General features: G+C 45.1%; 2 protein-coding genes across 3 annotated transcripts in view; one reads left to right on the top strand and one right to left on the bottom strand.

The window, feature by feature from the left end:
* The first annotated feature begins 9240 nt into the window (after positions 1-9240).
* On the top strand, positions 9241-85542 carry NCOA6 (nuclear receptor coactivator 6). 2 transcript variants are annotated; one of them, XM_044986509.1, is made up of 16 exons: positions 9241-9378; positions 18995-19110; positions 28167-28313; positions 29435-29713; positions 32722-32877; positions 33874-33996; positions 44132-44260; positions 47404-48219; positions 51415-51561; positions 52508-53618; positions 59031-59152; positions 60535-63477; positions 67084-67152; positions 69686-69722; positions 79679-79827; positions 84928-85542. In XM_044986509.1, exons 4-16 carry the CDS (start codon positions 29479-29481, stop codon positions 84972-84974), a joined length of 6084 nt encoding a protein of 2027 aa, XP_044842444.1. In that variant the 5' UTR covers positions 9241-9378; positions 18995-19110; positions 28167-28313; positions 29435-29478; the 3' UTR covers positions 84975-85542. The 2 variants fall into 2 exon arrangements, with proteins under 2 accessions (XP_044842444.1, XP_044842445.1); XM_044986510.1 differs by having other exon boundaries at positions 60535-63000.
* Positions 85543-88723: 3181 nt separating this feature from the next.
* The window catches only part of TP53INP2 (tumor protein p53 inducible nuclear protein 2), a 59864-nt gene continuing 4408 nt past the window's right edge, over positions 88724-144179 (bottom strand). Inside the window, exons 2-5 of the mRNA XM_044986511.1 lie at positions 118844-119220; positions 104721-104759; positions 104414-104549; positions 88724-99873 (exon numbers count right to left, since the gene is read on the bottom strand). Of these exons, the coding sequence (XP_044842446.1) occupies positions 99624-99873; positions 104414-104549; positions 104721-104759; positions 118844-118967 (549 nt within the window). The 5' untranslated portion in view covers positions 118968-119220 and the 3' untranslated portion in view covers positions 88724-99623. The remainder of the gene's footprint in view (positions 99874-104413; positions 104550-104720; positions 104760-118843; positions 119221-144179) is intronic.

The following is a 144179-nucleotide window of genomic DNA, read 5'->3' on the forward strand; positions in this document are numbered from 1 at the left end:
CAAGATAAAGAGCGCATGCTTCTTGAATGCCAGCAGTCACCGGGACCATACGCCGCTATGCTTTGCCACGCAATGATACCTGATTACTTGCTACATGCATGGCATGGTAAAGTGTCCTACCATGGTGGGCGGAACAAGGATGCTTTGCCCAGAAACCTTCTGCAAAGGCTTCTGGAGTACCTACAGGAGCGCTTCATCGAGATGTCCCTGGAGGATTTCCTCTCAATCCCCGGACATGTTAACAAACTTTTCTAAGTAACTATACTGTCTGCGAATGCGTCCCAAGTCCTCAGGGCAAATCAATCATTAAAAAAGGCTTGCTTAAAAAACACTGTTTGCTATTTGCAAAGGTACACTCACCAGAGCTCCCTTCCATGGCGTCATTCTCTGGAATAGTTGCTTGTGAGGGCTGGGAGCAGGGTAATTCCGTCAGGGTGATAAAAAGCTCCTGGCTGCTGGGGGTCACGGAGTGCTGTGTGCTCTCTGCGAGGTCTTCCTCCTCTTCTTCATCTTCATCTTCCCCGTCTGACATGGCAGAGATTACAACCCCCACCTCGGAATCCACGGTCAGGGGTGGGGTACTTGTGGCGCAGCCCCCTAAAATTGCATGCAGCTCAGCATAGAAGCGGCATGTTTTTCGACCTGCCCCGGACCTTCCGTTTGCTTCTTTGGTTTTCTGGTAGGCTTGTCTGAGCTCCTTAACTTTCACTCTGCACTGCACGGAGTCCCTGCTGTGGCCTTTATCCGTCATAGACTTAGAAATTCTTTCAAATACTTTTTCATTTCGTCTTTTGGAACGCAGTTCTGTTAGCACTGAATCCTCTCCCCATATAGCGATCAGATCCATTACCTCCCGAGCGGTCCATGCTGGGGCTCTTTTTCGATTCTCAGGAGACTGCATTGTTAACTGTGCTGATGAGCTGTGCGTGGTCACCTGTGATGATGAGCTCTCCACGCTGGGGAAGCAGGAAATGAATTTCAAAAGTTCGCGGGGCTTTTCCTGTCTACCTGGCCAGTGCATCCGAGTTGAGAATGCTGTCCAGAGCGGTCAGTGGTGCACTGTGGGATAGCTCCCGGAGGCCAATACCGTCGATTGCGGCCACACTAACCCTATTCCGATATGTTAATACCGATATTAGCGCTACTCCTCTCGTCGGGCAGGAGTACAGAAACCGATTTAAAGAGCCATTAAAATCGATATAAGGTGCCTCCTAGTGTGGACGGTTGTGGCGTTAAATCGGTTTTAGGCTCCTAAAACCGATTTAAACGCCTAGTGTAGACCAGGCCTAACACTTCATTTCTTTCAGTATGGGCTGGTTTTGTGGGGTTGGTGCAGATTAGAACATGAAGAGGGACTTCCCACATCGGAGGCAGCACAGAAGAAGGTACGAAGACAGGCAGGGCCGGCTCTAGGTTTTTTGCCGCACCAAGCAAAAAAATTTTTGCACCGCCCCCCCCCCCTTTTTTTTGTGTGTGTGTGGCTTTTACACATGTAGGCAGAACCGGAAAGTCGTTTTCATTTTTGTCCCAGCATTTTAGCCCTATAACCACTGTCTCTGATGCAACACAGAAATTGGCACGAATGGCGCCAATAGGGCGGCACAGTACACACGAGTAATCGGTAACACATTTACACATGTTCCCATTATGAGTGACCGTGTCACGCGACATGACACAATATTTTTCATGTCATGCTCCTATCACACTACTGTACTTGGCCCTAGGTAAGGCACTAGTCACTGGGGCGAGAGAGCTCCCCACAAGCTGGGACACACTGGACCTAGCCGTGCCTGGTGTTTTCCTAGCGCTGAGGCCGCACAGCTGGGAGCCCAAGGGGCATGCAATGGAGAGAGCTCTGGGGCTGGGCTTTGGCCAAGGAAGAGGCACTGGGCTGGCTGGATGGATGCTGCCCCTCTCTGCCTGGTCGTTTGCAGGAGGACATCCCAGGCACTGGGCACCCCAGGCACTGTGTGGGGCTGGAGAGGGATGTGGCAGCCTCTGGGGCTCCAGCAGGGAGAAGCTCCCCGGGTGTCCCGGGGACCGTCCCGCCCGCCTGGCTCTTACCTTGCTGCGGATCTGGCCCGAGGACTCGTCTCCCGCCGCTCCCGCCACCAGGGGTTGGGGCTGCTGCTGGATCCCAGCCCCGGTCATTCTCACCTCGGCCCTGGCACAAGTTCAGCTCAGCCCAGGCTGCCGCTCCCCTCCCCTCTCCAGGCAGGAGGCGGTGCGGGGGGAGGAGGTGGCGGCGGAGACAAGCCAAGGAGAAGCCCGCAGCCGGCGCTGGAGGAGTGGCCCACCCAGCCGCCATGTTCTGCTGCCACCCCCTGCGCTCTGTGGCTGGGGCAGGGCTGTCTTACCAGCTCCTGCCTGAGGGGGGGTGGCCGCTGCCCGCGGGAGAGCGGCAGGGACATGCTCCCCACTGAGCCAGCTCCCCCTGCCCCACCGCACAGCCCCGGCGGCACCCGCTCAGAGCAACGAGTGGTCAGGGGTGGTCAGGATCCAGCCCAGGACGCTGCCTCAGGTTGGAGCTGGGGCCCCAGCATTATGCTGCCCCTGGTAATTTGCCGCCCCAAGCACCTGCTTGTTTTGCTGCTGCCTAGAGCTGCCCCTGAAGACAGGAGTGGTAAAAGGATGATTTTCAGACCCTAAAGAGGTCCAGTCTAAACTTCAGTATAGCTGGCTTCTCAGGATTGTAAACTTTCGATGTGTAAACTGCCTGAACAGATAGGAAATTGAATAAACCAGAGCACAGAGAGCTACTATTCTTAAGAACAATATTCCAGGCAAACAGGAACTCACTGGTGTAAAATCAAATGTGCCTAAAGCTCCTCTTCTTGTCAGATTCTGAATGAGGCTCTCTCCCTCTTTTCTGCTGAGCTGTCAGAAGGAATCTCCTCACAGTGAATTTTCCTTCATTCTTCAACAGGCTGTAGGCAGGCAAAGGCTGCCAGTATGACCCAGAGGAAAGAAAACAGGTACTAAAGCCCAGATCCTCAAAGGTATTTAGGTGCCTAACTCCCAAAGGCCTCGATCCTTTAACGATCAGGGCCCAAGGGACTAGCTGAACAAATGTTCTCCAATGAAAAGCACCAAGAACACACCTCCAGGAAGGGTGTTGACTTGAGCTATAAGGCCCAAATCCACAATGGTAGCTAGGTTCCTAACTTCCATTGATTTCAATGGAAGTTACGAGCCTAAATACCTCTGTGGACCTGGGCCTAAATCCCTATTTGAGTCTTGGTTGCCTGAGAGTTCATGCAGATCTGACTTCTGTTCCCAATGTCACAGACGTCCTGTATCACCTTAGCACTACTCATATGAATACAGGTGTGTAGCATTAGGCACAAAATCCTATAGCTTCTGATCTTTCAAGCTATTCTTCATGGATAGACCTTTATCTTTTGCAAAGACTCACTGAAGTCACTGGCTCTCCACACAAGTGCAGAGATCTGCCCATACGGAACAGTTTGCAGTACTGAGGTTCTACTAATTAGGTACATACACACACATTTTAAAAATCCCCATTGTGACCTTTGACAAGTCTAAGGCCATGTCTATACTAGCTGTACCAGTGCAGCTGCACCACTGTAAGATCACACCTGTAGCCGCTCTATGCAGGCGGGAGAGAGCTCTCCTGTTGACATCATAAAACCACCTTCAGCAGCGGCGGTAGCTATTGTTGGAAAACCATAGTGCTAATGAAGCCTTTTTGTATTAGGCCTGAGTGAACCAAAGTTATGCTATGCTTGCCCAAACCGTGTCGGAAAGCTTACAGAACTTATTAGACTGAAGGCCGTGTATTTACCTATGTCAGCTATTTTGCTTATCAGCTTGTTTGGCTCCCCAAGTGTATGCAGCTGCGTTCACATGTATGCGTCCAAAGTATCTAGTACAAAGGGTCAACGGATGTATCTTGTGTCCCCTTCAGAATGACAAATGTATCCTCAACAGATGTATCTTGTAGCCCCCACAAAATGATATATGTATCCTGCGTATCCAATTATCCCCTAATAGATGCATGTACAGGTTCTACAGGTCAACCAAATGACGTAGACAAACGTAGGCTAAGTTGTTTGTTACTGATTATAAAAAGGCCCGTTCGGGCTTGTGGGATGTGTCTCTCTTCTGGCACTAGCCGATCAGAGCACCCGCTCAGCTGACCGATCAATAAAGGGTGTGGTACTCGTCTTCCTGTCTCCGTGCCTCCTTGATGTAATTAGGTAAGCTCCAGGGGGAAACGAGCCCTTTTGGCTAACAAATAACACTATGTTGCAGGAGAAGCTCTCTTGCTGATTTAGCTCTGTTCACACTGGCGCGTCTGTCAGTGTAACTTATGTTGCTCAGGGGTGGTTTATTTCACACCCCCTGAGCAACATAGGTTATAGTGACAAAGGTGATAATGTAGACATGGCCTAAGTGTCTCAGTTTACCCATCTGTAAAACAGAGCTAACAATACCTACTCTGAGAGATGTTGTACGGCATGATCTAATAATAAAGTGCTTTGAGATCCTCAGAGGGAAGCATTATAGGTATTCAAATAGTACAACCTATTAGTTTTCTGTAAAGGTTTCCATTTTCCTTTACAGCATGGTCCAGGAAATGCCTTTTGTTTTTTTTGCAGAATTGGTTACAAGACCAACAGCATCCTAAGTCATGAGGTGTGAGGCAAGTCTCAGTGGTCTGGAGTTGGGGCAAGGGGGAGGGGAGGATACTCCTCAAGGGAGATACATTTTAGGGCAGTATTTAAAACCTTTGTTGTTGCACGGAGTAGGAGGGAGATTTTCCTCTCACGTAGATACACTGTAGTTAATGATACAATTCTGATATAGGGTGTGGTGTGTAGTTCGCAGGGGTACCTATCAGGAGTGGTACTCTCCTCAAGTCTCACTCATTGGTAGGGGAAGGGCTTTTAATGTGGGTTTCATTGCAAAGCCTGGCACACAGGGTGATGGGATTTGTGGTGGGGCTCAGACCTCTCAGCAGGGATGGGGTGGGAATCTCTCATTTTATCAGGCTAAGTGCTTCCCTTGGGCATGAAGGATTGGGAGTGGTGGTGTATGGGTGTGGGGGGAAGTGAGTTTTGGGTGAATGGAGGTGGCTGTGGAGTGGTGCTATCTCCATGGAGAAAAGGAATGATCTTCCTTCCTGCTCCTACCCACTGTGTGGGACCAAGGGGCCCTCCCAAGTAGCTGAAGGGGAGGTCCCCCAACCATAGAATCATAGAATCTCAGGGTTGGAAGGGACCTCAGGAGGTCATCTAGTCCAACCCCCTGCTCAAAGCAGGACCAAACCCAACTAAATCATTCCAGCCAGGGCTTTGTCAAACCTGACCTTAAAAACCTCTAAGGAAGGAGATTCCACCACCTCCCTAGGTAACCCATTCCCGTGCTTCACCACCCTACTAGTGAAAAAGTTTTTCCTAATGTCCAACCTAAACCTCCCCCTCTGCAACTTGAGACCATTACTCCTTGTTCTGTCATCTTCTACCACTGAGAACAGTCTAGATCCATCCTCTTTGGAACCCCCTTTCAGGTAGTTGAAAGCAGCTATCAAATCCCCCCTCATTCGTCTCTTCTGCAGGCTAAACAATCCCAGTTCCCTCAGCCTCTCCTCATAAGTCATGTGCTCCAGCCCCCTAATCATTTTTGTTGCCCTCCGCTGGACTCTCTCCAATTTATCCACATCCTTCTTGTAGTGTGGGGCCCAAAACTGGACACAGTACTCCAGATGAGGCCTCACCAGTGCTGAATAGAGGGGAATGATCACATCCCTTGATCTGCTGGAAATGCCCCTACTTATACAACCCAAAATGCCATTAGCCTTCTTGGCAACAAGGGCACACTGTCGACTAATATCCAGCTTTTCGTCCACCGTAACCCCTAGGTCCTTTTCTGCAGAACTGCTGCCCAGCCATTCGGTCCCTAGTCTGTAGCAGTGCAACCCATGGGATGTCTTTGATGCTGAGGAGGTGACATCCCAGTCTCTCTCAATAGGGGATGGTGTTGGTGAGTTTCTCCACTGGGGTGCCTGTGGGAGGGTGGGGGAGTACAGGTATCTCCTACTTTCAGTGGTGGGTGGGGTGATGCTTTCCTGTGGGGGTGACCCCCAGTCTCTCTCAGTGGGGGGGAGGTCAGGCCATGCCCTGGGGGTGTCAGGGGTCTCTCTCAGTATGTGTGTGGGGTCAGACTGTGCCCTGGGCGGTCTCGGGGGTTCAATCAAGGTGGTCAGACTGTGCCCGGAGGGGGGGTCTGGTGGGTCAGGCTCTCAGTGGTGGGGGCAGACTGTGGCCTGGGGACATTTGGGGAGGTCAGGCTCTCAATGGAGGGGTCAGGCTGTGCCCTGGGGGTGTCTGGGCAGGGCAGTCACGCTCTGAGGGAGGGAGGTCAGGTTGTGCCCTGCGGGTGTCAGGCAGGTCAGGCTGTGCCCTGGGGGGATCTGGGCGGGGCGGTCAGGCTCTCGGGGGTGGGGGGTCAAGCTGTGCCCTGTGGATGTCGGGGGTGTCAGGCTGTGCCCTGGGGGTGTCTGGGCAGGGCAGTCAGGCTCTCAGAGCGGGGCTCAGGCTGTGCCTGGGGGTATCTCAGCAGGACAGTCAGGCTCTTAGGGGGGGTCAGGCTGTGCCCTGCGGGCAGGGCTGGTGCAACCATTTAGGTGACCTAGGCGGTCGCCTAGGGTGCTAGGATTTGGGGGGCGCCATTTTCTTCAGCAGCGACTGCAGCGGACGGATCTTCGGCCACCCCAGTCGCCGCCGGCATTTAGGCGGAGGGAGCTGGGGCAGCGTAGCGCGGGGAGGGCCGCCTGCAGCAAGTAAAGGTGGGGGGGCGGCACGCAGGGGAACTCCCCACCCCAGCTCACCCCTGCCCCGCCTCCTCCCCGAGTATGCCGTGGCTGCTTCACTTCTCCCACCTCCCAGGCTTGCGATTGGCGCCGCAAGCCTGGGAGGCGGGAGAAGTGAAGCAGCGACAGCGTGCTCGGGGTGGAGACGGAGCAGGGGTGAGCTGGGGCGGGGGGGGCGTGGTTGTGCTTCAGGGCGGAGGGTGGGGAGCTGCCGCAAGGGGGCGCCTCAGGGCGGAGGGGGGGAGCTGCTGTGGGTGGGGTGCCTCAGGGCGGGGGCGTAGGGGTCGGGGTGAGGGCGCAAGGTGGAAGTTTTGCCTAGGGCGCGAAACATCCTTGCACCGGCCCTGCCTGCAGGTGTCTGGGTGGGGCGGTCAGGCTGTGCCCTGGGGGTATCTGGGCAGGGCAGTCAGGCTCTCGGGGGGGTCAGGCTGTGCCCTGGGGGTGCCCGGGGGGGCAGTCAGGCTCTCGGGGGGGTCAGGCTGTGCCCTGGGGGTGTCCGGGCCGGGCAGTCAGGCTCTCGGGGGGCGGGGGTCAAGCTGTGCCCTGGAGGTATCTGGGCGGGGCGGTCAGGATCTCAGTGGGGATCAGGCTCTGCCCTGGGTGTGTCTGGGCAGGGTAGACAGGCTCTCGGGGGGGCCAGTCTGCCCTGGGGGTGCCGGGGGAGCAATCAGGCTCTCAGGGGGTCAGGCTGTGCCCTAGGGGTGCCAGGGGGGCAGTCAGGCTCTCGGGGGGTCAGACTGTGCCCTGGGGGTGCCCGGGGGGCAGTCAGGCTCTCGGGGGGGTCAGGCTGTGCCCTGGGGGTGTCAGAGGGGTCAGGCTGTGCCCTGGGGGTGCCCGGGGGGGCAGTCAGGCTCTCGGGGGGGTCAGGCTGTGCCCTGGGGGTGTCAGAGGGGTCAGGCTGTGTCCTGTGGGTGCCCGGGGGGGCAGTCAGGCTATTGGGGGGTCAGGCTGTGTCCTGTGTGTGCCCGGGGGGGCAGTCAGGCTGCTGGGGGGCCAGTCTGCCCTGGGGGTGCCAGGGGGGCAGTCAGGCTCTCGGGGGGGGGTCAGGCTGTGCCCGAGGGGTGTCGGGGGGGCAGTCAGGCTCTCAGGGGGGTCAGGCTGTGCCCTAGGGGTGCCGGGGGGGCAGTCAGGCTCTCATGGGGGGTCAGGCTGTGCCCTAGGGGTGCCGGGGGGGCAGTCAGGCTCTTGTGGGGGGTCAGGCTGTGCCCTAGGGGTGCCGGGGGGGCAGTCAGGCTCTCGGGGGGGTCAGGCTGTGCCCTAGGGGTGCCGGGGGGGCAGTCAGGCTCTCGGGGGGGGGGTCAGGCTGTGCCCTAGGGGTGCCGGGGGGGCAGTCAGGCTCTCGGGGGGGGTCAGGCTGTTCCCTGGGGGTGCCGGGGGGCAGTCAGGCTCTCGGGGGGGTCAGTCTGTGCCCTAGGGGTGTCAGGGAGGGCAGTCAGGCTCTCGGGGGGGTCAGGCTGTGCCCTAAGAGTGCCGGGGGGGCAGTCAGGCTCTCGGGGGGGTCAGGCTGTGCCCTAGGGGTGCCGGGGGGGCAGTCAGGCTCTCGGGGGGTCAGGCTGTGCCCTAGGGGTGCCGGGGGGGGCAGACAGGCTCTCCGGGGGGGGTCAGGCTGTGCCCTAGGGGTGCCGGGGGGGCAGTCAGGCTCTCGGGGGGGTCAGGCTGTGCCCTAGCGGTGCCAGGGGGGCAGTCAGGCTCTCGGGGGGGTCAGGCTGTACGCTAGGGGTGCCGGGGGGGCAGTCAGGCTCTCGTGGGGGGTCAGGCTGTGCCCTAGGGGTGCCAGGGGGGCAGTCAGGCTCTCGGGGGGGGGTCAGGCTGTGCCCTGGGGATGCCGGGGGGGGCAGTCAGGCTCTCGGGGGGGTCAGGCTGAGACCTAGGGGTGCCGGGGGGGCAGTCAGGCTCTCGGGGGGGTCAGGCTGTGCCCTAGGGGTGCCGGGGGGGTCAGGCTGGGCCCTAGGGGTGCCGGGGGGGCAGTCAGGCTCTCAGGGGGGTCAGGCTGTGCCCTAGGGGTGCCGGGGGGGGCAGTCAGGCTCTCGGGGGGGTCAGGCTGTGCCCTAGGGGTGCCGGGGGGGCAGTCAGGCTCTCGGGGGGGTCAGGCTGTGCCCTAGGGGTGCCGGGGGGGGGCAGTCAGGCTCTCGGGGGGGGTCAGGCTGTGCCCTAGGGGTGCCGGGGGGGCAGTCAGGCTCTCGGGGGGGTCAGGCTGTGCCCTGGGGATGCCGGGGGGGGCAGTCAGGCTCTCGGGGGGGATCAGGCTGTGCCCTGGGGATGCCGGGGGGGGGCAGTCAGGCTCTCCCTAACTCTCCGGCTCTGGCGCGCTCAGCGCCGGGCACGGCTGCAGTCGTGCTGGTGGCGGAGGCGCGCGCGCTGTCCTGTCTCGCGGCGCGGTCCCGCTCGGTCACGTGCCGGGAGGAGGCGGAGCTGCGGCCGGGCTGCCGTGGGTGTCCTGGGTGCTTGGCAGGGAGCGGGCCGACCCCCTCCCCTGGTGCGACGGGCCCAAGGTCGGGGCCTCAGCCCGCTGCCGGCCGCGGACACGGCGGAGGCTCCCCCAGGTGAGGGCGCGGCCGGGCCGCGGGGTCGGGGGCAGCAGGCCTGACAGGGCCGAGGGGGCGGAGGCGGGGCCGGGAGTGTCAGCGGGAGTGGGCCCGGCCCGAGGGGGCAGAGGCCGGGCACGGAGCGGGGCTGTGCCCGGAGAGCGGGGCCGGCTCGGGTGCCCAGGGCCCGGGAAATGGGGAGCGTGGGGCCGGGGGAGGGGGCCGAGGCCTGGCTCCGGGGGACTGGCCCCGCTCTTGCTGCCCGGGCCCGGGTAGCGGGGCTGGGCTGGGCTGGGCTCTCCCTTGGGCTTCACGCCTTGGGGGTGCCTCTTAGGTGGAGTAAAGGCGGGAATTTGTAAAGGAGCCTACGGGCGTTGGGCACCCTTCTCCTGGTGAATTTCAGTGGGGTTTGGGTGCCGAACGCCCGTAGGGTCCTTTGGAAGTCCCAGCATGTATAGAAACGGCAGGTCTGAGATGGGGCTGGCCCCCTGCACGATGCCCCAGCCGTGTCCACACCTGTGCTGTCATGGTGCTCCTGGCTCCCTGAACAAAGCTGGCTCAATTATTCACAGTTAACAGCTTGACCAGGTCTGACGCAGAGCCACCTGGGAGATGAGGACTTGTGTCGCTTTCCTAGCAGTCTCTGTATGTGGTTAACATAGCACTACAGTTTTGCAGCAAACTTGGTATGCTATGTTTGTGAATTGGTATGTGTCTTGTCAGTCTGTCTGCTGGCTTTCTTTCATCTGCAGTTTGTAATTGTGGACACCTTAAACTGGATCCATCACAGTTTAGTAGGGGAGTGTTCAATCTTGAATTGGCTAGACCTTTCATGTTCATATCATCACTTACACTTCAAAGAATGTAGCATTGCTGGGCTGGTACAGATTGTTCAACCCTCAAATCCAATATCCTGCCTTTAGTTGTGTCTGTGACACTGTCGCATATGGGCATTGGTAGATCCTGTAACTTTTCTTACTTGATACATTATCCTTCCTATTTCTAATTTCTGAACAAATGCAGGCAATATTTCATGCATTTATTGTAATTCTCTTTCAACCCTTTTAAAAATAAATTAATAGAGCAACTTTCTGTCCTCTTGTTGTGAGGTCTGCATTATTTTTAAAAACTTAACTGCTTTAAAACATGGTTAACTGTGTTAAGTGACCTGAGTATAGAAAATGGTGGGTTCTGGGTTTCTCTGATTTCATAGGGGTGTCCTGCCTGGCCAGTTGTATCCCTATACTGGTTATGACAAGTTTAATTTTAGTCCTGTGAGCCTTGTCTGGATTTTAAAGTTGCATATTGCAGATGCAAATACTTAGCATAACTTAATTTTTAAAGGTAAAATATCTGCGCTTCACCATTATAGAAAAGTCTGCATCTGTTGTCATAATGGTATTAAACCCGCATGAGCATTTTTCATTGTAGCTTTACAAAGGTGATATTAAGGTAGGCAGGACCCAAGCATCATTCTTCATCCTTCACAGATGGAGAAATTGGGTCACAAAGAGTGAAATGATCAAAAGTGGCCTCTAATTATGGAAACAGCAATTTCTGGGTGCCCAACTTTTGGTCATGTATGGTCTGTTTTTTTGGTTTTGTTTTCCAGAGGTGGTGAGCACTTTGAGCTCCCATGGACTTCATGTGGAGCTGTATGTGTCAACACCTCAGGAAAACGGTCGATGTTTCAAGTCAGGTACTCAAAATTTGTGGTTGCTTTTGATAATTTTGGGCTCATTCCCTCTACAGTTACACAATAGAGCTGGGAATAATACATGAATCTCATGACTCCTTAGGTTACTACCCTATCCATTGAACTGTATTGCTTCCTTTTAACATTAACTTAGAATGTCCTGGCTTTACCATGACATTTTTTTCATGGTAATTCTGTGATTCTAACTTTTGCTACTAAGGTCATATTTCATGGTTTCTGCACCATACTGTGGCTTCTGCTCACAGTCCCCCGTCAGCAGGCTTCAAACTTACCCTAGAGAGAGATCTGAAGTTGCTGCTTCTGTGGGCAGTAATGCTCTGTCTGACAAACTTGCCCCTCGGATGAACTTACAAGAGAGGAACTGCCTATGGTGGCCTTGCTGCTTATGTGGTAATCTTGCATTAATTAATAACAGTGGTAAATCTGATGGGTATAGTTATTTACTCCCTTAAAAACAAAACAAAACAAAAATCAAAACACCTAGGAAAGCCAGGCATTTCTAAACTAAGATTAAACTTTCAATGGCCTAAACACTTAACAATGTGGAACTGCACAGTTACATTTCAACAAACAACCTCAGTGCTGCCCTGGACACTGTCCATGTAAGATAAGTAAAAGTCTGAGTAAGACACTGAGTTGACACCACTAAACCCTGTATACCTTGAGTATGCATGTTTAAACATATTAAAACCAGTGTATTTTGTCAGTTCATTTATAGACCTTAAAAAGTCTGTAATATTAGACATCTTGTACTAGATCCACTGCATTTTAGGTAATGGTTTGAATCATAGTTGAGTTGTGTAGGTGTACTGGGATTGTGATGTGTGCAGCAGCAGGGAACCGAACTGTTGAGGATACCAAAGGGTTAATATGACTGTAAGATTCTGATATCAGTTGGTTGTATTTGGGAAAGTGGGATTGCACAGGTTGTTGGTGTGTATTTGAAGTACAGTAGGCAAGATGCTTTTGTTTCTGTCTTACCCCAGAGAGACTACATTATTTAGAAGCTAATTTGTAGTTATATAGGTTGTGCCCGTGGTGAATTTATATACATGCTAATATGTAGAACATTGGACAGTATTGTACTCAACACTGAAAATGAGTCTCATACCCCATTATACTGTGTGCAGGCATAAGGTTGTTTGATAACCTTTGGGAAGGTTGGGGGAAGACTGGCTTGAAACATACTAGACCTGATAAGCCTGAGGCCCATACAAAAGATGTCAATGAAGGCTCATCATCAATGTCCAGAGGGACAGCACCCTGCTGAGAAACCAAGCCTCCCACCTCCAGCTGCTGTCTAGATAGTAGGAGTGGCCAAGCATGTACATTTTTCATCTCTGCTTCACAGGGCACTGACTTCTCCTTCCAAGTGGTAACCTTTTCAGCTCTGTGATCTCTAGAGTAGCAATGCTTCTTGCAGAAGGTGTGTTTTGGCCAGTGCTCCTTGGTCTATGCTAGTTTATAATTACTTTTTTAGCTATAATCCAAGGTAGTGTGTTAAACTCGTGAAGCTCTAACTATTTTGGATCCTGACTACCTTTTAAAATCAGTTTCTCTCCTGGTGTGATACTGCTGGAAATCAGCCAAGATTCAGATTTAACAGGAGGGCTGGTGGCAGGTTTTTAAGGTGAGACCCTTGTCTCTTTAATTCCTTCCAACACATTGGTCCACCAGAGCTCAGTTTTTTAAATTTTATTATTTCAATGCGGACGCTATTACTAGTGTTGTTGTTGTTTTTGCAGGCCCCCCATCCTTTGCTCTGGGCATCCGTACAATTAAAATTGACAATATCCTACCTTAATCCAAAATAAGAAAAACATGCCAATTGCTAACTTCCTGGTTGCACCTAGCAGTAAATACATTTACAACAACAACAACAACAAATAAAGAAAAGAAAGGAAAATAGTGGAACATTGCAGTGTAACTGGAAGATTAATGCCTCTGAATGGACTTAGAGGGAGTTTGAGTGGAGGGGAATGCATGGATAACACCCTGGTAATAGCTGTCTCCTTTTTTATCATGAGGGAGCTCCAGATTAAGTGCCACAGTTTACTTCTATTGTGGCAGTATGACACAGGGAGGAGGGCAGTCTCTTATAACCAGGTGCCAACTTGTTTAGAGTTTAAGAAGTTAAAACTAACACCTGCTAGTATAATGTGCTTCTGCCATGACACTCCACTCAATAATTGAGCAGTTACAATATGCACCATCTTCAGTTTGATGTAGCCCCCCATGTAGGATGCTGTGAGGAGGAATTTGTGAAAGTGGGAGAGTTTGAGCAGAGCTGAACAGAGACAGAGGGAGTGTTTCCTTTTTTATACACATTTTGAGTATTAAGTGCAGCTCCCTGGTGTTGTTTTGGATTGAGTGCGCCCTATATTGATTTTGTTCAATCTGTGTGAATGTGAGGGAGGGGTACAGATATTTTTCACTCTGGCTACTAAATGTTGTGTAACTACAAGCCTTGGATATGCAATTTAAGATAATTGTAAATCAAATAATGTAAAAAAATAAATCCAACATTGTACTGGGCCCTCTGTGGGGACAGTACCTTTTGTATCACACTAATAGGCTTTGAAAAATTTTAAGCCTCCTTGCTCTTCACCCCCACTCCCTTTTCAGTCCTCTGAAACTTACCTCTGGTTGTTGGAAAAGAGAGAATTCTCATTCTCTTCCCTCCACTCAAGAGCTTCTTGACAGTTGTGCATTTGGAGCTTTCTGCTATGATGCTCCTTTCCTAATCTCTTGGCTGCAGTATAGGAAAATCTCTCTCTCTCTCTCTCTCTCTCTGTGTTTCTTTTGGTCCTCCCATGTGAATAGCTTCAGCGTTTGCCTCTCCTATGGGTGATAGGTTTCCTAGACAGTAGCAAAATGAAATTGACATGATTCTTCTCAGCTTCACTGCTGATCACAGGTTTCTTAATAGCACCAGTGACACTAAAAGGAGTCTTGCTAATTTCACTCTGCTTCTGTTTGACAAAGCTGAAGCAGCTGAAGACACTAGTGTTGTTTGCAGAATCAGGAACACATCAGTGTGTGGGCTCAGGTACAAAAAGATCTTAATTTTGAAGGTTAAAAATACATCTATTTAAAAATGATAGCTAGCATTGTGCAAAAATTGACATGCCTTCTTGTCAGGGAAAATTCTCTTAGTTGCTGCTGGCAATTGGATTTGTCAGCCTCATGCAGAGGCTTTGATGTTAAAATTGTTTGTAGTATCTTAATGCTGTATTTTCCTACTTTAAAACATGGACTATTTTAGAATTTCTGGACTTTTGCAGACTTGTTCAAAGAATACTTTAACAGCGAGGACAGCAGAATAAATTAGATTTGGAGTTCTTCAGCCAAGTTGTTCTTAGTAGTTGGCAAAAAAGCTTTCAGTTAAAACTTTTTTATTTCAAAACATGAATTCCTGGTCTGATTACACCCAAATTTTATAAATACTACCAAGACTTTTCTGGCAGAAGTAATTATGAGAACCTTGAGCCAAATCAGTTTAGTGGTGAGTAAAGTGACCTTTCAGTAGAAAGCTTGTCACAACATTGACTATGGACTGTCTCACCATAATTAAAAATTAGTTTCTTAGCTGCACTTGGAAAATCAAACTAAAGCACAGTTTATTATCAGAAAAATACACGTAATTTTAATTAACTGATTATTTCATTGTGTATGTTTAATGACTGTTTGAGTGTGCCTGTGTATCTTAATGAAATACTGCATTACTATAAAACTCTGGCTTTCTTCTGGTACAGAAAATTGAATTTATATTGTTTCCAAATGGAAATGTTCTCTTTCACATGACACTAACAATTTGGCTAATTGTAATTCACCATTCAGGTATTAAATTTTACAGGATGCCAGTTCCAAGAATAATGGTGACACTTTTAAAATTAATTTGTAACAAATTGGCAGGGTAGGGCAGCGGGGAATCTCCCTTTATTTGGATCTAACCTATGAAAATATTAATCTTTTTAGGTAACTGATTAGTTGCAATTGGAATTTGTTTCCAAAGTTAGGTCCTCTCTTCCTTATTCTTCAGTCATGCCTGGAGAGCTGATCAGTTGGCTTTATGTACAATAAAAGTTAGGATGTCTCCAGTGATGGAACTATGTCAAGGGACGTCATCTAGAACCACTCTTTTCAGTGAATTTCAATGAAGTTTATGGAATTTTAACAAATAAATACACCATGAAACATAATAAAATTCCATTAAAGCATATCAATATGCCTCATACCCAAGATCACCTACATTAGGGGTGGCCAACCTGCGCCTGAGAAGGAGCCAGAATTTACCAATGTACATTGCCAAAGAGCCACAGTAATATATCAGCAGCCCCCATTATCTCCCCCACGCACCTGCCGGCAGCCCCACTGATCAGTGCCTCCCCCTCCCTCCCTGTGCCTCCCACAGTGTGCAGGAGGCTCTGAGGGGGAGTAGGAGGAGCGAGGGCATAGTAGGCTCAGGGTAGGGGGCGGGAAGGGGTGAAGTGGGGACAGGGCCTGTGGCAGAGCCAGAGGTGGAGCAGTGAGCACCCCCCGGCACACTGGAAAGTTGGTGCCTGTAGCTCCAGCCCTATACAAGGAGCCGCATATTAACCTCGGAAGAGCCACATGTGGCTCCGGGGCCACAGATTGGCCACCCCTGACCTACTTCCTAACAAATTGTATTTTCATACGTTGTGGAAATATGGAAGAGATTTTTTTCAAAGGATTTTATTGTTTCAGCATTATGGGAAGAGCTGTTGGCTGAATAATATAAACAGTTAACAGTTCTCAAACCTGTTTAATATTTATTGCTACAAACTCTAAACATTATTATAATCTTAATTGTAGCCATTAACTTCTGGATGGTCTCCAAGAACTTATCTTTTCCTAATATTTTAAGTTAAGTATAGCCATGGTGGCTTATACCATTAATGCTAGGCATACGGGGGAAGTGTAAAACTTCCACTGTGGGAACTTCATACCAATTCACCTCAGCCTCTGCAGTTCACATAACAAATTCCTGGCAAGTGATCAGTTACATCTAATATTGATGTGTGTTAAAATCAACTACACTTCTCTCAAATGTGTATCATAATTCTACCTAAGATCTTTAAGGTTATTTCACTGTTTCACAATGTCTCTGGCCATCCCTCTTACCGCACTATTTGGAGAGAGAGACCAGTCTTTATGCATGTGACCTTCTATCTAAGCTGTTACTTAATCCTGGCTCTGTGTCCCCTTAGGTCAGGGATCAGGTTTTCTCTCTGCGGCACCCTCAGTAACCGATCCACGTTATAGTTCCAAGATCCGTTTCTTTTAGACTTAAATGGTTACTAAAATATTCTTTCATTTTACAGAAATAGAGAGAAAAATCATAAAATAACAATGTGCTAACAATGACTACTATGGAAAACAGTATTAGTCTGACCTTAAATTTAGCTACAGAACATTGAAATCTTACATACAGGATAACCCTCTTTCAACCAAAAGCCATTTGTTTCTGCCTGTCAGTTTGATATCCAGACATAGGTTTAGAGATGTCTGTCTGTCCTAATGTAACTGGAGACGCTGTTGATTTTTGCCACTCAAGTCTTAATTTGTGTTTGACAGCCCTAGATGTAATGTTAAACAATTAAAAAAAATAATTGCGATTAATTTCACAATTAAAAAAATTAATCGCGATTAATCACACTTAATAATGGAATGCCATTTATTTACATATTTTTGGATGTTTTCTACATTTTCAATTATCTTGATTTAAATTACAAGACAGAATACAAAGTGTACAGTGCTCACTTTATATTTATTTCTGATTACAAATATTCGCATTGTAAAAAACAAAATAAATTGTATTTTTCAATTCACCTAATACAAGTACTGTAGTGCAATTTATTTATCATGAAAGTTGAACTTACAAATGTAAAATTATGTACAAAAAATTACTTCATTCAAAAATAAAACAATGCAAAACTTTAGCACCCACTCAGTCCTATTTCTTGTTCAGCCAATCGCTCAGACAAACAAGTTTGTTTACATTTGCAGGAGACGATGTTGCCCACTTCTTCTTTATAATGTCACGTGAAAGTGAGAACAGGCATTCATATGGCCCTGTTGTAGCCGGCGTCACAAGATATTTACATGCCAGATGCGCTGAAGATTCATATGTCCCTTCATGTTTCAACCACCATTCCAGAGGACATGCGTCCATGCTGATGACAGGTTCTTCTCGATAACAATCCAAAGCAGTGTGGACCAATGCATGTTCATTTTCGTCATCTGAGTCAGATGCCACCAGCAGAAGGTTGATTTCTTTTTTGGTGGTTTGGGTTCTGTAGTTTCTGATTGGAGTGTTGCTCTTTTAAGACTTTTGAAAGCATGCTGCACACCTCATACCTCTCAAACTTTGGAAGGCACTTCAGATTCTTAAACCTTGGGTTGAGTGCTGTAGCTATCTTTAGAAATCACACATTGGTACCTTCTTTGCATTTTGTCAGATCTGCAGCAAAAGTGTTCTTAAAATGAACAATGTGTACTGAGTCATCATCCGAGACTACTATAACATGAGATCTATGGCAGAATGTGGGTAAAATACAGCCGGAGACATAGAATTCTCCTCCAAGGAGTTCAGTCACAAATTTAATTAATGCATTTTTTTTTAACGAGCGTCATCAGCATGGAAGCATGTCCTCTGAAACATGATGGGGCATATGAAGGTTTAGCATATCTGGCACATAAATACCTTGCAATGCCAGCTACAAAAGTGCCATGTGAATGCCTGTTCTCACTTTCTGGTGGCATTGTAAATAAGAAGTGGGCAGCATTATCTCCTGTAAATGTAAACAAACTTGTTTGTCTGAGCAATTGCCTGAACAAGAAGTAGGACTGAGTGGACTTGTAGGTGCTGAAGTTTTGCATTGTTTGTTTTTGAGTGTAGTTATGTAATGCAAAAAAAAATCAACATTTGTAAGTTCAACTTTCATGATAAAAAGGTTGCACTACATTACCTGTATGAGGTGAGTTGAAAAATATGGTTTCTTTTATCATTTTACAGTGCAAATATTTGTAATAAAAAATAGTATAGAGTGAGTAGTGTATACTTTGCATTCTGTGTTGTAACTAAAATCTAAAAAAATTTCAATTGGTATTCTGTTGTTTAACAGTGTGATTAAAACTGTGATTAATCATGATTAATGTTTTTTAATTAATCGTGTGAGTTAACTGTAATTAATCAACAGCCCTAATACCTTTTTGGTCTGGGAGGTGATGTAACTTCTTCTGCAGTGTTTTTTGACTAATTTTTCTAAATATGCAGGGCTTGAAAAATTTACTAGACATCTACCAGAGGGAGCGCTCAAAGGTGCATGTGAAAGATAGGGAGGGAGACCAGAGCTCCACTAGCGAATTCCAAGGGCAGTGTTCTGGTGAGATTCCTATCTCCCTGCCACCAGCTGCTGGGAAGGAGACAGTGATGGGTTTTCTGCTTTGGTGGTATCTCTGGATCCTGTTTTGTATTGGTATCTGGCTAGTAGATGTCATATAAACTTGAAGCTCCACCTTTCTGAGCTTTTAGTCTCTTCTTACCTCTTCCCGAGTTTCTGTTTTTGGGGTCATCCTCCCGAGTGAGCAACTCCAGAGGAACAGTAGAGGCAGGCACAGAATTTTCCTAGAGAATGTCCTGAAATTGATCCAATACTGAGTTTCAGTTTTTATGGCTTGTAACTATTTATATTCTAATATCAGCACAATAATTATGTACCTACCACCTACAAAATACTTTGTATTATAAATACAAGTGGTAACAGTTTTGGTTTTTTCACCAAAATGTTTGTGTTTTATTATTTAAATTTTTTTTTCCCACTGAAAACACTGACTATTTTGGCATAGATTTGTATCACATAGAGGACTACTTTTGTTTTGTTTTTCTTTCAGGGTTTTCACTTGAGCACTGCTGGAGGATACTTTGTTTAAAAATGCTTACTAGTCTGGGGTTAACAAAGAGCTGCATAAATGGCATAAATTAAGGAAGTCTCGGGGGGATCATCTTGGTAAGTAAAAGAGTATGTGTGGCTTTTGGAGGTCTCCTGTTTTCCATTCTTAAAAAAACAACAACCTCATTTCAACTCAATTGCCCTTGGTCACAGTGACTTCATTTTTAAAGTGGACGTCAGGAATCTGCTCTCTCTGGAGCTGGTTTTTCGGTCTGCCACATAGGGTTACTAGTGATCAACATGAAGTATGTACCTGTACACTCCTTTCAGTCAGAAGGGTTGTGCTGCTTGCATGATGTTCCCAGTCCCTGTTGCCATGGGGAGCAAAGGTCAGAGCTCAGTAAGTAACAGTTTATATAGATTACTGAAACGAAACACCCATTAACATTTTTTCCTAAAGTGAAATCTAGTATATATTTGAGTTTATTTCTTTTCAGGGATTTTTATGCATTATAACATTGGTTCCTCATAGCCTCTGCTTTCTGTGCATGCAATGTTAATACACAGCAGACTGCAGTTTGCTTTTTCAAAGTTTTTACAGGACTTGTGCCAAAAATGATGCAATATGGCAAAAGTTTTAATAGATTAGGTGTTTTATAACACTGTGGATAGATGCCTGGAACAAAGTTGTACAATGTGGTCATGGACACTCAGTGCTATGGACCTCTGTTGTCTAAGTGTCATGATGGTGGTGTGTTTTGTAGACTTAGGTAGTGAGGGTGGGGCTCAGGAAGGAACTTGGGCATTACAACGCTGAGTATCACAGCGCGTAACTTTTACAACTTTTAGGTGTCTCGAGTATAATAGGAACAACAGTGCAATCCACAAAATCTGAGTTAGGCACCTAGGCTTCCTATGCAATGAAAGGGGAGAGAGAGGCATTTTAGAATGTGATCCAAAAAAGTCAGTTTACAGGGTGGTGAGCTGCCTAAGCTAGCCAATGGGAGGTACTGACAATGGGGTGTGTGCTAAGCCCCCTCCCTCTCTCAGATATAGGCAACTCCCTGCTGTCAGGCTTCCATGCTTATCTCTCTTTAGCAATCCACAAGTGAGAACCCCTCTCCTGGAATCAGGCAGCTTAGGGGGCCTAAATAGTTTCTTGCAGGAATGAGTTAGGCGCCTGCCTCAATCCACAGAAATCCTCCAGAAGAGTAGGAGGAAGTGGTGGTGGTACCCACTTTCTAACTTTTTAGGCCAGTGGCTAGAGCACCCACCTGGGATATCTGAGACCCAGGATCAAGTTTCTCCTCCCTGCTGGGGGAGAAAATTGAACAGGGGTCTCCTACCGCTCAAGAGAGTGTTCTAACTACTGAGCTGTGAGATACTCTGATGTGGGGCTCCCTCAATCTCTCCTGTTGGAGCTGTTCCATTGTGGATAAATAATGAAAGAGTGATTGGAGGAAGAGGAGTGGACCCTGGGTCTCCTACCTCCCATGTGGGTGCCCTAATCACTGGACTACAGTCTCTGGCCCAGTAACTGTTTACACATTTATCCTCAGTGGAACAGTCATTTTCTTTCTCTTTCCAACAGGATTACATTAATGCAAACCAGGTACCTTTTAGTTTGCGTGAGTAGTGTCCACATGCGGCAGTTAGCGCACAACCCTTTAGTGCCCTCTGCAACTCACACCCCATAGTCCGCACTGTGGTACAGTGTAGATGTAGTCTTAGAACACAATCCAAATGTAAAGAAAAGCTCAAAACGCCCATTCAGCATGATCAAAGGCTTTCATTGTCAAGTGAAACAATGCCTGTGATCCTTTCAGATTTAGTAAACTATATTATATTAGCACCTGTGAAGGGTTATGTCTACTGTGCTTCTAATTTTAACTAGGGCTTTCGATTAATTGCAGTTAACTCATGCGATTTAACTCAAAAAAATTAATCGTGATAAAAAAATTAATTGCTATTAATCGCAGTTTTAATTACACTGTTAAACGATAGTATACCAATTGAAATTTATTAGATATTTTGGATGTTTTTCTACATTTTTCAAATATATTGATTTCAGTTACAACACAGAATACGGAGTGTACACTGCTCACTCTATATTATTTTTTATTACAAATATTGGCACTGTAAAATGATAAACCAAAGAAACAGTATTTTTTCAATTCACCTCATATAAGTACTGTAGTTCAGTCTCTTTATCATTAAGTTGAACTTACAAATGTTGACTTTTTGTGTGCTACAAAACTACACTCAAAAACAAAACAATGCAAAACTTCAGCTCCTACAAGTCCACTCAGTCCTACTTCTTGTTCAGCCAGTCGCTCAGACAAACAAGTGTGTTTACGTTTATGGGAAATAATACTGCTCACTTCTTGTTAACAATATCACCAGAAAGTGAGAACGGATGTTCACGTGCGACTTTTGGAGCTGGCATTGCAAGGTATTTATGTGCCAGATATGCTAAACATTCATATGCCCCTTCATTCTTTGGCTACCATTCCAGAGGACATGCTTCCATGCTGATAATGCTTGTGGTTTTTTTTTAAGTGTTAATTAAATTTGTGACTGAACTCTTTGCGGGAGAATTGTACGTCTCCGGCTGTGTTTTACCCACATTCTGCCATATAGTTCATGTTATAGCAGTCTCAGGTGATGACTCAGCACATGTTAATTTTAAGAACACTTTTGCTGCAAATTTGACAAATGCGAAGAAGATACCAATATGAGATTTCTAAAGATAGCTACAGCACTTGACCCAAGTTTAAGAATCTGAAATGCCTTCCAAAATCTGAAAGAGATTAAGTGTGCAGCATGCTTTCAGAAATCTTAAAAGAGCAGCATTCTCATGCGTAAACTATAGAACCTGAACCACCAAAAAAGAAAATCAACCTTCTGCTGGTGGCATCTGACTCAGATGATGAAAATGAACATGCGTCGGTCCGCATTGCTTTGGATTGTTATTGAGCAGAACCTGTCATCAGCATGGATGCATATCCTCTGGAGTGGTGGTTGAAGCATGAAGGGGCATATGACTCTTTAGCGCATCTGGCATGTAAATATCTTGTGATGCCTGCTACAACAGTGTCATGAGAACACACGTTCTCACTTTCAGGTGACACTGTGAGCAAGAAGCGGGCAGGATTATTTTCTGCAAATGTAAACAAACTTGTTTGTCTGAGCGATTGGCTGAACAAGAAGTAGAACTGAGTGGATTTGTAGGCTCTAAAGTTTTACGTTGTTTTGTTTTTGAATGCAGGTTTTTTTGTACATAATTCTACATTTGTAAGTTCAGCTTTCATGATAAAGAGATCGCACTACTGTACTTGTGTTAGGTGAATTGAAATACTATTTCTTTTGTTTTTTATAGTGCAAATATATGTAATAAAAATATAAAATGAGCTCTCTACACTTTGTATTCTATTATTGAAATAAATATATTTGAAAATGTAGAAAACATCCAAAAATATTTAAATAAATGGTATTCTGTTGTTGTTTAACAGTGCAATTAATCACAATTTTTTTAATCGCTTGATGCTCCTAATTTTAACAAATCTTTAACAAAGCATATTAAGATCAGGATGATGGATCAGGGCTGCCCAGAGTGGGGGGGGAAGTGGGGCAATTTGCTCCAGGCTCTGGGCTCCGCAGGGGCCCCCAAGAGAACGGCTGAGGCTCCCGTCCCGACCCCGCCCCTCTCCCGGAGCCTCAGCACATCCAGGAGCTTCCCTGAACAGCTGCAGCGTGTCTCCGGCGGGGCCTGAGCTCCTCCCCTCTCAGAGCCTTGTGGTAAGGGGGCGGGGCTGCAAGCTCCAGCGGGGCCTGAGCTCCGCCCTGCTCAGAGCCACATGGTAAGGGGGTGGGGCTGGGAGCTCAGGCCCTGTTGGAGCTCTCAGCCCTGCCCCCTTACCACGAGGCTCTGAGAGGGGAGGAGCTCAGGCCCCGCCAGAGGCAAGCTGCACTGCTATTCAGGGACGCTCCTGGATGCGACGCGCTGAGGCTCTGGGTGATAGGGGGAGCCGGGGGTAAGAGGCTGGGGCCGGGGCCAGGGGGGTTGGATAAGGGGCAGGGAGTCCCGGGGACAGTCAGGGGACAGGGAGGGGGCAGAGGTTGGGGGGGTGGTCAGGGGACAGGGAACAGGGGAGTTGGATTGTGGGTGTTCCGGGGGTCTGTCAGGACTCAGCGGCGGGGTGGATAGGGGTCGGGGCAGTCAGGGGACAGGGAGCAGGGGTGGGGTCCCGGGGTGGTGATGGGGTGAGGGTCTCTGGGGGATGGTGAGGGGGCAAGGAGCAGGATGGGTCAGGGATTCTGCGGGGGGTGGGCAGTTGGGCAGGAAGTGGGTGGGGGTCAGATAGGGGGCAGGGCCAGGCTGTTTGGAAGGCACAGCCTTCCCTACCCTAAAACTCATTCAGCAGTTTGGGGCTTGCAGAAGAGCAAGCTGTTAGCTTTTCCATTAGGGCTACCATCCCTTTCACTTCTCAAATGCCAAATTATAGTCTATATTTAATTTCAGTGCCATAGAGAGATTCATGTCAGGGGAGGGTAGCTTCATTTAAAATTAGCCACTGGGGGAGGATCACATGAGAAAAGCAATATCCTACACCACCCACCTCCTTCCCAACCCTACCAAGGGAGACCCCCCCCCCTTCCCCTGCATTCCCTGAGGCTTCAGAGGGGTTAATTCAGTGGTTCTCAAACTTTTGTCCTGGTGACCCCTTTCACATAGCAAACCTCTGAGTGCGACACCCCCAACCCCCTTATAAATTGAAAACACTTTTTAAAATATATTTAACACTATTATAAATGCTGGAGGCAAAGCGGGGTTTGAGGTGGGGGCTGACAGCTCGTGACCCCCCAGTAATAATCTCGTGACCCCCTGAGGGGTCCTGACCCCCAGTTTGAGAACCCCTGGGTTAATTTAATTTTAGCACCCTGTGTCCATTCACATGCATGTGCTATTTTGAGCATTTCAGTTTTCACAACATAGGCTCATCCCAGATTCTGGAACAAGCTCAAATGCTCAGTTCGTGGAGTATGTACATAAGCTATACTAAAGACAAACCCACAGTAATCGTCTCCAGTTTGTGAGGGACCCCATGGAGCCAGTCTCTAGGAAACAGATAAATGCATGGAAGTTAAGTCCATTAATGGCTGTTAGCCAGGATGGGTAAGGAATGGTGTCCCTAGCCTCTGTTTGTCAGAGGGTGGAGATGGATGGCAGGAGAGAGATCACTTGATCATTACCTGTTAGGTTTACTTCCTCTGGGGTACTTGGCATTGGCCATTGTTGGTAGACAGGATACTGGGCTGGATGGACCTTTGGTTTGACCCAGTATGGCTGTTCTTATGTTCTAAGCTAAATGAACCCAAAGTTATGGAGACAGATATGAGTCAAAGAAGCCAGCAGAGTATCAGAAACCTGGAAAAATCTCTGACTGGATGGGCTCAGGCATTTGGTCACAAGCTGAGGTGGTTCAAAAGTTTTGGATTTTTTTTTAAGCAGAATTTTTTTATTGTTTCTTTAAACAATCAAACACAGCAAGCAGCAAATATTTGGCCATACACTTCTGAAACCCCAAACCATATTCAGGTTTTGGCAGACTAATTTCAGCTTTTCAATTAAAAAAAAAAACACAACAAATTTTGAAGGAAAGCAGACATTGTCCGTGATTTTTTTTCTGCTTTTTAAAAACCCCTGGTTTTCGATCCAAAAAAAGTTTTGATGGAAAATATTTGTCCAACCCTTTTAATGAGCTTTAGTGCCTTTTAGCACTAACTGATGCTGAGAACCAGTGATACCTTGTAAAGAAGTTTTCTTAAAACTGGGTTTGTGCCGAGATGCGGAAGGTTTATTTTTCCCAGGGCTGCCCATGGAGGGCAGCAAGTGAGGCAATTTACCTGGGCCCCGGAGGGGCCCTCATGAGAATATAGTATTGCAATTTTTTTTATGGAAGGGGCCCCCAAAATTGCTTTGCCCCAGGCCCCCTGAATCCTCTGGGCGGCCCTGTGATGGATTGCAATTTGAGCTGCAGCATTCTTCTGAATATTCTAATATCACAATTTAAAAGGGCCATGGGTCTGTTTGACCCATAGTCTGTGAAAGATATAATGGGAGAGATTGAAACAGAAATCACAGGATTAAAGAGCTATTTAGAATAGAATGAGTTCTGTATGTTGTATAATACTGACTGAACACCACCACACTTTTACTGCCACATCATTGTAATTACCTCCAACACCTCTTCCTGTTTGCCTATTGAAAGAGATTTGCAAAGAAGGAACATTGGGGTTTTGCCTTTATTTTATTTATTTGCTTCTTCATGAGTACTAAGAAGGCTTGAAAGTTTTTTTTTTTTTTTTTAAACGCTTTCCTTTTTCTTCTTCTATCGCAATATCATGTCTGACTTTCCTGCTGGAGGTGAAGAGAAGTGTAGTGGGGCTTTCTCAAGTCTTAATGTAAGGCAGGTGTACTGAATTCTAGAGATCTTTTCCCCCAGAAGTTTATTCAGGCATTTAGTCAGTTTAATAGGTGTAAATAAAACAAAAAACACAGTTTTAAACAGTAACTAAAAATCTCTTCTCTTAATTGCTCAGGGTTTGGTTTCCTCACTCCTTTAATACTTGAGTTGTCATCCTACTGGTCCTCAGCATTTGATTGTCTGTCTATAGAGTCTTCCAGGAAGAATAGTATAAACAAGACCTGCATATGTGTGCATATTGTAACACACACACTCCTATATTGAAATAACATTAAGTTTGCAAAGTTAAGAAATGGTAGACCCACAGTTGCCTGTGCATTCTTAATTCAGTTCTCTTGGGAGTATGCATTGTGATAAAGTCTTTAATTACATGATCATATAGCCCCCTGCCTCATTCAGTGCATAGGATGGGCCTGCTCTGGGGATGAATCAAGGTTCTTTAGTGAAAGAGGATGTCGTCTTTAGGCCTCCTGCTTTGTTTGCTGCAGAAGCTGAAAGATGCGTAGCAAATGAAGTAGGGGACTGCAGGAAGAGAGAGGATGGTCTCATGGTTGCAGCAGTTAAACGCTGCCTTAGAGAACTGGATTCTATTCCTGCCTCTACCAGAGTTCCTATGTGATTCCAGTTAAAGCAGACTTTTCACAAGTGGGCACTGTATGTGTATTCCTCATTTTCTGAGTGCCTGACTTACACATTCAGCTGCAACTGAAGTCAGTGGGAGCTGTTCTTTGACCATACATAATGCTGAGTATTCTGAAAAGTCAGATCCTAACTGAGCGCTCAAAATTAGTTGACATTATGACATTAATTGATCTGTGCCTCAGTTCCTTATCTGTAACTCACTTCACGAGGGTGTTGTGAAAATAAATTCATTAATGTTTGTGAAGCACTCTGGTACTGGAGTGATGAGCACCATGGAAAAGCCCATGAAGACGTTAATCATTCTGTTTTCAGAACAAGGTTTCACTGAACACCATCAATCCTGTGCAGTGAATGAGGCAGAGGTCCTACAGTAAAATTAGTATGCGATTATGTAATTAAAGATTGCATTTTAATGTATCCACACAAAGGGCATGAACCAAGGTACAGTCTTGGCAGTCCGAACTTCTGCCAAGTTCTACAATTCTGGCAGTCCTAACTTCTGAGTGCTGGACTTAACAGCTTTAACAGTTTATTGGCATACTTTTTGTGTGTATTTTAAATATATACATAATATATATAAAGTGGAAGTCCAAGCTCATCTTATGTTTTTAGAAAGCTTTTCCAGATGGTGGTGGGTTTTTCTTTCCTTTTTAAGGAAGGGGTCAACTCATTCCCCCCCCCCTTTTTTTTTTTTGAGGTTGGGGAAGGAAATGACCTTTAAGCTCTGCCCTGTGGTTTTCATGCAGGGTAAAGGACTGGATTGCTACCAAAAACTGATATATATCCCAACCTGAAGACTGCGGTTCTGAGCTATAAAGGTTTTGATAGACGCTTCTGAATATCATATTAACCTTGAAATTGTATGTTCCTTACAATCCTGTCTATGTTAGGAAATTTCATCTGTTGCTGACAATGACTTTCAGGAATTGAGTCCTCTTAACTGGTCAAAGCACATTAGAAGAGTATGATTTGTCAAGTGCGGTAATGTGCTGCGTGGTAACTGCTCCATGTAGAACTTGCTGGTGTGATCTAGGTACCTTTTAGTTTGCGCCAACACGGTCTGTCGAGGACAGTCAGAGCTTGGCATATTAAAGCAATTTACAAATCACACCCCTCTAATGAGCTTTACCTTGCCATTTAGACAACCTCTTAGATTACTATTGTGACCTAACTGTATCCCAGTAGGGTTTATTGCTGGTGCTACAAATTCCACAAAATAAAAATATCAGGAACATTTAACAAGAATTAGTAGAATGTCAGCCACCCAAAACCAGGCATTAAGGACCCACATAGGTTCTAGTTCTGTCAGGAATCCGAAGATCTTTGCCAAATCCACATATGTATATTGTAGTTTTAAAGAAGGATGGTTCAAGTTTAACCTGCTCATAGATCAGCGTAGCTAGCCAAAGGGTAAGCTTTGTTGGGAAAGAAGATGATTGTGGACTTCCGTTCGCTATGTCTTTTGCTATGACTCCTGGGTAAAGGAGTACATATTGCCTTTTGGAATCCCGAGATTGCCTTTGGCTTGGTTAAAACCTTGCCATTTCATTCTATCGCCATATGAAAAATATTGGAGAGCTAACTATTTAGGGAATGTTTTAAAATTTTACAATTTCCTGGCACTGTCTAATCACAAGCATTTTGTCTGCAAAGTAATGCATAGGGATCAATAGTAGGTGCTCTCCTTTTTCTGGTACTGGGATGACATGCTCAGGGTTTAACTGATTGCCATATTTGGGGTCGGGAAGGAATTTTCCTCCAGGGCAGATTGGCAGAGGCCTTGGAGGTTTTTCGCCTTCCTCTGCAGCGTGGGGCATGAGTCACTTGCTGGAGGATTCTCTGCAGCTTGAGGTCTTCAAACCACAATTTGAAGACTTCAATAACTCAGACATAGGTTAGGGGTTTGTTATAGAAGTGGATGGGTAGGATTCTGTGGCCTGCGTTGTGCAGGAGGTCAGACTAGATGATCATAATGGTCCCTTCTGACCTTAGAGTCTATGAGTCTATGACAGTGAATTGATTTTTAACTGGTTACCGTTACAGGTCAACTTGAGTACTTCAAGTTCTGAAGAATTCTGTGAACCAACTCCCTTGAGTTTTCTCTGGCAGACCAACAATCCTGATATTATGATGGCTACGATTTTCAAGATCAGCTTGTTTGTCTTGCAGTCCCTGATATTGGGTTGCCTGGTGGGTTGTTTATTTTCTTGTTGGCAGCCTCTGTGTGCTTTCAATGGTGACAGTGAAAAAGTTGGCTCCTTTATTCTGTCTGTATTCTTTGTGACTTTAGCAGCCAGGGTTTCAAAGAGTTCTATAGCCTTCTCTGATTTGGCATCTATTGCTTTCATTTTTGTAATTAGTCTTCTCCAAGGTGCCCTGAACTGCTTAAAATTTCTGTTGACAAGGACACCTTGACACTCACACCTAACTCTTCTGCAATGGTTGCCTCTAGATTTGAATCCGTATTGGTTTTCTTTATCAGACTGGCTGGTCCCTCTCCAATAATGCTTTAGGAAAATCTTATTACAGGTATTAGCCATAATAGAAGTTTTTGAGGGCCAATATCAGTATAAAATTATAAAGCATACTGTTGGTGCTACATATATAACTGATGTAACTTTTCTTAATTTTATGCAGAGTGCAAGGACTCTTTGATCTGGCTGCCATAACTGTTCCTGCCTGATTTATGTCTCCTCTTTAACGCTTTAAATATTTGTGGCGGGAGAGAGAAGGGAAAAAAATTGGAAGCATGCTGCCTTAGTTCTAGTGCTGCTACCGGTATCCTACCATCTGTTGCTCAAAATGGTGTGTGGGGTAGTCTTGGTAGTGGTGATGGCACTACAGTGGAATAGCAATGACATCTCCAGCTGTAATGGGGGCCATTGGTGGTCTTCTGAGCAGCTTCAGGGCTGCTGCCCTTCTCCCTCTCTTCCAGTTCTGCTTTCTTTTAAAGAGACAAGGAGGGTGAAATAATCTTCAATTGGACCAACAGACAGTTACTATTGTACCACAGCGAAAGAAAGTCCTGTGGCACCTTATAGACTAACAGACGTATTTGAGCATACAGATTAGTCTGATCCAGACTAACACGACTACCCCTCTGATATTGTACCACAGTATTTTAGAATAATCTGCACTGGGATTACTTGTAAGAAATGTAACACAATAGCATTTTCCTGTCCTTGTTCCTCTAGAAAATAACTTCTAGTGCTCAGATTATATATCATGGTTTTGGTTTAGATGCTGAATTGTACCTATTTTACAGTGCATTATTATTATTATTATTATTTTATTTATTATTTCCTTCAAAGCATCTACTTAACGTCTGACTGGCTTGCATTGCTGGAAAATAGCCATGGTTTTGGATGATCTACCTAACTTAAAAGAAACCTACGCTTCCTTGCTCTCCTCAACTATGGAAGACTTAGAGGTGGATTTTGACTCCAGACTGGAGGAAGATGACCTAAAACAGGACAGCACTCCTGAAGGTTCCACCATCTTTGTCGCTTTTAAAGGAAATATAGATGACAAAGACTTTAAACAGAAACTGGGTATCATATTGAAGAATGTACCTGGTCTTTTACACATGGGTAATCCATTTTCTTGTCACTTTTCAACTTCTGTTTCCTTCTCTCTCTCTCACACACAAATCATATTCTAAATTAAGGTACTCTAGACTGCAATAAATTATTGGGATTATTTCTTTTGGTAAAAATTTACAGTACTTTTCCTCTGGGCAGCGTAGAGCGAAAACATGTTCTGAAATTCTTTAGCTGCTTAATATCATTATGATTGTATTATTAGTTCAGCATTTTTCCTACCACTTACTGAATTCCCCTATCCCACTGTCAATTCTTTAACTCTGTTTTCACCAAAAGTTACATACATATTTGTTTTATAGTATTTTGGTCCATGTCCTGTCTGCACCCACAGATTTTCTGAGATGCCCTGGAATTGTGTACACAGCTGAAAACTTCCTACAGCTTCCCTTTAATGTGGCTATTATTAAGACCAGCAAATTGATCCATGATATGTGCTGTTTTTCCCCATTCCAGAGTGAGACTGGATAATTATATGTGTCTGGAAAACTGGTCAGGATCTTACACTATTTTTGTCAGTGATTTCTTATAGTCTTTTAAAATAGTTTTTAATGCATACTTTATGCAGATACCAGGCTTACTATGACTTTTAAGATTCTTTCCAGCTATTAGAGAACTTTAGTTCTCTAGAAAAGATCCATATAAAGAATTTTACTCCCTTTTTTGGGTTTGTCTAAACAAGAAAGTTTTACAAGTTGTACCACGTATAATTAAATTAAGCTATAAACTAAATTTGTTTTTTAATGGTATGAATCCCTGTGTGGACATTCTTATTCCAATATAAGTGGATTTTTTGGTTTAGCTTAAACCTCTTCCCAAGCAACATAAGATAAACCAAATAAAGAGGCTATACCCATATAACTATAGCAGTTTAAACTGACACTTTTTTTATGCCAGTATTATTTCCCCATGAAGACAAGCCTTATTGTAAGAAGCTCTTTCTCCTAGGTGCATTTCCCTTGTGCAGTGTTTTTGGGCTACACCCTTTTGGATTCTCTGCGGGGGTAGACTCCCACAGAATCTGAGACAGATTTCTGAAAGGTTCTTTTTTTCACTCCACATGTTTGAATTAAGAATCGACCCCTCTATTCCATATAGTCAATTTTGTGTGTTTGAATATTGGACCATTTATGTTATGGGTCAGAGTTTTAAATATTTCCTGCGTTATCATGGATCTCTTTCCACAGTGTAGGGTAATTAATAATTATAATGTAATTGGTCTACCTTTTCTAGAGTGCCCAAAACAAATCCCTTTCACCTCAGGTTAATCTCTTCTCCTCATTCTGTACCTTAATCAGGAACTGATCCATCAACTTCAGTGGGAATTGGGAGTCTTTTCATTGCCTTAGTAAACACTAGGGTGGATCTATATTTAATTTGAGCAAATCTCACTCTGTTATAGCATATATTATAAACTGTGGCAATAGGTGCTTTAAAAACACAATTACAGATATAAAATTACATGCATTAATATTTCAATCATATAAGACAATTTAATTGTGTATTTGGTAAACTGGATTCAATAAAAGGATGAATCTACATAGTGAAATCAATTACCAGTGTTCATGGTGGAGTTGATGAACATTGTTCAGAGTCTAAAGAAGTGAAGGAATTGGTTTTAAAAATGCGTGGTTCTATGTGAAACTAAAACTTTTAAAATTAATGTGAATGAGTGGCAAATTGTTTAAGGTGATTTTAGAACAAAATATAGTGTCGAAAGTATAGAGGATGTAAACTGCATCTTTGTGAGACCTATATAAGAACCTGAGATAAATAGTGTTTGAAGGGCAAGAAGGGAAAATGAATCACTAATAGCTAGGGATATTAAAACCAGTAATGAGATCATTAATATGTCTTTTTAGAAGTACAAAATGAGATCCAGTAAGGCTGTTGCTAGGATAGAACAATAAAGAACTATTGATGAAAGAAAAGGAAATGGCAGAAGAATTAGTTCTTTACATCAATGTGAAAAGGAGGATTAAATAATTTATCCTTGAGGCAATGTGTGCGGGTACTAAAGAGGATAAACAGGACAACAGAGATTTCTTTCTGCTGTTACAGTAATCATTTGGCTAGGATACTGAGACACAAAGCACTTGGTAGTGATGGATTATTACATTCACAAGTGATATGTTATTAAGGTATAAATAGTTAACAAATTTAGTAAGACTTTTGTTACTATGGGAAATATCAAGTGATTGGGAAACTGCAACCATAGGCCCAAATTGTAAAGAGACTTTCTTGAACAGGTTAAAAATATAGATCTGTACATTTATATTAGGAATAATTTTTAGATGATTTTAATGTACTGCAGAGTGACATGTTTTGTACAAGTATAATTTAAATAAATGTATCCAGGATGATTTGCCTTTCACATATCTATTCTGGTTCCTACCTATTACTTTTCCAATAATTGATGATTTATGTAGAGGGGACTAAATAGATTCAATGTAGCTAGCTTTCTGAAAAAACCTGTAGGTTTTACATATGTTTGTTGTATATACTGTCTAAATATGGGTTAAATATAACAAAAAAGGTTAAGCAAGTTAGTTGAAGTTAAGGATGTGTATTCTTCATAGATGCTACTGTTACGTTTCAGAGCCACATATATAGTGAAGACCATTACAGGAATGAAAAACTGGCTCAGTCTGGAACTCAGCTTCTCCATATAACCATTTATTTTAAATAGTTACACCCTTCCAAACCAGACTACACAAAAAAAGTTTAAATTTTCAGATAGCCTCTCTGAGTTACTGTGTTGGCTATGGTGTACTGGGTTTCATCTGTTTGGTTCTCTATGAAGTTGAATTTTGGTATGGTTTGGCAGGTAGCATGATTACACAGCTGTATGGGAAAACTTCCCCATCTTCACATATTGGAATAACCATTGACAATCTTGAAAGCCAAATAGGTAGCTCGGTTTTCATCTTTGTTCTGCTATGCTATTACATTGTTTGAAAAATGACTTAATACTCCATTCTATTTTTCTTTTAATTAAGAATCCAACAAGTTAAAATTGCAGAAGGTAGAACCCTGGAACAGTGTACGTGTTACATTTAATATACCCCGAGAAGCTGCAGAGCGGCTGCGAATTCTGGCTCAGAGCAACAACCAGCAGCTCCGTGACTTGGGAATTCTCTCTGTTCAGATTGAAGGTATGTCACACCTGCTGTTAAGAGGTACTAAAATTGTGGATGTGCTAAAACTGCAGTATTGATAAGAAGCAATTTTTGTGCTTGAGAATGAACTTCACAGACATTCTGCAACTTCATAGTTTAGAGAAATGTCTTCCTTTGTTTTCTGAAGCTGTCCGTTTTTCTGTAGCTGTATTGAAACAACACTTACTTCATTTGTTCCTTCAGGAATAAGTTTACATATAATAGTTACTTGACTTTGAGGAGTTTGAAATTCTGTAGAAGGTGTTTCTGAATGTCATTACCAACATGTTACTAAGGGATTGTATACATTACCACTCATGTCAGTATAATTTATGTTGCTCATGGGTGTGAATAAGCAATGTAAGTTACACCAACCTAAGCGCTGGTGTGGATAGTGCTGTCGGCAGGAGAGCTTTCCCCCCGACATAGGTACTGCGTCTTGTAGAAGTCGTTTTATTATGTTGACGGGAGAGCTCTTCCCTGTCATCATAAAGCATCTTCACCAGATGTGGTACAGCGGTGCAGCTGCATCGGTGCCACTGTAGTGCTTCTAATGTAGACTAGCCCTTAGCTTTTAAAAATAATGCATATTTTCATGCTGTTGTCTGAGGCCTGAGGTGAAGCTTTCTTCTTAAAATCAGTGGCTTTCATAATTAAAATTGCACCCCTGGATGATCCTCCAAGAACAAGCCAAGGGCACAGCATGCAAGGTTCAAACCCAGGGCATGTAGCTCTTCAGTTCTTTTATCTCAGGATGTTCCCTTCTTCTCTTATTAAAGACCACAATTCAATGTTCAATATGTTGACTGCATATTTGAAGAGTCGGCAAGAGTAGTGTGTGTTACATAATCACCCTATATTCCAAAGTGCATGCAGCAGGTCAAAATTTGACACCATCTTTAAATGCTGCTTTGTAGGTTTGGTTCCTTTCTCTCCCTTGCCATCCCATCCCATGCATATATTTTAACTTAATAGATTGTGTATTACTTCCAGGTGAAGGTGCCATCAACTTGGCTTTAGGTCAAAATAGAAGTCAAGATGTCAGGATTAATGGGCCCATGGGAGCAGGCAATTCAATACGAATGGAGACAGGATTTTCCATCCAGGGTGGCCAAGGTAAGTTCAGTTTTGTTAAATTTAGTATTACATGTTATTACATTTATTACTAAGCTTATCATGTAACCTCAGTGATCGTAGCAACAGTTGCTAGCAGAGTTGTAACTCCAATATGCATACCAGTTTCCCTGCTGTCAGTGTCCCATCCCGTGCAAAATATTTAGTTTGTGAATACTTGTGTCTTGTTACTTCTCATGAGCATCCAGGCTAGTAAATACCAGTTGAATGTCCAGATAGTGAATACAAAAGGTGCATGATCACAGAAAAGTGAATTCATATTAAAATTAGCACAAATTCTCACAATAAATTTGTGCATTATTCACCCAGTTTTACTTCTACTTTAGTATGGCTGTTTTCCTGTATATTAACATTGTTGTAATAGAGAACTGTTTCTCATCCAAGTTGTATGCTTAAACAAAACTGCATATCTGCCATCCATTATCCTATCATGCCAGTATAACTCCTAAATTGTAGGAAATCTGACTATTAAATAAGTTAAAGGAAAATTGTTCTATAATAAAGTATTCTAATAGTTGCATTTAATTACAAAGCAAAGTAAATCATTTAAAAACAATTAAAGTTGTTAAACTACAGGCCTGTTAGTTTAACATCTGTAGTATGCAAAGTCATGGAAAAAATTTTAAAAGAGAGAGTGGTTACGGAGCAGGAGGCCGATGGCAACTGGGATAGTTTACAGCATGGATTTACGAAAGGTAGATCGTGCCAAACCAACCTGATCTCCTTCTTTGAGAAAGTAACAGATTTTTTAGACAAGGGAAATGCGGTGGATCTAATATATCTGGATTTCAGTAAGGCGTTTGATACGGTACCGCATGAGGAATTACTGGTTAAATTGGAAAAGATGGGGATTGAAATGAAAATTCAGAGGTGGATAAGGAGCTGGTTAAAGGGGAGACTGCAGAGGGTAGTATTGAAGGGGGAACTGTCAGGTTGGAGGGGGGTTACTAGTGGAGTTCCTCAAGGTTCAGTTTTGGGTCCGATTTTATTCAATCTATTTATTGCTGACCTGGGAACCAAGAGTAGGAGTGGGCTGATAAAGTTTGCGGACGACACCAAGTTGGGAGGTATTGCCAATTCGGAAAAGGATCGGGATATCCTCCAGGGAGATTTGGATGACCTTGTAAACTGGAGTATTAGTAACAGGATGAAATTCAATAGTGAGAAGTGTAAGGTTATGCATTTAGGGATGACTAACAAGAATTTTAGTTATAAGCTAGGGACGCACCAGTTGCAAGTAACGGAGGAGGAGAAGGACCTAGGAGTCCTGGTTGATCGTAGGATGACTATGAGCAGGCAATGTGATGTGGCCGTTAAGAAAGCAAATGCGGTCTTGGGATGCATTAGGCGGGGTATTTCTAGTAGGGATAAGGAGGTGCTAGTCCCGTTATATAAGGCGTTGGTGAGACCTCATCTGGAGTATTGTGTGCAGTTTTGGTCTCCCATGTTTAAGAAGGATGAATTCAAACTGGAACAGGTACAAAGAAGGGCCACTAGAATGGTCCGAGGAATGGAAGGCCTGTCGTATGAAAGGAGACTTGAGGAGCTCGGTTTGTTTTCCCTAACCAAAAGAAGGATAAGAGGAGATATGATTGCACTCTTTAAATATATCAGAGGGATAAATACCAGGGAAGGAGAGGAATTATTTCAGCTCAGTGCTAATGTGGACACGAGGACAAACGGATATAAATTGTCAGTTAGGAAATTTAGGCTTGAGATTAGACGAAGGTTTCTAACTATCAGGGGAGTGCAATACTGGAACAGCCTACCGAAGGAAACAGTGGGGGCGAAGGACCTCCATGACTTCAAGACTAAGCTAGATAAGTTTATGGAGGAGATGGTATGATAGGATACCGGGCTTAGTCAATAGGTTAATTAAGTGCCACACTGGTAAATAGTACAATGGGTCAATGATATGATATTCTTAACCTTTTTCCAGAGGGTATGGCTGGAGAGTCTTGCCCGCATGCTCGGGGTTCAGCTGACCGCCATATTTGGGGTCGGGAAGGAATTTTCCTCCAGGGTATATTGGCTGTGGCCCTGGAGGTTTTTCGCCTTCCTCCGAAGCATGGGGCAGGGGTCGCTTGCTAAAGGAGTGGGGGGATCGGCTAATGTGGCCTGCATCTTGCAGGAGGTCAGACTAGATGATCATATTGGTCCCTTCTGATCTTGGATTCTATGATTCTATGATTCTATGAAAATAGGATTTAATATAACTTTTTAAAAAATTAACAAATGGGGAGCTTTCGTTGACCTTCTCATGTACAGTAGATTAGGACAAGAGAAATGTAGCTATCCACTGGAATGAATGGAAAAGAAATTTACAAATTGCAAATTATGGGTGGAAATCTGGTTAATTTAAGAGTAGTTAAATCACTGTAATTAACAAAAAATGTGAAATAGAATATTTATTACTTCCACTATGAAAATCTCTGAGCTTCATTTCCTAGGTCTTAATGTACTTCGCATTGAAAGTTAGAGTTCTTCTTCGAGAGATGTCCCTGTGGGTGCTCCACTCCACGTGTTGGTGCATCCCTGTGCCTTCGCTCGGAGATTTTTGCAGCAGTACTCGTACTGGCCACGCATGCGCAGAGCCTGCCCCCCCGCTCTGAGTATACCTTAATAGTACGCATGCGTGGCCAGTCTCCTCACTTCCTTCTCTACTGTCCCCGGCCTGAGACGGAGCTCAGCAGACTCGCTAAGAACTTTCTTCCTCTCATTAAAATTACCATTCTAGTTAGTTAGTTAGTTTGCTGTTAGTTTGTTATTAGTAGTAGTTAGTTACCCTTTTTAAAAAAAAAAGAAAGAAAGAAAAAAGAGCCTATCCCCCTGTCAGATGGGCACTCAAAATGTATAAAATGTTTGGGGGAGACCCTCATCCCCCCCAAAATGTGCCCACTGCAGCAAACTTAGTTCCAGGGCACGGAAGGACAGGGAGCTTAGACTAAAACTGCTCCTCCTTCAGAGATCCCTAGGGTCAGGTTCAGACCCAGGTGCTGACTCCGGCTCTGCTGCCCGCCACAGCCGTCCTGCCTCAAAGAAACACAAAAAAACTTCGAAAAGAGGGCACCTGCAGTCATCTACGATAAGCTGTCTCCGGGCAGGTCTACCGCCTACCTCCCGCTGCTTCCCCGCTTGAGTTCATTTGAAACGCCGGGCTCCTCTGGCACCGGACGAAACCCGCCTGTGGCAGCAGCGTGACGTTCCGGTGCCGAGGCTTCAGGCTTCCAGTTGCCTGCCTTTCTTCTGGCACTGTTCAGCATTGCGACGGACACGGGTGCTGACATATCAGGACCTGCCTGACCGCCCGCAGGCTGATATTGATCTCCCGGCACCGGCTCCGGCACTGACACCCACTGAGCTGACCAGCAGTGAGTTAAGGCTCAAAACACTGATGCAGAGGAATTTTTCCTCTCAGCAGATTCCTCCTGCACAGTCTTCACCTCACACAGGAGCCTCAGCACTGCAGTTTACTCAGTCAAGGGACCTCCTCGTGTCACCTATCCTGCAGTCATCCATACTGAATGCATACTTCTCTCCAATGGCTGACTCAGGGTCTGCACAGCCTTCCTTTAGTGATGAGAAAGCTGGACCGCAAGGGGATTTTTCACCCTATCAAGATTCCCATCCTCAGACCCCTGTCAACAGAGGTCACAGAAAAATTACCTCATCCTACTCTCAAGATCCTGCCCCATGGTGTGTGAACCCCTGGATGGCACCACCTATGCCCTTCCCACCACTGTGGCAATATTGGGCCCCATGGGCAGCGTATGCTCGAGAACACACTTGCTACTCCGCCTCAACCAGGCGCAACACCTGACTAGCACCACCAGCTGACGTACCTGCCACTGACACAAGACACCAGGCAGCATTGTCACAACTGCAGGATCAATCACATCCTGCTCCTATTCCAGTAGACCCAGAGGTACCGCCTGAAGAAGCCTTGCTTCCCCCTCCCACAACATCTTCGGATGACTTCTCACAATTTCAAGACCTCTTTAAAAGAGTTGCTAGTGAGTTGAGAATTAACTTGGAGGAGGTCCCAGAACAAGAGCATGAGCTAACAGATATCCTACAGCCCTCTTCTTCCTCTAGGGTTGCATTACCAATCAACGCAGCCCTTTTAGAACCTGCTACGGCCATCTGACAGACCCCCGCTACAAGCCTACCTACCTGTAAACGAGTGGATTGCAAGTACTTCATCCCTTCTAAGGGCTCTGAATTCCTTTTTACCCATCCAGTGCTAAACTCGTTGGTAGTAGATGCAGCCAATCAAAGGGCCAGACAGCAGTATTCCCGCTCTATCCTATCCAACAAAGGAAGTAAACGCTTGGACCTCCTTGGAGGTAAAGTATATGCATCTTCAGCGCTACAATTTCGTATTGCTAATTATACTGCAGTTCTCGCAAAATATAACCACAAAAAACTATAACAAATTCATGGACTTTATTGAGGACATTCCAGATGAAAAGAAGCAACAATTCACAGCTTTAGTCTCTGAGGGACAAATCATATCATGTACCACTCTTCAAGCGGCCCTCGATGCAGCCAATACTGCGGCAAGATCCACCGCCACAGCAGTGGTCATGCACCAAGGTTCATGGCTCTCCTCTTCCTTTCCACGAGAGGTCCAGAGTATCATTGAAGATCTTCCCTTTGACGGTGACAAACTCTTTGCTTCTGCCACGAATGACATACATCATTCAATGAAGGACTCAAGGGCAACCCTCAGGTCCTTAGGAATCCAAACCCCTATGACCAGAAGGCGACAATATAGATTTCAACCTTACCACCGTCCACACTACCCCACATATACACAGCACTTCCATAGATCACAGGAGCAACAACAACAGCAGCAACGCCAGAGACCCAAATATCAGCGTCGTTGTCTCAATTCTTCGGTAATGCCTCAACCCCCTCCAACTAATAAGCAGATTTGAAGTTTTGGTCGAGGACCTAGAAAACAACGTTCCCACTTCAGTGCTTACACCCCATGTCCCTATTTTTGGACACCGCCTACGGCCATTCTCCCACCAATGGCAGAGCATTACCACCGACAGGTGGGTTATAGAGCTCGTGACAATGGGCTACTCTATTCCCTTCCTCTCCTTGCCTCCCACCCACCCTCCCCGTCCCTCTTCAGGGACCTCTTTCATGAGCCACTACTCTTCCAAGAAGTACATCATCTCCTTCAGTTGGGAGCAGTGGAACTTGTGCCAGAACAACACAGAGGGAAGGGTTTTTATTCCCATTATTTCTTAATAGAAAAGAAAACTGGGGGATGGTGACTGATCTTCGATCTCAGGCGGCTCAACAAATTTATCAAAAAGCAAAAGTTCAAGATGGTAACTCTCACCACCATAATCCCAGAGCTGGAGCAGGGTGATTGGTTTTCAGCCCTCGACCTACAGGACACTTTATTTTCATGTCACTATACATCTGGCCCACGGACATTTCCTTCGTTTTACCCTCGGCTCAACACATTTTCAGTACAGGGTTCTACCCTTCGGACTTTCCACCACCCTCTGGGTTTTCTCCAAGCTCCTAGCCATAGTCACGTCCTACCTCAGGAAACAAGGGGTCATAATATTTTCTTACCTCGACGATTGCCTCCTCAAGGCCTTGATGTTCGACAAAGCTCTCTGATTCACGCAACTCACCATCGATTGTTTCCTATCTCTTGGCCTACAAATAAACAAAAACAAATCCACATTACGTCCTACCCAGCACCTGGAGTTTATAGGAGCGGACCTCAATTCCCGAATGGGGTTGGCATTTCTCCCACCTGACTGATTCAACACCATAAAACTTCTGGGCTCAAAACTTCGCAACAGTCCCCAGGTCACTGCCCGAGACTGCCTACAACTACTAGGTCACATGGCCTTGTGCACTTTCGTGGTCCAAAATGCACGCCTGTACATGAGGTGCTTCCAAGCTTGGTTGGCCACGGGTTACAAACCAAATGTGCACTCTCTAAACAAGCCTCTTTCCATACCCTTCCAAGTCAAAGACTCTCTACTATGGTGGACAGTTCCCTCCAAACTCTGCTCTGGAGTCCCCTTTCTCCAGGACACTCCATCCCTGATAATGATTACCGATGCATCTCTCACAGGGTGGGGCGCTCACATGTCTCACCACACAGTCCAGGGGCTATGGTCTTCCACCGAAACCTCCCTGCACATAAATGTCCTAGAACTTTGAGCCATACGCAGTGCCTGCCATCACTTCCTCCCACTAATCAGGAATCAACATGTACGCATAATGACAGACAACATCGCCTGCATGTTCTATGTAAACAGACAGGAAGGAGCTTGCTCTCACTCACTCTGCACAGAGGCTATGAAGCTCTGGAATTGGTGCCTTGCGAACAACGTCCGCATATCAGCCGCCTATCTTCCCGGAGTTATGAATACCACGGCAGACGAATTAAGCAGACACTTTCCCTGGGATCACGAATGGGAGATAAACGAGACAATCATCCGCAACATATTCCGCATTTGGGGTTATCCAACCATAGACCTTTTTGCAACTGTGATAAACATGAAATGTCCCGAATTTTGCTCCAGAGCAGGACTCGGCAAACATTCCCTGGGAGACGCATTCATGGTCTCATGGCACCGGAATTTACTCTACGCTTTTCCCCCTATACCGGTTCTCCACAGAGTACTCACAAAGATACGAACAGATCAGGCCACGGTGATCTTGATTGTCCCGTCGTGGCCCAGACAACCGTGGTTTCCGTTTCTCACCAGAATGTCAGTTCGACCACCAATCTCGTTGCCCCTCATTCCGAACCTCTTATCACAGCAACATGGCTGATTTCTTCACCCCAATCTGTCCATGCTTCACCTCAAAGCCTGGTACCTACACCGTTCTTCCAAAACGAACTAGCTTGCTCTGACCAAGTTCAAAGAGTGCTCCTACACAGGAGAACACAATCTACTCGCACCACCTATCTCTGAAAGTGGAAGAGATTCACACAATGGTGTTCAGCTAAACAACTTTCTCCCACGTCCGTACCTCTCCCTCTCATACTTGACTACCTATTGAACATTAAGCAATCTGGCCTTTCTTTCAGCTCCATCAGAGTCCATTTAGCTGCTATTACAACCTTTCATGACAGAATCGACAATACCTCTGTCTTTGCTCATCCAATCACCAAGCGTTTCCTCAAGGGACTCCAAACCCTATACCCAGACATTAAACCACCTACCCCTCCATGGGACCTTCATTTAGTAGTATCCTGTCTAACTCAACAACCATTTGAGCCCCTAGCCACCTGCTCCCTTTTACACTTCTCTATGAAAACAGCATTTTTAGTGGCAATTACCTCCACCAGAAGGGCAGGAGAAATTGCAGCCCTTATGGCAGATCCACCATATAAGCTATTTTTCAAGGACAAGGTTACCCTTAGATTACACCCCAAATTTCTTCCAAAGGTTTATTCCTCATTCCACATTAATGAGCCAATACACCTACCGACCTTCTTTCCGAAACCACATGCAAACTCCTTTGAAGCCACAGTGCATACGTTAGATGTATGCAGGGCCTTGTCCTTCTATTTGGATAGAACCAAACCTTTTAGAAGTTCTTCTAGACTTTTTGTCTCCATCGTGGAGCGTTCCAAAGGGACACCTGTTTCTACCCAGAGACTGACTGCATCCGACTGTGCTACACCTCCATCAGAAATCATTCCACAAGATCTGTAGCTACCTCTGTAGCTTTCTTACGCAAAGTTCCCCTGGCTGACATCTGTAAAGTGGCCACTTGGTCCTCTGAACACACATTTGTTAAACACTATGCCCTTACTCAAGACCCTCTCTTGGATACATGATTGGGCAGAGCTGTATTATCTACTGCATTCCTATCAGATCTGAAGTCCCTACCTCTTGAGATACGCTGCTTTTAAGTCACCTGGAGTGGAGCACCCACAGGGACATCTCTCTCTCGAAGAGGAGGTTACTCACCCTGTGCAGTAACTGACGTTCTTCGAGATGAGTGTCCCTGTGGGTGCTCCACTACCCACCCTCCTCCCCTCTACTTCTGAGTTGGGGTAGCCTCCGTTGTAGCGAAGGAACTGAGACCGGCCACACATGCGTACTATTAAGGTATACCCAGAGCGGGGGGGGGGGGGGGCGGCGGCAGGCTCTGCACATGCGTGGCCAGTACGAGTACTGCTGCAAAAATCTCCGAGCGATGGCGCTGGGACGCACCAACACCTGGAGTGGAGCACCCACAGGGACATTCATCTCGAAGAACGTCAGTTACTGCACAGGGTGAGTAACCTCCTCATTTGGGTGCCTAATTCCCATAGACATTTTTGAAAATCTCGGCCTATCTGAGTGAAACCATGAAGGTTTTCCTCTAAATATCTCTTCATATGGTCCTTTTCTCTCCATCTCCTAAATGCTTTTCTAGAGCCTTGAGTATATGTGTAACTTCTTACAAGTGAGTAGTCCTGTTCAAGTCAATAGGACTACATTTGTGTAAAGTTATGCACATGGGTAAAGCTTTATGGGATTAGGAGCTAGATTTGTATATGTGGGATTTCCCAAAAGTTCACTAGATAAGTGATTTTATACACTTATACACTTATAAGTGATAAGTGTAGCACAGAAAAAAAAATCTAAGGTACGTTATTGTAACTAAAGTATGTTTGCCACAGTCTCATGGAAGTCAGACTGATTCTCCATTCCTTTGTTTCCTTGAACCTTGTGACTTGTTTGTTTTTTGGAGGATGGGGGCCTGCCAATGATGCTTGTGGCCCCTTTTCTTGTGTGAGGAAAAAATGAAGAATCTACCATTCCCACTACAAATCCATTCTGCAGAGAGGTTGAATAGGCTAGAAGACTTCAGGAAAGAAATAACTTTGAATTAACATATTCTGATTTTAAAATAATATTTCTGTCAATGAGGAATCTAGGGAATCTGGAGGAATGAGGTTAGAATTTATACTCCTCAGGTCCTGAGTTCTCATCCTGGTTCTGCCACTGATTTGGAGTGTAGCTTTGAGCAAGTCACTTTACCTCTTTTGCCTCTCATTTGTAACAAAGAAAATGCGTATGAATACGCCACACGGTGTATTTTGAGAATGTACAGCTTTTTGAATGTGAAAAGTGCATTATACATTATTACTTGGTTGAATATTACCAGAAAAAAACCTTCAAATTTTTCAAAGGTCTTCTGAGTTCAAATTTTTACTTTAATTAAAGCTAATTTTTCTTTTAAGAGATAAAATAGTGAATACATTTGGAATAAAGTTGTCTGTTTACCCTAGAATCTGAAGTTTTCAGGGTAAGAAATGCTTCTCACCAGAAATAAAAGGAGGACTATATATATTTGCTGGTTAATAGTTCAGTCACTATAAGATTTAGGATGCCACTGATTTTTTTTTTCTATTGATTCAGTACCAAAGCAATAAGTTAAACTTAAATGTTTTATTTACATTATAGATGTTTTGTTTTATTTATAGATATATACATATGAAAACATGGTTTGAATTACCTTTTGGTATTTCTGAACACACTAAAGGAGGTGACCATCTTGGTGGAAAAAGTGATAAGCAAATCAAAATGTCAATATGGAAGCCACATGTAAGAGACTAAATTGCCATCCTAGTAAAATATTGGCTTAACAGTCATAAAGCACCTTAAAAATTAATCAAAAGTTTATGCCACTTAAGTTTCCATCCTAGAGAAATATTAGTTCATCTAATCTATTTTTATATCACGCTCCTCACTCTGGTAGCAAAGCATCTTGTTCAATTTCTCATGTGATGCGTTCATATTTCCATTGAGTCAGATATCACTTTTTTTAGCACAGTAGATGCCACCAGTAGTAGGTTCAGAAATTCCAATAGTATTTCAAAATATTCTTTGTATAAATACTTCCTTTTATTCCTAGTGAGAATTTTCTTACTTTGCAAACTTCCTTAAGTCCAATTTGAGTCTTTTCTTGGGGAAGAATTTGTTACGTTTAAAGAAATGTTTTGTTTAATTACAAATTAATAATGCTATTCTAACTTTTTTCTTTTTGAAACCAGTCTTATCCATTGTAGGTACAGTAACGTGACCAACTGCATCTAAGATCTAACAAATAATGATTTTTAATTTTTCAGGGTTAATACGAATGAACAATCCTACAACTGTTATGATGTCCCAGAGTGGAAATGTTTCCTCTTCTATGATGGCAAGTGGAGCGAATGCAGAGCTGCAGCCCAGGACACCGCGACCTGCTTTACAGTCAGGTAAAAAAAAAAACATTTACAGTAATAGTATTTATCTGTCACTATTGCTGTTATGCAGACAAGGTGGGTGAGGTAATATCTTTTATTGGACCAATTTCTTTTGGTGAGAGAGACAAGCTTTCAAGGTTACACAGCTTACAAAGCTCTTCTTCAGCTCTCTGTAAGCTCAAAACCTCATCTCTCTCACCAACAGAAGTTGATCCAATAAAAGTGATTACAACAACACTGCATACAACTATTGCTATTGACATTTTTTTACTGCAAAGTACTTCTGAATTCTTTTTCCTTCAGCATACAGACACATACATGAGTACACTCTGAAGGATAGCACCAAAATTTGGTCCTGGGCTGTCCTCCTACTTTTCTAACAGACACTCCTCCTTGAATGATTTCTTCACTGGAAGAAAGTATTGTCATTACCTGGAAAGGTTTCTTCTAATAGGTTTTAAACATTATAAAAACCTTTAGTAACACAAATCTTGATGACCATTTTCAGAATTGTTTCTTACTGTAGTACTGTTAAAATATTTTTAGTTGCATTGGGAAAGGAAAGCTTCCCCACTCTGTTTTTCCTCCTCTCTGCCTGGAGGGATCACCACTCAGGGTCAGAGAATAATAGTTTTTGTGGGCTGTCAATTCTTAGGGTATGTCTACATTGCAAAAACACACCCGCGGCAGTGCGTCCCAGAGCCCAGTATGACAGGTTCCCCTCAGGCTGCCACTTGGAACTGGGTTACCACTGAGCCCACCTGACCCACCAGTCTGGGCTCCCTTTCACTCTGTGGTGCTGTGATAAGTTGCCAAGCTCTCCTCTTTCGCCAGCATACACACAGATAGGGACACACACCCTGCAGCTTCTCACACAGATACTGAGATCAGCTCTGCCTGGGAAGGCTCAGCTAAGGCACCTCCCAGTTGCTAAGGCATGCACTCCCCTCTGGAGTGTAAACCCAAAGTTATACCATCTTGCACTGCACAGGAAACTGTACAGTGTAAGCTCCTAAAATTCGCCCCTTCCCTCAATGTGGAGAGAGAGATGCAACAGCTTTCTGCCCCAAGTTATAATTTCCCCACACGCTGGTTTTAGATAAAATAAAAACAAGTTTATTAACCACAAAAGATTGATTTTAAGTGATTATAAATGATAAACAGATCAAAGCAGATTACCTTAGTAAATAAACAAAACTGCAAACTGAGCTTAACACACTAGATAGGTAGGATATGAATTAGCAAATCCTCACCCTGAGTGATAAACAGGCTGGCAGATTCTTAAGGCACAAGCTGCCTTGGCTTTGCAGCTTGGCTTTCCCAGGTTTTCATACACAGGCTAAAAATCCCTCTAGCCTGGGACCATCACTTCCCACAGTTCAGTCCTTGCCCCTCAGGTGTTCCAAGTGTGTGTTTGTAGGGAGAGTGAGGTCCCATCATGATGTCATTGTCCCCCTTTTATATCTTCTTCCCACTTGCTGGAAAGATCTTTTGCTGTGACCTGGGTCAAACAGTTCCCATTGTGTAATGCTATCTCTGAGAGGTTTCTATTGCACACAGTTCCTGGGGTAATCCTTGTGCTTGTCTGCATTTCTTCAATAAGCTATTAACATTGGTTGGTCTTTTTTACTGTTGTACCCGAAAGGCTGCTTGTGGGTGTTTCCAATTTCACAACATATTTCATTAACGCATTCATAGCCAAACTTCACATATGACAATAGCATATAAAATCCAATGAGACATTAATTGTCTAGCAAATCGAGACTTTTAGAACAATACCTCACAAGGCCTTACATATCCTAATAAAACGACCGTGGTGAATATTGGGGTTCCAGGGTGTCACACCAGGGTCTACAAACTTGGGCTTGCGCTGCAGCTCTGAAAATAGCCATGTTGATGTTCCTGTTCGGGCTCTGAGACCCACCCTCCTCAGAACATCCACATGGCTATTTTTAGCACTGTAGCCTGAGCCCTGCAAGTCCAAGTGTGTAGACTCAGGCTCTGAGACTTGATGCCATGGTGTTTTGTTTTTTGGTTGTTTTATTTTTTTTTCCCCAAAGACATACCATTAGTCTCATTACGGAGACTACCAGCTAGGGTGATGGCATTTTTGTGATGTGGATCAGTCTATCTTTGTCTTTTTAGACTGTACACTCTTCGGGATAGGGGTGTTTGTGTTTGGAAACAGCTAATATATTTTCAGCTTTGCTACTATTATCTAAATAAGATATTTAGGCATTTAAATAAATGGCCTGATTTCCTTTCTCTGTCTCCCCCCCAACCAAGATGCACCTCCTACTAGAGTCTCCTTTCCTTGGCCTTTTGCATTAGAATTGTTACTTTATACACAGCCATTGGTGGGCATGGTACTTCACAAAGTGATATGGTCCCCATGCTGATGAGCTTACGTTTTGATATAGTTAATTTATTATAGATTCATATATAATTATCATGAATACTATGGTAGGTAGGGCTAGGAACAGGACGTGTAGGTTGAGGCAACTGTAAAATGAGAAGCAAATGGACCTCTTTCGGAAGTAAAATTTTTCAATACAAGTCGACTGGAAGTTGAAGGCCTGATTTCTCTGCCTATTTTTGCCACTTCAAGTTGTGTGAGTTTAGGACTATTGAGGCACAGAAAGGTTAAGTGACTTCCCCCTTTGTAAAATAGTGATTATTCTTGCCCAGTTTTGTAAAGTGTGTCTAAAATCCTTTTGACGTAAGGCACAATGCAAAGCAAAACATTATCACTTTTCTTTACAGAAAATATTTCCAGAGAATAGCTAATGTTATCTAATTACACTGTCTTCATAATTTCTTGTTATTCCATCTTCCCTTCAGAGTTGGGAGATTTTTTGCTTCCCATTAACTATATATAAGGCTTATATAAAAATAGGTTCTTGGAGACTACAGTACTGTATTTATACCTTTCACAATGCTTATGATTAGTTTCTTAAGGTTGCCAGAAATTCTGGCTTCTTTTAGTATACTAATTATTGTATAGGTTGGAAAATTGGAATGCTGGAATGTGAATTTTTATTGGATCTCAAGTTCAGAGGAGAAAGCAAATGCAAGCAAGTAACTTACTCTTTCTTGTTTTTTATCTTTGGCTGCAGTATATTATTTATTGTCACATTTGTTTGCTATTTTAATAGATTCAATGGATCCACTCTTGTCTGGACTAACTATCCAGCAGCAAAATCATCCATCTGGCTCTTTAGCACCTCAGATTCATTCAATGCAGTCAGTTCCTGTAAACAGACAAATGAACCCCGCTAACTTTCAACAACTGCAGCAACAGCCACAGTTGCAGCCACGTCCCCCCCAACAACATCAGCAGCCACAACAGGGTATTCGACCTTCATTTACCACCCCAGCTCAGGTTCCAGTTCCTCCTGGTTGGAACCAGCTGCCTTCAGGAGCACTTCAACCTCCTCCAAGCCAAGGAACAATGGGTACATTAACAGTAAACCAGGGATGGAAAAAGGCCCCATTGCCTGGACAAATGCAGCAGCAACTTCAAGCAAGGCCATCTTTAGCAACAGTCCAGACACCCTCCCACCCTCCACCTCCATACCCTTTTGGAAGCCAGCAAGCCTCTCAGGCTCACCCAAACTTTTCTCAAATGAACAACCCTGGTCAATTTACTGCTCCGCAGATGAAGAATCTTCAGGGAGGGCCCGCACGGGTTCCTGCACCACTACAGCAACCCCACCTGACCAGCAAATCTCCTGCTTCTTCTCCCTCCTCCTTCCAGCAGGGATCTCCTGCATCTTCTCCAACAGTTAACCAAACACAGCAGCAGATGGGACCAAGGCCTCCTCAGAATAATGCACTTCCCCAGGGATTTCAACAGCCTGTCAGTTCTCCTGGTCGTAATCCTATGGTGCAACAGGGGAATGTACCCCCCAACTTTATGGTGATGCAGCAGCAAAACCAAGGTCCACAAGGTTTACATCCTGGCTTAGGAGGTAAGAAAATCAGACCTTTCTGTCATCAAAAATAAATTACATTATAAAAAGACAGCTAGAACTTATATCAGACCGTTACTTTAAAAAAAAAAAGTACTTTAAAAACCCTGTCCATAACTTGTCTCAGCTTTCCCCTTCCAAATTGCTGATGTATCCCCATGACCCTCTCCTCACTTCTCTTGCTCCATGTCATCCCCTTCCTCACATTTATACTCTTTGCTCTCTGCCTTCAAGGTATGCTACTGTATTCTTTTCTAAAAGTTATACCTCCTTTGACGTCACCTGCCTTGCTATCTTCTTCCTTCTCTTTTGTCTACTCATGCTGCCTCAGTTTTCTCCTCTTTAACTCTCTTCTTGATCTTCTGCTTCTATTGCATCACTCCAGACACTACCTTAACTAGGGTCACTAAGGACCTGCTTTTGGCCATATCCCTGTTCTTGTTGTCTTCCACCTGTCTGTTGCCTTCAACAGCCTCATCCTAGACTTTTTCTACTCTTTAGGCGTTTGTAGTTTTGTGCTAGACTGGATCTCATACTTTCTCTGAACATTCCTTCAGCATTTCCCTAAATGGCAGCATTCAGTTCATCACATTTGTTCCCCTCAACATTCAAGCTATTGCTAAATCCTGCTGGGTTTTTTTATTTCCAAAAACATCTATCTAACTCAATCCCTACTGCTAAAACTTTCGTCAATACTCTAGTAATGTCTTTCCTTGCCTAATGCACCATTCACTGTGGCTTCCAAGGTTCTCATGTCGTACACCTCAAGTCCATCCAATAGGCTGTTTCGTGCCTCTTGCTCCAACCAAATCTCTCATCTATTTAGTCTTTGCACTTTGTATCTGATTTCCTTCTGTGTCAGATTCAAATTCTTCATGCTCTTGTTCATGGGCCTGTGTCTTGTAACTTCCCTCATCTCCAACACCCACAGACAATTTACCCTTTCTGATGCCAGATCCCCTTTTACCTGGAATAGCCTCTGTGATCCCACACACTGTGGTCATCTCATTCCTCATCAGGATTCACTACTTCCAGATAGGTAGTCTTAATGTTGATCTCCACTCCTATACTCTTGTCAAATATTTCCCCTCAATTCTTAATATGTTAACTTAATAAAAACATAAAATCCTACTCTTTCTAATAACTGTTTAAACATTTCACATAAAGACAACCAACTAGCAAGATATGTATATCATTTGAACTTATTTCCAGATCTTCTTATTGTCCACGGAGAGGACATGGGTTACTGTATCCTCGCCTGGTTTAAATTGACACAGTTCTATTAATTTCAGTGGAGCCACACTGACTTACATCTGCTGAGGATCTTGCTTCTTATCTCTTTCCTTTGTTCATAGTTATCCCTTGCTGTGTTATGTCTGAATTAAATTGTAAGCACATCAGGTGAGGGGTAGGGATCTGTCTTTGTTTACATAGCACCATATACTCTGTTGCTTTATAAATAATTCAAATATATGCATATATTCATTTTATTCAATGTTTACTTAATTTAGCATAGTACAAACTTTAGATTAGATTTAATATATGGCAAAAATTATGTAAGATTCTACTTTTCTGTGTTTGTCTGAGTTCTGAATGATTGAACTTTAACTCCTGCTAAACTATTAGGAACTGACAGTCCTTCCACAGGTTATTTCAAAGAGTGTCTGTTCAAGATTTGCCCCTGGGTCTCAGACTTGACCAGTAACCTTGATAACATCATTAATATTTGATGACATAAGTTAGTGTGTGTGTATGTGTATGTATATATATATATATATATGAAAGTTATATATGTGCCAGTGATTTATTTAAATGTGCTAGAATGTTGTTAATTTGCAAGGAACTCAGTGGGGCCAGAGTGTCAAATTGTGGCTTGGTGCAAGGCTCCCCCTTATGCCCCTGTGTGCCAGCTACCCACATCACAGGATGTGTAAGAGGAGGAAGTGGGCTGTGCAGAGTCATTTACACCACCCCTCACTAAGGTGAGTAAAAATTATTGCAGGGACCATGTAGAGCCTTGGCTTTGTTACCCCAATACACCAACTGGCATAGCTGTGCCAGGTATAGACTCAGCACGGTTACTCCCTCTTGGAGTAGCAGGGGAAACGGGAAGAAGATTGCGACTTGCTGAGTTATAGTTGCCCTCCTGAGTTACGCCAGGGGCAGCACAATGCTGCACTACCCCTTACGCTGGGATTAGACCATGACTACAATTAGTAGAACTCACTAATTCTCACAGTTTAAAGGTTGTGTGTAATCTAGCAGAGTTACCAACCTGAAAAATAAGGCTATTCACTGTAAATAAAGCAGACACATTTATTTTGTGTATATATTTTGTTGTATAAAGTAAGACAAATGTAGCCTGATCAATGTGAGGAAAAAATTAAAATAATTTGTTTAATATGGAGATGGAAGACCAAACAATTGTGAACATCTGAGTTAAATCTATCACTGAGTCTTTTTATTAGATTGTGCTTATTTTGATATATAGGGATAAATGGAAAGCAATGATGGCTAAATTACATCATCTTCTGAGGCTAGAAGTTGCATTTAACCCCTCCCCAGCTACCCCTCCCTCCAAACACACACAAATAGTGACAAAAGGTGTGTTCATGGTGCCTTATAGACAGACAAAGTTTCTGTCCCAGGGAGTTCATAATCAACACTAAAGACCACAAGAAATTGCCACACACTCAATGTGTATTATGACTGTATACCGGGCGTCATTAGGAAGGAAAAGACTCAATAAAGATAAGGAGATTAGAGTACCGTAAAGCATCATACTTTGTTTTCAGTTTTTACAAAATCTGCCCTTTGTGAATGAATAATGGTGTATGTAGGGAATACAATGTAGGTAATCACAACTTGATTCAAGATACAGTAGCTTCTTAACCAGGTTTGTTAAAGCAGACAGCTGTTATTAACTGCTCAAGGTTATAAGTACACGAGCACAAACATCTTTTTTTCAGTAACTCAAAGTTACTATAGTTTTGTGTTTAATCTTAAGTAACATTGCCTTTTTGGAAATTCCTAAACTGAAGATGAGCAAGAACTGAGCTGCTAGAATATTTTGATTTTCATTGGTTCCTGTTTGTTGCCGCCTGTCCTTGCTAACTTGATGGGAAGAGCTACTCTGTCAGTCTGCACTTGTGTAACCAAATTACAGAAACTAATAAATAATTGTTTTGTTTTAAGGAATGCCCAAGCGCCTCCCACCTGGCTTCCCTGGAGGGCAAACTAATCAAAACTTTATGCAAAGTCAGGTGCCTTCAACAGCACCAGGTACACCTGTGAACAGTGGAGCCCCTCAGCTACAAACAAGTCAAAATGTGCAACATGCAGGTCCGTGTCAAGTTTATTTTCTCCTGTATTCCTCAACATTTGTTTGCTTGTCTTAATATTCTGTAATTAACTTTTACTCCTGTAATGTAGGCAGCTTTGTACAGCACAAATGTTCTGCTCTTGCCAATTTTATATAATTTCTGCTAGCTGGGGCTAGGAATACTGCAGAGGCAGCATGCTTAGCTTCCAGGGTGACAGCAAGCACAGGAAGTTCCTCATTTCTCAAACAACCCCATCTGCCATTGCTCAGAGTGGTGTTGCTTCTGGGCTCCAGAAGTAACTGCATCCAGCCTTCTATGTCTGAAAAGAAGATTGTGCCTCAACACTGGGTCTCTGAGTGTAGAAATAGTAAAGGAGAAGATCCATAAGGGATGTCCTCCGCACAAGAAGAGTCTTGGGTCAAGTTTAAAACAATATGTAGTATCTTTGTCTTAGAAGAAATATAATCCCGCATAGTCTCTAGTAAAACTTTTCATCTTCCAGTAAACTTTTAAAGCTACTCCTGTTTAGAGACAGTCACATTTTTGTTTCTTTTGATTACAAGAAATTTCCTTTTTAATGCTTGTCACTTGCCAAATATAGTCCTCTAGGGCAACTTCTCTTCTCAGTTCTGCAAGCTCTGATAACGTCATCTTGTCAGTATTCCCCATATGTTCCTGTCTTTATTATATAGCTTCAAGATTTGAAGCTTGTTTATGTAGGAACAAACACACTTTTACTGGATTGGATTAAGTCCTACCCCTTTTCACTTCCATATGACTATCTGCTGTAGTGTCAAATGTTGTGGCAGAAATTTGTGAATGTGTTGACAAATATTTTTAAATCACTGGTAAAATAAAATAAATGATAAAGTAACTAAATTGGTGGGTTTCTCTTTTAACTAAGTTATTTGTCTAATGCCAGTGCAATTTTTAATGTTTAATTTTAAATTTTCATATTTTGCAAGGCGGTCAAGGATCTGGCCCTCCTCAAAATCAGATGCAGGTACCACATGGCCCACCAAATATGATGCAGACCAGTTTAATGGGACTTCATGGAAATATAAACAACCAGCAGGCTGGTGCTAGTGGAGTTTCACAAGTTAATATGGGCAACATGCAGGGACAGCCTCAGCAAGGACCACAGTCTCAGCTTATGGGAATGCATCAGCAAATTGTATCCTCCCAAGCACAAATGGTGAACATTCAGGGTCAAGGATCTCTAAACCCTCAAAACCAGATGATACTTTCTCGAGCCCAGCTTATGCCACAAGGCCAAATGATGGTAACACCCCAAAACCAAAATCTTGGTCCTTCACCACAAAGGATGACTCCACCCAAGCAAATGATTCCCCAGCAGGGCCACCAGATGTTGGCAACACATAATCAAATGATGGGACCTCAAGGCTCGGTCTTGCTACAGCAAAACTCAGTGATGGAACAGATGATGACCAATCAGATGCAAGGCAATAAACAACCATTTAATAATCAAAACCAATCTAATGTTATGACGGGGCCAGCTCAAATAATGCGAGGACCAACCCCAAATATGCAAGGAAACATGGTGCAGTTCACTATGGCACAGCAAGGCCCTGTAAATGGCAATCCTTCTCAGGTTATGGGAATTCAAGGACAGGTTTTAAGACCCACAGTACCTGGCCCCCACATGTCTCAGCAACATGGGGACTCTGCTACTACAACAAACAATGATGTAAACTTGACACAGATGTTACCTGAAGTTCCCATACAGCAGCCAAATATGGTGCCTTCCCACTTGCAGTCAATGCAAGGAAACAACAATAATTCGGGAAGTCATTTTACTGGACATGGGTTACCTTTTAATGCCTCTTTTAGTGGACCACCAAATGGGAATCAGATTTCTTGTGGACAAAATCCTGGTTTTCCAGTCAATAAAGATGTCACTCTAACAAGTCCACTGTTGGTAAACTTGCTACAGAGTGATATATCTGCAGGACATTTTGGTGTGAACAACAAACAGAACAATCAGAATGCCAATAAACCCAAAAAGAAAAAGCCTCCAAGGAAGAAGAAAAATAATCAGCAAGTAGAACAAACTAAGTAAGTTTAACATTTGTCTTGCTGAAAACAAGAGAACATGTGTGTGTAGCCCAGAATTTTGCATGTTGCAGCAAAAGTATTTTTGAAGAAAGATTAAATGATAAAGCAATGGTAGTTCTGCCATTGCAGCTCTGCCTCATTCGAGGTGGAAGGGTAGGGAATTAAACTACAAAAATTTAACTGCCTTACCCATGAGCCCATCCTTTCTTTTCCTACAATTCCCTGGTTCATTAACTACCTGCTTTCCAACTTCATTAACAAATGAAGCAGGGGCCCTACAGACAATACTCTCTTTCACTACACAACCCTAATTTATCCCCAGAACAGGTTCATCATGTGCAATGAATGAGGCAGGGGTCCTGTGGAAAGAATATTATATGATTGTGTAATTTAAGGCTGCATCATAATGCATATGCACAAGGGGGACAAATCAAGGCTGCAGAAGCAACCTTAATTTTGCCATTTCTTAATTGCTGACCTTGCAATGTATCTTTTTAATGTATTTTGTGTATATATGTTCGTACAGTGTCTCAAACTCCTGATGAACTCTTCAAAACACTAATCCTCGAGAACCAAAGCAACTGAAGTGTTACGACAAAAGCGGCTTATAGTGGAATTAAATGCACCAAGTATAGTATTGTATCCCAGTATCAAAGAGCATTCTCACAATCTTCTGAAATGTCTGAATCTTTCCACATTCCGTAGAAAGAATCACACTTTCAGTTAATATAATGACATTCTTGAAAAGGATCCAATTTATTTGTTGCAAATAATTGTTTTCCCTTTTATCAGAATGTTTCGCTTTTATCCAGCACCTGGCATCCAAAGATTTCCAAGTGTTTTACAAACAGTAGTTAATTATTACTCGCTATAGGAGAGGAATTTGTTGGTATCACTTCAGCCACCACTGAGATAAAACACAGCAGCTGTTTAACAGCACCCAGTAGCACTATACGGCAATTTAAAATAACAGAAGCTTTAGTTGCCTGTCTTGTTTCCCACACCAACAACAAAATAGTAATTCAGAAGAGAACAAAAAAGTGACACGTTTTCTGAAAAGTAAAGTTGTTAATAACATTACTTTAAAGAAAGCCAATGTTAATATTTTGTTTTCATCAATTGCCACCTTGATGGTCACTGGGCTTCATTATGAGCCTAGAAGACATCAATATATGGATTTGTAAAGCTGTCCTCTAGAATTACAATGTCACATAAAGCTATTTGTTCTCTTGATAGCCTTTTAAATAGGGAAGAAAAATTCTACCTGCACCTTGTTTGTATTAACCAGTGGCAATGATTATTACTAGCTTTAGATTTGTTTTACTACTGTAATGTATTTTTTTTTTTTGCAGTAGTGCTTTGATCTCATTGCTTGGCTTTTACAAAGTGCAGTTCCATAACCTTTATACAGCATAGAATTTTGATTCTAAATTTTGTTTGGCTTAGTATTGAGCAGTCAGTAGTATTGTAGGAGTATGGCTATATTAGGATGTTGCTATACTCCCTTTTTATTCCAAACTTTTGCCTTGTTGTCCTTCAGCATAGTCTTACTCTTATAGCTAAAACAAGTTTGTTCTCCTTTCTGCCCTTCCTTTCCATCTAGCTACTTGGAGCTGCTTAGAGAAGCTTTATCTTTGTTTGTCTTGAAATCAGTCTTTTCAGTGATTGCCTAAAATTTTTTACTCTTAACTTACTTGGCTTGTATTAACTCCTTATGCATCAAGAACAAGAAGGATTTCTTTGCAGAAAGTTTTTCTTTAAGAGCTGCAGAGCAGTTTCCATTCAAGCCATAGGGAAGAATTTAGAGCAGTGAACTTTGACTAAAAACAGTACTAGTGTGATCTGCACTTTTTTATTTTTATATATGTATATATAAAGTTACCATTGCACCTAAGGAACTTCATCATATACCAGGACATTAATATTAATATTAATTTAATTTTAATATTTTAAAATTTAAAGGACCCTGTGGTGCCAGATGCTATACAGACACAACAAAAAGATGGTCCTTAAAAAGGTTTTCATGTCTCCTTTTTCTTTTGGAAATTACACTTGTATTAATTCAGTGGCCAAAGTTATAATAGTTATTGGTATGTGAACTGAAACCATATTAGAGTATGAAAATAGTTTGTCCAACATGCAGTTTTGAAGATAGGTTCATGAGTGAGCAGAACACGTGAATGAAGATTTATTCTAACAGAAATATTTGACCTGCAACCTTAAGAGGTCAGTGTAGGAGGATGATGAGGAGTAGGGGGAGGAAAAAAAGGACTACTTCATAGGACGACTACATAGCTCAGCTATGAGAAATTTTGCTCATTAGTGCAAATTTTTTAAACAGGCTTAGTATTGCTAAATATAAGTTTAATTAGACATTTGCCTTACAGCTCCGTGTATGTTCCCCTGTGTAGGGATAGTGCACATCAAAGGCACCAACAGAATGTAAATAATAATGCAGTATATAAATCTGCACCCAAGGCTTGCCCTAAGATTTGTAGAACTCTGTATGAGGCAAGTTCTGTGGAGATGACACCTGCAATAATATAGTATACATTAGTGAGAAGGATTTAGCAGCTATGAGGTAATGGAGTGATCAGCACTGCTCGGCAGAAGGGCATTTAGGAGGATTTTGTCATTTGATAAAAGGTCAGAGTGCTTTTAACTGGAAGGTGGAAGGGAACATTCCTGGTTACACTCAAGGTGGTGGGTGTGGGGAGGTCATGGCTTCCCAGAATGCATGGAAAACCAAAGATTTTTACCACAACCGAATGCTGCAAATGTGAGCCCTCGTACAAAAGGGTGGGTCACTTTAGAGCCATGTGTATGCCGGATGCCTAGGGGCTGTTGCTGCCTGTGCCTGTCCTCTGATCTTACTTTTGCATGTCTTAATTCAACTTTTTTTTAAATTGCTGTATGTATATTTCAGTAGTGCCTACTGAGCCAAAGTGAGAGTGGGGCAGTGTGGTCTAGTGGATAGAGGACTGGGCTTGGGAGATCGGGGATCTGTTCCAAGCTCTGCCACTGGCCTGCTGAGTGATCGTGACCAAGTCACTTCACCTCACTGTCTGTTTTCCCCTTTAGAAGATTGGGGTAATTATGAAAGAGCTAAAAATATCAAGTGCTTTGAGCTCTGCTGATGAAAAGCACTGGATAACAGCTGGATTTTATTATTATTTATTATATTCTTTCTCCTTATGCAGGGGTACTCCCTGCCTTTTGTTTCTCAGAATAGGATTTTTGAAATTAAATGTGTTTCAGAGCTGAAGCTCTGTAGTGAAGGGTTTGCATATTCGGAAACATTAGGTTCAGATTTTTGGATTTGTCATAATCTGTTACTGGTTGTTTTTAAATCCAAATGAGTGTGGGTGAAATTCAAATAACCAATATTTCATTCTGCCTCTCTAGTTACATACAGAAGTACTGACGTGGATGGTAATCATTTGTTTCTTTGGCCTAATCTACACTTAAAATTTAGGTCAACGTAGCTACAGAGCACTGGGATGTGCCAAATCCACTCCCCTAAGCACTGTAACTTTGCTGACTCAGCCGCGGGAGTAGATGCAGATAGATTGACAGAATAAGGCTTCTGTCAACCTAGCTACTCTCGCTCAGGGTGGTGGTGTTCCTACAATGACCAAAAACCCCTTCTGTCACTGTAGGCTGTGTCTTCACTACAGGGTTATGTCAGCATACCTTTGGTGTCGTAGCTGTGGCACTGTAGTTCCCATAATGGACACATGGCCTTAGTGTGCATAGTGAACTTCAGCCATATACATTATTTAAGGTTCAAATAAGTTATTAGTCATTGCTATACACAGAGCAAACAAAAATCTTAGCTGTGTGTTTGTAAAGCTCTCCACAACATACTTTGTAGATCAGCAGTTGTCTGATGATCTTTAGGAACTGACTTACAAACAGGGTTATTTTGTTGGGTTTAAGGCTCTTTCTTGCATAGAGATGCCATGTTGCTTTTCTTACCTACTATAATTCAAAAACTTAACATTTCTGGTTAGCTACCTAAGTATAGACATTTATGAGAGTGTTTATACCTGCCAAAATTATGAATAGCAAAATAACCAATTTAACAAATGGTACATTGCATTATATACCATTATACTAGCTCTAAGTGCTAGCATCACAGTCCCTACCTTGCAAGCTCCCTACATCTCTCCCTGGCACTCAGGGGTGGCTCTAGGATTTGCGCCGCCCCAAGCAGGGCGGCACGCCGTGGGGGGCACGCTGGCGGTCGCCGGTCCCGCGGCTCCGGTGGACCTCCCGCAGACGTGCCTGCGGAGGGTCCGCCGGAGCTGCGGGACCAGCGGACCCTCCGCAGGCACGTCTGCGGGAGGTCCACCGGAGCTGCGGGACCAGCGGACCCTCCGCAGGCACGTCTGCGGGAGGTCCACCGGAGCCGCCGGCTGCCCTCCCGCGGGACACCGCCCCAAGCGTGCGCTTGGCGCGCTGGGGTCTGGAGTCGGCCCTGCTGGCACTAGGGTTAGTTGCTGAGGAAGGGAATGGATTCCACTGACATTCACTTCCAGTTCAGATTATTGGGGGAGTAGGGGGAGGGCAGGGAACCTCTTCACCACTGTACCACCTCCCCTGTTTTGCTGACGTAATCTCACTTTAATTTTAACTTGGAGCTTTCATGTAGTTAAGGTTCTCCTCATCTTAGATGTATATGCGTAGCTGTCAAGCTTCAGCTGCCGTCTCTGCCCTAGCTTTCTCACAGATAGGTGGTAATGACAGTGAACACCCTCTGGGTATGTTTGATGTCCACAGAATTGACTGTTTTCTGTATTAGGAAAAGGCTATTTTCAATGTCTGTGAAAGGAATAGATACAATGGCCAAACTGATTATTTTGGTACTGCTTCTGCAGAGTTTAAACATGTATTACTGAGTTCCTGATGACTAAGTTGCAGAGCCTCTGTATCCACTATTCACAGATCTCTACATTCTGGATAAATAGCCTCTGAAGTCTAGTATCTCAACTAATTTTTTCTGGAATCTTGATAGAGGACTGTGAGATATGGAACTAGTCTGTTATGAGTATAATATGGGAAACTAAACTCTTCTAACAACCATAGTTACGCTATAGCTGTCACTGTGTTGTTAGAGAACTATTCAAGCAATCTGGGGACATGGGTTCTGTTTTCCTCTACCCCTGTTTGTGTGTGTGATCTTGGGCATGCCATTTAACCTGTGTGTGTGTGTGTGTTTACCTATTTGTGAAATGGGAATGCCTACCCACTTGAGTAAAGCACTTCAAGATCTATGAATGAAAAGTACTACATAAATGCTAAGGATTATTTATTTTTCAATCTTAAATAATTCAGGAAAATTTAGAACAAAATTTGGCACTGGCTCTGGAACCGCTGAATGTTCATTAATTACTATTATTTCTGTGTAAGTTCTTCAGAAACACGTCCAGCTGGCCTGGAGGAGACTGATCAGCCACCGTTGCTTGGAGAGCAAGGAATAAATTTAGACAACACTGGCCCCAAACTTTCAGATTTCACAAACAGACCACCAGGTGATAACAAGTTCTTAACATGATTATATAATGTAGTAAGCAAGTATGATACACAGTCTTTTTTTGACTATGGGAATATTATATGTGGAGATATATATTGTTTCTTAACAGACATCAGGCATTAGCAAATAATTGGTGCTTGTTGTCTAAATGTTTTATTTTATTTAAAGCTTTAAGCTGTATTTGAACACTTATTGCCAAATTCTGCTCTGCATTATACCTGGAAGTATCTATTGAATTCAATAGGATTATACAGGGATAACGTTTTAACCTGTGAAATTTACTATAATTGTTTGGCCAATATTCACTTTGCTTTCATGTTGCTGTCAGTGAAACTTAGAGATTTGTATTTGATTTGGAAATCCATTTTGGACTTGCTTTTATTATTTTACCTGTTTTTTTTTCTTGGTGCTTGTATTTTTAAGTCTTTGGCTTATTGGTCTTATTAGTCTTATAGGGCATAGAGTCAGAGATAACATTTGTCTTTAAAGACTGATTTCTTTACCTAAAAGTAGAAGTTTTTGTCTATTTTATTGCTTATTTTTGAAAGATGATATTGATGGAGACATACTTGCTCACTGTCTTTTTTTTTTTTTTTTTTAGAAACGATCTAATTGTTAACATTTGGGCCCATAGTACATCAAATTGATATGTTATGTATTTCTTAAATAATGTCATGGAGAAACTAGAAGTACAAGTAAAAGACCTAATTAGATTTATCTTCCCTGCTTATACAGGATAGAGACCGCAGCTAGAGGATATTTCAGCTGTTAAACCATAATGGCCATTAGGACCAGCACACCATTTTTGCTGTTTGGCTATGTGATATGGTGTGAGGTTTTGTAATGTACCCCTGAAGCTGTCAAATTTCAGTCACGAGTTTGCTCTTCAGAGTCCCACAGTTGCTGTTAATTTTTTTCCCATTTCAAAGACATATGTAAATATAGGCTATGTTCAACTCTGCCCTTGTCAGTGAAAACATAGCTATAAAAGCCACTGCAGAGACTTATTCTTCAGATGAAGTAGACCCAGAATGGTAGCCACTGATTTCTGTAATAAAATTACATGCCTCCTGCAATTCAAGGTCCTGGAAGTCAGCAGTATGTTAAATGAAGCATTATATATAAGCCCCTTCAAGGCACATGTGGGTTTTTTGTTTGTTTGTGTTAAATCTTTTCCCTCAGTAAAATGGTTCTTGCCCAGGGGGGTTGTAACCCAGGAGTGAGTATAAACTTGTAGATATTAATTAAAGAAAACACTGTCATGTTACACTGATACAAAGGAAACATTATTTATCTGTTGGAGCTGGTCACACAAATACTGTTTTTTCTGACATTTCTAACAATGAATAACTTATAGGGTTTTTTGGTGTCTGTTTTTAGGTTATCCATCTCAGCCAGTTGAACAAAGGCCTCTACAGCAGATGCCACCTCAACTTATGCAACATGCGCAGCAGCAGCAGCAGCCACCACCACCACCCCAGGCACAGCCACAGACTCAGCAGCAACAGCAACAAATGATGATGATGCTTATGATGCAACAGGATCCTAAATCGGTCAGGCTTCCTGTGCCACATGGTGTTCATCCACCTAGGGGCCCTTTAAATCCAGAAACTCAAAGAATGCCAATGCAGCAGAGTGGTAACATGTCAGTAATGGTTAGTTTACAAGGTCCTGGATCAGTACCTCCATCTCCTGATAAGCAAAGAATTTCTTTGCCAGGCAATCCTCCTCTGGGGAATAGTGCAAGAAAGATGGTTTACCAAGATAATGTACAGAATCCTTCCAGTTCACCACTGGGAGAAGTTTCATCAGTACCCTCTCTCCCAGAAGGAAGTGGAGCTGATGGGCCACCGGCATCAGGGGCTCAAAATAATATGACCTCTCATTTAGTAGTTTCACAAACTCAGTTAATGATGACGGGGCCAAAACCTGGACCTTCTCCACTTTCAACTTCCCAAGGTGCAAGTCCTCAACAGCAATCTAATTCTTTACCTGGCTCTCATACACACCATTTCCCAAATGTTGCCACCCCATCTCAAACTTCAAGGCCTAAAACCCCAAACAGAGCAAGCCCAAGACCATACTATCCTCAGACTCCTAATAATCGTCCACCTAGCACAGAACCTTCAGAAATAAGCTTATCTCCAGAGAGACTTAATGCTTCTATTGCGGGTCTCTTTCCTCCCCAAATTAATATTCCTTTGCCTCCAAGGCCTAATCTTAACAGAGGATTTGATCAACAGGGTCTTAATCCAACTACCTTGAAGGCCATTGGACAAGCCCCATCAAATCTCACAATTAACAATCAGTCTGGTTTTGCTGCTCCACAGTCTCACAAGCTGGATACTGTTGTTGTCAATTCAGGAAAGCAAGCCAACACTGGAGGAACAAAGCGAGCAAGTCCAAGCAATAGCAGAAGGTCCAGTCCTGGATCTAGTAGGAAAACCACACCAAGTCCTGGCAGACAAAATTCAAAAGCAGCTAAATTAGCATTGCCGACTCCGCAGAACCCATCACTTTTGCAAAACATGGAATTACAAAGAAATATGGTAGTTGGTCCAACTTCTTTGCCAACACCTGTGACAACAAGTTTTCCAAATAACAACATGCTGAATACTCAGAATCCAGCAATTTCTGTATCTGTTATGACTGGCATTCCTGAAGATAGCAAAGAGAGCCTTAATGTTTCTCAAGACAATGAATGCCAAAGTACACAGGTTGTCCAGGGTAACAAAGACCAGCCTAATATTGAACTAAAAGGCCTTCCCAGCCAAGAAATCAAAATGTTGGTACCTGAAGAGCAACCAAAAAAAGATGAGCCATCTTTAGATACCAACAAGCTTCCCAGCTTGGAGGAAAATAAGACTATGAGAGAGGCACCAACTTCCTTAAGTCAACTTCTTGATAATTCTGGAGCTCCCAATGTAACCATTAAACCTCCTGGGCTCACCAGTCTTGAATTACCATCAATGGTAACCTCTGGCGAGGAGCTAAAGAAGATAGCTGTTGTTCCTCCACTACAGGATTCCTCTTCAAGCAAAGAACCTTCTAGTTCCTTAAGCTTGCCTCAGAATAATGAAGCCTGTTCAACTCAAGTGCACCAAGAACTAGGAGAGATGAATTTAAATGTTACACAGAATGTCCCTCCAGTAATACAAAGACCTGTTAGCTCCTCCTCCATTTCCACTTCTTTACCACCCAATCAGATAACAGTTTTTGTAACTTCAAACCCCATTACATCTTCTGCTAACACATCAACACCATTACCATCTCATTTACAGCCTACATTAGTCTCTACGGTCGTCACAATGCCCAATGTAGGTAACAAAGTTATGGTTTCTGAGGGACAATCAGCAGTTCAGTCTAATTCCCGGCCTCAGTTCATTACACCAGTTTTTATAAACTCATCTTCAATCATTCAGGTTATGAAAGGATCACAGCCAAGTACAATTCCAACTGCACCATTGACCTCTAACTCTAATTTAATGCCTCAGTCAGTTGCAGTTGTTGGTCCTCTGCACATACCACAGAACATAAAGTTTTCATCAGGACCTGCTCCTCCTAACAGTCCTGTCCCTAGTATACCAACAAGCAGGTCACTGGTTCTTAATCCACTGGCAGCTCCTATTCAACTTCCTTCTCCCTCGTCTATGGCATCTTCAAATGTTCTTCCACATCCCCATGTTCAACAAGTCAAAGATTTTAACCCAGATGAGTCCAGTTCTCAAGCTAGTGTATCAGCTGATCAGTGCTCTGTAACGGCGACACAGTCTGGAGCTGTGGTTACATCTCTTCTAACAAGTAGTCCGGGATCTTCTGGAAACAGGCGAAGTCCAGTTTCATCCGGTAAGGGAAAGGGAAAAGTGGACAAGATTGGTCAATTTTTGCTGACCAAAGCATGTAAAAAAGTTACAGGCTCCCTTGAAAAAGGGGAGGAACAACATTCTTTGGATGGAGAAGTTGAAGGCCAGGGGCTAGAAATATCAGTCCCTAATAGTCTGGGAACAGAGCAATTACCTGTAGAGCTAGACAATAGAACTGTGACACCTCCAGCACTCAGTCTTCTAAGACAGAGCACTTCTGGGCCTGGGAATTTGAGTGTTAGCACCGCTGCTACTGTTTCTGCTTCTGTATCTCCAAGCTTATCAAGCAACACTCCTCCCACGAACGTACTGTCGGTAGTAACCACTCCTATAATCTCAGAGCTTGCACCCACCGCTCCAAGCACTAATAGTAACCGTGGTGGTTTACCAGATGAGCAAATTGGGATTGGCTTAGTGGAGGAAAAAGGAGGAGCACATCAGGAATTGCCACAGAATATAGGTACGTACTCTGTGTGCACTGTTATTCTCCCACCACCTCTTACAATTATGAGCCAGAAATTCAGCTGATATGTGGAGCTTTAGGAATCTGCATTTGCAATTAGCATAAAACCCAGACAGTTCAACAGAGGGTAATATAACCCAGTTGCTGCTCCTAAAACATTGTTTTTATAGCATCTGAATGGTATAACTGTGCTTGTAACATTACACTGAAAATAGCTTATTTTTATTTTAAAAAGTGTTTCTTGTTCCCACATTTAACTCAATTCTTACATAAGAGAATTGCTGTCGGTCAGCTCTTAGAACAGAAACAAAAAGCGTCTTCATAAAAATTGTGATTTCAGTTCAGTTTTATGAGAGTCTTTGAGTGTATTAAGAGGCTGCATAAATTTTTTTCTACTTGCTAAGCTTGTAAAAATATTCCCAATTTTTAAATAATTTTATTATGTGAAATTCATATTTTTTGCCACCTGCAGTAGATCTGAAAGAAATATTTGTGTTCAAAATACAAATTTACTTGCTCAAAACCATTTCTTCCCCATAATCCTGTTGTGAAGCAAAATACTTAGCATGAGATTTCAAGTGCGGTGTGCTCTGATGCTATAATGCATGAATAATTTCACTTAAAGATCAAAAGTAGGGAGAAAAGTTGTATTTGAACACATGTAAAGATGATAAAAGGTGTACATACAATTTCTGTTGTTCAATCTCTTGTGACCTCTAATTTCACCAATTCTACAACCAGGAAAATTCTGTATGGATTGGAAATATTCTTGCCAGAGAATGCAAGTTTGTTTTTGTATTATGTTTAGAGTGATTTTTCTTTCAAATTAGTATATGAAGTAAAACTTTTGTCTCAAAGAATTAAATGTGGGTAAGAAGACTTAACTGTGAGCATGAGCACAAGGTCCCCATTCTAAAAATGTTAACCCTTTCTGGAAACTATTAATTACCATCAATGTGCAGCAACTTTTTAAATATTCTCTTTTTTCACTTAAAAAGAGTGAGTTTAAATATCCACATTTCAGAGACACAAAACAGCGAGATGTAATTATGAGTAAATGTCATGTGAGTACAAAAAGTATCTTGATGTCTAACCTAGGTTTTTTGGTCACTATTACTATTCAAGCAGCTGAACAGGTTTTAAGATGACCCAGTTAATTTTTGCTGTCATTTTTATAGTCCCCCTGAAAATGGAATGGAAATAAAATGGCTTCTGAAGTAAATTCTTGGAAGCATTTCCTATTAGTGCTGTATATCATGAAATTTGGACACCAGAATTGAAATACTGACACCATTGAATGGGAATTTTTCCATAGATGTGAATGGGGCCACAATTTCACCTGAAGTATTATTGATAGCTTTATCAGATAATTAGATGTCTTAACATTATTCCACAGTGGGGGGAAAAAGCTGTTAACAAAAATTAGCCATGACCATCTTCCTCTAAAACATTGATGGCAAACAATGTTGTGTTAGGTTTCAGAGTAGCAGCCGTGTTAGTCTGTATCCGCAAAAAAAACAGGAGTACTTGTGGCACCTTAAAGACTAACAAATTTATTGTAGCATGAGCTTTCGTGAGCTAAAGCTCACTTCTTCGGATGCATAGAATGGAACACACAGACAGGAGATATTTATACATACAGAGAACATGAAAAGGTGGAAGTATGCATACCAACAGGCAGAGTCTAATCAATTGAGATGAGCTATCATTAGCAGGAGGAAAAAAAACTTTTTGAAGTGATAATTAAGATGGCCCATAGAAGGTGTGAGGAGAACTTAACATAGGGAAATAGATTCAATTGGTGTAATGACCCAACCATTCCCAGTCTTTATTTAGACCACAGTTAATGGTATCTAGTTTGCATATTAATATGCTACTACCATTAACTAGATACCATTAACTGTGGTCTAAATAAAGACTGGGAATGGTTGGGTCATTACACCAATTGAATCTATTTCCCTATGTTAAGTTCTCCTCACACCTTCTATGGGCCATCTTAATTATCACTTCAAAAAGTTTTTTTTCCTCCTGCTAATGATAGCTCATCTCAATTGATTAGACTCTGCCTGTTGGTATGCATACTTCCACCTTTTCATGTTCTCTGTATGTATAAATATCTCCTGTCTGTGTGTTCCATTCTATGCATCCGAAGAAGTGAGCTTTAGCTCACGAAAGCTCATGCTACAATAAATTTGTTAGTCTTTAAGGTGCCACAAGTACTCCTAATGTTGTGTTACTTTCCAAGTAACTTTGCTGCTGCTCCTTTTATTCAGTATGTGAGATAAATACCGAGACGAGTAATGGGAACAGACATGTAATCTAGTTACAGAGAGAGGAGCTTTCATTGGAAGCATAAAATATAATATGGTAGAGTGACCTTGTTAGTTCGTGGGATTATAACCCCTGGAATTATGTAGGTTTTATTTCAAGAATACAAAATAGATAGTTGTTCTAATGTTTGCAGCAAGCTGCAGTTCCACACCTGAAAACTCCATGTCTCACTGAAAAGTAACAGGAACCCCAGTCCTCTCCTCCCGCCTCACCATTTTTTTTTTTAAACATTCTGAAGGCCATGTAACCTTTTCCAGCCCAGCTGGTTATGTAACATAGGCAGTAGTTATAAATCCATAACATGGTGTGGTAACATTTAACTTTGAAATACTAAAAGGGCTGATGATTGCTGCAGTAGTTCCACACCAGAGGTGATGATATTTTAAAGGTGAAAGCAAAAGCCTTTTTATATGCAAAGAAGCTGCATTCAAGATTGTCTTTATCCTGCAACTTGAGTTCACCAACTTGTAAAGCAGAGGTAGATAGTTGCATATTCTATGCTGCTTTAGATTTTGGCAGTGGGATCAGCCACTGAAGGAAGATCACCAAATTTCAGTTAGACTTGCCATGCAGTTAAAGGAAGAACTGAGTTTTCAGTTTTATCTCAAGATGTATGTATAATTTTATGGCTCTAAAGTTTTATATAGTCAGTTGTTTAAGTCGGACCTAAACAGTTTTGGGTTTATTTTCTTTTTGAATTATTTAGCATGCTTTTTTTCTAACAAGGCTGTTTTCCCCTGCTTATTTTTAACTTAGTAGTATAAAGAATATTAAGTCTTCGTTGGTTTTTCTGGAGATCTTCTTGAGAATCTCTGCAATGTATTTTGAACTCTTGCAATTTAATTGAAAGGGTAAGAGTGTTTAACATTAATGGACATCCTTTCTCCCAAATGTTTATTAGGCATTGGAGTCATAGCATTGTTAAAACCAAAGAAAGACCAGAATTTAAAAAAAACAAAACGAAATGAAAATCCCTTAACTTTTTCAGTCCTTTATCTCATGTAATATCTAATTTCACCAATTCTCCAACCAACCAAACTGTATATGGATTGGAGAAATCCAATTTTTTTAATGCAAAAAACAAGCAGAAAATTTTTTCCTCGGTTTTTCTACCACCTCCCCTCCCCCAAAAAAGAAAAGTCTTAGATGCAATCAGTCTTAGGTTACCATATTGCTGTATAGGCTGGGCTGATTGTGCAAGGCAAAAAATCCTGTAATTGCTTTTGAAAGAAAAGTGAATCAGTGCTGACTTTTCCCTCCCTTTTATCTTAGCTTCTTCACAACATTTAACCCAGAAGGAAACTCCAGTTGCAACACCAGAAAGTGCTGTTCAAAGAACAGGTAATTTTTACTGTGGAAATCAGCATACACCTATGTGTTATATATGCAACTTTGCATTATTTTGCATTTCTGGGAAGCAGTTGCCTTTTGTTGATTGTACACACTGTCCTTACTGAAACAGTTTTGATACTGTTATTCATTGAAACAGTTATTTCATAAATTTATGGGAATGATCAGCATGACAGCTTGGGTGGCTCCTGCTGTTTAAGCATTTTACCCTGCATGCCTTAATTTTAATTTATGTGAACAGACTATATTGTTTTTTGAAATGTAGGTTGAAATTTTCAAAGTAGTGATGGGGATCTAGACACATTTTCCATTTATTTTAATGGTGGTATATTTAACTCTCCCAGGACAGCTTGGAAAGTCTCAGCCATCAACTTTAAGGGCTGGATTTTCCAAAGAACTCAGTTCTCCCATTTAGATACCTAGATGATTTTCAGAGGTGTTAAATGGGAGCTCCTGGGTGCTGAAGACCTTTGAAATCCATTTAGGTGCCTAAATGGGAAATTGAGTGCTCTTGAAAAACTGTCCACATCCTTAGAGGCCTAAATATGTGCTGCTGGGTACTTGATCCCTTTTGAAATTCTGGCCCTAAAATCTAATTTTCTTTTCTACTAGTGTTTTTTTTAGTGAACCTATAGCAGTGTTTGCACTGATCCATTTTTCTTGCTGCCTTTGGGAAGAACTATTTGCGATCATCTAAGATAATAGACATATTAAATTCTGTTTAAAAAACCATACAAATCTTGCTGAGGCCTTAATCCTAAAAACACACACACGTGAGTAGCCCCACTGTTATTGATGGGACCATTAATATGTGTACAGTTCAGCGCGTGTGTGTTGGCAGGATTGAGGCCTTAGTGTGATTGGAAATGGGACTTGAAGAAAAGACTGCACTGACTTGTTCAGAAATATCCATTTAAATAAAAGAAAACAATTACAGGCAGGCATGCTTTGGGGTTATGTTCTGCTCATCAAGCTGGGGGGATGTGGGTGTCACAGGAAGTTCACACGAAGAAACTGCTATTCTGATTTTTATTATGGAATATTATCCTTGCTTATAGAATTCTGCATGGAAGGAAAATTTCTAGTAATTTCAGAATTCAGTCTCTTGCTCTAGATTAGCATATTCAGTCTGTTTTGCTTTTCTGTTCTTGTGGGTAAGTCAAGAATATAAATCCAATGGTTTGATAAGCCAACTCTCCTTATTTCTTAGTGAGTTTTTTAAAAATTCTTTTCCAAACTGTCATGTTTGGAACACACTGTAGAAAAATTACATTTAATTAAAAAGTCAACAGGCATTGTTAAATCATTCTTAAAGGAAAAGCTTGTCAGTGCTTTGTACAGCAGTGGCTAAGAAAAGTGAAATTTTTTTTAGGATATTTCAGGATGGAGTGGAGAATAATACTGAAAATATATTAAATTATAACACTATTCTATCAATCAGTGGCATGTCCTTGTCTGGAATACTGTGTTCAGATCTGGGCACCCTGTCTCAATGAAGACTTAGCCAAAAAAGAGGGGATTCAGAGACTGGCAACAAGAAGATTAGAGACCTGGAAAAAATCTCATTAAATGGGACTGGTTACCATAGAAAGGAGACATATGAGAGGAGCACATGCAAAAGTTGTACAAAATAATGAATGGTATGAAGGCGGCAGACCAGCAGCTTCTAGTAATCCTTTCTCATAATGTAAGAACAAGGGGACATTCAATAAAATTGAAAGATGTCAAGTTTAAAATTGAAAAAAGGAAATACTTTTTCATACAATACACAACAAGACTGTGAAACTCATAGCTATAAGCTATCTTTGAGGCCAGGAGCTTAGCAAGACTCAAAAAAGGATTGTACATTTATATTAAGAATATCCTGACTTATACTTTCAAGATTTAAAAAAGAAACCCCTTTGGAAGGGATATAAGCCTTCATCCCTCGTGGCATAAGGCAAAGACTAACTCAAATGAACGTTAAGAAAAACCTTTCCCTGTGAGCAGGCTATTCTACAGTTTCCTTCTGCGGGGTTTCTTGTACCTTTCTCTGATGTAGTTGGTGACGGCCACTGTCAGAGATGTGATACTGGGCTAGCTGGACCACTGGTCTGATCCAGTATGGCATTTCCTAGCTATAGGGTTGCTTAGTTTGAGAGTAACAATTGTCTTGTAGAGTAGGGAAGTTATTTTACCAACCCAGTTTAGGGTAAGTGATCTGAGATAAATAATGGTGCCTGAAGGGTTGTGTTTATTTTGAGGGTGGGATCAAGTTATACTAATGAGAAAAAAATTATACTGTATGTTACACTGAGAATATTTAAAACGAAGTCTAGGTTTCTTAAAATATAGATGCGCCTGTGTATATTTCTGCTGTGTCTTAACATTACCATGAAATGTTGTGAGAGAATCCTACAGTGTATTTCATAGTTTCCCCCCAAAGCCTATATTACAGGTAGCAGTCACATATCTTCCAGATATCTGATTTTTAACATGTATATATTTCCGCAGCAGGTTAGAAATATATCTTTTTCTCTTACAGAACTTGAAGCAAATGCTGCAATAGTTGCTGGCCAAAGGTAAGTAAACAGTTGTTATAGATTCAGGATGAATGTAGCTCTCTTTGGAGGCTGTCTGTTTCTCTTTGACTTTGCCTTAATCATACAACTTTCAAGAAATTCTTTATTGCCACAGCCTCTTTATTCTCCTTGGCCACACATCTTTTTTCTCTGTTGAAGAGACTGGTTAGCCCAGGTGTTATTAAAGTAGGATACTATTGCATTAAGACTCCCAAATGTGCCCCTACACTTCTGGACAGCATTCCCTTATATACCTGTAGGTTCTGCTCTATGTGAGGATCCTTGTATGGTTCCAACGGTCACTGCTTTCCAAAAAATTCCAGATCAGCAGCATTGTTGATGTGTACTTCCCAAAAGTGGGGATCTGCAGAGGCAATTTTGAAAGTAGTTTATATACCTTAGCATTATTAATCAGCTCTTCTTCAAGTGATGGTCCCTGTTATATTTCACTGAGGGTTTACACATGATGCACATGCATCCAGAGCCTGAGAATGTAAAAGTAGTAGTGTCCGTTGGTCTGCGCATGAGCCCTGACTCGACTCATAGTTTCGTCCAAGGCAGGGTGGACCGATCGCGTCTCCAGTTCCCGCTCACCACTGCATGGTCCCGTTTGGAATGATTGGTGTCCATTTGCTTGTGACGCACTCCCTCAAACAAACTTGTGTATCACCTTGTCAGTACAGTCCATCAGCCCTCACAGAGAGAGGGCGCGCCAATCACAACATGTCATTCGTGTTGTTCTAGCCATTCCCTCAGCCACTCGCTGGCCAGGCTGTCAGTGGTACTGGATGCCCGATCGGCATAGCGAATCGCAGCCCAGAACCCCTGAGTTCAAGCAATCCACCAGCCTCCCAAGTATCTGGGATTATAGGCACATGCCACCGTGCCCGGTAACTTGTATATAGTTAGTTTTTATCAATGTATTGATAATTTATTTGTTGTTTTTAGGTAGTTTCTAGTCGTTTTAGAGTAGAATAGCTAGTTTGGAGGCCTGTTTTTTGTCTCTGCTCTCCCTGCCCCCGATATCCAAACACGGGTACTGTACTATGCCGTACAGTGACGAACATCAACACTGCTGCTTCTGCTTGGAAGAAGGCCAGGTGCAGTATCTATCAGTCCTTTCTCAACCGTACCCAAGAAGGGTTGGGCTCTCTGCCTCAGGAAGCATCTCATGGAGGTTGCCATGAGACCTCCTTCAGATGCAGGCCAGGGAATCCCTTCTGTACATCAGCCTGAACCAGAACTTTGTATATGGTTGCTATCATTTATTCTGCTGAAAACTGATATTGGCAGAGTCTTGTAGAACATACGTGGACGGGTGCTGGCTAATGTATTCAGTAACTCAGGTGGTTAAACGTCAGGATGAAGTATGATTTTCATGATAGTACTGGTCTATTGATGTTTTGGGCCACACCGTTTAATAGTGGGAACCTTAAATTGACTATAGGAGTATCTAATGATAGAAATATTGCTAGACTTTTGACAGAGAGAAAATAGTTATGCTAAGACTACTGGTCATATCTTTCATGCTCTTCTAAATGCAACAGAATAGCGGTTAGCCAGGGCAGATGGTAAACCTTGCCCACATTGGGCCCATTGGGATAGTGGGGAGTACCAAGCTCTAAATGGGGGCTAACGCTATAAACCTCTGTGGGCTCTGGGGCTGCCCCGGGCCAGGAGGGGGGAACCAGAGCTGCCTTCGGCCGTCGGAGTACCCTCCCTGAATCCTCCTTAGGTGTAGCCCTCCTCGAAGGCCAAAAAAAAAGAGAGTTCCTGGGGCTGTTGATCATTTATTTTAAATAATTAACTCAGCTTGTTGCATGCACTGGGCTCTCACTGTAATTTCATAGTTAAGTTTGGAGATTGCCTACCATTATAATCTCCCTTTAGCTTCAGCAAAGCTAAACTGAAATTTCGTGGGTGAGAGTCTTCTAGTGCAGATTTTTCTGATAAAATGAGGCTAACAAATCAGACGTATGGGAGATATGAGGGCTCACAACATGAGGTTACCACACTTGAACATTTTCATAACTCTTTGACACATTATGTGACTCCAAAGTGTCTGGGAACTCCAAATATGTTTTTGTCTTATTCATAGATTCCAAGGCCACAAGGGACCATAGTGATGATCTAGTCGAGCCTCCTGTATAATACAGGCCAGATAATTTCCCCAAAATAATTCCTACAGCATATCTTTTAGAAAAACATCCAGTCTTGATTTAAAAATTGCCAGTGATGAAGAATGCACCACCACCCCTAGTACATTGTTTCAATGACTTATTATCCTCACTATTAAAAATTTACACCTTATTTCTGGTGTGAATTTGTCCACCTTCAACTTCCAGCCATTGGATCATGTCAGAACTTCCTCTGCTAGATTGAAGGAGCCCATTATCAAATATTTGTTCACCATGTAGGTACTTGCATACTGTAATCAAGTCACCCCTTAACCTTTTCCTTGTTAAGCTAAATAAATTGATCTCCTTGGCCCTATCACTATAAATAGGGCCCTACCAAATTCACGGTCCATTTTGGTCAATTTCATGGTTATAGAATTTTAAATATAATACATTTCATGATTTCAGCTCTTTAAATCTGAAATTTCATGGTGTTGTAATTGTAGGGGTCCTGACCCAAAAAGGAGTTGTGGGTGGTCGCAAGGTTATTGTAGGAGAGGGTTGCAGTACTGCTACCCCTACTTTTGTGCTGCTGCTGCTGGTGGCGGCGCTGCCTTCAGAGCTGGGCAGCTGGAGAGTGGTGACTGCTGGCTGAGATCCCAGCTCTGAAGTCAGAGCTGCCGCTAGCAGCAGTGCAGAAGTAAGGATGGCATGGTATGGTATTGCCACCCTTACTTCTGCCCTGCTGCCTGCAGAGCTGGGCCCTCAGTTAGCAGCCACCCAGGTCTGAAGTCAGCAGTATAGTAGTAAGAGTGGCATGGTATTGCATTGCCACACTTATTTCTGCACTGCTGCTGGCGGGGCGCTGCCTTCAGAGCTTGGTGCCCGGCCAACAGCTGCTGCTCTCCGGCCACCCAGCTCTGAAGGCAGTGCAGAAGTAAAGGTGGCAATACTGCGACCCCCTTAAAATAACCTTGCAACCCCTCTGCAACTCCATTTAGGAACAGGACCCCCAATTTGAGAAACACTGGTCTCCCCCCGTGAAATCTGTATAGTATAGGGTAAAAGTACACAAAAGACCAGATTTCACAGGGGAGACCAGATTTCATGGTCCGTGACACATTTTCATGGCTGTGAATTTGGCAGGTCCCTAACTATAAATCATGTTTTCTAAGTCTTTAATCTTTCTCCTGGCTCTTCTCTGAATTTTTTTCAATTTATCAACATCATTCTTGAAGTGTGGACACCAGAACTGGACACCATATTCCAGCAGCAGTTACACCATTGCTAAATAGAGAGATAAAATAACCTCTTTATTCCTACTCAAGATTCCCCATGTATGCATCCAAAGATCGCAGTACCCTTTGGCCCGTAGCATCGCATGGTCAGCTGATTATCAACCACAGCCCCCACATCTTTTTCAGAGTCAGTGATTCTCAGGGTAGAGTCCTCTGTCCTGTAAGTATGGGCACATTCTTTGTTCCTAGATGTATATTGTGACAAGAGCCCTGCGCTTATTGGTGGATTTGCTCACCTCAGTGATCTTCCCCTCTGGTGGAACGCACAGTCTGGGTCAGCTCCTCCTGTTTCTGATCAGGAGTTGGGAGGTTTGGGGGGAATCCGGGCCCACCCTCTACTCCGGGTTCCAGCCCAGGGCCCTGTGGATCACAGCTGTCTATAGTGCCTCCTGTAACAGCTGTATGACAGCTACAACTCCCTGGGCTACTTCCCCATGGCCTCCTCCAAACACCTTCTTTATCCTCACCATAGGACCTTCCTCCTGGTGTCTGATAATGCTTGTACTCCTCAGTCCTCCAGCAGCATACCCTCTCCCTCTCCCTCTCCCTCTCACTCTCCCTCTCACTCTCAGCTCCTTGCGCCTCTTGCTCCCAGCTCCTCACATGCGCACCTCACTAACTAACTGGGAGGCTTTTAACTAGTTCCAGCCAGCCCTTGATTGGCTTCAGGTGTCCCAATCAATGTAACTATCTCCACTGCCTTCTAGAAAGATCTTAATTGGCCCCAGGTGTCTTGATTAACCTGGAGCAACTGCCATTTGGTTACCATGGTACCAGGGAGTTGTTTAGCCTGGGGCTAACATACCTGTTCCTCACTACTTTACTGCAGCCATCTGGCCTTGCCCCATCACAATATGTTTACATATAGCCCTATTAAAACACATACTGTTTGCTTGTGCCCAGCTTACCAAGCAATCCAGATTGTTCAGTGACCTGTCCTTGTTATTATTTTCTATTCCCACAGTCTTTGTGTCATCTGCAAACTTTATCAGGGATGATTTTGTTTTCTTCCCGGTCGCTGATAAAAATGTTAATAGCGTAGGACCAAAAACCAATCCCTTTTGGAACCCAGTAGAAACGCACTTGTTAGATGATGATTCCCTGTTTACAATTGCTTTTTGAGCCCTATCAGTTAGCCAGTTTTTAATCCAGTAGTTCTCAAACTTCTGTTTGGTGACCCCTTTTACACAGCAAGCCTCTGACTGCGACCCCCCCCTTATAAATTAAAAACACATTTTTTAAATTATTAACACTTATAAATCCTGGAGGTAAAGCAGGCTCTGTGGGTGGAGGCTCACAGCTTGTGACCCCCCAAAAGTTTGAGAACCCCTGCTTTAATCCATAATGTGTGCGGTGTTAATTTTATGTTGTTCTAGTTTGTTAATCAAAATGTCATGTGGTACCAAGTCAAATGCCTTACAGAAGTCTAAGCATATTACATCAACACTATTACCTTTATCAACCAAACTTGTAATCTCATCAAGAAAAGATACAAAGTTAGTTTGACAGAATCTGTTTTCCAAAACTCATGTTGACTGGCATTAATTATGTTACTTTCTTTAGTTCTTCATTAATTGACTACATCACTGTGACAGTTCTTGGATTGAGTCATCTCATTACTCCTGCCTCCAGCAAGAGGGAGTCCTACTTGTGCTTAGCTGGGTATCAGCTCCCTGACACCATCAGCCTGTCAGCCACACAAGCATAGGTGTAGTTTGACTGCTATATTTGGGGAGGCAATGCGTGCATGTGCATGCTTGTGCTGAAGCCAGTTCCCTTGGTTCGCTGGCTCTCCCCCCTCTCACCTTCCCCATCCCGGAGTGGTACCTTGGCTGCTGGTGCTGGGGAGAGATGGGCCAGCTTAACGGGGGATCCCCAGCTGCTGCTCTGGTGACCTGAACGTGGGAGCTGTGGTCACTCCGGCACCAGCTGCTGAAACGATGCTGCTGCTCTCATGCCTCCCAATGCTGCTGTAACTGCCTTCCTGCCCCATCCCCTCCACGTTGCTCTCCCCACTGTCCCCGCCCTTATCCCCCTTGCCCCAATGCCCCATCCCTCATCTCCCTTCTCTTCCCCCTTCCTTTCCCACTCCCTCTTTCCATCTTCCCCCATTATCCTACATTATCTTGCCTGGGATCGATATCAGAATGACAAGCCTATAAATTACCTGTTATCTTGTTTGCCATTTTAAAAGATTCTGTAGATATTTAAATATTCTTTCTTTCAGTCTTCTGGAACTTCCCCAGTGTTCCAAGTCTTATTGAAAATGAGCTTTAACAGTCTAGTGAACTCCTCAGCCAGCTCTTGTAAAACTCTTGGATGCAAGTTATCTGGACCAGCTGATTTAAAAATGTCTGACTTTAGTAGTAGCTGTTGAACATCCTCCTGAGATACTAGTGGAATGGAAAGTGTGTTATATGATATGACTACAGCATCTGTTTTTCCCTGAATACAGAACAGAATTTTTATTGGACAATTCCACTTCTTCTGCATTATTATTATTGATAGTTCTATCATTTTCATCGAGTAATGGACCAATACCATTGTTAGGTTTCTTTTTGTTCCTAATATACTTTAGAAAAAAAACAAAAAAAATCCCCTTCTTATAGTTCTTCACTCTGCTGGCCATAGAGTTCTCCTTGTGTCCCTTATGATTTGTCTACCATTCCTACATTCTGATTTATATTCATTACTATCTACTTCCCCTTTCTTTCATTTGTTATATATTATTGTTTTAAAAAAATTTATAGGTGCCTTTACTTCCTCTTTAAACCAGATCTTTTTTTAACCAATACAGCTTGCTTCCTCGATTGTGGCTCTTTGGGCATCTAGTAAAGTGTTCTTAAACAATTACAAATTATCAGTCACATGTTTCTGATTTACATTTTTCCTCCCAGATGATTTGTCTCATAATTGTTTTCAGCTTTGTAATATTGGCACCAACTATATATACTACTAGTCTGGACTTCATTCTGTTTGCACATTATAAATGTGATCAAGTCATGATCACCTGTACATAAGCAACCATTAATTTTTAATTCTGTGATCAGTTCCCCCTTATCAGCTAAGACAAGGTCTAATATAAAATTCCCCCTGTGTTGGATGCCACACTTTGAGTTAGGAAATGGTCATCTGTAATATTTAGAAATTCTAAGGATGTTTGAGTACTGGCAGCATGAGACCTCCAACACGTGTCACTCAAATTGAAGTTGCCCATGATCACACACCTTTTCCCCCCCTAACATTATAGATAGGTGCAAAGAAGCTGGTCATCCTGTTCTCTTGTGTGATTTGGTGGTCTGTAACAGACACCAATACCCCATCTTGTGCTTTATCTTCTAGGACATTGATCTAAAAGCATTCAAGATAACTTTCTTCTGAGTTATCAGTGACTCAGAAACAAGTAATTCCTTTTTTGGCAGAGCGTGTCACTTTATGAATCCCTCTGAAGTTTTCTGCAAGTCAGTTTTTATGGAGTTAAGGAATCCTCCCAAGCTGAATGTGGACTTTCAGAACTGCGCATAAGTATCACGCACATTAGGAGAGCCCTGCCTCATGCAAAGTACTAAAGGTCATACACAATTCAGGAAAGGTTGTCTCTGGCTGTTTTGGATTTCCTAATCCCTGTAAAAGCAGCAAGGGCAGTGGCTCTAGTGGCACCTTCAAATGTCACAGTCTTCTGCATTAATCACAGGTATGGGGAGTCAGACCTCCAGTTCCATTTCTACCTCTGCCAGTGACTGGATGTCATACTTACAGACATTTACAAATGTTATTTGGGTAGGCCTCAACACCCCTCTGAAGTAGATAATTATCATTATCTTTATTTTACTAATCACATATGGGAAAACAGAGGCTAAGGGACCTACATGTGGAATGCTAATCTAATGGATTAGGCTAAAGTGCAATGTTTCTCAATTTTTTTGTGCTGGTAACCCACTTTGGACTTAAAAAAAAAATTGTGACTCCCCTAGAAAAAATTGCAACAGCCTACCTTAAGATCAGGGCTTCAGGCTTTGACCCCCAGGTCTGGCTCTAGGCACCAGCAAACCAAGCATGGGGTTTGCTTTGGCAGTTGCGCTCTCGGAGGTGTGTGTGTGTGTTTGTTTGTTTTGTTTTTGCTTGGGGTGGCAAAAAACCTAGCGCTGACCCTGTCGGCTCCCCATGTCTCAAGGCACAGGGCTTCAGCCCCACCGTGGCTTGCAGGCACAGGGCTCAGGGCTTCGGCCCCCCATGAAACATGTAAACTGGCTTTGCAGAGCCCCCTGTGATGTGGGGCCCCAGGCAATTTCCCTGCTTCCTACCCCTTAATGCTGGCCTTGCTTGCAACCCCCTAAATCCCTCCAGTGACCCCACAGGGGGTTGCAACCCACACGTTAAAAAACACTGATCTAGTGGGTTAGATATGAGATCTGGAGAGCTGGGATCGAAGCCTAGTGTTGACACTTGTTTTATGTCTTAGGCAAGTCATTTAGTTTTTCTGTGCCTCTGTATTCCCATATGTAAAATGAGGATACTTATTTGCCTACCTGGTTACCTGCTCTCTGCCCTTCCATTCTTACCAATGTTCTGTGCCTTTTTGTCTTTATAACTTGACTGTTGAATTCCTTGGCGTTCAGACATCAGCTGTTAAAACTACAAACTTGTATAAGTTTTCTCTCTTAAAATGAAGATTTCCTCTTAGAAGTGACTATGTAAAAATAGAACCTTTGTACTCTACAGGTCTCCTCTGTGTGTTTTTTCAGACTCAGGACTGCTGACTAAAATACATTTTTATTCTTGTTAGTCCTGCAGAGACATCCCATGAAGAGGGCATGAAGTGAATTCTGTTCCTTCTTGTGTGTTATCAACAGAGAGTTGTTTAATTGGTTCCACTTAGTTACCTTGTGAACCCACAGAAGACAATAGGGTTGCATAGATGTCACTGAAGGCTTCATTTGGACTGTTGAAATTTACTGGTGAGACAAGGTGGGTGAGGTAATATCTTTTATTGGACCAACTTCTGTTGGTGAAAGAGACAAGCTTTTGAGCTATACAGAGCTCTTCCTCAGGTCTGGGAAAGGTAACTCAGAGTGGCACAGCTAGTCACAAGGTTGAACAAATAGTTTAGCATGAGTAGTTAACCCATCTTCTAACGGTGAAGTGGCTTGTTAACGCCCCTGTAGTCATAGGACAAAAAGGGGGGTTACAGATTGTTGTAATAAGCCATAAATCCAGCATCTTTATTAAAGTCAGGATTTTTAGTGTCTAGCATCAGGCTCCCCTTTTGAAAGTGTTGTGCAGGTTTCCTTTGAGGATGAGGTCTGATAGGTCAGACATAGAGTGATCACTCTGTGAAAAGTGTTCACCCATAGGTGATGCAGGGGTTTTTTTTTTCATGTCTTTTTAAATTTTTCTCTGTGAGCTTATTCAAGAGCATAGTGATTGTCTGGTTTCACCCACATAGTCGTCGTTGTGGCATTTAGTGCACTGGATGAGGTACACAGTAGCATGTGTAGGATCCATGGATCTTGAAAGGTGTGTTGTGGGGGATGTTGATCATTGTAGCAGTGGAGAGATGTCTGCAGGTTTTGCATCTGTTCTGCTAGGGTCTGGTCATGGTCTTAATAAAGACACTGGATTTATGGATTATGACAACAATCTGTAACCCACTGATCCCCCTTTTATCCGATGAAGTGCCCCGTTAACACCCCTGTAGTCATCTTGAATGGTCCTTTAGAAATGTGTGTTGAACTATCTGTTTAACCTTGTGTTTAGCTGTGGCACCTTTCCCAGACCTGAGGAAGAGCTCTGAGTAGCTTAAAAGCTTGTCTATCTCAGGAACAGAAATTGGTCCAATAAAAGGTATTACCTCAACCACCTTCTCTCTAATATCCTGTGGCCAACAGGGCTGCAAAAACACTGCATACAACAGTGAAATTTACTAGTGTCTGTGTATGAGAAGAAAATAATGTAGCTTAATTCCCAGAGCACAAGATGAGTTTGCAAGGCTAGTAGAAATGAGTAAACAGTTTTAAATGTAAACACCTGCAAATATGGTGTGAGAGAAAATAAAGCTGAAGCCTCACAGTACCATTGTAGAATAACTTTTCATGGCAGAATTGCACTTTGTTGTTAATTCTTTTAAAGCATTAAGCCCATCTTAATAAAGCCTGTTTTGGTCTGGGAATAAATCATTTAGAAAGATTAGTGAAGCAACTCTTAGTTAGACAAAATAGTTGACAATAGTCCCTTCTTAAAAGTTCACAATTCTCTCTTGTGTTCATCTGTGACTTCAGTTCTGTATTTCCTTATTATAGCAGTTTCTTATCTAACCTAAGACTTTTCCTAGACTTCAGTAATGGTGATATCTGCTGACCACTTAAAATATACCTAATTTCTCTGTCATTTGAATGTTGCAAATACTCTTCCCTTATCCCTAGCATTTCATATCTTCAGTGCTAAGGGTCTGGAACTGGTACCAATATGCTTGTCTAATGAATTGCATTTTAAAAAAAGATTCTTGCGCTTCACCAGAAATATTTTTGTCTCACTTTATTAGTAATGAGGCAAAAGAGAGTTGTGAAAAATCTAAAACTCCGAGTAGAAGAAATTCAAGAACAGAGGAATCTGCTGCTTCACAGGAAACAGTAGAGAATGGACAGCGCAAGAGGTCCTCCAGGCCGTCATCTGCCTCTAGCACGGCAAAAGGTAAAATGCACAGCCATCGTTACTGTGGAGTGGGCAGGAAGTGAAGTAGTTTCCAAAATAATAATGTCATTTGAATAAGTGCACCATGCTTATGGTGTTCAGTGTATGCTCCTAATCCTAGAGTTAGTACTGATGAGTTAGAGACAGGCTGGAGTTTCGAAGTTTACATAGTTCAGTACCTACAGTAAATCTCTTGTATGCAAATTTTCTACTGTAGTTTGTTTTCTGCAGTACTCATTAACATAGCATTCAAAAAAATCATAGTACTCTTAAAATATAGTACTCTTGGCAGTAATGGGCAGACATTGAAAGAAGCGTACTCAGGCAAGACGGTGACATTTTTCCTATAGTCTGAAAGAAGTGAGACAAAAGCTTATGTCTTCTAGTGTGTGATCTGCTTTCACAAATCCAAATGGTCTTGTTATGCTGCTCAGGCATGCTTAGAATGCTGCCTCAATTACAGTCTAAGAGTTTTGTTTGCTAGTACACAGATCCTCAGCTGTTCTGTCCAAGAACATGTGAAATCCTAAAGTTACAGATATTAACCCATGGCATCAGCAGTTGCAGGAGTGTCTTATTTCTCTAAGGGCTATGGTCAGGAACAAAGTATGCAACATTTGTGTGGCACATACATGTTCACTAGTAAAATGCCTGGTTCATGATGTCAGTGACTGGGACATGAGTGGTCAGGCCTAGTGGTTGGAGTCACAGGTCAGAGACCAGATGCCAGAGCTGAGGGTCGGAGCTGGGTTACCTGGAGTGAGGCAAGGCTGGATCAAAGGCAGGAGCAGGGCTGGGCACAAGCAGCAGGTACAGGAGCTATCGCAGCCATGGGTGAGTAACTGCTGAACTGCTTCTCATTTTTTCCCGTTGATTTAAGAACACCACATCCCCAAATGACAGTAGCTATGGGTAGGTCTCCTCTTACTACAGCAACCGAAGGGGTTTTTCCATTGCTGTAATAGATCCACCCCTTTGAGAGGTCATATGCAGATCGATGGAAGAATTCTTCTGTCAGCCAAGCTGTGTCTATAGCGGGGGTCAGGTTGACCTAATGACATTGCACAGGGCCTTTTCGCAGCCCTGAGTGAGATAGCTAGGTTGACCTGTTTTAGGTGTGGACCAGGCCATATGTTGACATAAACATTCTTCCTTCAACATAGCAGCCTCTACACTGGGAGTTAGGTCAGCATAGCTACGTCAGTCAGAGTCTGGCTTTTTCACACCTTTGACTAGCATACCTACGTCCACCTAACTTTTAAGTGAAGACTGAGCTGAAGGGATCAGTCTCGTGTCAGTAAAGGTCTGGTAGGTTAGACTCATGTAATGACGTAGAGAGAATGTCAGGAGGATTTTTCAGCCAATACTTTAAAGATAACATATAGAACATTAAGAAATAACACAGATTTATAATGAAATGAAATTGATCAAATTAAATTCAGCAACCTTTTCCCACACTGGAAGCATTACAAATGTTTACATTTTTACCTTCAAAGTGTTCCAGAGAGCACTTCCAGCTAAATACAGAACTGAAATGAGTATAAAAAATTGCATTGAGGTATCTATGTATTCTGCGGTCCCATGGCCATGAAATTCACTTCCTGTAACATAATTGTGCTCCAGAATCTCATCTTTCATTTTAAAAATTAATGATCTTTGATGGTTTTAAAGAAGTTTGAAAATGTGAACAGACTGTAGAATGATACAGGGATGTCTTCATGAGTTTGAGGCAGCCTGAAACAATAGCTTTGGGAGGTGTAACCTGCCCCATTCACTATAGTAGATTAATTCTGAAACCTAAACATTACAGACAGACTAAGGCACTTTAAAAACTAAAAATGTGGGAACAGCATAAAATAAATGGTATTTACTATCAGAATAAACAACATGTTTGTTCCACTATTTGTTTTTCTATTAATGAAATAAAAACCTCCTTTAAAAAACAAACAAAAAAACCCATGTATCTGAAGCTGCCACAGAATCTAGGTCCAGCTTACCAAATTGTACACAAGGGCTTGATTTCCTTCCCCCCCACCCCCCCATTTAGATGATTGGGCAAGTTCAGGACAAAAATGACAAACAAAAACCCAAGAATTTTTCATGGGAAACCCTCTATGCCTGTCATGACTAGCTAGGGAACTGATGGAACCTGAAGACGTTTGTAATTTGTGCATACTCCTGTCTGTTCTATCTTTTAAGAGTGAATGAGAACTTTTTTTTTAAGTGTAATTATTATTTTAAATGCACTCAGGAATGTGTTAGGTGCCTTTCATTACAAATAAAACACAATCCATGCACTAAGAAACATACAGACTGACTTCAGACACTGTGCAGTGAGGGATAGGAGAGTTCTCTAAACAAAATCTAGTGCATAGTAAGATGGAGTAAAAGACATTGTTGGAAGAGAGATACTTTGCTAGTTCTTGTAGGCATTTTGGAAGAAGTGGTTCTACCCAGGAAGGATTTAAATGATGGGAGGGTTGTCGCTTTGCAGACTAGCTCATTTGTGCAACGCCCTTGCTGAAAGGCAGCAACCCAAGGACAGTGGTAGAAGTGGGCAAACTGAGTCAGGTTTACATGATCATTACATATGTAGCACACACTAGTTTGTAGTTTTGGGTAGTGACCGGTGTTAGAATTCCAGTAATGTTCAGAAGACATTAGACTATTGGCTCCAAAAGTGAGTGATTGAAACAGTACTCCATATAATGGTGGAAGTTTGCCATTTATTCTACCAAACACCAGAAATCCTATTTAATACAAACAGAAAACAAACCGTACAGCTAGTGTTGCTTGTGGCCAAAGGATATGAATGCTGCATGACTGCTTGGAGCTAAACTCAACTGACAGGTACTGATTTCTAGGAGCAAAAAACTCCAGTTGGTATAAATCATGCCTCTTAGTGCCATTCACTTTTGAGTAGAGGCACTGAATAGATACCCTTGAGAACTATTGGAACATGTCTGGCTGCAGCCTTTATCATTGTCGCTTTTGATTAATCAAATTTTTGTAATTTTTTATTCATGCTGACTTTAATACAGTAACATTTAATGGGCACAAGGACATACCATTGTGTTTTATAGACTCAGATTTTTAAGGCCACAAGGGACCAGCATGATCATCTAGTCTGACCACCTGGAAATCGCAGGCCACAAAAACCTCGCCCACCCACTCTGGCAATAACCGCTGGCTGAGTTACTGTAGTCCTCAAATCTTGATTTAAAGGCTTCAAGTTACTGAGAATCCACCATTTACTCTAGTTCAAACCATCCAGTGACCCGTGTCCCATCCTGCAGAGGAAGGGAAATCCCTCTGAGGTTTCTACCAGTCTGAACCGGGGGAAATTCCCTCCCAACCCCAGGTATGGCAATCAGTTGGACCCTGAGCATTTCAGCAAGATCCAAAAGCTAGACATCTGGGAAAAAATTCTCTGGCTGTTGGATTTTGCTGAAATGCCATATCTGGGGTCAGGAAGGAATGAGTGGGTGAGGTTCTGTTGGGGACTCAGAGCCCTCCCCATCTAGAGTCCCATCTCTAGCCATTGGAGATATTTGCTAATAACAGTCACAAATGAGCCATATGCCATTGTAGGCAACATCCTCATACCATCCCCTCCATAAACTTATCAAACTCAGTCTAGAAACAAATTAGTTTTTTTGCCCCCACTACTCCCCTTGGAAGGCATCCGAAGAAGTGGGTATTCACCCACGAAAGCTCATGCTGCAAAACGTCTGTTAGTCTATAAGGTGCCACAGGATTCTTTGCTGCTTCCCTTGGAAGGGTGTTTTAGAACTTCACCCCTCTGATGGTTAGAAACCTTTGTCTAATTGCAAGCCTAATCTTGTTGATGGACAATTTATAACCATTTGTTCTTGTGCCAACATTGGCCCTTAACTTAAATAACTCCTCTCCCGCCCTGGTATTTATTTCTCTGATGTATATTTAGGGAGCAAGCATATCTTCCCTCAGCGTTTGTTTTGTTAGGCTAAACAGGCCAAGTCTCCTCTTGTGAGGCAGGTTCTCCATTTCTGTGATCATCCTGGTAGCCCTTCTCTGCACCTGTTCCAGTTCGAATTTATCTTTCTTAAATATGAGAGGCCAGGACTACACACAATATTTGGTTTTTTGCTTTGTTGCCTTGCAACACTGTTTTTCCCCCATGGTTTTAAATTGCAGACTGTTACCGAAGGACAGTCTTCAGAAGACATTGTAAAGAGCCAAAGAATCATCACAAACTTTTACAATGTTGTATTTAGTTAAAATTGTAAGGATGTAGGTTTCCTTAGTCCTTGCTCAATATTTTTCTTACTGCTTTAAAGTGGAAATTGTGAGTGCACTTGAAATGTCCTCTACTTTCGCTCTAGCTTCTGTAAGTACTTCTGTTTCCTCAGCTGAAGTGCTACTGTATTTGTAACTTGCAATGCAAGTTATTAGTGAAGCATAGTGGATTCTCCCTACAGTAGCCATACATTAAGCAAAAGCAAGAGTTTCATACACAGTTGTGTTACATCAGGACTCAAGCCCTCTCTGTAGTGGGACCAATAGATTCTGTACTTAAGGCACATTTAAAAAAAACATTCATTTTTTTCCTATTGCACCCATCTCTGGAGTGCACGTGTAACTGTGTAGTTCAAGTTCTTCAAGCCATGTGTAATGTTTCCTGGGTTTCTTTTTGTGGTAATGCTTTGCAAGATGGCAGAATCATAACTAGAGCTAATACAGTAATAATACTTACACAGCATCTTTCAGCCAAGGATCTTACAGCTTTGCAAATTTTAAGCCTCTGAACATGTTCCCTGTGAGCGGGGAAGCTGTTTGCACACATCATTGCAAGAGAAGCTACTGAGAGTTTATTATCATTACTTATTTGGGATTGTCCTATCTGCCTAAAGGCCTCAGTCAGGATCAGGGACCCATCGGGTTAGGTGCTGTAAAAACTCAAGATGAGAAACAATCCCTGCCCTGGGGAACTCAGTCTGAATTCCCCTCCCCCACAGTATGTTTTTTTAACATGTGTTTAAAAAAAAAAAAAGCAATATGTGTGCCTCTCTTGAAAGGCTTACTAGCTTAGCATCCACAGGTTTTTCCTTTTAATTTCAGAAACGAATGCCAGTGCAATGCAGTCTAAAAGAAGAAAATCCAAGTAAAATACTGCATGGAAACACAAGACTTGCAAATGTGTGTGTATTTACCAATAGCAATTTTGAGTTGTGATTTTTCTTTTTTTGAAAAAATAATAAAATTATGTACAGTAAAGTCATCTGAATATTATACTGTTCCCAGTAAGTGAAAGATTTTTTCTAAAAACAAATAAATGGATATAAAATTGGGTTATTGTTAAACCCTCTGGTATTATAAGATGAAGTCCAGAGTTAGTGCATTAGGCTAATGTGTTGTAAGAAATGCAAGGGAGGGAAAGACAGTTGTAAACTTATTTCTAAGTTTCCACTTTTCATAAAAAAAAAAAATTAGATTACAGGGTTGCTATTTTTAGGTATTAAAATGATGTATTGTGCTGTTGTTTTAAGTACTGTATGTGAATAGCAGTAAGAGGGTTACAGGCAAACCCAGTCTAGTTTGGAAATGTAAATAATTTTATTATAAAGTAGATCTGATGTATTTGTTGTAGAAACGGACCAGTGAAATACAAATAAATTGAAGGGTTTGTATAATGTGGAATCCCTAATGCTCTAAATAAATGTTATTGTCCTATAATTTGGGTTGTATTATTATTAGCAGCAGCATACTACTGTACAGGGAGATTGAATGGATTACTTGAAGCTCTAGGCATACAAGCTCCTTATTTGGAGCTTTAAAGAGGAATTTGTTTAACCACAAATGAATTAACTAGTGCAGCTGCTGTTGCAAAGCAGGAAAATATTCAAAGCCTACTACCCCAGGCTTCAGGTTGCATTCATTTAATATGGACCGAGGTGCCCCAGAAGATAGCTTTCTCCATGTGGAAGTGTTCACCAAGAGGAAGATACTGCACAGAAGGATGCGGTCTGGAGACTTTCTGAAATCTGGTACCTGGAAGTTTTATCTGGGTAAGTATTCTGTGCTCAGTAGTGACTTGTTCACGTGTACAACACAAGAAAGTAGGTCAGCCTTCCTGTGCTGGGAAGCTTTCATGGTAAGAAATTGAGGCCTTGTCTATACTACCGTAGTAAGTCGACCTAAGTTATGCTACTCCAGTTACGTGAATAACGTAACTGAAGTCGACGTAGCTTAGGTCGACTTACCGCGCTGTGTTGCCGGGAGATGCTGTCCCGCTCACTTCCCTTACTCGGGGAGCTGGAGCACCTACCGGAGTTGTCTGGAGAGCACTCTGCTCAATTTAGGGGGTCTGTGCTAGACCCGCTAAATTGACACAACTGCATCGATTGCAACAGTGCCGATCTAGGTAAGTGTAGACATGGCCTCAGACACAAGTCTTCCTAGGTTGCCTGTTACCTTGCACACAGGTGATTTTGACAAATATTGCAACTTGTAAAAAATGGTCTGTGGAACATAAAGTGGCAAATAAGCTGTCTTGTGCCAAAAATGCCAAATGTTGATTGGTCAGGAGCTGCCCCAGAAAGCTGAACTTTTTGCATATAAAACTTCAGAGGGAAAAATTCTGCCCTGGGCTAGGGCCAAAGGGCAGTAGATGTTCCCTGTGTTCTGAAACTGTTAACTTCCCCCAGAGAGCCATATTCAGTCATGCTCTTTTGATACCTTGGATTATTGTATAAAATCAGTTTCTCCCCCAAAATGTCTACCCACTCCTGATGCAGGGATATTGAAGAGCCAGCGGAAGGCAGTATGGCTCACAGAGATTTTGTCAAAACCCAGAAAAGGGGCAATTATTCTACCTTTTCTCTTCCAACCTCCACACTTCTGCTTCCTTGAAATCCTACCATCTTCAACAAGTTAAGATGTAAAACTAAGCTATTTTAATATTTCTGTGTTTTCCTACTTATAAGATCACACTGCACCGGATTTTGTTCTTCTTGAAGTTGATGGCAAAACTCCCAGTGACTTTACTGGGATCAGGATCAGACCCAGGAAGAGCTCCACATGTTACTTTCCCTAAAACCTTTGTGTAAGTGGGAACCCTGGGTTTATTTATAGGTTCAGTAAGTCTTGCCTTACATTTTATTTGTTATGCTGGTGAAAACTCTTGGGGTGATATTTGTGGAAACTGAGCTCTACTTTTTCCACAGTCTTCTCCACACAACCCTACCAACTGGGCTGAAACTTGAGGGACCAGACCTATGAGGCAGGGGTAATCTGGTCTCTTACCATGCCATTCTTGGCCTTGCAGCTGAGATTGCCAACAAGGGGGCCAGTTATGGTGAAATTTTTTATGAATGGAAGCTGGAGCAAAACCACAAGACTTAGAGGCCACTAAACCACCCTCGGATGGGAACCATTTTGGACACTTTTGACCTTGAGGTGAGAAGTGCTGTATCTCATAAGTCATTCAGTACCCCTAAATTCTGTGAGAATGGCTGTGACTTAATCCCCTTTTTTGTTCTGGATATCTAATATAAAACACATCTCCTTGTTCCTGAAGCACCTCTCACCACTGTTTGGAAATCCTAGACTCTGTGACAGTGGGTAACTCAACCGGCACCTGTGGTTAGGATTTCCACATATAAAATGTTGCAGAATGTGTCTTTGGACTGGAGGGTTCTGTTCTGACTCTAGGGCAGTTAGCTGTCAACATGTTGCAAATGTTTAAACCGCATTCTACGTGACGTAGACTCCCTCTTTCTTCTCTGCACCCTTCTGGGCTGTGGCGAATGGTGCAAATGCGCCAGCCCTTCGCATTATGTATCCCTCCGTGTGCTCTGTAGGCGAGGGAAGCTGATGAACCTCTGCTGGTATAGCTAATTTGGGATTTACATAGGCTGGAAATTGTTTGATCAAAGAGGCAGCCTTGTGGAGGTGATCAGCGTATGGTTGCCAACTGGCTTGTGAGAGAGGAAAAAACAAATCTAGTCTGAGTTTCCTACCAACCCTTCTGGCTCATTTATGTAGGGAAATTTACCAGTATTACTAGACTCATCTAATTTTACTGCTATAGTCAGTCTGCTAGCTAGTGTCCAGTTCATTCCTTTCCACCCTGTCACTGAGGTTTGTCTGCTTTGCATCCTTTCATCTCTATGCCATTTTCTTTGCCTTCTCCCTTCCATATTCAGCCTCGCCAACTTTGTTTCTGATTCCTACTCCACAGCTGAGGGTGCTGCCTCTCTGCCAGTGAGTCCAGTGTGAACTCTGGAGAATGGCACTAAGCCCAGAGCCTCCTGTAAACATGCTAAAATGAAATCCATCGTGTGTTGTGATAAAGATAAACATACGATTGTGCGGAGATAGCTTAGAAATAAAAACCTACCCCTCACTTTGGATGGTTGCAAAATTCTGCAGCTTAGTATTCTTTTGTTTAAGGACAGTATTCTCCACCAAGCCTCAGAAAAGGCCATTAGTACGAAGGCTGTTAACTCAATTTAAGGTCTCCTGCCATTGTACACAGACTGAAATGTGCTGTATCAAAAATGCATCACTTTGAGCCGAAGGCTTTTATTTTAACGTCTTCCAACAAATTCCCACTGTCTGCATGGACAAGAACTGTGATTAGCAGCATGACCCTTTACTACTTTTTATTTAAACTTCTTGCAGGCTTGTGACATTGAAATCCTGTGTTCTGATCTGTACTGACATGTAAAACGCTGGTGCTTCCCTCATTAGGGCAGTGCTTAACCATCCTCTGGGAACAAACACTTGCTACGTCAATGAAAGACGCTACTGGATTTTGAATGGTGGATGTAACCAGTTTTACTGCACCTGGTTCCCTTTATGATTTAAAACACACACACAAAGTATGCTTTAAATATATAGATTTTTTTTTTAATTTCTTGTGGTTTTCCTTTATATTAGATTTTTTTTTTCCAGGACAGCATTACAATCTAACAACCAAAACCATGTTACATACACACACGCACACCACATAACATGTCCCAGGCAGTCTGTCTTTCGCTCTGTCAACATGTTGCAAATGTTTAAACAGTATTCTATGTGACGTAGACTCCCTCTTTCTATGAGCCTTGCTTACATTGCTTTAACATGTAACACACAACAAGGACGTATTTTGTTAGCTTTCTGTTTTGAACAAGCTTTCAGTTCCTACAGTATAGTGATGTAGAAAATGTGGGGCTTTTTTTTTTGTCTTCTCAAAACCCCTGTTTTAAAAGTTGTCCTGCTATTGTAAGGCATACAATAGAGTCTAAGGTTTAAATCACCCTCTCAGCTGAACAGAGCTGGGGAAAAAAACCTACTAGGAGTTTAATCTGCTTGGTCATCTGGGTTGTTCTAAACAGGTCAAATGCGCACACACTCAAAATTTGCTGCTTGTTAGAGTGGTGCTGGTGTGGAGGGAGGGGAAAGAAGGTGGCAAAACCAGAAAATGTTCTCAAACTCATTTTAAGAAGGTTTAAGGCAACCCTTTCAAACCAAATAGTACCTCCTCTTTAGATAAGCCTTTGAAAGGAAAAAAGATGGATTTTTAACATACAGTGTGTTTTGGCAAAGTGCTGGTGGTAGTCATGTCATCTTTATACTCTATCTTCACCCTCAAACTGGTGGGAAATCAGATTTTAAGCAGGAGTTCCCAAAGGTGCATAGGGGATTTAGGTACCAAAATAAAGGGTATTTGGGGGCCTAACTCTGTCGGCTCCTTTGAAAATCCCAGATCTATTTTTTTCCACAATAACATACAGCTGCAGAATTTTTTTTGTATTTAAATTCCCAGTCGTTTTTTGCATAGGACTTTAACTATGGTTCCCTAATTTGTTACCAAACCATGCAAAAGGGTGAAAGGCACATACACAGTCAATATACTATGAAGAGGTATAATGCATATAGGAGAGTATTATGAGTATAATACCTAGTTGTGGGAGTTGAGAGATATATATATACACAAAATATTGCAACACTCAAATGCTACGTTACAGATACAGTTCTGATACAATAGAAAAGAATATTACTATGTTGCTGTTACAGTGTGAGCTGTACCTTTGTCTCAGGAACGGTAAAAGCTGGATTTTGAAAGCACAAAAGTGAATTAGATACAAGTTGTTTGCAGTGAGAATTGGGTGTCTAAGATGGTTTGTATTTATGGTCAGCTTTCCTCCCCCGCTTGCTCTTAGGCAAGAAAGAGTTGGAACAGCAAAGACGTTTAGGGTTTCTCATACAGGTGGACCCCGTACAAGTTACATGCTGCTAGGGTGGTTTTTTCCCCCTCTACCCACAAGGAATAGGCTCTCCCACACCCTGGAGATAAAGGGTAAAATCCTGGCTCCATTGAAGTCAAAGGAAGTTTTGCTGTTGACTTCAGTGGAGCCAGGCTTTCACCCAGAGTCTGAATCTCCATGTAGGAAGGCTGAGCAGTGGTGGTGGTGGCCGTAACGGTGGGGGCTAGTGTAGACTCCCTCTGACAGAAGAGCCACTAGCTGCAGGCAGCTAGTGTGGAGAAGAGCACGTGCTGAGCTAGAACAATGAGCCTGACATCTCTCAGAGCCTAATGGGGCAGACCTATTATTAGGGAAGTTGGTGTTGCTCAAGTGGGTTTAGACGGATATGGGCTGAATGTTTCATCAGGTGCTAACCCACATCCTCTACCTCCTTGTAAACAAAGGGGGTAGGGAGGTGGAAAGAACTTGAAGCTGCAGGTGTTTATTGAGCAAAGAAGGAATAAGTCAGCATCAGCTTGGATACTAGATGGAGCCGTTCATTTTATATAACCATTTTTTTGAGGAAAATGTGGGATTTTTTAAAATTAAATTTCACGAGCTAACTTTTTAGAAAGAGCCTTTTCGTGCCGGCATCAAGGGCATAAAGCCAGAGGCTACAGAGAGGCCCTTTAAAAATCTGACCCTGTTTCTGTTTGGCGAGAGTGCACTTCTGTGCTCCAAGAGCTGCCCGCTGTTGCATGCTCCAGGTGCCAGGCTGCCTTTTTGGGGGTGAGCAGAAAGGGGAGGCAGCATCTCCTCTGTTATGAGGATTCACAAAACTCTCACATGTCAAAACAAAAGTGATTTACTAACCATGCCAGAGCACTTCCTCCTCTCACCCCCCCCCCATTTTTATTTATAAATAGACTTTCTTCTAATCTCCCTATTCCCCCTCCCATTAGCAAAACTCCCAGGCAGTTCAGTGGAATGAGAGCTGGGCCTAGGCGGTGTTCACAGAATGGCAGCATCTCTGACAGCTCACAGGAACAGCTGCAGGAGAAACGGATGGAGGTGAACATAACCAGTTTGCCCTTGCCTGCCCCTTCCCTCCAGCTTTGGAAACAGCTATGACCACAGTGGGGAATGACTTTAACTTCCCTTCCAGAATGGGTCAATCCTGACATGAAAGCAAGCCCTGCCTATGAGCCACTTTTGTCACCAAACTGCAGAATAGTCAAAGGTTCTTCTAGAATGGCATAGAGGAGGCACCTGAAACTAAAGGAAAAAAGACTAGGGTTGGCCTGACTTTGATCCTACATGGGAGTCAAATTGGCCAGAGAGAGGTCAGTGAAGTTAAAAACTGTGGGCGAGGAGGAGGAGGCCCAGAGAGTTTAAAGAAGAGGTTCCAAAGGTGCCCTGGGGATACAGACAAAATTCCACATCCTTGACCTCAAGCAATTTTACTTCTCCTCTTTTCCAATTCAATCCGTTTAAAGAGAAAGTAACCATCTGACTATAGGGTAAGGTGCGCCATCAGTTGGGGATTGGACTAGATGACCTCCTGAGGTCCCTTCCAACCCTGAGATTCTATGATTCTATGATCAGTGCAGACAACGGCCTCATACTATTCTTTGTACTGTTAGGTATCCATGTCATGAACGAATGGTCACATTCCTGGAGAAGTTCAGAGCTTGGGGGAGTAGATGCATCATCCAGACATATACTTGTCTCCCATCTTATTTTAAAGTATTCGTGCTCAACCTGGGGCTCTCCAACAGGCTGCGTGCCTGTGTGTGTCACAACTAGCTAGATGGGTGAGGGGTCCCAAAGGTTGTTTCTGTTGTAATATAGTGTTACATTATGGAAATGGTGGAGAACCACTATCAAGGGGAGTGAATGCTTTCTTAGCTACAGTTTAGTGACCATGCTGAACCTTCACTTTTCACTGCGGTCATATTTGTCTATTTGTTAAATAACAAATATCTGCCATGCTCATTTGTTAAAAAGCCACCTCTTCCATACCTGGAAACCACCAATTTCAGCTCCAATCTATGCAAGGGAGTTGGGCTGGGAATTATCCTAGCCAGATGCCCCTGCAAACATGGGCTTTTTACATCGCAGGGGAGTTTGGTACTGTGCATGGCCTTCATGAAACACACTAATGGATTTCCTCCCCCAGGGGCTGGGGGGGAGAAAAGGAAACTGCTCCACATACAGCTACATATGGTTTTAAAATATACAAAGAGAAATAACAGGGTCCTAAAGAGAGGAGCTTTGGGATGAGCTACAAACCTACATTTGTACTTTGCAATATTAAAAGAAGGGGGCCCTGCTGGACCAAATTGACTTTCCTCAAGGCTGGGCTTTCCCAGCAGAGCGGGTGCCTCTCAGAAGTGGTACTTGTAGGTGCTGCTTTCCAAGGGCAGCTCTGCTGGCGGGTGTGCTTTCCATGGCACCCGGCTTGTCGGCCAGAAGGCGCTCCTCATCACCCTTTAAATGCAAATAGAACACGGCCAAAATGCAGTAGGCAGAGTCTAGCATCACGGACTGCTTGTGTGTTTGTGATCTAGGACTAAGTGGTTGAAATGGCTGCTGTGACTCGCTTTTGAATTCAGCCCCTGAACTGGGATCACTTAGCTAGGGCTGCCTCGGAGGTGTGTTATATGCAGAATGCTAGAATACTTGGTCCTACATAAATGTTTTAAAAGAAAAGGGGGGGGGCATTTCCCCCAGCTTTGTGCTGGATACTGTGCCCCGAGTGAAGCCAACAGCTAACCTCTTGTTGACTTCAAAAAAGCAGGGCCAGTGGTGTTTATGGGGTGAAGCGGTTCCCTCACCCGCTGCCACTAAGAAGGGCAGGATTTACTGCTGCATGGCAGAGAATGTGGGTTCTGATTCTGCACCGGGCCAGTTGTGGGAGAATCCACGGGCAGGCAGGGTCAGCCAGGCAGAGGCTATATTTCCACACTGGCTCTCTGCAGAAGAGAGAATCTGGCCTGGGGCCATGTTGCGCTTTCCATGCAAGTTACACCCTGTTGGAGGGGGAATGACAGTCATCCCCCTGGCTCCTCCCCCCCAGTCTGCCCCTCCCCTCGCATAGAGCCTGACCTGCTGTGAGCACTCTCCTGGGTCATGTGGGGGGGGGGGGGGGGATAGTACCTCGCAGGGATCTGGCTCCTAGGCTCTAAAGATGGGCAAGACCTATTTAGATGATCTACTCCCTTGCACTGCCCATGCCGGCTGTGTCCTCAGCATTAGCCCGCTGAGAAAGCAAGAGCCAAACCCACCTGGCTTTCTAAACAGACGTGCCCCCAGGACTTTTTTCCACCCAGTGCCTTTTTTTTTTAATGTCAAAAAAAATAATCAGAAACGACATTATTCCTGAGAGCGTGAACAACCGTTGCAGTGTCCCCTCCCCTGCCCCCTTCTTACTCTCAATGCACTTTTTCCAAACCACTTTGCACCCTCCTGACCCTATCCTGCTCCCATTGACTCCACTGGGAGCAAGATCTAGCTCAAGTTTGTGATTTATGTGGAGCACGGATCTGTTGTTAGCTCTGCCTCCAAGATCTTGGGGGTTTTGATGCCCTCTCAAAATATATTGCTTAAAAATAGCTGGCTAGATATTTCCAATAACACTGGCCTAGAGAACGAATAAATTGTATTTCAACAATTTCCATGTGATTCCTGGGATCCACATGAGTGAGGTGGGTGTGCCACTGGGTGGCCCCATAGCTAGTGAGTGGACACTGCTAACTTTAAATCTGTTACACCGGTGCCATTCGAATCCTTTTCCTCTTCCAAAAGGCAGCCAGTACTAGCAATTCATGCTATGAAAATAAAAAGACATCTCACTAGGTTTCACAAGTTCCTTTAGGACGTGCAGATTAGTATCCACAGCCTCCCAGGAAATAAAAGAACGCATCAGAATCAAATGGTTCTAAAATATGCACTTTTAAAGATCCCAATGCACGTGTTTGTCCCTGAGTCCATGCTGTAATTTCCCCTACACAAATAAAAAAGAAACTGAAAACTCAGCATAGCCGTTAAAGTAGGAGATCAGAACAACACGCTCCCAGCCAGAGGTTGGTTGGTTTGTTTAACCTTTCAGTTGGGAGCATCACACAACTAACCACAAACTGGAAATCCAAAACCAACACCGTACATCCACTCTGTGTTTTTTAAATATTTACACACGTGCACACAAAGGTTCTGTGTTTTAAGCACCTTTTTTGCTTTAAGATAAAAGGAGAGCCATCCAACCTCAGCGTGAGGGGCTCTGGTTGATCGTTAAAGAACTAGGACAGGAAATTTGGTAGCAGACCAGTACTTCTAGTGATCGCTGCCAAGCACAGTGTGAACACACCTCTGTCACAGCATTAGATGTTTGGTCACACTTTATAGCAGGTGCATTTCTAATCAGCTTAAAAAGGGTTAATAAATGATTCACAGATACTATAAACATATTACGGAGAGGACAGTCTATGGTTTAGATGCTTGTAAGCCATGGTGATAGTAACCTAGTGACCTGTCTAACAAGGATTTGACCTTTCAGTAAAACATTATTAATCATTGATTAACCCTTTCTAAACTCTTGATATAAAGTGGGATGGTAGTTTTGCTTGGTTTCCCCTGCTGACTAGGGATAACATGCAGTTGTGCAGAACAGTGACATCCAAGCAAAGTTCCTTGCATTCTTCGTCTAAAAATAAAAATAAAACTTTAAACATTAGAAATGAGCCACCACTGAAACGGGCAGTCGTTGGGCTATTGGACTCAGTGTCTCTGTTTTAACAGCACTTAAGGGCCCGGGGCCGGCACTACTGAGGGCGACTAGAGCTTTGCCATTGACTTCAATTGCTGCTGTATCAAGTCCTAATTGAGTAGTTTTTGCTTCTCGCTGTCCTGGACAATTAGCGAGGCTGGAGGCTTTTAAAGAGGGACGTCTCTTACTGGGAGAAATGCTTGCGAGCAGCTTAGCAGACACAGGGGTGTACAAGGTGAGTACAAGGTGAGTAGCATCCCCCAAAGCAATTTGTGTTTCTAGGAAGCTTTGCTCTTGCATGCTCGCTCTCTCTCTTGCAGCCATTCGGCACCTGCTTGATCTGCAAGACACAACGGTCAGCTCCAAATATCACAAGTGTTATGGGGGCTTTGGGCTCCGGGCCTGGGTGTTAAATCATGTTAAATTTGTGACATCACTGTCATTTGCAGGGTGCCTGCGGCATGTCGTAAGTGGAGGTGTAGAACTGTGTAACAGTAACAGGTGGGAGCTGGCCGGGAGGCAGAAAATTACTGACCTCATACAGCTCTTTATTGGTGTCTGCTCCAGCAAGGAAATCTCCCTCTAAAGCCACCTTATGTGCATGAAACAGCCTAATGCTGCAGAACACATTGACCAAACAGCCTATGGAAAGGAGAACTGAACAGGGGATGCTAGGGGGGAGGAGACATGATCAGCATCCAAAATTTAACCCTGTTCCTAAGCTGCTGATTTAAAAAATTCTTCTCTGACATGGACATTGATGAGTTTAGGAAATGGCTGCTCCTCACCTCTGCAGGAACTTGAGTCGGCGTTCATGTAAAATGCACCAGTCCCGACTTGCGTCAGGGCTCACTTGAGAAAAAGGCATTTAATAGAAAACCAAGGATGTGAACGGCTGTAAATGACCCATCAAGTCAAGACATTACCAGTCTCCGGTAAGGAGTCAGCTGCAAATGAAATAATAGACGTGTTGCCATCTTTAACACGCTCCTGGTGGGACCTTCAGCAGTGAGCAGATGAAGTTCTATCACACCACTCCCTGCTCCAACACGTGGAGACAATGTGGAACTGGTATCAAACGAGAGACAGGGGTGGGGATCATCCAGACCATGGGAAATAACACTGGCTTTTAAAGTTCTCCCTCTTAACTGCTGTTAAATCGTCTTACCAAGAGATCTGTGCACATGAGCTCGGCTGCCTCTCCAGATGCTGACAAAGGTGCAAAAGCAAAGAGGAACAGTTGATCCTAGCAATATGGGAATTTTGCCCTTGACTTCAATGAAAGGAGGGATCAGGTTCTAAAAAGCAGATTCCTATTAGAGATGGGCCCAAGCTACAGAGCTCGGAGCCAGCTGGAACATCAACAAGGTTTGTGTGTGCTGGGGGGCGGGGAGTTCAAGTCCAGCATATTGGTTGGGAGCTATCTCTAGTTACTATAGTCACCAATGATTCAATCAGAAATAGCTGCCTGAAGCATCCTTTCCATTAGTACAGGATGATGTTACTGTTTTTTAATCTTTGCCAGGCACTGCTCTTATTTCTCTAAACGGGTTAGAATTTATTTCCATGCTGTGTGAGAACTTTCTGTTCAGTAGTGTCATGAGGGCAGCAGGGCTTTGAGTTTGGAGACACTAATAATAGTCTTGTGCAGAACTTTACAGAAGCCAAACTGGGAGAGTTATAGAGGCAGTAGGGCTGTTTCAAACAATGGTTGATTACGTTGAAGAACAACAAATATAAAATATATTTAAAGTAATCCCGTTTGTGTCTGTATTTTTAGAGGCTCACCTGGCACCTGCATTTTAGCTAGATCCTGCAGGCAAAATGATATTAGCCACTCTCCGGGCTAACCAGGTCTGTTAGCCTCCATTCCTGGAGGCTGCTCATTGTAAGTTTATTTCCTCTCAAAAGTCTCAAGAGCTCAAATATGAGACATTTTAAAAGCGGCGCTCACATGGTGGAGGCCCACTGTTTACAATTATTTTTAAAACCACAATTTCTCAAAACCTACTATGCAGGTAAAGGTTTGAATAATGGTTTAGAAGAAATTCCAGTGAAAGTGGTTTATTTTTGTAGCTCAACGTGGCCTTGCATGGTGGAAACTCAAACTCAACAGCATTGTGCAAATGCCGAGCACTGGAACACGAGCCTGCCTGTGAACCAGAAGTGGACAGTCTAGTTTTGTTCCCCCGGGGAGTGAAGTGCAAGCAGTACATAAAGAGTATTAATGGAGGAAAGTGATTTTCAGACAGCTTTGCCGTTTTACTAATCTGTATTATTAACGTACAGGGTTTTTTTATCTTGGCAGTGGCCTTTTAACATGTTGGGCCAAACCCAGCTGTGGCGTAGCAGCATTAAAACCACCAGGGATGAATATGGCTATTCATGACACAGGGCACAATCTTTAGTGCAGTTAACCAGGGGTTACTCTATTAGCCTGTTCTGACTACGGAGATGAAATTCCTCAACTGGGCTGAACACCTGGAACTTTATTTCCCATCAGAAACTCCCTATAGTCCTGTAGGGACTATCAGACTAGCGAGCGTTAGGCGTGCCTGTAACAGTGGAATAGGGGAGCTGCCGTATATACCTCTTCTTGGGGGACTTGTATCTTTTTCCATCCACGTGGGCACAAGTCCTGTGCTATGCAGTTCTCGGCCTTGGGCTTGTACCTTCTCAACTGCTCCAGTTTCCATCCTCGTTTCTTGTCTTGCCCTCTCTCCTCCTGCCTTTCTTTTCTCCCCAATCTCTCTCACTTCCTCTCCTTTCACATCCTTTCGCTACCAGCTTCGACATACTTTACCACCTCTGTGACTATTGCACAAGCCCCTTTCTGCGCTGCCCTCCCAATCCCTAGCTGGGGCAGCAAACCACAGGCCGTTATACCAGCGTGAAGGAGAATTGCCACTCCTTGGGGGGTTGAGTGATGGGTTATGTCCAGCCACTAGCTTTAGGATCATGCTGAAGAAGTATCATCATCTGCTGAGGCAGGACCTGTCCGCTGGGAGTAGCTTCTCTAACAGCTCCTTGGAGGTGGTGGGATTTACACAATGCTGCTTTGCGTGTTTGTCTTCCAAGGGCCCAGATTTTGACTGAAAGTGAAAAACACCAAGATCTGTTTCGACATGTACAGCTCACTGGCTTCCCCGGGGCACCAAAACCAGTGGAGACCAGGGAGAGCCTTTTGCCAGAAATCCAGTGATTTGGATGGACCGAGGAAACGACAACCCAGTCTGCGGGGCAGGCCTCCTCGTTCATTGCTCAACCACTGGCTCTGAAGATCTAATATGGTGTTTACAGATAATCCACCCCCAAAGACTTCTGCCCAGCCTGTTGCCTGGAATGAGAATTCTTTCTTTGAGCGGATGAGGGCTTTTTGAGGGCTTCATTATTGTAAAATGCAAGTAAGTCATTGCAGGGTTTGTTTCTTGTTGTTTTTTGCCTAAGCTGGTGAATGTTCCAGACCATTTCACGAGGCAGATTTGTTCAGCCTTTCTAAAGACCACCTGATCTCTACCCTGTGTTCCACACGCAATAATCTGCTTAGAGCTTTGACACTTGTCCATTAAATAAAGCTGTTTGGAGTGGGTGGGCCAAACATATTGTAAGACACCCAACTGTAACCTGAAAGCACTGGAATAATAAAATGGACTTTGCACTCTTTTTAATAGGCTGTGGGGAATTAAGGGCTACAGTAATACTGCACAGGCTTGATTTCCAGAAGCACTCAGTAGCTGCAGCTCCAATGGATTTCAGATGGAGTTGTGGGTGCTCAACACTTCTGAAAATCAGGTCTTAAATACTTGCTAGGAGATGCTCAAGCAGGGTTCCCTTTACTCCAGCATGGCACCTCTGAACAGACAGATAATAAAAGCATGCAAGCAAGGATCATCAGTGACACCACAATCCCAGCTCCCAGGTTAATTCAAAGAAAGGATCTAATAGACAATCCAGTTTTTAAAGGGGGAGGGGGAATGGTCCTTATTCCACATAAATTGTTACATTTTCCTGGAATTTGGGCCAATTTTGTTGTTAATTTGTTCCAGTTTGCACTTGAACCTGGTATCTCCATTTGTGACATCACAATCTGTTCCGTGGAGAAGAGTGTGATGTCATAAAGAAAGGCACTGATGTCACAGGCTCCCGATACAACGGCAAGGGATAAAGGAAATGATGGGGCATCTTCACCCTCCCATATATTCAGCGTAACATTGGTGTTAAGCTTAGTGAAAAGTAGAGCATTCACTGGGAACACCAAACTCGAATTCAAATACTGGTAACCGTTGCAAGAGAAGCTGGAAGAACTTACTCAAGTATTGGGGAGGGAGGCGGGGAGCTGGGGAAATACCTCCCATCAGGAATCATTTTCCCGAGGGTAACTGGTTGGACACAAGTTTTTCCAGACACTTTAGCACTGATTCTTTTAAATCGTTTCTTGACATTTAAAAGCTGTCCCCCAGCGTCGTTAGGTTACGTGAGGGTGATGTGCCGGCTTTCTCTCCTGCTCAGCGCCAGAGCAAAAGCTGCAGTGGTGGGGAAGAGGGGAGTGCCAGGTATTGAAGTGGAGAAGGAAGAAAATAATAAGTAAGTAAGTATACGCTAGTGTAAAAAGGGGAGTGAAACCGAAGGAGAGCTCAGCAAGGATCTGCTGTGGAGCATCACCAGTTCAGAAGAAATTGAAAAGCGTCTCTCATGGGGATAGGTTTATTCCAGAGAAAGGATGAAGACACCTCCACTGGAGAAAGCATCGCAAGATGGGACGTGAAGCTTGAGAGTTAAAAGGGTAATGCCCCACGGTGCAGACTTCCTGAAGTAGTTTAGTAGTTGTACTGGCGCTGGCATGGTTGGTAGACAAAGCTGCCCTGGTGTTTGGCCCGCCGGGGGTGGCGTTCTCTGGCACGGTTCTGCCGCTGCATGACCTTCTGACTGAGCTTGTGCTTCTCCACCAGCTGCTTTGCCCGCTGGATCCGACGGACTTGGCTGACCTTCTCCAAGATGGCAGCTTTCGCTGTGAGAGAGGTGGGGTGGTGCGGGGTGCGACGCTCCAGCCGGGGTTCAGGCACATCCCTAGAAAGAGAGAAACACACGTTCGTTAATGGTCAAGCTCAGGATGACCTCAGACAGGTGAGACACCACTTTGCATTTCCCCAGGGCACGAAGGGGTCAACTGCCAAATGAAGTCACACATGAGACTCCTGACAGCTCCCTTCTGAGTCAAATGTGCAAATGCCCACACAACAAAAGAAGAGATGAGCCCCACGTCATGCTCAGCACAACCAAGAATTGTTCTGTTGGAGGTTGCATGTGGTACTATGGCGATAGCATCATGGAAATAGAGCTATTTTTCCAAGATCAGTATGGCAGGTTAATTCTTTAAAATGCTCGTATTACCCAGGCTGACCTCCCCTTAATCACCACTTAGCTGGATTTGCATGCATGTCTGTTACACACATACAGGGACAAATTTAGAAGAGATTCTAAGGTGGTTTCTTCTAATCTCTCAGCATGCAAATTACTCCATCTTAGGCTCCCTTTGATTTAGTAATTGGCATTTAATTGAGACCCTTCCCCTACTCATCACCTCTGAATTTGGCCTGCTGTCTCCTGTAAGCAACGCTATTCAAAGCCCCTTACAAGGCCAATGGAATTATGAGTGAACTGCTCCATAGGCCAATCTGCAATAAGCAGAGTTGTTAAAAGGAACAGGACTTCCCCAGATCAAACGATTGGCGTGGTTAATCCAGGTTCCATTAGCACAGATGACTCATGGGGAGAAGAGAGCTTCAAAGCCAGCTGCTCGGTCAGCAGAAGTTCTCCTCCAACAATGAGGGAAATCAAGGGCAAATTGAGCTCATTTCCTTCCTACTTTTAACTATTATTTGTAGCCATTTTGCTTTGTATTTCACCCTCTGCCTTCAAACTTTCACTGACTCCAGCCAGATTGGAATTTAGCCCTATGAAAGAGGAGTTTGCAAAGGGCAAATGAAATCCCAGCCGATGATGCTCAACATCGTCCTCTGAGATTTGCCAAGGGAATTCACTCTTGCACTGCGCCACGCCCCTCTGTGGTGCTGTATAAACAATAACGATGTATTTGGCCCATGCTCCTATGGAGTGTTAACGCCAAAAGCCATCAAGCTCTCTGGCTGGCTCATGGCTGGGCCTTTGGTGTGTGTGTGCTGTTGTGATACTCTGGTAACACATCCCGAAACACCGAGCAGCCTGCGTGGCTTGTAACTTGCCACGCAGCTGCAAATCCGGGCATTGGTTGTGAACTCTGCGGCTGCCGATGGGAGAATGTGTGGGACTGGAAGTAAGGATTGCTGCTGTCTCCCAGGAGGGTCCCCTTTCCTGGAAAAGCAGTGGGCTTTGGTCCCCTCTCTGGGGTTATTTTTCTGCCTAGGAGTGTGTGTGTGTGGGGGGGGGGGTGACGGTTCGGTGCCCAGGAGAGCTCAATTTGCAGGAAGAACAGCATTCCAGACTGGAGGATTTTGCGCTCAGAACTAGAACTGCACTGCAGGACCAGGGCGAAGGAGATGTAGATGAGCTGAGATGAGGAGGAAAAGCCAACAAATATCTTGCCTAAAAGAGCAAACGTGGTAAATTCCAAGACACCAGTGAAAGGTGAGTGGAGCCAAGTCCACTCCAAAGCCTTATTGCCACAGGATCATTTTTTCAGTGTCTGGTTTTCTGCTGTAATGATACCGGTGATATGACTGAAAGAGTGTGCCCACACTGCGTTGTCTACACCATCTTAAGCTGCTTCCCTTCTCAATCACTCCCTTCACAAAGCTCTGTACTTTCTGGAAACAGCTGCGCACCATTCTGAACAGATATCCCCGGTGCAATGTTCTGCTCCTAGGGGCCCAGCATTCTGGGCTTTTTCTTGCAGTGCATTGTGGCGTGTCTATTGGAACCTACTGGAATTCGAGCTCAAATGAACAAACTCCCATGATTCCCTTCCTAGCATCCCGTAATTTGTCCCTTGTTTGAGAGCAAGCACTATTTACAAAGTCCTGTCCGGCAGTGTGGAGGAAGCACTGCTGAGTGCCGTGACCCTGACTGTCATTAATACGAACAAACTGCTCCACACACGCATGGGCAGCCACACAGCCAGGTAGCTTTGGATGGGTTAGGAGACAGCTGCAGTGTCACAGGAGGGCTGGCCCCTTTAAATGAAGCAGGTCCAGTCCCCCTGTGCCAAAACAGGTGCTCTACCTTTGGCCAGTTCAGAGGGCGGAGCAGCACCTGGGGCTAATAAGGATCATGGAGGAGATCTCTGAAGGCAGCTGTAGGAGGTCCTTGGGGAAGGCAAGGGAGCAGATTACCAGCTGACATCTCCTTGCTGGAGAACTGGAGCCAGAGGACTCAAGGGAACAGTGGAAGCATCTCCCTGCTGGCTTGCCTGAGAGGTTAATGAAATAGGGGGATAATGAATGTTCCCCGGACGAGGACGAACTCCCAGCTGAGAAGTCAGCGGGGGGAAGAGGGACTTCGCACTGGGAAGAGCAGAGTTGCACTCCAGCTGGAAGGGTGTCCTGGCAGAAGGACAGGAGAGGACCTCTGAAGAGCCCAGGCATTGTGGAAGATGCCAGAGCGCAGTATGTGTTGTGTCAATGGACTAGGTGCACTGGGGTGATAAATGGACTATGTTTGGGGACTTTTGCTCTGGATTATTTTCACTGTTTGTAATAAACTTGCCCCAAGGGGCAAGGGATATGATTGAGGCAAGACAGCCTGTCATGGAGTCCTTCGAGGGCTGAGAGGGGAAGTGATGGTAAGCAAGGCGCTAGGGTACCCAGGTGCAAGGGGCACTTGGGGATAAAGTGGAATCATTCATGCACAGTGATGCTGTGTCAATATGGCTAGAGGAGGAGGATGAAACTGAACAGTTATTTCTGTATGACCCTTTCCTGGAGTGAGTTCACTGGACTAAGCTCTGCTTGTCGGCTTGGCAAACTACCCCTGACTACTACTTCTGGTGTATGGCTTCTGAGTGCAGAATGAATGAGTTGTTGGGTAAGTGATGTAGCCACTCTATCATGGCAGCAGCATCCAGGGACATCAAACACGTCCATCCATCATCAAGATGATCAGGAGCGCAGTCCATAACCAGATGGCATGCTCTTTGTTCTTGAGCTCCACAGGGATGGGATGGGGAGATCAAGAAGCCCCACAGTAAAGACGCAAGTTAAACTGCCCGTGATCACAACATAATGGGACATGGGGGACATATCAGGATGCTTCACGTTGGTTTCTACCATTAACTCCCCAGGAAGCAGGGAGGACAATCCTGACAACTTGGCTAGTGACCTGCTAACAATGTTACAGCATTGACTGGTGGGACAGGATAGTAATGGAGAACTGGTGATGGCAGCACTTCAGGATGTGGGAAGGCTCCTTTCTGGGAGATCTGTGTGGAGTTCACTCCAGAGCTGCAGCAGTGGAACACCAACAGGAGAGCTGCCCTCAGCGCGGAGAAGTGTGGGGTCACCAACATCTAGAAGCTTGCCAGTCTCGATTGCTACCTGTCAGGCTGCTGTGGGTAGATCAATTATTAGGGTGAATGGAGGGTTCCCAAAATTGTATAGGAGGCATGGATGGGACCCACGTGCCTATTCCTGGCCACCACACCAATCCTCTGAGTTCATCAATAGCACGGCCAAGTTGATTACTGTGGAGCGTTCACCACTATGAATATGGGATAGTCTGGATTGGTCCATGATAGCAGGGCTCCTTTGCTTTCCCGCTGTGCTGGGCATGTCCCAGGGGTGCCCCATCTCCTGCATTTGCTCTGCCAGGTCTTGGCATTCCATTACTGCTGTGCAGAAGGTCCTGGACATGCTCCTCTCCCCAGAAAGCGAGAAGTCCAGGCCCTCCTGACAGGTCCATGTGGAAACACAGGACATGGTTTGGTATGTGACTCTGAGTCTGTAAACTCTTCACAAGCTGAAATTGTAGAGGAGCATGCCAGGGTGCCCGTTAAACAGGGAGAGGACAGCCAGTCAAGGTGCCTCCAGAGCAATAGAGGGCAGGCAGGGAAACAGACAAGCCAGTCCAGGCATGAAGCTATGCAACGTGGGACAGCAGTGGGAGAACTGCCAGGACCGGTGTAATTAATCCGAAATAGAGAGGCACCCACATGAATCTTAGCCCATATCAACTCTTTCCAGCGCAGAGTTTGCTCACTTCCGAAGCCAATGAATGAAAGCGGGATAGGATCCCGGATGAAAAAAGCAAAACAAAAATCCTTTTGTGGGTGCCAAAAATTAATGTTATAAGGAAAGAACATTCCCTGGGAGACAAGGCTGTAGAGACCACGGACCGTCCCCCCACCCTTAATATGAAAGTCTCTCTTTAGTGTTTTGGCCAGATGGCATTGCCTGGATATCTAGCCACTGGGCAAGGCCTGTCCCCCCAAACTGCAGCTCTAACCCCAGCTCTGCCACTGATTTGCAGTGAGACCTTGGGCTAGTCTCTTAATGCCTCCATTCCTCTGCCTCCCCAGCTGGAAAGCAGAGACGATGATACCTGTCTGCCTTTGCCATGGGCTACAGACACACCACGTACTATTATTACTATCCGCAGCGTCCCAGGCTGGACTCACCCTTCACTGCTCGGTTCGTCAGGGCTCTCCCTTTCCACCACAATGCTGTTGCTGGTGACGTAGACGGACATGCTGGGGTGTTCGATCAAGAGGTCCTCCATGGGGCTGCTCTCCAACCTGACGGGGCCGGGGCCTTCTGCAGTAAAACAGGGGGGAGGGGTGACAAACCAACTCTCGTCCATCAAGCAGGGGTCAGGCTGGGAGGGCACGGGCCTGCCGACACAGTCACTGAGTGAGTGGGGCGACGAAGTGGTAGGTGGGGGGGACCCAGGCCAGGCCTGGGAAGTGCAAACGGAATCCCTCTCACCTACCCGCTGCTCTTCGCTGGGGGCTGAAGTGTAACTAGCTAATGAGAGACAAGAGCCACCATCCACAAGGTGGGAGCAGCCAAAAACCCCACGGTCGTTTGAAGCCATGCAGAGTGGGGGCAGGGCAGGGGGGGCAAGCAGGGGGAAGAATAAAGAAGCAGAGAGACACACACACATACAATATACGGTGGGTGGGGAGGGGAGGGGGAAAGGGGGGAGAAAAAGGGGGCATTATTAGTAAAAATGACACCCCAACAGCATTATTGTTTTCTTTCTTTTCAATCGATAAAACCTTTACTGAAGTATAAACCACCATGCAAAATAAAAACACCAGCACAGCGCGGCCACCTCAAGGGGCGATTCAGCCAAGCAGCCGCGTGCCCGAGGGACCGCTAAGAATGGTGAGAGCCCCGACAGGGAAAAGCACTGGGGACGGGTCTCGCTTGTGCTTTTCTCCCGGACAGATGTGCTCTGTCCACCCCACCTAACCCAATCGCAGACTGGCAGGAGTCAGGAGGAAACATCCCTGCAGGGCTGCTTCCTCCTTCCTGTGTCCGAAGGACTAGGCTACGCGGTTATGGCAGCGCTAGGCTCGAGACAGGGGACTCCCTTCCAATGCGCGGGCTCCCTGAGCTGGTTACTGGTGGTGGAGGTGGAGGTTAACGGCATATTGGAACTGGATTCTAAACCTGGACTGTCTAAGCGTATGTGGCCAACACTGTAACTGAGCACTGTGTTTTAACCAGGGCCCCGGACCTCCTCATAGCTGTGACATTGATGGGGCCTTCCTAAGCCTAAATGGCAGCCGTCTCATAATTTGCGGAGCTGCTCAGAATCTGTTAGTTCCTCTCCCTGTTTCTTGTCATCAGTTTCTTGCAGCTCAGGTGGAAGAATGTGATTCCAGGGCTCCCTCACTCTGATATTGGCTGTGTTATAGCAGAGGAAGATGTTGTTACAGCTAGGTTCAGTCAGGACTGCTCCGACTTCTGCTGAGCTCCTCGGTGTGCTTCAGGCTGGTCTAGTGAAGGGCGAGTCCTTCTAGCCTCGTGGTCACTGGTCTAGTGAAGGGGGAGCCCTGAGCAAAGATCTATTTGTGCAGTCTAGTGTTGACCCCTCTGTGGGTTGGGGTGTGAGTGAAACCTGAGCAGCATGTGTGTCTGCAGCAAGACAAAGGGAAGGAAGAAATATGAAAGCACAAAGTGCTGGGCAGACTTTCCATCGCTACTTTGACACTGATGGCTTCAATTAGTCCCATCAATGATGCATCTGCCTACAGTGAGCAACTGTGGTCCAGTGTGGGCTGAGAGAGCTGAGACCCGGATTTACAGCTTGTCACTGAATCACGAGGTGACCTTGGGAAAGACCATTCATCTCTCTGCCAGCTGTAAGGCGTGGTTATAACCCTTAGCCTCCTTTGTAGATTGCTTGGAGAGCGACGGATGAAAAGTGCTCTATAGGTGCTAAGTATTAATTTCTTTCAGGCCAGCATGAATTTCATGGATGATCATCATAATACTGGGAGGCAGTGTGGAGAAGTGGTTAAAGCAAAGCAAAGCCTCAATCAAAATCCTGGCTGCTATCCTCTGTTTTGCCACTAACTTCCTGTGCGACCTTTGGCAAAGGACTTAAACCTTTTGTGCCTCCATTTTTCCTTCTGTACAAAGGGCGGAATAACTCTTTCCTTACAGGGAGTTGTAAAAGGCCTGGAGAGCCTCACTAGGCATCATCTTTTTTTAAATTCTGAGAAAAGAATCATTTAACAAAATGCCGGGTCAGTTGTTCATGAGACAGGACGAAAGGGGCGATGGTGTTTGGGCTGGGAGAGCGCAGCCAATGAGACTTCATTTCAGGGGACATATTTCCAAAGGGGTTACGCTGGTCCAGAATTAGACTTCCATAGAGCAGGGAGTCATTCTCCCGGTCCCTGGATATTGGGCTATTACTAGTTGTCGAGAGGCCCGGCTGGAGATTATTTAGTGACACAAAGACAAGTTTGGAGTGGTTTGGGTTGCTTGTTTTTCTTTACTTCTCGGAACATCTACTGCTTGAGCCAATTGTGTAACTGGGAGAAGAGGGGAGGATCTGGCTAAAGGAGCCTCTGATCCACCAAGCACTTGGGTTCCCATGGAGGCTTCCTTCCAGACAGGCAATAAGTGTAACTGTGCCAGGAGGTGGAAGGGGAACCTAAAATTCCCAGGTGAGCTGCAGTTTTCACTGAGCACATAGATCAGAATGGCCTATGGTTTGGCGCTTGTGGTACTCAGCCATTCAGGTTGGGCAACCAGCACCATGTGCGTGATCCTGCCAGGTCATGGGCATTGAGGACTCTGCTTTTGCACAGACTTTTCATGCCTCCTTTCCCAACCTGTGACAGGGTGGCTGGCCCTTTAAAGGGAGAGAGGGCTTAGCCCACCTGGGACACAGCTGGAACGAATTCAGTCATGTGAGAGACGGTCACATGATTAAACCAAGATGGGAGGGTTAGACAAACAGAGGCTTGTGGACAGCCAGGGGGAGACAGCGAGAAGCTGGAGAAGAGGGAAGGTGCGGGGTGTAGCCTCCAGCAGCTCAGAGAGCAGGAAGAGACAGCCACTGATGTTGGGGTGAAGAAGGCTCCTCTCCAGGATCAGGAACCTATGTGAATCTGCACAGCCTGGGGGAGAAGGCCTGTGACACGCCTCAGCGGGGCATGATGGTGGAGAACTACAGACAACAGACCCTCAGGTAGCGGGACTGGGTCCAGCCCGAGTCTGGGTGGAAAAGTGTTTATTTGGGCTCAGCAAAGTAGAAGCCGAGCAGAGGAATTTTGTGTTAATTTTTTGGACTGTGTGGAATTCTTAAAGGGCCCTGAGCAGAATGGGAAACTGAGGCAGGATGCAGCAGAGCCACTCCGGGCCATGAGGCATGTTTAGGAGGCAGCATTCCCAGCCACAAGCTTTCCTCTCTCCCCACCTACCCCAATAGATTCTTCTTCCCCCTCCTATCCCCACTGAAGCTTGAAGACGCTTCTGTCCATCCTGGCTCAAGCTGCCTACTGCTGCTCTCATGTCTGCCCCAATTCGCTACTGGCTGCTACACCTAACCCCCTCTGAAAGCTGAGCCTGGACTCTCAGGGTCCAATTGGTTCATCAGTTGTGTGAGGATCTCACAGAGCCAACCCCAGGTTGGGGCTGGAGGAGGAAAGGAGGGACCCATTGAAGCTCTAGCTAAGTGACCCGGCACACACACACGGCAGTGAATGAGGGACAAAGATGTGAGTAACATTTAACCCTATGTAGGTGGCTTATTGGGCCTTTGTCGTTACAGTTTTAGCTCATAGGGTAGACCTGGCCAGCTTAGCCTTCAAGTGTTTTGCATAACTCCAGTCTCCAGGAGAGGGCTGGAATAAATAGATCCCTGACTGGCAGGCAGAATGCAGAGGAAAAACTCATCAGCCTGTGATGCATAAGAACGGCCCTACTGGGTCAGATCAAAGGTCCATCTAGCCCAGTATCCTGTCTTCCAACGGTGGCCAATGCCAGGTGCCCCAGAGGGAATTAACAGAACAGGTCATCATCAAGTGACGCCATCCCTGCCCATCCTGGCTAATAGCCATTGATGGACCTATCCTCCATGAACTTATCTAGTTCTTTTTTGAACCCTGTTATAGTCTTGACCTTCACAACATCTTCTGGCAAGGAGTTCCACAGGCTGACTGTGCATTGTGTGAAAAAATACTTCCTTTTGGTTGTTTTAAACCTGCTGCCTATTAATTTAATTTGGTGACCCCTAGTTCTTGTGTTATGAGGAGGAGTAAATAAAACTTCCTTATTTACTTTCTCCACACCTCAATCATATCCTCCCTTAGTCGTCTCTTTTCCAAGCTGAAAAGTCCCAGTCTTATTAATCTCTCCTCATACAGCAGCAGTTCCATACCCGTAATCATTTTTGTTGCCCTTTTGTGAACCTTTTCCAATTCCAATATGTCTTTTTTGAGATGGGGCGACCACATCTGCACAAAGTATTCAAGATATGGGCATACCATGGATTTATATGCAAGGGACCAGTGGTGGGGTTCAGGAAGGAAGGCTGTGGCCCACATGACATCGACAGCTGGTTGTTAAGGGGACTGTTTAGGGCATGCATGCATGCGCCTGACAAGTGGGGATTCAGGGCCTGTCTTGGAGTTTGTCAGTTTGACAAAATCTAACATTCCCCCATCCCTGTAAATCATCACAGGCTTAGGCTACCTGAAGGAGCTGCTGGTCAGCTGAGCTAGAGACACTCACAGCAGGGTGGCTGAGCTCAGGTGCCCCAGAGACCTCCCCACAGCCAGACATCTCACGCTGCAGACCTGACCTCCTCCATCCAATGAGTCACCAGACATCCCGCAGAACCAAGGAATCATCTGGCATTTTCAAGCCAGACCAGCCTCCCAGTTGGTCCTCGCCCACCACCATCCCATGTACCCCCTCTTGATTCCCCAGGAACGCTCTCCTGGCCATGCACTGCACTGTCTCCGCCTTCCCAAGACATGTAGCCCAGTTTCTTGCTTGGAAAAATCTGGTTGCCCTATTCCAGCTTGTTTCTGTGTCAAGTACCAGTGCTTGCTAAAAAACTAGGAGGGAAGGTTAAAGTCTCATCCATGCTGTGACTTTTAGACCCATCACCACCACCTGGGCACCTTCATAAGAGCGAGGCCAGCCCAAGACTTCCGAGGGAGGCGCAACGCCTGATCCCAGGGGTCTAGCTCACGGTTAGAGAGACTAGATCTCTTCAGTCTCCTTCCATCACGCAAAGGGTGTCCTGGTGATAAAACAACCAGGACTTGCTCTTATACCAGCTGGTAGCTTTATTCTTAGTCTCTTTCCAGGATATCTAAAAATATCTGAAAAGGAAGAGTGACTGTGGTAAAAAAAAAAAAAAGGCTGCCGAGGCAGTGGCAAGAATAGAAAGGCAGGGCACAGAAGGTTGTTTGCTCAAGTTCTCTGCTTAAATTGTAAGCAAACGGTCCTAAGCTGTCATTGCAAATGGCTGAGTATGCTAATCTACCCCCGAAATGAAAAGGCACAAACCATTTAAATTAAGATGGAGAAGCCCCATCTACACTGACCTGCTGCTGCTAACTGCTGTCTGCAGAAGGGCCCCTGATCAGGGCTGAAAGTGGCAAACCTTGAAAAGCAATCTCTAAGTGCGACTCGGTGTTATCACCTAGACCAGAGGTGAGCAAACTACGCCCGTGAGCCACATCTGGCTTGCAGGACCGTCCTGCCTGGCCCCTGAGCTCCCAGCTGGGGATGCTAGCCCCCAGCCCCTCCCCTGCTGTCCCCTCTCCCCCACAGCCTCAGTGCTCTGGCCCACCGCCCCTGCCAGGCAGCGCGGCGGCACAGTAAGGGGGCGGGGAGTCCCAGGAGGCAGTCGGGGACAGAGAGCAGGGGCGGTTGGATGTGGGGGGGATGGTCAGGGGATGGGGAACGGGGGTGGGGGTTGGATAGGCGTGGGAGTCCCGGGGGCCTGTCAGGGGGCAGGGGTGTGGATAGGGGTCAGGGCAGTCAGGAAGCAGGGGGAGTTGGCTAGGGGGTGGGGTCCCTGGGCAGCAGATGGGGCAGGGGGTCCCGGGAGGGGACGATCAGGGGACAAGGATCCCACCCCTGACCTAGACACAGCAGCATTGGCGTGAAGCTGTGTTGGGAATAGTTTCACTTTCACTTCTAGGGGAACAAAAGGGCCTTAGAAGTGAAACTATTCCCAAACCCTGCAGCAAATGGCTGCCAGACATTGGACGGCCTAAAGCAGTGTTGGGAATAGTTTCACTTCGAGGGGATCTTCATAAGAACACAAGAGGTGCCATATTGGGTCAGACCAATGGTCCATCTAGCCCCGTAACCTGTCTCTGACAGTGGGCAGTGCCAGAGCTTCCAGGGGAGTGGTTTCTGAGACGCCTCCATTGTGCACCATCCTGACAGAGATCAGCTGATGCATGTAATGACCTTGGGATTCATTAAACAACAAACCAGTGAATGAGAAAGGAATAAAACTTTTAACAGACTAAACTAGAGAGCTTCTTTGGTGAACTGCTGTGCACAGCTACACTGGGTTCTCAACCCCAGCTTCCAGGGCACATCTCTAAATTCCTCTATTCATAATACTGTCCCTTAAGAGGGAGTGTCTCTAAATTATAATCTTCCACAAACATATCTACATCTTCCCTCTTAAAAAAAATTAGCTCTTATATGCATATATATAAACAGCTAATGACTATCTAATAACACATGCATAAAATTCTCAACCCATCTAGTTCATTTCCAGAAACCAATGTGTCAACTACCTAGAGAGGAGAGGTTACCAGCACATCACTCTGGAGTGAGTCTTTACCACTCACTTTCCACAAATACCCCTTCTCCCAGCAGGTTAGCAAGTCTCTGAGTCTTTCAGGATGTTTCATCTCCTTCTCCAATCTTCTCAGTATCAGTTTGATCATAATGGTCCCTTCTGACCTTAAAGTCTATGAGCTTTTCATTAGCGTCTGAGTTGTTCTCTTGCTCTTAGCCTGTTTCTCCTTCCTCCATTGATAATAAATGATCATAATAATATACCTAGCTCCTAGAACTGACCTTGAAAGGTCATTGAGTCCAGCCCCCTGCTTTTGCTAGGAGGACCAAGTACTGATTTTTGCCCTAGATCCCTAAATGGCCCCCTCCAGGAGTGAACTCACAACCCTGGGTTTAGCAGGCCAATGCTCAAACCACTGAGCTATTCCTCCCCCCTGTGAAGTGAGGCAGCATGTCCCATTGTGAGGGCAATTGCAGTCAGGACTCCTGGGTTCCAGTTTCGGTGTAGGAAGGGGAGTGGGGTCTATTGGTTAGAATGCAGGACTGGGAGCAGGACTCCTGGGTTCTATCCAAAGCTCTGGGGTGGGGGAGTGATGTTAAGTGGTTAGAGCAGGGGGCTGGGAGCCAGGACACCTGGGTTATATCCCTAGCTCTGGGAGGGGAGTGAGGTCTCATGGTAAGAGCATAGGAGGGAGCCAGGACTCCTGGCTTTGAGAGGGGAGTGGGGTTTAGTGGTTAAAGCAGGATAGGGGGCAGGGCCAGGAGTCGGGACTCCAGTCAGTTGGGAAATGCCAGAGTCCACATTGACAGTCAATGTTTTGGAACTTTCTGGGATTACTCTTACATCCCTTCGATTACTGTCAAAATGTGTCCCCCTGGTCTGTCTGGAACACATAAGACCTTGGATGCAGCTGTTCTTTAATGGTACCCCTTTGGCCTCACTAGCGGTATGATTTCTCAGGCACACTCTCTCGCCTGGGTTAGGAGAGGGGAGGGCCCTTTTGTCAAAATAAAATTTCTGCTTCTCCTTCTGATTTTCTTTCATCTTCCGTATGGTTTCATCGTTATGAGATTTCAGCAAATTATCAGTGACTGGTAAATTAGACCGGATCCTTCTTCCCATTAACAGCTGAGCTGGAGAAGAGCCATTCCCCCGAGGTGTACTTCGGTAAACCAGTAAAGCTTTATACAGATCAGCCCCGCTGTCAAAAGCCTTTTTCATAAGGTTCTTTACTGTCCGTATAGACCAGAGGTCTCAAACTCAAATGACCACAAGGGCCACACGAGGGCTAGTTCATTGGCCCAAGGGCCGCATCACTGACACACCCACCCCTCGCTGCCCCCGGCCCTGCCCCCACTCCACCCCTTCCATGAGGCCCCGCCTCTTCCCACCCCTTCCCTGCCCCCATTCCAACCCCTTCCCTGAAGTCCCCACCCCAACTCCGCCCCCTCCTTGCCCCCAGAGGGTGCATGAGGGGTGTGGTGGGGGCTCAGGGCAGGGAGTTGAGGTGCAGCAGGGGGCTGGGGTGCAGGCAGGGGGCTCAAGGTACAGAAGGGGTGTGGGATGCAGCAGGAGGCTCAGTGCAGGGGGTTGGGGTTTGGGGTGCGGCAGGGGGCTCAGGGCAGGGGGTTCAGGTGCAGCAGGGGGTTGCGGTTCAGGCAGGGGGCTCGGTGCAGGGAGTTGGGGTGCAGCAGGGGGCTCAGGGAAGGGGATTGGGGTGCAGAAGGGGTGTGGGATGCAGCAGGGGGCTCAGGGCACAGGGTTGGGGTGTGGGGTGCAGCAGGGGGCTCAGGGCAGGGAGTTGGGGGATGGGGTGCAGGAGAGCTTCGGGCTCCGGGGTGGCAGTGGCACACACCAGGGCTAGGGCTAGGACAGGCTGGCGGCCCCGGCCCCACCCCCACTCCGCTCCGGGAAGTAGCTCGTACCATGCCTCTGTGGCCCCTTGGGGAGGGGGACGCAGGGCTCCGCACTGCTGCGCCTCCAGATACCTCCCCCAAAGCTCCCATTGGCTACGGAGCCCCCTGTCTCCTCCTCCCCCCGGCCGCAGGGACAAGATACCAGCCGCTTCAGGGAGCGGTGCAGGGCTCGAGGGGGGCAATCCTGTGGCTATAGTTTGCCACCATGAATTTACCTTGGCCTGGAGGTAGGCCAAGGGGGTGGGCACAGGCCACTTGGCAGGCTGCAGGAAATTGCCCCACGGGCCACATGTTTGAGACCCCTGGTATAGCCCTTTCCACAAGCCCATCTGATGGGGGATAATTTGGACTTGATGTTTTGTGATGAAAAGTCCAATTTATAACAAACGGCCTAAAATCTGCATTGGAAAACTGCAGCCCATTATCACTAAAGATTTCAACTGGAATTCCATGTCTGGAGAAGATTCCCTTCATGCTGGCTATCACTGACTTACTATTAGTACAGTGCAGGGAGCAAATTGCTTGATACAGAGAATAATAATCTGTGACTATTAACTAATCCTTTAATTGCCAGGTAAATAAGTCAGTGCCAACCTTCTCATAAGGCCTTTGTGGAACTGGATGAGGTCTCAGTGACTCTGCTGGTTGGCATGGCTTGTATTTCAAGCAGGAAAAGCAGTTTCCTACCATAGTAGTAATGTCGTGATTGAGCCGTGGCCAATACAGCACTTCTCGTGCTTGTAGTTTGCACTTAACAATTCATAAATGACCCTCGTAGATCGTCTGTACCATTTCTTTTCGGAGGTTCATTGGAATTACAACCTTACTGCCCTTGAAAATCACCCCATCTAGCAGAGCAAGTTCATGTCTGCAGTTGCAATGATCTCTTATGCTTGGACAGCAACTCCTTATTTTTTCAGGCTACCCTCTAACTATCACTTCTTTTAATAGCCCCAATGATTCATCGTTCTCGGTTTCCTCTCTTATTTGTCGCAGTTTCCTGTTAGCTATGGGAACTGACTTTATAATCAGATCTACATAGATTTGCATCTCTGTCTCTAAAGTCTTCTCTGGTTTCGTGGGAGTCACTGCTCTGGAAAGTGCTTCTGCAGTGAACATGAATTTACCAGGCATGTAGGTCACAATCAAATCATACTTTTGCAGCTTTATCGTCATTCTTTGAATCCTTAAGGTACAGTCATTTAGTGGTTTGCTAAATAACTCGATCAAGGGCTTATGGTCCATTTCAACTTCCACTGTCTGTCCATAAATATACTGATTGAAGCTCTCACAGGCAAACAATATTCCTAAAAGCTCCTTCTCAATCTGTGCACATCTGGTTTCTGCCTCAGTCAGTGATTGGGATGCATATGCCACTGGTTGCCAACAATCCTCATACGTCTGTAAAATCATGGCACCTAACCCAGACAGTGAAGCATCTTCTGAGATTTTAATAGGCCTTTCTGGTGCATAGAACTTCAACACTGGTTCTTGTATCAGTTGTTGTTTTAAACCTTCCCATGATGGCACCCCAAAACCATTCATTTTTATTCTCTAGGAGTTTTCTTAAAGCTGGTGTTTTGGTAGACAGATTAGGTATGAACTTTGCAAGATAATTAACCATTCCCAGGAACTGCTGGACATCTTTCTTCGACTGGGGATGTGGCATCATTTCAGTGGCTGAAATCTTCCTCTTATCAAGTTTTACACCTTCATTGGAAATAACATCCCCAACAAAAGTCAGTTCTGTAACCCCTAAAACACATTTCTCCCTGTTTAGTTTGAGGTTTGCAGCTGTAGTTGCATCCAGGACTTCCTGAAGTCCTTTTACATTGAGCCCCGGATGATGATGTCATCCATTGAGGTTTTCAACACCATTAATATGTTCATAGATCATATATATGGTTTTGTGGTACACTTCTAGTGCTGACGCTATGCTGAAGGGTAAGTGTAAGAATGTATGTCTTCCAAACAGGGCCGGCTCCAGACCCCAGCATGCCAAGCGCGCACTTGGGGCGGCGTCCCGCAGGAGGGCGGCAGGCGGCCCCGGTGGACCTCCCACAGGCATGACTGCGGAGGGGCCGCTGGTCCCGCGGCTCTGGTGGAGCATCCGCAGGCGTGCCTGTGGGAGGTCCACCGGAGCCGCGGGACCAGCTGACCCTCCGCAGGCACGTCTGCAGGAGGTCCACCGGAGCCGCGGGACCGGCGACCGGCAGAGCGCCCCCCGCGGTGTGCCGCCCTGCTTGGGGCGGCGGAAATCCTAGAGCTGCCCCTGCTTCCAAATGGGGTATTCAAGGTGCATAATTTTGAGCCTTCTTCAGTTAATTTTAGCTGCCAAAATCCTGAGGATGCATCCAATTTACTGAAACATAGGTGCTGGAACTAGGGGTGCTGGGAGTCCTGCTGCACCCCTTGGTTTGAAGTGGTTTCCATCATATGCAGGGTTTACAGTTTGGCTCAATGGCTCTCAGCACCCTCCACTACACAAATTATTCCAGCCCCCTGTACTGAAATATTGTGCATTTTCAATCTGAGCCATAATCTCTTCTCTGGTTGGTAGTTTGAAATGTTCTCTTATTATAGCCTTGTTGAGGTCTCTGGGATCTAAGCATATGCATAGCTGGCCGTTACTTTTCTCCACAATGACTAGCGAGCTCACGCATTCTGTTGGCTCCTCAGTTTTTTGTATTACTTGCATTGCTTCCATCCTTGCAAGCTCAATCTTGAATTTATCACAGAGTGCAAATTGCATTTTTCTACATGGATGGACAACTGGAGGGACCTCCTTGTTTATCCGAATTGTATGTTCACCCTGCAAGCAGCCCAACTCTTGAAACAGATGATGATATTTCCGAAAGAGTGCCTCCTAGGCAGGTACAGTACGATCATGTAGCGGGAGCACCTGTTTTACCAGACTGAGTTTTTCACACTCAGCCAGGCCTAAAACTGGTGTCACCTCCTTTGGCACGACAATGAACGGGAGCCTGTAGGGGCTGGTTTTATGGTTGATGCTAGCAATGCACCTCCCCTTCAATGGTATATTTGTTCCAGAATAACCAGCTATTTTTTTTCTGTTGGTCCCAGTTTTGGTTTTCTCTTCAGTCTCTCATAACCTTGTTCAGACAGAATGTTAACCTGAGCTCCTGTGTCCGGTTTCAGTGGAATTATTGTTCCAGTCACTGACATAGGCAGTATCCACTCCCTTTCATCAGGCTCGCTTGATTTCAGCATGTTTATGAAGGATTCCTCAACCACGTTGTCTTCAACTGAACCCTTTCTGCATTTGGTATCTGCAGCATTTTGCAAAATGACTATTTCCCCCACATTTATGACAGAGTTTCCCAAAGGCAACATGCTATTTGGGGCCACGCTGTGATCCACACCCTCCACATCACCATTTATACCCAGTCTTCCCCCTAGCAGTGGTTTTCCTCGCAAGTAGTTCCACTTTCTGATTGGACCTGTCCTGGCTATAGTCGTTTGTACTCAGTACATGGATAACCCCTTCTGGTGAAGCCAGCTCTTTAGCTTGTGCTTTCAGAGTTTCTACTGCCCTGCATACCTGGAGAGCTTTTTCTAAAGTTAAATCTCCTTCCCAGAGCAGTCTCTCTCTTAACACGTTGGCTTTAATGCCACAAATGAATGGTTGAAGACGCTGAAAGCATGAAGTGAAGTAAAATGCTGACTGAATTGGAGGAAGATTGCATGCCAAAAAGGAATGAAACCTTTGAGAGAGAGGATTTTTTTTACATGCATGCAAAAAACTGATGACACTCTAGAGCAATATGTCACGAATGGAGAAGACTCAGACCTGTGACTTTGGTGAGTTGACGGAGTCTCTGGTCAGAGATAGAATCATTTGTTGCCCCAGGAGCAACTTGGCCCATGGACTTTGCTCACAATGTTGTGCCTATAAGAAACTACCTGGGCCGCTGGCAGCTCTTAGACACCCGTTTTTACCCACAAATCAGGCAGGTCGGTGTTTGCGCCCTACTCATTTGTGTGCACAATTTGCTCTGGGCACAACAATTTAATTAAGAGGCTTGGATAAAATATATAAACTCTAACTGCGGGGTGCAGCCAGACTTTCTAGCCGTTCTTAAATCGTGCTTCCCTCCCACCGGCCCAGTGAGAATAGTCTTGGAAAATGAAAGTAGAGTAAAAACCAAGCATATTGGCAAAAACAATGGTATTTTCAAATCTTCAGATTTGAGTCTTATTTAATGAACAAAGCAATACGAAGTGAAAGGCCTGGGAGACGTTAGCCTTCAATAAGACATTGCTTTTAAAAGGGATTATGGGGGAGGATGGGCTTTCTGCATATCCTTCATGTCTGTTCCCAACTCTGGGAGAACAGTCCACAAACAAGTAAGTGCCAAGTGAGTTTGTGTTAGGTGACCAGGGTAAAATACTCTTTGATTAAAGGAACGTAAAGAGATCATCTGTAACCTTTTAAATCAGATTATACCCGACGGAGGGCTCATCATACAGTAAAGTTAATACCTCAGAAACTTTGCCCAATTGATTTGTATGTGAATTAGTGGGGGCCTCGATTTCTGGATGGGTTTCAGAATCCTTTGTATGTTCATCCTTCAGGCAAGATACTAACCTGAAAATGCTTTCTGGGCATCCCCAGCACGGGTGAGAGAGCCCTTGGCACTTTGCACGCATACTCTTGCTCTCTGTGATGGTAGTGCCACTGAGAGCTTGCAGCAATCCCTTGCACATCCCGCAATGACCCAGCTGCAGAGTGTCCAACCCAGATTGTTGCTCTTGGTTGGGTCAGTTTAGGAGAGCGATTGAATGACTGATTCCAGATTCATCGTGTTTGGCTTGGCAGCAACGTTAGAAGCATAACTCCAGCCTCTTGCTTTGCAATTCAGACACGGCAGGGAGGATGGGCTCTGCGTGAGCCATTTGCTGCTGGGCTAGGAACTCTCCAAGCAAACAAACCAGGAGCAGGTGGTGTGTGGCACTGTCAGCTTTAGTGGGCTTGATTCCCGGCTGCCCTCCAGATGAGATCCTGAAGGTCTCCCCTCCTCACACTCCCTGGAGATAGCTCCTGCAGCACTAGCCTCCAGATGATTTATAACCAATGGAGGGATAGTGGGGCAGGGCAGCTAGGGAGAGAAACCTGCATACTCAGAGCACATGTGTTGGGTGAAATTCCCCTCATCTCCTTCAACCCCCCCTTCAGGCACTGCAAAGGAGACACGTCGCAAGGTCCTAGGCTCACAGCCGTGTAATCCTCAAAGTCCCTGAGGGTACCAGAGCCCCAAGGGCTGCAGCATCACTACCATGAGCGGTAGTGACGGGAACCACCACAGTACCAACCTAAAGTACTTTTGCCATGAAGGAAACTAGGTGTTTTGCTTTTCCATAGACCAGATGTAGCACAGACAGCAGCAATGCAAGCTTCCCCTCCACTGCCCGTCGGCTTTCTCCAGCACATGTGTGGCCCCCGTCACCACAGCATCTCACAATATTTAGCTAGCCACGCAACACCCCTGGCAGCCTGAGGCACAGAGAGACTAAGTGACTTGCTCAAGGTGACACAGGAAGTCTGTGGGGGAGCAGGGGCTTGAACCCAGACCTCCTAAATCCTACAATAGCACGCTAACCGCTGGACCACCCTTCCTCTCACTGACCTGGAAGTGGGACCTGCCTTGGCCAGAAGAAGAGTGAGGATGAAAGATAATAATGGGGCGTGGGGGGCAGTTAACCAGACCCTCCAGAACCTTGAAGATTCAGCTGGGGCTTCGGTCAAAGCTTCAGATGCAGGGGTGGGAAGGGATGGATTTTATCTGAACTGATTCACTCATCATTAGGCCTATGGTGAAACAAGAGGCCTTCTAAGCGGTGGCCCCCCTCCCCCCGCCCTCTGCTTTTCTCACCTGGAAGGTCAATAATGAGCCATCCATCCTCTTCCTCCTCCTCAGAGACAAAGGGTTTGGGTTCCTCCAGGCCTTCAGGTGTGCTGCTGTCACTGAAGAAGAGGCTGGTAAGGCGTTGGAACATGGCTGGGGAATGGTTTCCAAGGTGAGCTTTGATGGGAAGAGAGAAGAGAAACCCAGCGTCGAGTGCCTGCCTCAGAGCACGGAGATGGACGTTGCTGGTGGGTGCCAGGTGGGAGAGTGACACTTCAGAGTCCTGTCTGGGTGGACGAGTCCTTCCGAAGGGCAGGAACCCCTTCTTCCTAGCGAAAGCTTAGCTGAGTCAAGTTATGTATAGTGCAATCATGAGGTTCTTCACTTGGCTTCAGTGCAAAGGCCTGTGAAGAAAGGAGAAATTCATTCATGCCCTGTGGAAAGCCAGAGCCTCCTGCATCACGAGGGATTCAGATGGGCTGCAGGGAGGAGGGAGAGGAAACCCTGATGTGGATCTCAAGGACAAGTCGCTGCAACCATTCTCTTTTTATAGGATACTGTGTGCTGGGGAAAGCACAGACCTCAGGGCTGGCTGCCGCAGCCCCCTTGATCTCTGACAGCGTCACTCTTACCACCCAGACACCTCCTGCAATGCCGAGTTCACTCAGCGTTTCCCTTCCCCTCCCCGTGCCTCAGGCAATGACCTTCCTCTCACCCCCTTTTGCTTTTATTCATTTTGACTTGTTTTCCTCGAAAGCAAACAAACCAGCTTAGCACTGGCGCTCACATGGAGTTTGCAAAGTGCAGGCTAGGTCTCCGGCACTAACTAAGGACTAAGAGATGAGCAGATTGTATGTCAGGAGACCCAGGTTCTAGTACTGTAGTGACCTCGGGCAAGTCACTTTCCCTTGCTGTGCCTCAGTTTCCCCTCTGTAAAATGGGGATGTTGACACTTGCCCATCTGTGAAAAGTGTTGTGAGATCGAAGGGTGAAAACTATGATATGGTGCCAAATATTATTATGAAAAACTAGGGATGGGCGAAGGGGCTGGACTGGACAAACACTCAAGCATTCAGATGGTCACACGGAGCACATGATGCACTCATGACTGTAGAGCCGGGCTGGAAAACACATGAGAACCAACTTTCCCAGGTTAAGTCAGTGCTGCTTCGTCTGTTCAGAAGCAGAACACCAAAAGGCTTTGAAAATGACCAGGCCACCCTCTATCCCTTTCCCCCACGGTGCAGGGCCACCCAGAGAGGGGGGGCAAATGGGGCAATTTGCCCCAGGCCCCCACAAGAATATAATAGTCTATAGTTTTGCAACTTTTTTTTATGGAAGGGGCCCCCGAAATTGCTTTGCCCCAGGCCCCCTGTATCCTCTGGGCGGCCCTGCCACGGTGAGCTAACTAAACAAGGAATAAGGTTTGGTTCACAGCTATCGGGGTGGATAATCACCCCTTGAGTCATGGGCCTCCTTGTGTCTTCTCACCGTGTGCTCCTACTTGGGTGAGAGTTGGAGGTGTTGGAGGGCGGGGGTCCAATAAATCTTAATTACAGTGGTGGAAATTAGACCCTGAGCCACGTTCTGATCTCCATCCCCCTGGCATAAAGCTGGAGCCTGTTGATTTCAATGGAGTTACTCCAGATTTACACAGCAGAATCTGGGGCAGCAGATGAAAAGCTGGAAAGGGATTCGAAAGGGTGTAACGGCATGATCCTATCGGGAAGCTGATTAGAATTTAGGTCTTAGGGTTTGATCAACAAAATTCAGCCCTTATCAAGAGGAAACAGATGAGACACTAAATATATACACCCGGAACAGGCATCTGCTGACAGGCAACTCCTGGCCTGTAAGTCTCAGCGAGCAGGATAGTTAAACTGGCTGAATGTCTCTTTTGCAGACAGAGAAGTAGCTTCACACAAGAGAATAATAAATAACAATTACAAATAGCCATGTTCTCCCTATTTTTCACTGAAATGTGTTGAGTCAGGCCACTAGTTCTCTCCAGCTCTAATAGAAACATAGACCTCAAAGCACTTTGCAAAGCTGTGCAGCATTATCCCCATTTCACAGCTGGGGAAACTGAGGCACAGAGCAGCTAAGTGACAACAGTGAGACCAGACGTCCCAATTCCCAGTCCATTGCTCTCTCCGCTGGGCAAGGCTGCCGCCCAGGAGCTAACCACCTCTACCAATGGCTGTGCTAAGGGCCCAGTGGTTGGATAGGGTGGGTTTTCATTTAATATTTAGCTACTGTGGGAACAATGAGTAATGAGAGATTGCAGGAGAAGTGCTTCATTACTCCATGCCCTCAAAGCAGCCCTTTCCCTGCTGGAGTGCAGAAGAGATGACATAGCCACTTATCTGACCACCCTCTTGCCCAGATTTTGCAGGCTCGTATAAATTGGACCCACATCCAAGCCACCCTGGGTTTGGAAAGAAAATGAACCGAAGGGGTTTTGCAGAATCAAAAGCACACGCGTGCTGGCCCATCTCCATTGCATTTGCATTCGTACCTCGGGCAGGAAGGAACAGTGTGGAAGAGAAAGCTGCCTCGTTCAACAACCAGGGGGAGAGGGGTTGACGGGCCAAGGAGCTGGGGGAAGGGGGAGACTGAATACAGGCTGGCAGGGCTGAGAGAGAAGCTGGGGTGGGAGGGAGACTAGGACTGGGAGTCAGACGAGAAGGCTGGGCAAGGAGACCAGGACTGGGAGCTGGGGAGATCAAAAAGAGAGGAGCCTGAGGTGGGGGTGGAGACTGAGCCTGGATAAGGATCCAGAGGAAGGAGTCAGACTGCCTGGCAAGGAGACTAGGACTGAGGAACCTGTGGGGTGGAGGAAGGAGATGAGACAGATCTGCTGATGAGCTGGGACACAGTGGCTGGGCAAAGAGGCTGGGAGGAGGCACACTGAGATTGGATGATGAGCCTGGGGAGGAGACTGGGACCAGGACCCAGTGGAGGTGGAGAACATGGGGTGGGGGGAGAGAGACTGGAGGCCCGAGGCGGGAAAGAGCTAGATTGGACAAGGAACCAAGAAGGAAGGAACTGGGGGCAAGAAGCCAGGGAGGTAGGTGGGAATGAGAATGGTTGGGCAAAGAGCCTGGGCTTGGGGGCTGGGACTGGGAGGGAGTCCAGAGGGGTGGGACTAGAACACGCTGGACAAGACCAGGACTGAGATGAAAAATCTGAGGCGTGGAGACTGGGACTGGACAAGAGAGTGGGACAAGGAGCCTAGGGTGAGAAGACACAAGACAGGGACTGGTAGAAGGGGATAGGGCAGAAAGGCTCAAGCTTCAGGGAGGGTACAAACAGACAGAAGTGTTCTGTGCCCACTAGAGCACACTCCCCTCCAGAGCCTGGGCTGGAACCCAAGAACTGAGTCTCACCCCTTCCTCTGCTGACAGCAAATATCTGTGAAAGCCCCTTGCAAAGTGTCCTATCCCCCCTCTAGTGCTAGTCCATATGAAGGATAACAACCTACTACTGCTATCATTTGCTCAAGTGGCAGAGGTCTGTGTGGTGAATCTAAAGGTTCCAATGTGGCTGATGACCCATCTGGGTGCCAATGTGATGCCACAAGGTGGACTTTCTGATTTTTCAGTTTGCTTTTTTAAACACCTAGGAAATGACATACACGGACTCACATACAAAGTAGTTAAAAGAATATTATTAAGGCTACAAAGTCAAGTACTCAGAAGTCAGGATGGCTGGCCCTTTAAAAGGCAATGGGTCTCATCCCCACCTGTAACTCTGCCAACTCTCCTCCCCAGGTGGAGAAAATTAACCAAGTCATGTGACCTGTGGGTCACCACACCCGATCAGGCCTCTGGTGGATAAGGAAGAGGCCTGGGCTAGCAGATGGCTATAGAGAGTAAGAAGGTTTCTGTGGATGATGAGGAGTTGCTGCTGGTGAGCAGGAACACAGACCCTTGGGAAGAAGAGGCTCTGCCTAGCTAGATACTGGGTGAGGACTCTTCATGTTGAGCTTATTTTGTGTTTGTGAGTCTTTGCTACTTGTGTAGGGCCAGGGAGAGCTGGATTAGAGGAAGATAGAGAAGTCAGCTGGAAGATGCTGACCAGAAGCAGAGCACAGCCCCTGGTGGAGGGCTGTGGGCTCCCTTGACTGGGAAAGGATCCCAGAAGGGAAACACTTTTACTTTTTTTTTTCTTTTTCTTTGATACCTCTGGCCTGTGTGGAGTATTTGAGGAGGTCTGAGTGAAGGGAAACTAAGGCAGGGGACTTGCAGCACCTTCCCAGGCTATGAAGGGTGACTGGGTGACAGGAAATGCATAGGCAATGCCTGGCATTTCCCAGTTACTGCAATCTTGGCTATGCAACTTTAATAATGCTCTTGTAATGTGGTTTTGTGTATGTAATTAGAATTCTGTGCAGTAAGAAGAAAATAACCCAACAAAAAGCACAGGGGCTAGTTTGCTACAATGATGTTATGGTCCAGTTCTGTGATGACTTTGGTGTGTAATACAAACCTTGTGATACATGTTCTTCCCAAATCAATAAACTGTAGAGCAGAGACTTGGCTATGCTATAAACAACTGAGAAGAGATCTGGCTCCTCTGGCAGTTTAAAGGGCCAGTTAATGTGTCCCAGGTGGCTGGGCAAGAACTCCCCCAGCACTGGCCTGCCATAAGCTGCCCCATTATGCCCCTGGTCCAAGCCCTGGGATATTGTCTATTATGGTAGTGCCTCGAGACCAGCCATGGTCAATGCCCCATTGTACTAGGACATTGTACTAGTCCCATCCCTGCCCCAAGCAGCTTATCATTTAAATAAACAAGATGAAGGGGGTAGGGGAAAGGGTCAAACGCACAAACAGAGAGAACTGAGTGATGGTTTGTGAATGTCCTGATAGTGCCACAAGTTCTATCCTGGCGGTTTGGTATTTTGCCTCGGATGGCTTTAGGAGGAGACAAACTGAAAGGAAAGACAAGAGAAGGTGAGAGAACAGCTGAGGAAAGGGACTCGGCCAGGCCCATAATGCTCCGGGGACTCTGGGATGCACTGCAGTCTATAGGCAGCTCAAGGACAGTGGTAAGTTAAACAGCTGGGGCAGCTCTCGTCTATATCAGGGGTCATTTGAATCTTTTGAACACCACAGAGTTAAGAAGGTGCAAAGATGACTTAATGCCACCATTCCCTCACCTCTTCCCCATGGCTGCATCTCCTGGGGGCACCGCCCAGAATTGGCTCCTTCAGAACAACCTCTGACCACTCCATTACGTTAACGGGGAGAGAAGGTCAAATAAAATATTTGTCCGAAAGGTCAAATAAACAGAGTTACACTCCAGTGCTGAATACTTGAGTTTGTCTGTCTCTTTCTAGATTTGGGAGGAAGCATTGTCTCGTGATTAGAGCATAGTGTTCTGAGCCAGAAAATCATTGTTGAGTTCCTGTCTCTAGCTCTGGGCAGGGCATTTCACCATGTTATGGTTTGTTACCATCCCAATTTTACTGATGGGAGAAACTAATTCTCTAACTTGGAGCGGGACTGGGGGGGGCGGGGTTGAACTTCATTATTGTCTATAAAGATCTTGAAGACCTACAGAATGGTGGTGTGACCTATTAATGGAAAAATATATTCAGATGAGACAAAAAAAACAGGGATTAAAACCACATCAAGGGCTAGATTTGGGGAAATTGAATTTACATGCACAAGAGACAGTACTGCATGCAGTTCCCTGCTTTGCATGCATATGTTTGTGCAAGTGAGGATTCTAGTTTGAGAGGGTGACTGTCCTAGGGTGAGTTGCCCCTCAAAGGGAGTTGGGCCTCTTGTGTCTGGTTTTCACTGAATCTCACATAGGAGTGGGGTCATGTGGCTGGGTCTGATGATTGAGCTGGATGCAGTTCTTTCTATTAAAGATGCTGCCTGGTCTATCTCTCTCCTTCCCCCTCCCCTCCCAATGGGGAGAGACCTGAGAGCAGAACGTGAGGGGGGCTTAGCCAGGAAGGGTCTGGGGCGGATTTAGAGAAGTGTGGTGGGAAGAAGGCCTGAAGTAAAGGCTAAAGAGGCCCCACCTGAGCAGTGTGGGAAGCAGGCCTGAGGGGACAGTGATGGGGATGGAAGACCTTGAAGTAGATGGTTGTTCCCTTATTTAGGGCCTTAGAGATGGAGCCTGGGGTAGAGGGGGGACCAGACTCTGCTGCACCTTCAGTTGTGCCTCCTGGAGGGGTGAGTAGACAATGCTGGCCAAGGGTGGTGGACTGACTACAGGCCTAGGGACTGGCTGTGAGGGACCCCTGCCTGAAGAGTGACTTGTTGGAGCATCTCATCCAGGGCTGAGGGGCAGTTCAGGCAGGGGAGAAGGCTAGAAGGACTCTTGAGCCCTGAAGCAGGAATGGTGGCCCAGCCCTGAGGCATGGGGAGTCCTTGCATTGAGGGGCTAAGGACTAAACCAGTGGCACTCAGGCAATGGTTATTTGGATGTGAAGAGGGCCAGACAGACCACGGAGGCCGTGACAGAACTTGTATCTATGCCTTGTGTGGACTCTCTGTAGCCCCCCCCACCCTGTCCCTGAGAAGGGGAACTTATGAAGTAACCAGAGATCCAAGTGCACCAACCCACCCATTCTGCCAAGGGAGATGGTGGACCTGAAGAGAAGTGGGGACTGTGTTAGGCCTGAATAAAGATGCAGCACAAAACCAGTTATGCCAACCTAACTGAAGTCAGGCTAACAGAGGTTTCTGGGTAATCCCAGCGTGGAAAAATACTGAGAAGCAGCATGTTTCACAAAGCCCTAAAAAAAAAAGTAAAATAAAAAAAAAAGGTGCATTCCTCACGTTACCAGCTGCGTTAACTCCTGTCTTCCAGTTTCTGGTGCTTGGCAACCATGCTAATAAAAAAGTTGCTGGGGCATCACAACTTGCTTACATTATAAAAAAAAAAAACAAATGTGCTTTGTTATTAGGGTTTGTTACTAACCAAAGGGGGGTGGGATATGGGTTGTGTAAAATAAATAATTTGTAACGCGACGGAACTGTCTATATAACCTATACTTAGTTGTAAAAGAGGCGGCTGGTTCTCTTCGAATACAAGCTGTTCTTTTACTGACACGTGCACTTGTCAATAAAGAACTTTTGATCGGACCTTGCTGGTGTTGCCTGTCTCTCTGTGGTCAAACAACGAACTTCGCTGTTGGGGTTCAAGTCCCTGACAACTGGAAGCAGGTGAAGGTGAAGCACTGGCCCTTATCCCTTCTGAGGCAGAGTGACCTGAAAGCTGCTAACACTGAGGTCTGGGGGACAGACGGGAGCTGGCTGGTTACACAAACCAGCTACCACAACAGCTTTGTGTAACACGCTGGCCTGACCATGTCCCTGTCCCTTGCTAGTGTCTGGCCCCAGAGCTTGTTACCTGCAGCCTGCCCTGCCTGCGAAGGAGCTCCTCAGAGCCTCTTCCTGAGCACATGCAGCCCGAGTAGCAGCAGCAGCTCAGCGCTTTTCTCATTCCTCACTTGCGAGCTTTCCTGGATCATTAAACCCCAGGTGAGCTGTCACTTCACCTGAGCAACCTTCACTACAGCTGCATTGCCTCTCCTCTTAAGCAGCCTGACCCAAAGACCATTGAGAGGCTTCCACTGACCTTTGTGGGCTCTGGATCAGGTCCATAATGAAGTTCAGTGAACAGGGACTCTCCTACAAGCTGGCTTTCTAGCTCAAGTGGTAGGGGCTGGAGCATGTGGTGCTAAGGTTCTGTATTTAAGGCTCACCAACAAAGGCGTATCTGTGGCCATGGCTTGTTATATTTGTACATTTATGGCTTTTTTTAATGGTACTGACCTGGACTAAGCTATTGCAGGGTGCAGTGCTTTCTTAGAGCTGGGTTGTTGGCACACTTGAAACCACCGAGCATGCAGTAAGGCCCTGGGTAGTCTGAGATGAGCTAGATGCACCAAGATCCCAGGGTTCTGCAATGCCCTGGTGCAGCAGGCTGGAAACTCTGCAGCACTTCATCTAAATACTTACAAACAGAGGCTTAATGAACTAAGCATGGAAACGAATAAGGCAGGACCTCTTGTGTTAGTAAATGCAATTTGTTTTAGAATAGCCCCATCTCTCTAGATTTTTATTATTATTATTATTTTAATGTTGTGGATATATATATATATATTTTTTTTTTTTTTTTTTACACTGACCTCTAGGCCATTGTGGTGAATCTTGCTGGCTGGCTGCAGGCTCAGAAAGATAATACTGCACCAGTTACGCTCAGTTCATGCTTTCAAGGCTTTCCTCTCTCCTATGAGGGCTAGGAGTATAACAAAGCTGAGATCCTTGAAGCACAGCTCTCTGGCAAATGCTACGGCCACAGAACCTCAGGCCGAGTCCCAGGTATAGAACCATGTGTGTACACCTCTCCCAGGTACAGTAAATCAAGTACCATAGGGTACAGCAGACTACCTGACCAGTGATCTCCCTGTTAGGGATCCTTTAATAGAACTTACTCCAATCATGTACCATAGTGCTCCATGTGGCTGCTTCGCCCAAGCACCTGTGTAATGGGTCTGGCATATGAGCTATTCTCTGAAGCTCTTGCAGGCCTCCCCATAGCTGCACTCAGTAGCCTTTTCTTTGCTGGGAAAGTCACCCATTGACCATGGGTATAGCTGAATATGGTTAAGTGCCCAGAATCCAGCTCATTCCAGGAATCCATACTCCTGGACCTTGGGCACTGTAATTGGATGCTACTGAGCTAAGAGATGTTTCAATAAGGGTCATCTGTTTTTTCACTTGTATTCTGCAGAAAGTGATCAATCCACTTAGCAAGATGCAGGAAGGGTGTTCTGAGACTGATCTGCTTCAAGCCTTGAAATGAAGTGGGGCAGATCCTGGGCCTGGCTGAGACCTTGTTCAATCTCCAGGAAAACTTAACACAGCCTAAAGGCTGCTCTAAAGTATGCAAGCGGGGATAGTCCCCTGGGGACAACTGCGCTGACTGGGGAATTGCTGGAGTGCAAGATTCTCTGGCCACACCAGCACACTAATCTACGCTTAGGTTCAGGAATGGGTGGCTGCATCAGCTTTATACCACCAGGGACTCCCATAGGTCAAGGGAAGGGATGCAGATGATACAAAACTATTCAAGATAGTTAAGTCCCAGGCAGACTGCGAAGAGCTACAAAAGGATCTCTCAAAACTGGGTGACTGGGCAACAAAATAGCAGATGAAATTCAATATTGATAAATGCAAAGTAATGCACATGGGAAAACATAATCCCAACTCTACATATGAAATGATGGGTTTTAAATTGGCTGTTACCACTCAGGAAAGAGATCTTGGAGTCATTGAGTGGATGTTTTCAGAGAACTATCCACAATGTGCAGTGGCAGTCAAAAAAGCAAACAATGTTGGGAATCATTAAGAAAGGGATAGATAATAAGACTGAAAATATCATATTGCCTCTATATAAATCCATGGGGGCGACCACATATGCACGCAGTATTCAAGATGTGGGCGTACATCTAAAAAAAGATGTATTGAAATTGGAAAAGGTCCAGAAAAGGGCAACAAAATGATTAGGGATATGGAATGGCTGCTGTATGAGGAGAGATTAATAAAACTGAGACTTTTCAGCTTGGAAAAGAGAAGACTAAGGGGGAATATGATAGAGGTCTATAAAATCATGACCGAGGAGAAAGTAAATAAGGAAGTGTTATTTACTCCTTCTCATAATGCAAGAACTAGGGGTCACCAAATGAAATTAATAGGCAGTAGGTTTAAAACAACAAAAAGGAAGTATTTTTTTTCCACACAAGGCACAGTCAACCTGTGGAACTCCTTGCCAGAGGATGTTGTGAAGGCCAAGACTATAACAGGGTTCAAAAAAGATCTAGATAAGTTCGTGGCAGATAGGTCCATCAATGGAGAGCCAGGATGGGCAGGGATGGTGTCCCTAGCCTCTGTTTGCCAGAAGCTGGGAATGGGCCACAGGGCATGGATCACTTGATGATTGCCTGTTCTGTTCATTCCCTCTAGGGCACCTGGCATTGGCCACTGTCAGAAGACAGGATACTGGGCTAGATGGACCTTTGGTCTGACCCAGTGTGGTTGTTCTTATGAAGGCCCAGCTGTCCGATTAGGGTAGGGTGACCAGACAGCAAGTGTGAAAAATCGGGACAGGGGGTGGGGGGTAATAGGATCCTATATAAGAAAAAGACCCCAAAATCGGGACTGTCCCTATAAAATTGGGACATCTGGTCACCCTAGATTAGGGCCACTTTCCATCCCCCCTGTGTGCCCAATGGGGATGGAGCCATGGGCCAGGATTTAGCCCACTGCACTCTGCTTCCTCTTATCTGCTGCAAAGGCCTGTTGTGCCCTGGTAGTACCAATCTCCAGTGTAGATGTAATTGCTCTGGGGGAGCCAGTTACAATATGGTTTCTCTGGTTATGACATGGTTCCACTTTAGAGTATAGATTGGCCCTTAACTCTGCCCTGACCCCTGCCATAGGCTCTGGGCTACATTCCTTGGGAAGGCTAAGGTCTGGCATCCTTGTTTGTGGCCTTTTGTCTATAAACTCATTGAGGGTATAAAGCCACCTGACACTTCGCTGGTGGAGCATGTTTTGTGTCAACACAAATGATGCCGTTCAGCCTTCTGTAAATTTAGGGCTTTAAACCTCATTCTGTTTAATAACATGATAGACACCTCACAGCTCACACTTAATGCAGTGGAAAAGAAAACACTGCAGAGGCACAATGTAGTCATGTGAACCACCTGAACTGCTGACCGTGGAGCACTTGATCCCTGGTGCTGCAGTAAAGCTGAACTTTTTCTTGCATTGAACTATTTTAAAAAAGCATTTAGGAAGCTTTCCATTCACTGGCTATGAGTGCCCTTCAGGTCTGGTCTCAAGATAGGGGCACTGCTTAAGCACAGTCTAGTTAACTAGCACAACGGAGCACTTGAATGACTTGCTCCGTTGCTTATGAAAGGCTGGAGAACACCATGTAACTGGCAGCATCAAAGCTAATCAATCTGGCGTGTAAACACCTTGATGGGAACTGCTATGCTGGAGACATGGCGAGGACACGAGAGATGGGTGAAAGTCAGCTTTCAATTAGGAAAAAAGTGGGGCGTGCAGTCTTACAGAATTTGATAAGCGGGGGTTGTAGAGCTAGGGAAGAGGGAGGGTCACCTCACTCCGGTAACGATGCCATTCTCCCTATAAGAAGAGGGCCATTTGCTCTCCTCTACAGAGCTGCTGGTACCTCCAACCATCACCTGCTTTATTCTACCTTAGTTCCTGATCTCCATACACATGCACTCAAGCTGTCCCTGTTAGAGTTCCTGTAGCAGCCCTCTCTGCACCTTACAAACCATTACAGTGTCTCATTTAAATTGTGGAGTCCCTCCACGTACTGAGAGGAGGAGAATCCATAGACCGTTCCTCACATGGAGCTCTAGCCAGAATAGGCCCATGACATTTACAGGATTACTCCCATGAGCTCATGCTGCAGGATCAGCCCCAGTATTAGCACTCTACGAGTTTACTCTTCACACACAGACCGTGCAGCCCTTCAGAAGTGTGCATCTATCAAGCCTATAAAAGGGGATTGTGAGGCCTAGACAGAAAGTGCCAACCCAGCTTCGTACAGGGACTTAGCACTAGAGAACCCAGCTCTCATTCCCAGGCCAATGGAAGAACCACAATCTCACTCTGGCAACCGTTCAGAAATAGATTAATACTTGACCCAGATGTCCCTGAATGGGTGTTTTCCTGGCTTTCCCCATCACTGGTGGCTGATCCCACAAACTCTTGCTGCCTTTGTAGGGTTTCCATGGCACAATGGCAAGATTCAGCCCTAAGAGAACCACTTTCTCATTTACAGTGAGCCATCTCCTGCCTCTTAAATCCTTCAGGCCAGTGTCTGCTGGTGCTTTATATGAACGTGAGGGGTCATAATGGATGCCCAGCGAGTGCAGCACTGTGAGGGAAGCAATCATAACAACAACATACAGAGGCCCATGGTATCAGTAGGTGAACTGGGCAGGGGCTCCAGGGAGAGCAGATGAAGAATGGTTCAGCAGTTAACACATTGGTCCATGAGTCAGCAGAGCTGGGTTCTGTGCAGCCTGGGGCAAATCACTTAGTGCTGAGTCCTCCCAAGGGGGTGAGATTCTGGGGGAGCAGCTCAGCTGTTGGGTGTTAAGACACACTTTGGGCCTGATTTGCAGAGGTTCTCAGTACCTTTAGCTCCCACTGACTTCAAGCGGAGTTATGGGTGCTCCATAGCTCTGCAAACCACCTCCAAGGGGGCACAGGCTGAGCACTCAGGAACTCAGGTGCCCCAAATCAATGGCCACTTCTGAAAATATTGGCATTCCCCCCCACCATGTATCCCCATCTGTAAAGGGGGGGGAGAAGTGACCTCCCTCTCAAGGGTGAAACCTGCCCCAGAGCAGGCCTCAACATGGGGCAGGGGGTAAGCAGTTGCTCGTATGGGCCCACTGCCCTGGGGTGAATCCTCCCCAGCCCCCCATGTCTGAAGCTGGATGTCACCAGAGAGCTGCAGAGCATTGTTCTGGATCAGAAGTGACTGAGTTGTTGATGGCTCAGAACAGCAATGAGGGGGCTAGGAGGAAAGAATGTTGGTGAGTGAAATGACTTCCCTGTGCCTGAGTCTCTTTAAAACCTGCTCAATCCCAGCCTGTGACAACTGCTTGCAACAAGCCCAGCTGAGCCCTTATTAAGGGCAGTGAAGGATTTTAAGTCCCTAGTCAGTCAGCAACTCCCTCTTGACACCATCACTTAGTGACCCTGGAAAAGGCGATGGAGGGAGGAGCTGTGTTCATGCCACGGTGTGGACTGAGCTGTAAGCAGCAAACATGGGCAATGCAGTTGGCAGCTGTCTGGAGCACAGAGCTCCTCTGAAGGGTATAGGAAGGGTTGGAATAAGATCTGTGGTTCATGCTATATGGAGGCCTTGGCTTTCCACTTCCCAAGCAGAGTGGGATGCAGCTAAACGTGGCTCTCCCACAGACTGGGAGAGAAGGGGAAGCCATTTCCACGAGAGGCAAGGAACTGACCCATTCTGACCTGATGCAGAGGACAGAGGCTGGGCTCATGGTGGGCTCCTATGGACTTCAGAGCTGGCACATAACCAGCCCTTGAAAGGGAACATGCCAAGCTGCTCAGGCTGGAAATAAGACCAACCGGTTGCATTTTGGCTTGTGAGGCCTCCACTCTTGTAAGCGGACTAGACTGACGCTGGACACCTATGAATCCAGCTTGTTCGTGAGACTGGCTCCTTCCAGCCAGAGTGGTGGAGAAATCCAGCACCCTTTGCCTGTTCTTACAGGGTCTCCCCATAGTGGTTCTGCAGTGGGCATGTGGGGGAGAGTGTCTAGAACTCCGCCTCTGATTACACCCCGGTGCCCTCTCACTGGCCCCACAAAGTCAATGGCCAAAGGGTCAGGCCCCAAAAGAGACTTAACAAGAGGTCTCTCCCCTTCTTGGGACAGGCCTGTAGCACTCCTGCTTCCAGTCAGGAGATCAGAGGGGCAGCTGCCAGCTCCATAGTGAGGCCATGGGACACAGACAGGTCCAAGCAGCCCAGCCAGGGTATTTTAGTAAGTTGCGGGTGTAGGAGGGAGGGGAAATAAAGCTTGTAAGCTGCTCCCTGGACTCTTGTTTTTGTAACGTGCCATTCGTCCAATCTGCTACGCTCCAGAGGCAGATAGCACCGTACGCTGTCTGCAGTTCTGCGTGCCCTGGGTCTAATGTCACATTGCTGAGTGTCGATTGAATAATTTGTTTTAAACTGAGCTTACTCTGCCCTGCATTATACCTGCTTTCCCAGCCTTCACCCCACTCCTTCCTTCTGCTCCTACCACAGTGTGTTCTTCCTGCACTACTTTCAGTAGCTAGTGTTTGGTTTTCTTTCACTCCTGTCTCTTTCCCTCCATCCAACTTAGTGCAGGGAAAGAGGAAGTGCATCTTTCTCCAGAACCTCCCCTGAAAATGTCTCATTCTCTTCCCCTCAGTCTTTCCCATCTAGTCACCTCTCCTCACGCTTTCACCTTCTTTGGCTCTTTCCTCGGTGGCTCCTGGCTGCTTCTCAGCATGGTTCCACATCCACACACTCAGGGAAAGGAGCAGTGGCTTCTTCACGTGCAGTGGCTACAGCAGCCAGCAAAGTAAAGGAGGCCCTGCCAGAGTGGAAGGGTGGCTGAGTGGACCAAGGACACAGCCTGGAAGCATCTTGCCCACCAGGCATAGGGAAGTCTGTAGTTAGCAGATCACTGTTCTCAGACTTACTATTCCCTGTCCAGCTCCTTCATGCAGAGCTGGGTTGAGGCACAAGGCCATGTGGAGTGCCATGGAGTTAGGCAATGTCTGACTCCCAGCTAGTCCTCATGGAGGCAAAGACAAGCCTGAAAACACAACCTGAGCATAACTGATGCAGAGCTGCCTGCTTGATTTTGCAGGAAGCCTGGAAAAAAGCTCTGAGGTGTGTCCTACCCTATGTGCCTCCACTGTGTTGATTCCAGAGGAGGTGCTCTAAGGAGAGCCTACCAATGCTGCCCCAGCAGAGAATGAGATGAGTGGTGTTGGGTTTTTTCCCTTGTTGTCACCACTCCATCCTGGCTCTGCTAGGTTGGTATTGGCTGGGGCCCTCTCACACCACACAGGCCTCTGGGTGGCTGGGGCATAAATTCTCCCTCCTTCAGGACAGATCCCAACTCCCTGAAGCCTGGGTGGTCCAGGGAGACAGTGTGCCCCCAGAGGAGATGATGTGGCAACCTGCCCACCCCAGCCCACCAACCCATCAGGTGGCTTGTGAGTAGGAGCCAAAACAGGGGTGTGGCCAGGGATGTGCCTAGGATGCCAGATTGCTTTAATCCAACCCTGCCTGAGGGCTTGTTTACACATACACACTGCAGCGGCACTTGGTGATGACTCTGTCTAATGCTTCTCCCAGCGGTGTAGGTGCTCCACCTCCCTGAGTGGCGATAGCTATGTCAATGGGCGGCACCCACCTGGCGACGTACTGCTGCCTACGTCAGGAGTTCAGTCAGAATAGCTGCGTCCCTTGGGGGGTGAACGTAGTTATACCGACATAAGGCTTGGTCTGCCCTGCAGACTTAAGTGCAGCTTGTTTCATCAGCATCCCCCTCCTAGATGGCACTAGCGTTGCAGGCAAACTACATAAATATACTGCTACTAAGAAGGGCAAAAGTTACAACAGGAATTTGAATCAGAGCAAACATCACTTTGTTCCCAAGAGCTGAGGTAGGGGTGTGCGCGCTCATGTCTGTGGCAGCAGGCACTTAATTAGTCTGCTCTTCAGGCAGGGCTACGTTACCTGCCTGTGCAGTGTGTAAGGCCCTGATCCCAGCAGCCTCTGGGCCCTACAGCAATGACTGTTAATTATGAGTGTGAGTCCTACGCCTGCTAGATACTTTCAAAGCGGGTGTGAAGGAAGAGTGCTGGCTCTAGGTGGGGCAGAGCTCAAAGCGAGGCTGTGGCGAGCTCAGGGAATCTGCCCTACTGAATCTGAGGTCAGGAAGGATTTTCCCCTCCCCACCCCAAGCACAATGGTTTTCACTTTCCTCTGGGGCACGGAGTTGGGATTGTTGGGCAGATCTACTTTCTCTGACGGAAGGAAGAGCTTTAGATATTGGCAGATCTGAGCCCTTGTATCCATTTCAAATTGCACTAAGCTAAATGGTTCCTAGTGCATGAGAGCCACTGTTGCCATGATATAGGGGCCCTCTGGGAGTTTATATTGGCTTCTGTGAACCCACTTCATAAATAAGCCCATAAATTGCTCTAATTTCTCTGCAGATCCAGCAATCTTTTTTTTTTTAAAGTGTACTGCTTTAACTGGCTAGTGTATATGTGCCCTGATGATTTCTGATGGATGGAATCAGAACAGATCAGCCGTGTGTCAGAGGCCCTACACTAATAGAGAGTCACCGTGGGGGGCTGTGCTTTTGGAGCAGGAGGATCTGAGGTCCCATCAACAACAGCATTGGAAGATCTAATTGATCATTCCTGAGTTGCCATGGTTTTGTTACAATATCTTAATGCAGGTGGCTCCCCTTTACAGCATGGCAGGTACTAGATTCCATCAGCAAGTCATCTGAATGCTCATGAATGTGTCTACATTTGCTAAATGCACATGTTGCCAAGAGCACAAGTCAGTTGAATTTGACCATGGAACTGTGTGCTGCCTTCTAGCAATACAGCACAGGAACTCTATCGTGTCTCTTTGCACAACATCTGTCATGTGAGCAAGTTGTACAGAAAGTTTAGGACCAACACAGCCCAATCTGTGGCCTGATGCGACACACAGGGTTGCCAATTTAGGTTGGATGTATTCCTGGAGGCTTCATCACATGATGATCTTTCATTCCTGGAGACTCCAGGACAATCCTGTAGGATTGGCAACTCAAGTTGGGGTGTGTGTGTGTGTGTGTGACTCTCCCTCTCTCTCTCTCATAGTCCAATTAAATTGCTCTCTAAATCTTAAGATTTTTCCTTCTCATTCACCAAACAGATCAGGAGGGAAGGAGATCTAAAACAAATATGTTGAAAGGCTTGGTTAAGGGTTATAGGCCAGATCCTCAGTTGTTATAAGTAGGATGAGGACCTGGTCATAAGCATCCTATAAATTGCCACAGGTTAGGTGTTTTGTAGACTATACAACAGAACGTAACTGTTGGTTGCTTAGGTTCTTTTCTGCTTATGTTGCTGGCTGTTTATCTTGATCTGCCTTCACTGTTAAACAACATAGTGTTTGTACATACTTATATGTATAAGTCCAAATTGATCCCTGGTGCAACTCCATTTCAGAGGTGTTACACCTGGGTTGAATTTGGTTGATAACAAGGGACACCAGGGCCAAGCTCGTTGCTGTGTCCTTAAATTACACTGCTTGTGAAAGTGGCCTAAGTTATAAGGTCACTGACAATATTTTAGGCCTACACATGGACTTCCCTTGGCAGTTGTCCCATACTGAATTGCAGCCATAGGGTTTTGGTTTTTTTTTTAATTGATGTTTGCTGCAGAACAACATACAAACTTAATGTCTGGCCCATTCTGCAATCTACTGAAAACTAACTGGCCCTGCAAGAGGAAGAGGGGAGTGGAGAGCCAGGTGGAGCCTGTAAAGAGGAGGAGGCTGGTGGTTCCCTTCCAGTTAATTTACAAGGGCCCTACTTCAGCAAAGCACTGACACATGAGCATTGGCTTCAGCAGAACTTAAACGTGGGCTGAAGTGTTTTGCTAAATAGGGATCGACTTAAGCATGTTCTTAGAGCTAAGCATGTGCTTACGTACATTGCTGAATCGGGGCCTAAAGTAGGAGGCAGTCTCTTGTCTTATAATTTGCTGTGATGTGAAATGCATCTAAAACAAGTCCACTGCTGGAATAAAAAATGAAATGCACTTGGATACCATGGTGAAGGGGGACTCTTATCCCGGTTTTTGTAAGAAGCAACACAGCTCTACATACCCTCTCTGGAAACACCAGACTAGTAGCCCAAAGCATTCTGGTTTAAAGAACCCAGGAGTTAGCTGCGATCCTAGAATGGAGGAGTGTTTCAAAGCACAGACCTTCTCTTTTGTTGCTCTAAAGTCTGCACCTTGCTCACAGATTTGCCCCCCAAGACAGCAAGTTTCTTGCCTGTGTGAATTTTAGGGCTGAGTTATAAACTAGGCCATCAGAGTGTATAATGGAAATTATATATAGTTTTAAGATAAAACACTCTAGAGTCTAGACTTTAACTGATGCTTAACCTTCGTCCAAGCAGGGAAGTGGTATCCCTATTTCTCAGGTGGTAAAGGGGGGAATGAGGCACAGATAAGTTGGATGTCCAAAGTTACACAGTGAGTTTGGCAGTGCCTGAAACTAAAATTCTTGGCTCTCAAACCCCTGCTTTAGCTACTGTCCAAGGCTCTATATTCCTGAAGCTATTTCCTTTACCAGTCAGGCAGCTACAATTGGGTCTAGTAGGCCCCAAAATTGCTTTTTCTTATCTGTTATCAAAGGCCACGGACCGATGTCTTCACAAGTGTTTAATAATGAACAGTAGCCCAGTGCTCGGCCTGAGCAACCCTACAATAACAAACCTGTGTAGGCAATCCTGGAACAACGACCCAGTCGGTGTGTCCAGTGCAAGACAGATTTCAGTAAGGGCACAAGGGGCTCTTACTAATGGGAATACAGACTCTGGGCCAAATCTCCAGCTGCTGCAAATCAGTGTAGTGCCACTGACTTCAGTGGAGCTCTCCTGACTTACACCCAGCTGATGAAGTGGCCCCCATGGTGTTAATTGTATACTGGCTTGACAGGGGTCTTGCTAGCATGAAAAAAGGGGCTATGTGAGGACAGTCACCAGGCCGGGCTCATAGCAATAGGGAGGCCTTTGGCTTATTCATATGGAACCTCCCCATTCTGACACCAACTAAACAATACCCTCAGAAATTGCTATCGACTGGTTCCCCCTTTTGGGAAGGTGGGATAACAGTAACGTGCGTCTTAAAGTGACAGTGCCCCGCCTCACTCCCTCACCAAGTGTTTTATTCTGAATCACCAGATGCTAAAGAGAGCTGCACATTGTCTCCTCAGTTTGTCTGTAAAGGGGCCCTTAAAAACCCTGGCTACACACCTGGTGGAGGGGGTTCTGAGTGCTGCACCTAACTCTGATTTTCCAAGCTAGAGTTGAACACTTAAGTCCTCCAACTTGTGCCTTTCCCCCATGGAGTCAGGGAATCCCCTTTGGTGAGTAGGTCTCCACTCCTTGCCTGAAGGACTAGAACCATCTGGTTTGTTACAACTACCCGAACCTAAAGCAAAATAAAGACAAGGAGAGAAGATGGGGCACTAGTACGGCCACTTCTACACACACAAGGTTTGTTTGCACTGCATAGTAAACCTGGGAGTTGCTGCTGAGCCCTCCTCCTGCCCCACATGCCACCCTCGCACACAGATTTGGTGGTGCTTTTGCCCCAGCTGGAGCTTTCACTTTGCATTGAGGACACAAACTAAATCACTCAAGTTCTGATAGTCCTCCAGAGCCTTCCCATAATTCCACTTGGGCCCAGACGAACAGGCTAGTTATCTGACAGTTCACCAGGAACTCAGCTGCTGAGCTTACTGCAATGCAAAGACTCATGGGATATGCCCCCAGGCAGGCCCATTGAGAGAAAGCTGGGGCCCACTTCCCCCGCTGCACTTTATTTACACAGACTTAGATGTTTTGGGGGGTGGCTTAGCTTGGGGCCCTAGACAGTTGTCCCCCTTTCATCAGCCCTGCCCCCAGGAGTCCTAGTAACACATGGGGGAGTGCAGTACTGGTAACCGGGGTAGGACTTTGCAGTGTGGCTGCTCACACCTAAACTCAGTTAACCAGGTGCCAGCCATCAGGGTTACTTCTGCAGTGAAAACAGGCCCACCGTTAGCAGACTAGTTACTACTTTAGGGGTGAGCCAGTTCCTTTCAAAACCAGCTCCATTTCCTGCTCCCTACGCCCATCTATGAACCTCCACAATGAATGGAAGGGGGAAGTCGTTAACAAAAGGCACTTACAGCAACAGGTTCCTCTTTATGTGAAGACCTCCTAAGTGGCCTGCCAATCTTACATAGTGTAATCCAGGGGATGTCCTACAAGATAATGCAGAATGACTTGGGGAGGGCTCAGTTGCCTAGGGATCAGGTTTGAAATGTCTACACACTCTGGAATCTCACGTTTGGGCTTTCAGAGGCAGTTCAGGCCTACAGCCTTCCAAGGCAGAGAAACTGAATTCCATCTAGTTGATGATCCCTTAAGTGAAAGCTCAAACTGAGGTCCTTATCTCTCCTGCACAGAGAGATAAGGGCCTGAAAGACCTTTCATAAGAGATAGGGTTGCCTGGATGTCCTTGGCCAAAATGTTTGTTCTACTCCTGTTGCAACATCAGGCATAGCTGATGCCTAGCTCGGTCATTCAAGGCACACGGTCATTCAAAGAATGCACACGGGTCATCCTTAGTGAAGGACACTTCCGGGCATGTTTGTGTCATGTGATTCTAGCACTTTTGCTGGTACTGCCCCCCAGTGGCGCAAGTAGGGCGGTAAAGTTCGCTGGACAAATAAGCTATTTATAGCCAGTACAGCGCACCAGAAAGACACAGGAGGAGCAGAAGATGGGGCAGCCGGGCGGCCCCACGCCAGCAGCTCCTCCGGTGCGGCTGTACTGCCCCCAGCCCTTCCATGCAGCTGTGTGCCTGTGTCTCCTGTCCAGGGTGTGTACAGTGGCCCTGCCGGAGGACAGTGCTGGGGGGGGCACGTGAGGCTAGGGGGTGGTACAGCCACACCAGGGGAGCTGTCGGCATGGGGCTACCCACCAGTCCCACGTTCTGCTCCTTTCACCCCTTCAGGTCCCAGGAGAGCCCCGCAGTTCAGGGCAATCCTGGGAACCGCAGCGGCAGAAGGAGCAGAACCCCACGCTGGCAGCTCCTCTGGTGCAGCTGTACTGCCCCTACCCTCATTCTCTTCCCCCCCCTCCCCAACACTGTCCTCTGGCGGAGCTGCTGCACGGACCCCGGACAGGACCCAGGAGATGCAGCTGCGTGGAAGGGCTGGGGGCAATACAGCCGTGCCAGAGGAGCTGCTGGCGTGGGGCTCGGTTGCCAGTGTGGCTGAAAAAAGCATTCTCTGTTGTCAGAAGGAGCTGGTTTGAAGCTCTTCTGCTGGCAATTCCCAAAGCAGGTGTGTCTCTGTGAGCCGGCTATTGTTCCCAAGAGCAAGCCCTCCTCTTCTCTTAGCAGCCCACACAGCAGCTGTGCCATGTCCACCCACTGGGAGCGCCCAACACCCCAGGTAACATGGGAGGGGGAGAGCATGGGACCCTGGGGTGGGATCATATGGGGAAGTCACGTCCCCTCTCCCCCATGCTGGGGCAGCATACCAGTAAGAATTGAATTCTACTTGCACGACTGTAGCCCGCTGACTGCTGCCCTTCATCCTAGAGGCAGCTGCATTTCAGAGCTGGGGGAGAGTCCTGTATGGATAGCTTGTGAAATGCACTTTGGTCTGAAAACTGCTATTTCTGCATCTGTAGTAGAGAGAGCTCTCTACAGGGGCTGGCATGACCTTTGATCTTAACATGGGCCATGATCCCACTCCCACTAAAGACAATGGTAAGACTCTGAGGGAGGCAGGATCGGGCTGTTTCCCCATGCCCTACAATCACTGGCTCTTGTCCAACATGATTAGTACGTTGTGCCATAAACCACCCAGCCATTCACAGAAAACATTCCCTTCCTAGGGGATGAACTCAGCATTTGCCAAGGCTTGTGGGCAGCTAGCAGCTGTCTTCATGGCTAGAGAGTAACCCACCAATTGCCCCCTCACATCTGCAGTGCCTCCAGCAAAGGAGCAGACACACTGCTTCTCTGTCTCCTAGAAATGTTCCGCCAATCCATTGTTTGCAATGGTACAGCCACTGATTGCAGCAGCATGCAGGGAAGTAAAAAGGCCTGTGCTAAAGTAGTTAAAGAATTGCTTTGTCTGTCAATCATTTATCTGGATTTTAAAAAAGCTTGGCCCCACTTACAGAAAAAATCTAGGGCCCCTGGTTAAAAATAATGTAGATGGGAGTGAGGGGCCCTTACTGCTCTCCATAATGAGATCTAAGCCTTGGACTTCCTGGGTTTTTAACCCAGTCATGGAAACACTGCTGGGTCCTGTCTACACTAAGTTGCATCTAAGACTGTCCCTGGAGTCAGTTCTTGTAATGTAGATGGTCTTAAATGCTTTGTCCATTCCAGTGTTCAGAGTAATGACAGTCTCTTGTCTCCAAGTAGATAGGCAGGAATCATTGCACCCACCAGTGAAATGCAGCCAATTCTGGGGTACAACATGGGAGGTTTAGGTTGGACATTAGGAAAAACTTTTTCACTAGTAGGGTGGTGAAGAACTGGAATGGGTTACCTAGGGAGGTGGTGGAATCTCCTTCCTTAGAGGTTTTTAAGGTCAGGCTTGACAAAGCCCTGGCTGGGATGATTTAGTTGGGTTTGGTCCTGCTTTGAGCAGGGGGTTGGACTAGATGACCTCCTGAGGTCCCTTCCAACCCTGAGATTCTATGGTTTAACAGCATTTGGCAACTACAAAACCTACATCCATCTAACTGAAATTAAAGGTGGGGGTGTGGAATCTTCTCTAAAAGGGGACACAATGGCGCAGCATGGGAGATGCAGTCATATCACTGAGGCCAGCATACAGAGGAGAATGGGAGCGTGAACTACAACTTCCATGAGGCACTATGATGGCAATTCCTAAATGGACAGTTCCAATTTTTGACTTTTGATTGGGGGAAAAAAAACAAGTCAAACTTTTTCCACAGGGAAAGACTCTTCTCCCTCCCTCCCCCCACTATTCTTTCCAACCAGTTCTAGTGTTTAGCACAGTGTAAAAGACAGTGATAAACTCCCCACAAACTCTTCCCTCTTAACAGAACCCCACAGCTGCTTTGCACAGGTTTGCAGACTCCTGTACACTTGGGACAGCATCCCATCACTTGGCTAGGTGAGCACGGTCTGGCCTTGGCCCTGCCTGTGCATCACTTCCTCGAGTCTAGGAGCAAAGTGTCCTGGATGACCAGACAGCAAATGTGAAAAATCAGGACGGGGATGGGGGTAATAGGAACCTATATAAGAAAAAGACCCAAAAATTGGGACTGTCCCTATAAAATCGGGACATCTCGTCACCCTAGTCCTGGTATGACGTAGGGTCTAGGGACTGTACATAGATCTACTCCCCCTTCGGAGCTGCAAAGGAAGCTAGCCATGGAGTGACAGTTCAGACTATCTATGGATGACCCTGGGTAGGGGACATCTGCTCACAGTCTGACAGCTAGGGGACTACACTGTGCTGCATGAATGGACAAAAGCTTTGTTTTGTTTGGGCTGGAGAGACAGGAAAAAAAATCAAACACAGATGTGGCTGGTGCCACCAAGTTCTGTGTGATACAAGTTGCCATCTGCAAGACATCAACCTCAAGCCCCAGAGCAGCAACTCGCTGTTTGCGGAAGGAACACCCAGTTCTGCATACGAGCAAGCAAGTAGTCACTGTGGTACAATATTCTGGCTGACACTTGGATTATAAATTCCTCTGGGTTTTTTTCCTCTCCACCTCCCACTCCCCTAATCCCATGCAGAATTTTCCAAGGTTTTGTATAGGTTGTTCTCCAGTCAGTACTGCCTTTTCCCCAGGTTGGCCCCTACCCTTAAGGCTGATTCTGGAACCGGCAGCAGAGGAAGGTGGGCCAACTGGAGTGGCCCCAACAGAAGGAAGAAGACCAGTCAGAATTCTGAATCCTGACCCATCCTCTGTTTCCAGCACCAAGAGGCTACCTATCCCCTGCTACAGCAATCCCCAGTGGCCAGACACACCGCGGAAAGTAGGCAGTCTTCAAATGACACCCCCTTAAGGATAAACTTGCTTCTTAAGGGTCAAGTTTGTCATCGCTCTTCTGAAAAGTCCAACCATTCCATATTTTTAAGCACTTAAACAGATTCAAATAAGAGTTTGTTTAAAGGCTTTAACTATTTTTCCCCATAATCTGCATACATAATTAGCTTTGTTTTGTGAATCACTGTCTCTGCAAATAGCCCTAGAAGCAAAGAAGAGGAGAAAGGAATGGCAACAAAGAGCTCTGATGCATAGGAATGCGGCTGAAGCTAGGAGTAGGAGTCTGTTTCTTTGTAGCTAACAGGGGCAGCAGAACTAGAATCGCAGGCTGTAATACTACTCAGAAAATGGCACCGTGATCCCAGAAACTTTCCATAAATACTACACAGTAGGACAGGGACTGACGACAAACACTACATTCTTCCTAAGCAAAGCTAAGAATATCCCGTACAGTCGTCACTATCCTGCATTGGAGGCACAAATCAAGTGCATTCCGCTGATGTTCTTGGGAAATGCTATTTTCAGCTAGTTCTACAGAAAAGAAACACAAATAATTCCTTCCTTTGGTGTCTATAATCATCCTATTCTTGGTGATAAAAATGCTGTGCAATGAAAGAAATGCCACAATCCCAAGATGTTAACTAGACCAGGATTCTTAAGCAGATATTTTTTGGAAATATATTAACCCCATAGCTCTTAAAATACAGATGTGCTCGTGCTAGCATCCCCCACAGGTTAGGTCAGCAGCAGCACTTGAGCATGGGACCTTTGACACCACGGCACACACCTCTAAACACTATTAGCTAAGGAAAAACTCCATTATATGGCAACAGTAGTAAGGCTGTTATCCTATTAGCCACTGGAGGGGATGCAATACACATTTTAAGTTTATTGCTCTAGCGAAAAATATAGGGTGAGGAGCTGTATGCAGCCTTCCAACATTGTGGTCACCCAGACAGTCATGAGTTTTTTGGAAGGATGAGTGATATATCAAAATCTTCATTAGCATCAATCTTCACAGCAAAGGGTGGGGGAGCAGACCTTGTTCCTGGGCTCGTAAGTCTTCAGAGCAGCTTTGCAAGGCTGGGTTAGTGCATTTAATCCAATATTTTATTTATATATCTCTGCAGATCAACCCCAGTGTCGATATGTGGCTGCCAACTAACAATGAACTAAATCCAATAATGCATTTCCCAAAGGGAACTTTGTCCATGTTAATTGATGCTCAAAGTTAGCCAATTGCAGTATTAGGACCGATGTAGAGCCATCGACTCCAGGGGCGTGTCACTTGGGCTCAAGAGGCGGTCTGTGAAGATTGAATTCAGGCTCGGGGCCTTATCAGTTATTAAATGCTGAAGAGGTGCTCTGTAGTTGGGAAATCTAATATGAAGAAAAATGGTTTTATCAGTAAGTTTTACATTCAGTAGGGAAGACTCCTTTTGCTTTGATCGCTCATATACTGTGGACCAAGGCACTCTGGCACTGTGTGGGAGAACCAGAAAGATGAAACTATAGTTTCATTCTCCAAGCTGAGTGAAATGCAGAAAGCAAACATACATCATACATGGGTTTTATAGCTATTTCAGGTGACAAAATAACCACTCTGAATAACTTGTGGTGGAAAGAAGGAAAGGGGGGGGGGTTCCACTCTCCCAAAAAATGCAGCATCCCTTTAAGAATCCTGTCCCAACACCTCACTGACATTGATAGGTTTTGTTCTGTCACTGAAATGGGCACAGGGGTGTTCTCACACTCATGGGTGAGAAATTGAGAGAAGTACAACCCCCAGGTATACAAATACACTGCAACTCTCACAGTGAAAACAACTTTGCTGAAAGCAACACCCAACGGGTCAAATTTGTCCCTGATTAGAATCAGTGGCACTTCACTGAGGATAAATTAAATACATTATAGGCTGTATGTGGAGAAAAGTCAACA

Source organism: Mauremys mutica, chromosome 13, assembly GCF_020497125.1.
Source record: "Mauremys mutica isolate MM-2020 ecotype Southern chromosome 13, ASM2049712v1, whole genome shotgun sequence".
NCBI classification, from domain to species: domain Eukaryota; kingdom Metazoa; phylum Chordata; order Testudines; family Geoemydidae; genus Mauremys; species Mauremys mutica.

What these genes read in the sequence shown, in the direction of transcription:
- NCOA6 (XM_044986509.1), top strand. Translation starts at nt 29,479, where the DNA reads ATGGTTTTGGATGATCTACCTAACTTAAAAGAAACCTACGCTTCCTTG. An exon ending in GCGACCTGCTTTACAGTCAG is followed by an intron (nt 44,261 to 47,403) that starts GTAAAAAAAAAA and finishes CTATTTTAATAG; the next exon opens with ATTCAATGGATCCACTCTTG. An exon ending in AAGTGCTGTTCAAAGAACAG is followed by an intron (nt 67,153 to 69,685) that starts GTAATTTTTACT and finishes TTTCTCTTACAG; the next exon opens with AACTTGAAGCAAATGCTGCA.